The sequence below is a fragment of the Malus domestica genome, chromosome 03 (genome assembly GCF_042453785.1).
Source record: "Malus domestica chromosome 03, GDT2T_hap1".
NCBI classification, from domain to species: Eukaryota; Viridiplantae; Streptophyta; class Magnoliopsida; order Rosales; family Rosaceae; genus Malus; species Malus domestica.
The window spans coordinates 18,700,300-18,844,478 of NC_091663.1; the positions used below are offsets into that span (position 1 = coordinate 18,700,300).

At 38.2% G+C, this 144,179-nt stretch overlaps 5 protein-coding genes and 2 pseudogenes across 7 annotated transcripts; 2 read left to right on the forward strand and 5 right to left on the reverse strand.

Moving 5' to 3' along the window:
• Positions 1-31,600: 31,600 nt before the first annotated feature.
• Positions 31,601-32,338, reverse strand: LOC139194701 (uncharacterized). The gene is made up of 2 exons (XM_070819604.1): positions 31,798-32,338; positions 31,601-31,734 (listed from the first exon to the last, which is right to left on the reverse strand). The coding sequence occupies exons 1-2, from the start codon at positions 32,336-32,338 to the stop codon at positions 31,601-31,603; spliced, it is 675 nt and encodes a 224-aa protein (XP_070675705.1).
• A 60-nt stretch (positions 32,339-32,398) lies between these two features.
• On the reverse strand, positions 32,399-37,169 carry LOC114824187 (uncharacterized). The gene is made up of 6 exons (XM_070819605.1): positions 36,893-37,169; positions 35,513-35,767; positions 35,277-35,365; positions 34,577-34,760; positions 33,348-33,510; positions 32,399-33,026 (listed from the first exon to the last, which is right to left on the reverse strand). Exons 1-6 carry the CDS (start codon positions 37,167-37,169, stop codon positions 32,399-32,401), a joined length of 1,596 nt encoding a protein of 531 aa, XP_070675706.1.
• Positions 37,170-54,294: 17,125 nt separating this feature from the next.
• On the reverse strand, positions 54,295-87,426 carry LOC114819227 (uncharacterized; annotated as a pseudogene).
• Positions 82,352-83,510, reverse strand: LOC103425692 (uncharacterized). Its single transcript, XM_070819109.1, has 4 exons — positions 83,305-83,510; positions 82,903-83,037; positions 82,654-82,813; positions 82,352-82,449 (listed from the first exon to the last, which is right to left on the reverse strand). The coding sequence occupies exons 1-4, from the start codon at positions 83,314-83,316 to the stop codon at positions 82,361-82,363; spliced, it is 396 nt and encodes a 131-aa protein (XP_070675210.1). The 5' UTR covers positions 83,317-83,510; the 3' UTR covers positions 82,352-82,360.
• Positions 87,427-94,089: 6,663 nt separating the features above from the next.
• LOC139194463 (uncharacterized) lies at positions 94,090-103,594 on the reverse strand (annotated as a pseudogene).
• A 10,793-nt stretch (positions 103,595-114,387) lies between these two features.
• Positions 114,388-115,770, forward strand: LOC139194464 (inactive protein RESTRICTED TEV MOVEMENT 2-like). Its single transcript, XM_070819110.1, has 2 exons — positions 114,388-114,715; positions 115,014-115,770. Exons 1-2 carry the CDS (start codon positions 114,604-114,606, stop codon positions 115,673-115,675), a joined length of 774 nt encoding a protein of 257 aa, XP_070675211.1. The 5' UTR covers positions 114,388-114,603; the 3' UTR covers positions 115,676-115,770.
• A 7,141-nt stretch (positions 115,771-122,911) lies between these two features.
• Positions 122,912-126,026, forward strand: LOC103425653 (protein AE7-like). 3 transcript variants are annotated; one of them, XM_029099973.2, is made up of 6 exons: positions 122,912-123,231; positions 123,401-123,532; positions 123,731-123,836; positions 123,932-124,031; positions 125,219-125,264; positions 125,655-126,026. In XM_029099973.2, the coding sequence occupies exons 2-6, from the start codon at positions 123,406-123,408 to the stop codon at positions 125,753-125,755; spliced, it is 480 nt and encodes a 159-aa protein (XP_028955806.1). In that variant the 5' UTR covers positions 122,912-123,231; positions 123,401-123,405; the 3' UTR covers positions 125,756-126,026. The 3 variants fall into 3 exon arrangements, with proteins under 3 accessions (XP_028955806.1, XP_008361966.1, XP_008361971.1); XM_008363744.4 differs by having other exon boundaries at positions 122,913-123,146; XM_008363749.4 differs by having other exon boundaries at positions 122,913-123,146; positions 123,406-123,532.
• The last annotated feature ends 18,153 nt before the right edge of the window (positions 126,027-144,179 follow it).

The window sequence follows — 144,179 nt, forward strand, 5'->3', positions numbered from 1 at the left end:
AAAAGGCTCCAAATTACATCATTTTGCACACTTTGGCCTTAGAATCTGAAAACACACAAAAGTGACTTTAAACACTAAAATAACTAAAGAAACACAACATAAAAGCACGAGAACAAGCCAATTAAGTCGCATAAATATGCTCCTATCATGTACGATATGCCCTCAATGCATCATTCAAACGCAAGCCCAATCCTTTCGAGTTGGTCTAATTGTTTTCTCCAAGATTTGCTTGATTTCTCGGTTAGAAACTTCAGATTGCCCACTTATTTCAAGATGATAAGGTGTTGAAACCTTATGTGTGACATTATACTTCTTGAGCAGCGCCTTTATGGTTCGATTACAAAAATGGGAACCCCGATCACTTATAAGTACTCTTGGCATTCCAAATCTGGCAAATATGTTAGTTTTGACAAAATCTGCAACCACTTTGGAATCATTAGTACGAGTGGCTTTTGCTTCCACCCATTTCGAAACATAATCAACCACTAGTAAAATATAATTGAAACCATGAGATGAAGGAAAATGACCCATGACATCGATGCCCCAAACATAATAAATCTCAACAAAAAAGCTAGGGGTCTGCGACATTTGGTCTTTTGAACCTATATTCCCTGTTCTTTAACAACGATCACAGGTTATGCAAAAGTTTCTAGCATCTTTAAATATAGTAGGCCAATGAAATCCACATTCTAAAACTTTAAGTGTTGTCGTTTAAGTACCAAAATGACCCTCACATGCATAAGTGTGACAGAAAGTTAAAATTGAATTGAATTCAGAATCATGCACACACCTACAAAGAATTTGATCAAGGCAAAATTTCCACAAATAAAGGTCATCCCATACATAAAACCGTGCATCCTTCTTAATTTTGTCATGTTGGTGCTTGTTTAGGGTATTTGGACTTTGTTTAGACACTAAATAATTCACAATATCAGCATACCATGGCTCACTTACCTTGATGACCAGCAGCTGCTCATCTGGGAACGCCTATGGGATAGGTAATGGATCTTCATCATGTATCAAACAATTCAAGTCGTTAGCTACTACATCCTCACTTCCTTTCTTGTCCTAGATTTCCACGTCAAACTCTTGGAGACTAAGCATCCATCGAATAAGCCTTGGCTTGGCTTTTTTCTTTGTGAGTAAGTATTTCAAAGCTACATGATTAGATAGATTATAACTTTATTTCCAAGTAAATAAGAAAAAAACTTATCTAAAGAAAACACAATAGCAAAGAGTTCTTTTTTAGTGGTGGAGTAGTTCAATTGAGCATCATTCAAGGTCCGAGAAGCATAGTAGATGACATGCGACTGCTTGTTCTTCCTTTGTCCCAAAACGGCCCCTAAAGCATAATCTGAAGCATCGCACATAAGCTCAAAAGGAAGGCACCAATCTAGTGGAACAATGATAGGTGCCGAAGTGAGCATCTTCTTGAGGTGATTGAATGCCTTCTCACATTCGTCATCGAACACAATCGACACATCCTTCTGTAAGAGTCGGCACATGGGTGTTGAAATCTTTGAGAAATCTTTGACAAAACATCTATAGGATCCTACATGTGGAAAGAAAGAATGAACCTTTCTCACTGAAGTGGGAGAGGGTAAGTGGCGTACAAGGTCTATTTTTTATTTATCAACTTCAATTCCCTTTTCTGAAACTATATGACCTAAAACTAAGCCTTGTTTTACCATAAAGTGACATTTTTCCCAATTTAAAACAAGGTTAGTTTCAATGCAGCGTTTCAATATCAAAGTGAGATTAGCTAAACAATCATCAAAAGAGTCACCAAAGACACTAAAGTTGTCCATGAAAACTTCAATAATATTCTCAACATAATCGGAAAAGATACTTACCATGCATTTCTGAAAAGTGGCTGGTGCATTACATAAATCAAATGGCATTCGACGATAAGCAAAAGTACCAAATGGACAAGTAAAAGTAGTATTTTCTTGGTCATCTGGAGTTATAATAATCTGATTATATCCTAAATAACCATCAAGAAAGCAATAAAATGAATCACCAGCTAACCTTTCAAGCATTTGATCAATGAATGGCAGAGGAAAGTGATCTTTCCTTATGGTTGCGTTGAGCTTCCTATAATCAATGCAAACTCTCCAACCTGTTTGGATGCGAGTGGGCACAAGTTCGTTCTCTTCATTCTTCACCACAGTGACTCTAGATTTCTTTGGAACGACTTGAACCGGTGAAACCCAACGACTATCCGAAATTGGATAGTTAACTCCACAATCAAGAAGCTTGATAATCTCCTTCCTCACAACTTCCATCATTTGAGGGTTGAGTCGGCGTTGAGCCTTTCGAGTTGGTTTAGCCCCATTCTCTAGAAGTATGCGATGCATGCATGTTGCAGGACTTATCCCCTTAATGTCGGCCAAAGTCCATCCAATGGCTGTTTTGTGCTCTTTCAACACCCGAACCAGTTTCTCCTCCTCTACTGCCGTGAGTGATGAAGAGACTATGATGGGTAATGTCTCTTTATCTCTCAAGAAAACATACTCCAAATTATTCGGCAATGGTTTAAACTCAAGAATGGGTGCCTGGATCACTGAAGGTAACTAGTGTTTTATTAACCAAAGCACCACATGCCGAGGCATCTAGCATTTGTCTCTCAATTGGAAGTAGTCCTTCTAGAAATATTGAATTAAAAACTCTTCCTTCATTTGATGTTGGGGACAAGATGCAACTAAAGTCTTGAAACGATCATAATACGCTTAAAGGGATTCTCCTTGGCCTTGTTGAATTCCACTAATTCTCTTCCTCAAAAGAATGACTCTTGACATTGGGAAGAATTTCTCTAATAATGCTTTCTTCATGCTTTCCCAAGAAGTGACGGTTCCATGTGCTAATTCAAAGAGCCAATCTTTAGCCTTTTCCAAAAGAGAGAATGGAAAGGCTTTCATCTTCAGAATGTTCCCATCTACGTTGATTGGTGTCATACTCGAGCACTGATGCGAAAATTAACTTAACACACAAATTAAACCCTTCTGTTGACAATTGTAGTAAAGATGTAAGTAAGGATCGTCTGGACCGGGGATTAGGAGGGATTGCTAACCTACTCTAAACTGACTTAAAAACACAAAAATAAACTTAAAAACACTTTACTAGACTCTAATGACTCAAAACAGGCTTAAAAGACTCAAAACAGCTTAAAACAACTAAATAGACTCAAACTAGACACCAGGAATGACTTTGGACGAAAATTGATTTTAGCTTGACTCAAAACACTTAAAAACACAAACTAAGACAAATTCTAACTAATTTGACACATTAAAGTAAAGGGGATTGGGTTTTGGACGAATTTTAAGTGAAAACAAGTGAATTAAAGACTTAAACAAAGTTGAACGAATTTGGTGAATTAAATGGATGATGGGCTAGCTAGAGGGTCCTTCTCCACACATGACACACTTGCATACAAATCAATCTCCAGTTGCTTTTTTGATAAACCATGAATGACAATGCCCCAGATTAACCGTGCCATCACTAATTAACCCTCATATTTTCCTTAAGTCATTGAATTGGATGGAATACGCATCATCAACCCAAATTATTCTTCAATAGTCCCCTACATGCACATCATAATAGAGATACAATCAAAGATCATTAAGTTCTATGAAAATCATAAGCATTGACAAAGCATTCGTAACTACGACATCATGATGCTCATGCTAGGAATTTAACTTAACGCAATCGTGACCAGCGACCTTCACTACTTGTGAATATAAGTTTGTAACGATTATGTGAAACTCCCTTATATCCTAGCATCGGATTCAAGCATGCAAACTAAGTAGGCCTCCTTAATCAACATACAAGAATAAGTTTTGAATAAAACAGTTAAGCAAATTGCATTCACACTTTATGAAATCACAACTTGAATTAGTCAATTCATATTGCAAATATAATCATGGTTTCGAAATTCCCCTAGCTATAAGGGGTTTAGCTCCTCATGTTCAAAAAACAAAGATAAACAAACTTAAACATTGAAATCAAAAGATAGAGTACACCTAAGAATGATCTAGCAATCCAAACTGGAATAGCAAGCATTCCAAGGGTCCTTCTTCTTATCTTTGTTGTGGCACAAGGGTGTAGAATGGTGTAGGTTGCGGCTGATATGGTTTCTGAGTTATATGGGGGGTGGTGGATGAATTTGGTTGAAAATACATATATATAGGCACGACACAAACCCTAGGGTAATCAGTTTAGGTTTAGAACTTAGCAGAAATCAAGGATTAGGGCCTAGAGGTGCGGCATAAAGATTTAAATCCACCTGGAAAAAGGTTTGGCCCAATTAATTTCTAAAAAGGATTTGCATAATTGATAGGAGCATATTTATGCGACTTAGTTAGCTTGTTCTTGTGCAACTTTATTGTTATTCCTTAAGTTATTTTAGTGTTTAAAGTCATTTTCATGCAATTTCAGGTTCTAAGGACAAAGTATGCAAAAAGGTGCATTTTGGAGCCTTTTGGAGCGGTCTTGGGCATGAATTGAATAGCTTATGCTTGGAGCAATATAGATGGACGAAATTGAAGACCAAAGCATGCTAGAAATCAGCTAAAGAGAGGAAGAAAAATCAATTCAAGTCAAGGAAGGAAAAGGAATCCAAGAAGAAGAAGGATTGATCAAGTCAAAGTTTCCTAATCCTAATTTACAAAGGTTTCAGCTACAAAGAAGGAGTTCTAAGCACTTTGGGATATCTAATCCCTTGCTCTAGGAGGATGCCGCACCCTTCTCATCAATTACCCTTCCTTGCCGCACAAGTAAACACATTCCCTTTTAATTTAGGACCCAAATTAGCAAGGAAAACTCATTCTTTTCCCTTGTCGCATAGGAAAATCCTTTTCCCTTTATTTTCAGTATTTGCTGCACCCTACATCCCATTTTCCTTAGGATTATGACTTTAATTCCTATTTCCCTTTAAGTTTTGGTTTAATTTTTGTTACCTAAATTATTTCCTAGCCTTAAATACCCTAAAGTCTTTAAATAAACACCCTAGCCGCATTCTCTATCTGTCATTCACCATTCTACACATTCATTCACTCCAATACACAATTCCAGCCATTCTCTTTCCTTTGCCGCAACCCCATTCAACGTTAACACATCTCTGACCCTTTCATTCAACCATAAACATCCATAGTCACTTGTGCTACAGTAAGGTGGGGAAGAAGAAGGGCCTTTGACGTTTCAAGCTTGAAGATTGGAGCGTTTTAGGTGTACTTTGTTCTTGTTTCCAATGTCTACTTTATTATTCTCTGATTTTGCTGTAACTATGAGTGGCTAAACCCCTACTTAGCTAGGGGAAGTTCGAAGTCATGAACATCCTTGAGATATGAATTGATTTCTTCCAATTGTGATTTGATAAGTTGTGAATGCAATTCAATTAACTGTTTTCTTCAAAACTGATTCTTGTATGTTGATTAAGGATGCATACTTAGTTTTCGTGCATGAATTTGATGCTAGAATATAAATGAGTTTCACCTAATCGTTACAAATTTATATTCATGAGTAGTGAAGGTTGCTAGTCACAATCGCGTTAATTGAATTCTTGGTAAACGTATCATGCATTCATAGTTACGAATGTCTTGTCAACACTTATGATTTTCATGGAACGTAATGATCTCTGATTGTATCTCTATTATGCATTCATGTAAGGGACATTTGGAGAATGATTTGAGTTGTCACATGCATTCATCCAATTCAATGAGTAAAGGAAAATCTGAGGGTTAATTAGTGCATCACGGTTAATCTGGGGAGTTAAGCTTCATAATTTATTGAAAAGCAATTGGAAATCAATTCATGTACAAGTGTGTCATGTGTGAAGAATGGACCTTTAGCTAATCCATCAACCATCATATTTTCCCCCAATTTCATGCAAATCTGTCTAGTTCTAGTTTCTGTTTTGTTTTTACTTTATTTTCGTCTAAAACCCAATCCCCCTTTACTTTAGTGTGTCTAATTAGTTAGAATCTATTTTAGTTTGTGTTTTTAAGTGTTTTGAGTCAAGTAAAAGTCAATTTTCGTCCAAAGTCATTCCTAGTGTCTAGTTTGAGCCTATTTGGTTGTTTTAAGCTGTTTTGAGTATTTTAAGTTTGTTTTGAGTCTTGTGAGTCTTGTTAAGTGTTTTTAAGTTTATTTTTATGTTTTTAAGTCAGTTTAGAGTAGATTAGCAATCCTTCATAATCCCTGGTCCAGAACGATCCCTACTTGCATCTTTACTAAAATTTGACAACAAGAGGGTTTAATTTTAGAGTTGGACTATTTCACATCAATGACCCAAATGCATAAGGAATAAGGCTAACAAAATCAGAATCCAAGGGGAATTGGGTGAGGAAAGGCACGGCAAGAATTGGAGGGAAAGGGAAGGAGTGCAAGGCAAGGCAAAAGCCTTCTAGAAGGGAATAGGCGCCACTTTTGTAGGGTTTCTAGAAACAATGTGTTTTGTAGCAGAAATTAAGACTTCTAGAAGGGAATGCTTCTAGAAATAGCTTCTAGAAATAGATATTTAGGTCCCCTTGCAACTAGATTTAAGGTATGATGAGATTAGGATAGGATAAGATAAGATAAGGTTAGTTTAGATAAGACAAGGTTAGATAAGGTTTTGGATAATGTTCTTGCTTTTGAGCTGATTCATTATCTTCTTTGTCTTGAATTTAATTTCTTCATCTCCTTATCAGATTCCTAGCCTTTTGAGCTTCAAAAACATCCATCCAAAGTGCTCCCCACGTATGCTATCCATTTGGTGCCCAAAAGTGCTCTAAAATGCTTCAAAATACACTTTCTTGCCACCTTTGCCAATTAGATCTACAAACACACGAAAATAGCTTAAAACACTAAAATAAGTAAGAACTAACAACATAAATGCAAGAAAACAAGCTAACTAAGTCGCATAAATATGCTCCTATCAAATTCCCCCACACTTAGCTTTTGCTAGTCCTCGAGCAAAATAAAAGAAACAAAACAAACAAAACATAACCTAAACCTTCCAACATTTGCCTCAGGGATTTCCAATGAAACATGACATATTAAAAATTACTACCCACATAGATTTTAGTTATCCTTACTCTCGAGCACACACATAATCATAGTCACCACTCACTAGCTCGCATTAAATCAATTTCAAACATGATTTTGAATGTAGTAACATGCCTTAGAGAATCCCTCAATTCCTCACTGGATAACACTCTATTTTCACACAGATTTTCTGATTACACTCACTATACTAGGTATATGTGGGAAGATTGATGTAAACATGTAGACTAACACTCACATATGTTATAAACAAAGAAAGCACTTTCTGGAATTACTAATGCATGTATATAAATATGATCTCATGAATGGAATGTCACTACTTAGATGCGAGAACCAGGGATTCCATATGCTTATACCAATCCCAAACTCAACATATTGGAACACACAACAACCAAGATAGAAGTCAAAGGGTTGTAATGGGGCTAAGGGTATTGGCTAACAAAGAAGGGTAAGGAAAAACAAACGTTCTTAAAGCAATAGTAAGCAAAGCAATGAAATCAACTTAGAATTCACTCTTGAATGCAACAAATAACTTGAAACACTAAGGGGATTTCGTACATACTTAGGGTCATATTCAAACTTTTTGGACCATTTCTTCAACAACCAATACCTGTGAATTCATTCTCACTTATTTCACAACTTTTTCTTTCTTTTTCACATTTTTTTTCTTTTTTTTTTCTTTCTACTCGTGTACATAACCGTCCCCCACACTTGATTATGTTTGATAAAAAAGAATTCCCTCTAAGTCATGCTCCACTATACTTTAAGAACAAGGGTATGGATAGTCCTATTCTAGGCTAGGTAGGGATAATGTGGCTAACAAAGAAAATAGGCTAAATAAGGCTCAAAGGGGTTAAACCTACAAAACAAATGCATGGGACGAAGGCCTCAAAGGGGTTAAACCTACAAAACAAATGCATGGGATGAAGGATTTTTGGCTCTGATGGTAACTACTAAACAACTTCATCTTGTTATATGCTATGCATTCAATTTTAAGATTTGAATGAAACGGGCAAGAGTTCTAGTATTTGGAACTAAAGTGATAAAACGCATTCCAAGTAGCAACCAAACAAATAATGATGAGATCATGCAATGACTTTACAAAACAAGAAATCACATATTCAGAACTCTCCAAATAAAGTTTAGGCTCAAGTCTCTCAGGGTTGCAGCGTTAGTTTGAGTTCCTTCTTTCAAGCATGTTACAAAAACTGATTTTTTTCCTTTGTGATCACATGTGAATTCGTAAATGACAACTAGAACCAAGCATTAACCAAAGAGCATATCAAACTTCCACCCATGTTTGTAGCGTTCTTTAACAGTCATGCAATTAAAAACAAAATCCTCATCATTGTGTTGGAAGGTACCCTAAGACACAAACACACAAAAACGACTCTAAAACGACTCTTTTTGGGTTTTTCAAAACTTTTTCTAATTTTTTTTTATTTTCTTATTTTCTTTTCAAAACACACTAAAACAGTGCAAAACACACCAAAACTCTTAAAAACAGTGAGAAACAACATTAGAAGTGATAGGTGATAGAATCCTACGAAATTCATGCAAAATTAGCTTTTTACCTTTCCCCACACTTAAATCAAACATTGTCCTCAATGTTTCAAACATAAACTTACCCAAAAGTAAACAAACAAACAACGAACTCAGTATAAAAAAAAAATAAAACAGTAAAGAGAAGGGTTTAGGGATGCAAATCTGGGTTTGGAGTGAAAAGACCATCTTCTCCTTGTTGAATGCATGGGTTGCCTCCCAAGAAGCGCTTGCTTTAACGTCTTGTAGCAGGACGAATACCTCCATTCAAGTTTCATTGGAGCTCACGGCATGGAAGGGAATGTCTTCTACAACCTGCCCCACAACATTCTCGTAATATGGCTTCAAATGATGCCCATTCACTTTGAATTCTACGTCATTTCGTAAGCTTCGAATGTGGACTGTACCATAAGGATAAACATTAGTAACAACTAAAGGGCCAATCCATTTAGAACGTAACTTACCGGGGAACAAATGTAGGTGGGAGTTGAAAAGCAACACTTTCTGCCCTATTAAGAATGTTTTGCCACAAATCATCTTGTCATGAAATGCCTTTGTCTTCTCTTTGTAAATTCAGGCATTCTCATATGCTTCATTCCTAATCTCTTTAAGTTCATTCAATTGGAGCTTTCTATGCATTCCAACCACATCTAGGTCCACATTGAATGTTTTGATAGCCCAATGTGCCTTGTGCTCTAATTCCACAGGGAGATGGCATGGTTTGCCATAAATTAGCCGAAATGGAGACATCCCAAGTGGTGTTTTGTAGGCTGTACGATATGCCCATAGTGCATCATCCAAACACAAACTCTAATCTTTCCTAGTGGCTCTAACAGTCTTCTCTAAAATCTGCTTGATTTCTCTATTTGAAACCTCGGCTTAGCCATTTGTTTGGGGGTGATAAGGTGTCGAAACCCTATGCTTGACATTATACTTCTTGAATAACACCTCAATGGTCTGATTGCAAAAATGAGAGCCTCCATCACTTATGAAAACCCTTGGCATACCAAATCTGGAGAAGATGTTAGTTTTGATAAAATCTGCAACCACTCGAGAATCATTAGTACAGGTGGCTTTTGCTTCCACTGTCACAGCCAATCCTGGAGGTGTACATTATTTTATTCCTGATGATGTGAAAAGACAGAATTACCCTTGAGCGTTGATAGCTTGGTGTGACTAAGTTTTTGGTTTAAGGACCAAATTGATGAATCCCTATTATGATGGACCTAATTGCAAGTGAAGAAAATATTGGTTTGATTGGTGGATATGCAGATAGTACCACACACACATCCATATCACCTTCTCTCTCTCACTCTCGTACTCTCTCTCTCTCATTCGAACCCGTACGGATAATCACCCAAATTCCTTGAAACTTCGCAGATCGTGGTCAAAGTTAGCACCATTGTGTTCATGAAGCTCAGACGAGTCGATTGGTACCCATTTCAGGTAAGGATACCTTCGAAAACCTTAGTTTTTCATAACCCCTGATTTGTGCACAGTCCAAGCACACATAATTATGGATGTTTTTGGAAATTTGAAGCTTGTAGGAAGCTTAGTGAGGTCCCAAGGAAGCTCGGAATGCTTCGTTTGAAGGTTTTGGACGTCGGGATCGTGTGGGCGAAGTTTGGCCGGTTTTTCTTGGAATTCTCCGGTGAGATTCCATGACTTTTAGAACTTTAAATTGGTATGATTGTGTTCTACAAGTTAAGAGCTTTATTTTGGTATAAATCACTTGAAAAATGGTGAAAAAACGAGCGAGAAAGAGGCAGTTGCAGGTCTGCCCAGAATCCGGTGCTGGCGACATTGTTCCGGCGTCTGGAGGTTGAAGGTGATGCGCGTGAGGGCGCGTGAAGCAGTGCCCTCCTCGGCGCGTGAGCCACATGAAATTTTTTCTAAAAATATCATAATGTTCGTGAGGTTGTGTAGGTCACTATGGTATATTCATATACCCATTTCGAGCAATGTATGAGAAATTATTAGCTAGTTTCACCTATGTGCTTTAAAATAACGTTTTTATAGTTAATTCGCACATAGGTGAGGCTTATCCCGAAGACGAGCGTATCCACGGGCGACTCGGGGGCTACGACCCTTCGACATATCAGTGAGTGGGCTTTTGTTTTCTGTATATACTTATATTCCCAGAAATGCATTTTAAGGAAGTATGCTTTGAATTAATATGCCAAATGCTTTTATATTCTGAATATGCATTCCATGGTTGCATATATATATAAATGTGGTGTTGTAGAGGCACAGGTAAGTTCAGGTAAATTGTGTTTGATTATGTGAATCATCGATGATGTGATATGTGATTGAATAATGTTGAGCTCATAAAACTGCACCTAGGGTGATCGTGATTTAGCCAAAGATATGAAGTACATGCTTGTTTATTTACGTCACCTCCCGCACTATATGCTCATATTGAATCCAACTTAAGTGCACAGTCTTGTCGTACGGACCTTATTTATGGTTCCGACTCATAGGTGACTAGCGATTTATCGCCCTGCTATTATGAGAGAGTAAAATTGAGCATAATTATATTACACCCAATCTTGTCGTACAGACCCCTTTTTAGTGGTTTCGACTTATGTGCAATACATTGCTGTATAGGTCATTGTAGTGACTCCTGCTAGATTGACTTTTGAGCTATGAATTCAGCCGTATAGACTACCACAGGGGTTCCGGCTAACATATCATATTTCTATGAATTTATTCTTACCTGAATTGCTTACTATATTATATCTTGGCATAGCATACATTTGAATATAATTATGTGAAGTATGAATTGAATTGATATGATTTCATATATATATATATATATATATATATTATGTATATGCTTATATCTTGATTCTGGGAAAAATTATACATGTTTTACAGCAAGGGGTTAGATATGTTGGTAAAGAAAATGATTTTGTAAAACATTTGTTTTTGCCCACTCACGTTTTCTGTTTTGCTCCCTTCCAGGTTTTAAGTAAGCTTGTTGTTGGTGGCTTGAGGACGTCGACAGTTCTGACTTATCGAAATAATAGTAGGACATTCCTGGTACTGTATAATTAGTACTTGTCTTACTGGACTACACCTAGACTTTTATGCTTTGATTATGAGTGTTTACTGTTGTAACTAACTCCTATCACTTTCTGTTTAGTAGTGCACACTAGTAATTCGGTTTCTAATTATTCATATAATTCTTATCATTATCACTTCCGCACTGTGCACATGGCTACGTCACTCTCACGTGACGGCCAGCATGCCTTTTTGGTCGGGGTGTGTCATCCACCCATTTCGATACATAATCAACCGTAACCAAAATATAAGTGAAACCATAAGAAGAAGGAAAAGGACCCATGAAATCAATGCCCAAAACATAAAAAATTTCAACATTAAATATGGCAGTTTGCAGCATTTGATCCCTTGCACCTATATTCCCTGTTCTTTGGCAACAATCACATGTTATGCAAAAAGTTCTAGCATCTTTAAATAGAGTAGGCCAATAAAATCCACATTCTAAACCCTGAAGTGATGTTCTTTGTGTGCCAAAGCGACCACCACATGCATATGTATGACAAAAGCTTAAAATTGAAGGAAACTCAGATTCATACACATACCTACGTACAATCTGGTCAGGATAAAATTTTAACAAATATGGGTTATCCCAAACATAAAACCGTGCATCATATGTGAGTTTATCACGTTGGTGCTTGGTTAGGTCACTTGGAACTTGTTTAGATACCAAATAATTCACTAAATTGGCATACCATGGCTCACTTACCTCAATGGACAACAGCTGCTCATCTGGGAATGTGTCTTGGATAGGCATGGCATTGGCATCCTCTTCATGCACCATTCGGCTCAAGTGGTCAGCCACCACGTTTTCACTCCCTTTCTTGTCCCTAATTTCAATATCGAACTCTTGGAGAATAAGCATCCATCGAATAAGCTTTAGTTTAGCTTCTTTCTTTGTAAGCAAATACTTCAAAGTTGCATGATCAGTGAAAACAATAACTTTAGTGCCTATTAAATAAGAACGAAACTTATCTAATGCAAACACAACAGCAAGAAGTTATTTTTCCGTGGTGGAATAGTTTAATTGAGTATCATTCAAGGTTCGAGATGCATAATAGATGACATGTGGCTTCTTGTTATTCCTTTGGCCTAAAATAGCTCCAATTGCATAATCTGATGCATCACACATTAGTTCAAAAGGAAGGCTCCAATCTGGTGGAATAATGATGAAGGCCGAAGTAAGCATGTCTTTGAGATGTTTGAAAGCCTTCTCACATTCCTTGTTGAACTCAAAGGCCACTTCTTTTTGGAGGAGACGGCATAGCAGCTGTGCAATTTTTGAGAAATCCTTGATAAATCGCCTATAGAATCCTGCATGACCAAGAAAAGAACGAACCTCTCTCACCGAAGTAGGAGAGGGTAAGTAGCGTACAAGATCTATTTTTAACTTATCAACCTCAATTCCTTTTTTAGAGATTATGTGACCTAAAACTATGCCTTGTTTCACCATAAAATGACATTTCTCCCAATTTAAAACAAGGTTAGTTTCAACACATCGTTTCAAGATCAAGGTCAGATTATCCAAGCAATCATCAAAGGACTGACCAAATATGCTATCCATAAAGACCTCAATGATCCTTTCAACATAATCTGAAAATATACTTATCATGCATCTTTGAAATGTGGCTGGTGCATTGCATAAACCAAATGGCATGCGACGATAAGCAAATGTACCAAATGGGCAAGTGAAAGTGGTATTTTCTTGATCCTCCGGGGCTATTACAATCTGATTATAACCTGAATAACCGTCAAGAAAACAATAAGATGCATAACCAGCTAACCTTTCAAGCATTTGATCAATGACTGGCAAAGGGAAGTGATCCTTCCTTATGGTGGTGTTGAGCTTCCTATAATCAATGCAAACTCTCCAACTGGTTTGAATATGGGTAGGCATAAGCTCATCCTTGTGGTGGCATTGAGCTTCCTATAATCAATGCAAACTCTCCAACCGGTTTGAATATGGGTAGGCACAATCTCATTTTCTTCATTTTTTACCGCGATTACTCCAGATTTCTTTGGAACCACTTGGACCGGCGAAACCCATTTATTATCAAAAATTGGATAGATCACTCCACAATCAAGTAGCTTGATTATCTCCTTTTTCACAACTTCCATCATTGGAGGGTTGAGTCGGCGTTGAGGTTCACGTGATGGTTTAGCTCCTTCCTCCAAGAGTATACGATGCATGAAGGAAAAATTTTGTCCTAGCCAAGAACAAGTAAGAACATTTGAATACACATGCAAACTATTAACACATTAAAGTAGGCATGCATTCAAAACAATTCATAAAACCCATGACTTTCAAAGCCTAGTATATGGTGAACCAAAAGACTCTTTAACAACATTAAAGAGAATTAAGAATTTAGAGATTCTTTACCCTTGAAGCTCATCCTTGTTTACACAAGGGATTCACCCAAGTAGAGGGCCTTCAAGTCACCTCCATGCTCCTTGGATCTTCCTTGTGATTTTCCTCCTTTTAGTGCTCCTTTTCTTCTTTGAGGATTTGAGGATTAGTTCTCCAAAACATCAAAAGCTTGATGTCTCTAAGTCTCCACACCAAGGATGAAGTGTGAAGATGAAAATGGATGACTTAGAGAAGAAAATATTGCTAGCTAAATCCCCTCTAAGTGGCCGGCCTCTTTAGAGAAAATGAGAGAAAGTGTTTCACCTCATTTCACCAAGAAAAAAACCCTAATAAGAAATAAAGCTATAAAGTTGATTTTATACTTCATTTCAAGTGAGTGGCAAACTTGTAATTAATCCAAATTTGCAACCCCTCACCCTATGGCCGGCCTTACCTTGTTATTGGGCTAATTTGCCCATTTTGTTTTAGTTGTCATACAACTTAAACATAATGGGCCTTGTGGACCAAAACGCTTTTGGGCCCCGAAGCCCAAAACAATTAAAAGCCTAATACGAACATTTCGTATAATTAATTAACTAATTAATTAATCTTGACCATTTTTCAATTAAACAATTTAATTGCATATCCATCTTATTTATTTCTTCACTATCATCCTTACTCGGTGTACGATCCATTAGGTTCCATTCAGCGAGGTAGTGGGCGATTGTTACTCTTAACGATCGATTGTGAATTGAAACCACATTTCAATTCTCCTTTAAAATTAGTGTTTGCTAATCATTAGGGCTTCTACAAACCATGAGTGACACCTAGCAGTATGTCATGGTTACCCAAGCTAAGTAGAATTGGTTGGAGAACCTATCCAGTTACAACTACAATGCAATACGGTCATTCTCTAATACAATACTCTTAATCACATTGTTTAAGTGATAGTTTGTTTCATGTCTACTATCCAATGTGATACTTCTCTATATGATTCAATTGAACATGATTTGGAACAAACTTCCTAAGTCATATTCATATGCTTTGGCCAAAGACTCCCGAATCATATCTTAGAGTATTCTCCTTCCACCATGGAAGGTTAGAGATCCCTTGTTGTACATTCATATGCCTACATGACTAGATAGCTTGATCCCAACAATGCCGTGGACACTCCAATGGAATGCCATTTAACATGATCAAAGATCAATGACCTAACCATTAGACATCTATGATGCCTCATGTCAAAGGACTACTTTGCATATTGCAACTATCGAGTTCTTACATGACATGTATGTTTGAACTCTCTTTTGATCGTTGTTCAGTGTACTCGATTACTCTTTCGAGCACCTATGTGTTTGTCTTAGTGTCCAACACTAAATGACTTGAGACTTGTCATACTCGCGCTTGAGTCGACATAACACATACTAACCTTAGCGGATTGTCAATGCCCAATTGGCAATCCTATGGCTAGGAACGTTTTAGGAATGAACATAAGAGAAAGGTCTCGTTAATCTAACTTACTTAAATCACTTATCTCTTAGATCAAATACATTCCTTGGATTCCCTTATTGCTTAAACACAAGATACAATAAATAGTGATTAACAATAAGCTTTGCCCTTCATTAAACATATAAAAGTTTAATACATTAAGTATTCCAAAAGCTTAAACATATAAAAGTTTAATGCATGCAAGTTGTAGGACTTATACCTTTGATGTTGGCCAAGGTCCACCCAATGGCTATTTTGTATTCCTTCAATATCCTCACCAACTTCTCTTCCTCTTGTGTTGTGAGTGTGGAAGACACTATGACGAGTAAACTCTCTTGTTCTCCCAAGAAAACATACTTCAAATGGCTTGGTAATGGTTTAAGTTCAAGAGAAGGTGGCTGCAAAACTGAAGGTAGCATTTTATTAGTAGAAATTGGGGTGGAAGGCTTACCAATTTGTTGTGGCAATGACTCTAAGGCAGCCACCATTTCAATTACTTCTTCATTAGGGTGCACGACATGGATATCTTCATGCTTGTCGTGGGTGAGCATAGGTTCTGCCCTATTGGTTTTGAGGCCCATTCCTTTCGTAATGGTTGTTTCAAGGGCATCCTCATTCAAATCTTCAAAGTATTGCTGCGCCAAAGAATCAATGATATCAATAGAAAAACAAGAATGATCATCACTAGGATACTTTATAATTTTAGAAAGATTGAAATCAATAACTTCCCCATCAAATTCCATGGATAGCACCCATTTGAACACATCTATCTTGGTGCAGGCTGTTTTCATGAATGGCCTTCCAAGTAGAATTGGCAATAAGGAAAAATGGGCTGAATCTTCCATCTCAAGCACATAGAAATCAGCTGGAAAGATAAAGTGATTAACATGCACAAAAACATCCTCCAAAAGCCCTTTTGGATAAGCATTAGATCGATCGGCTAATTGAATAATCACTTTATCATTTTTCAACTCACCTAGGTTTATAGATGCATAAACTGAGTAAGGCATGACATTAATGGATGCACCTAAGTCTAACATGGCATGTTCAAAACGAGTATTGCCTATAATACAAGGGATTGTAAAACTACTCGAATCTTTGCATTTAGGGGGTAGTTTTCATTGCAAGACGGCTGAAACATTCTCACTTACCCTTACCACCTCTTTGTTCGAAATCCTCTTCATGGTGGTGCAAAGTTCTTTCAAGAACTTGGCATACTTAGGGACTTGTTTGATTGCATCCAAGAGTGGGATATTGACTTGAACCTTCCTATATGTCTCAAGAATGTCTTTGTCACTTTCTTCCTTTTTTGTTTGCATGAATCTGCAAGGGAAAGGTACATTAGGTGGAATAGGGTTAGAATTAATAGAATTTGAACCTTTCTTACCTGTGCTGGATGGATTGGATGGATTAGGGAGTGTAGGAGGCTGCGGCAAGGTTGTTTCCTTCCTTGCCGTGGCCTTGTCTTGCTCCTCCTCTTTGAATTGCAACTTCTCGTCCTCTTTCTGTTGGAAATGTGCCCTAAAACCAATCATATGATGATACTTTACGGACATTTCACATGTTAAACTAATCTAGTTTAATATCAAGGGCAAAGATTATTGTTTTAAGCCGTCTCATATAAATGTTATATGCTTAAATGATAAGTCCAATGAATATGTAATTAGGAGAATGTAATTTAAAGAAGTTAGATTCATGAGACCATTCTCTTTCGTATACATATCCTAAACGTTCCTGATCATAGGATTGCCAATTGGGCATTGACAGTCCGTTAAGATCAGTACGTGATGTGTCTTCTCTCAGGGAGAGTGACTGGTCTCGAGTCATTGGTGTGATTGACACCAAGACAAGCATGTAGGTGCTCAATAGAGAATGAGTCAACTGAACACGATCAACGAGAAGTTCTCATACTTATGTCACATGAGAACTCATGGTTGGGATAATGCAAAGTAGTCTTTTGACCAGAGGCATCATAGTTGTCTTGTGGTTAGGTCCTTGATCTTTGACTATGTCAAAGTCACTCTGTCAGAGGGTGTCCACGACATAGTTGGGGTTAAGTCACTTAGCCATGGAGGCAAGTGAATGCGCAACAAGGGATTTCTAACCTTCAAACCGTTTGAGGGATAATACTCTATGATATGATTAAGAATCTCTGGCCAGAGTATGAATGAGATTTAGGAAGTCATTCCAAATCACATTCAAGGTAATCATATAAGTAAATGAATCACATTGGATAGTAGACATGATTAAACTATCAAACCAAACAATGTGGTCAAGAGTATTGTATTAGAGAAAGACCGTATTGCATTGTAATCTTAAACTGAATAGGTTCTCCACCTCTTCTGATTAGCTTGGGTAACCATGACATACTGCTAGGTGTCACTCATGGTTTGTGGAAGCCCTAAACGTGTATAATCACTAAAGGGAGAATTGAAAGCAAGTTTCAATTCACAATCGATTTGAAAGAGTTTTAATCGCCCACTGCCTCGCTAAAAGGAACCTAATGGATCGTACACCGAGTAAGGTAGAGATTGAAGAAACAACGGAGATAAGTATGGCTAATTAAATGGTTTAATTATTTATGGCAAGGATTAATTAATATGTTAATTAATCAAACGAATAAAGTTCGTTAAAGACCAAGGGTTAGTTTTGGGCCTCAAGGCCCAATGGGCTTCGAACGTCAAGCCCATTGACTTAAGTTGTATGACAACTTAATGACTAAATAATCACAAAGGCCCAAATAGCCCAATAACACCCTATGGCCGGCCATATTGATAAAGGAGTGGGTTTTGGACATATTACAAGTTTGCCACTCCAATGAAGGTAGATATAAATATGACTTTATAGCCTTTTCTTCATTAGGGTTTCTTTTAGAGAAAGGATGAGAACACAATGCTCTCCTTTTTCTCTAAGAGGCCGCCCCCCTTGGAGGAGATTAGCTAGCAATCTCTCATCCTCCAAGGTCACTCATCTCTTCTTCAAGTCCCTCCTTGGTGTGGAAAATTAGAGGTTCTCAATTTTGGGAACTTGGAGAATCCTTTCTACCATCCTCCTCCAAGAAATCGATGGAACTAAGAAGCAAGGAATGAAAGCCCTCTCCTTGGGTGATTAGCCTTTGCTTATGCAAAGAGGAATCAACAAAGGTATAAAATATCTCAACTCACTATGTTCTTGAGTTGAGTCTTGGTTCACCTTTCTACTAGGCTTTGAATTTCATGGGTAATGTTTTGTTTTTGAGTGCATACAAGCATGATTCCGCCTTTAATTGTTAATTGCATGCCATAGATGTTGCTTAAATGAACATGTTTTTCACAAAATTTCCTTCAAGTGGTATCAAGATCCTAGATCTAGTAGTTGGTGAATCCTTTTGGGTTTTGTAGTTCATAGTCTTTGATTTGAATGTTGTAATTGTTACAAGCTTTATTCTTGCTTCTTTGAATGTAAATTTTGTTAGAAAATTTGTCATCTCAAATGTTGTAGATGTAGTTCATATGAGCATGAATTTTGGAGCTAAAATTTGGTGCCATGTTTTTGGGCAAATTCGGCCAAATCCAAAGGGTGGTTTTTTGGGTTCTTGTTTGTCTTGTTAAAAGTGTTTTAAGGTGACTTTTGGAACCCCTAAGTACCCTAGGATGTTAACCCCCTTTTGAGTAGTGAAATTTTGAATTTTATTGAGTGAAAACATTCATGGAGCTCTTATGAGTTTTCATGTGTGTTCTTCAATGTTCTTGATGTTCTTACCAAGAACAAAAAGTTTTGGTGTTTTGATTCAATATGTTTGTTGCTTTGAATAAAGTTTTGGTTTATTATTGATTGGTGATGGATGATTTATACGTTTATTGTTTGACAAAACATTTTTCTTACAACCCATCCCAATCAACTTTTCCTCACCTACCTATCCACTTGCACAAAACACTTTCAAATTTTGAATTTTTCACCAAAACCTTTCCCCCCCTCCTTTTTCACTCTCACTAACCGGCCACCCTATTAAAATAGGGTACTTTTGGGGCTTTTATGCAATTACATAAAGTTTTGATACTTTTTTGTATTTGTACTTTGACCCGAAAGTTTAAGTTTTTATGTAAAGGCCCAAAAACACTAAAGGACAAATTGTTTTGCTCCTTTAATGAAGTTTTTGTATTTGATGAAATTTTTGGGTTCTAGTTGTAATTACATGAAGTAGTGGACTTTTGTGTTCTTACAAAATGACCTCAAAAGTTTGTGTTTTGCAACATAGCCCAAAAAGTTGTGGTTATTGGATTTGGGCCAAATTTGTTGAGAACAAAATAGTTTTGTATCTTTAAATGAGAATTGGATTTTTATTTCATTTAGCTCCATTTAAATCAATTCTATGGAAACAAAAACCAAATGAAAATGTTGCATTCAAGTTTAAGTAGTTAAAGCATTAATTAATTAAAGAAAGGGTGATTATGAACCTAAGCCTACGATAATTGAGCTTTGTGAAAGGCCGTCTCAAATTTGTTTGAACCATGGGAATGTGTGGATTAGATTTTGGTTGTAATTTGATATGATCAAATGTTGTAAAAGAGCATAAGCTCTTCTTTACTTTAAAGTAATTTGTTTTGGTCAAATGTTGTAAAAGAGCATAAGCTCTTCTTTACTTTGAAGTACTCATTTCTTGTTTTATTTGATATGCATGAAATTTGAGTAGTTGGATCCAACGCCCAATAAGAAAAACATGCCTTAATATGATTAAACGCGTAGCTAAAATCAATCACCATCCCTAGACCGAGATTCAACACTAGGCTCGTGTTGGATCTAATCAAAGGTTCATAGTCATCCTAAGGCCCTAAGGCAACTATATAGTCCATAAATGAATGCAAACCTTATGTTAGTAGTACCATATACTCTTGCTTTAAAAACCGTTTTACAAGCATGGTGGGAGTATTATATATAACTAAATCAATCACATGGACTAATAGTTGTAATAGGACCAAATTGTATTAATACGATTAAAATGCATGCTTATATGTGATGAGACCTAAAACACTCAACCAAAGCATTATTAAGTTGATAAGCGTGAGAGTGCTTTGAACACTCTTTCGTGGCCTTCCACCGTGGTAGGCTCCGATCGTTTGTGACTTGTACACCGACTTCACCCTATCATGGGGGAGTACAAAGTGCGTGCTTACACTCAAGAGGAGTTATATATGCATACATGATGTTGTGAAGGTAGGCAACGAGAATGACCAACATCATATCATTGTGAGGTTGTTCTTGAACCCCTACTCGAACTTGCATGGTGGGAATGACTTAACTAAGTGCAATGGAGCCAACATCATATCATTATGAGGCTTCATTCTCTAGAGGCCAAATAAGATGGGTACTTGCAAGAGATGCAAATGAGTAAGCGTACTCTCTCATTATTATTGATGCTAGCCAACATCATATCATTGTGAGGTGGGCTTGGTAATGATGAGTCTCCCATACCTTACTAAGAGTTTCCTCCAAAACTCTCGAATTCCGATGAGGGATATGGAATTTACCAAAAATAGTGGGTGGTGCTATTTGATTTAAAGACCCGGATCAAATGGCTTAAAATCAATTTATATTCGTTATGTATTTGTTTACCAATATATTTGCAAACGCTATCCAAAAACTTGACAAAGAAAAGCCGAAAGCTTTAGTTTCCGGACTTGGTACTACAATCCCATAGATTGTCTATAATGGCTTGTATATGTACCTAAGTAATCTCATCCTCACAATCTTCCTATTGATAATGTATCATTGGAAGAACATGTTAGATAAGTCTATCATAAAGAGGACAACACTTTTAATGTCATAAATCTTCAATTACAAATTGATGTATGAATAAATAAGAGTTGCTTTGAACAACCCTTAGCTAACGCAAACATTAGTGCTCGTTTCTTTGTTACATGAACAAAGAACTTAAGAAGTAAGCACAAGGACATGGACACTTTGTGTTCCATGATTCTTCACTTACAAATTGTTGTATGAAGAAATGAGAGTTGCATTGAACAACTCTTGAAAGTTTGTAATTATGTTTAGAACATAATGGTTGGTTGACAAAAATAGTCCATAAACATGGACTTATGATGATTTTGAATCATTGAGTGTTGAAGTGTTAAACCACTTCTAGAGACGGAAACTAGGCAAGGACTTCACCTTTGTGTCCCTATCCAAATGGTTCACTATGTTTATTGTAAACTATATAGTGAACAATAACCACACGCTCTCCAAATCGTTTGATGTGTATAACACAATTGAAATAAGTTTCAAGAGAGATAGTAGGAGTTTAGGGACCATGACTATGGTAGTCAAAGGAGAAGTCAAATGAAGAAGGCGAAATAACTCAAAGGGAACAAACTTTCTTTATGAAAGGATGGACATTGGAAGGGGTATTTGCAAGAAATGTCTTGCAAGTGTCAAGAACACACCTTTCAAAGGTGTTGTAAATTGTCCTTGAATAGTTCAAAACAGTTGGTTCTTCTACTTGAATGCTTGAGTCCGTATTAGTAACTATGTTTTACAATCGTTGTAATGTGTGGCTAATAAGAAGTAGAAGATTAATGAGAGAAGAGAAATTACTTCACATTCGAAACGTGAATCAAATGTAGAGCTCTGCGAAAGCAGGTAGTACTTGCTTCCTCATATGAACTACCAAAGAAAATGAAAAACAAAGATTGTCTTTACATTCCAATTTTAAGGAACTTAATTCCGTCACTATGAGAGATGGATGAATGTTTTGTTTGACAAAACATTGTTCTTTATTAATGAATGATTAGATTATTGTAATCTAATTGATTATCTCTATAGTAGGGATGATATGGTAGTGTTAATTGTTTAGAATATAACGATGCTTAAAACCCAAAAGGTTACAAGGTAGTGACTAATCCCAACTGAGTTGTGATACCTCTAAAACATAAATTACGAGTTGGTCATAGATGGATGCTTTGGATCGTTAGATCCGGATCCAATGCCTTCTTGTTAAAATTGTATAGAGGTAAAATGTTTAAATCTTTATTCTTTTGGAAAGGAAGAAGGAATCACAAAGTTGTTGAGGTAAATTCACTTAGATGTTAGTGGCTCTTGTCCACAACATTATACTACTCATGTTGTATGACATTCACCGAAGATCGCTCTCGGTTGGACTATCATTTATTTTGAATAAACACAAGTCCAAATACTTTGAAAAAGGTTTCAAAGAATTCAAGAAATGTAAGTTGATGAGTAAGATGTCTAAAGTATTTACCTCCTTAGATTTGATCCAAGGAAAGGTAACACTTTAGAACAGTTTCTTTGAAAGATATCAAGGAAAGAAGCATCATAAGATAATGGATTTCTCCATTAAGAGAAGAACGAACTCAAATAAGATTTAGTTTGTTGGATGTTATCAATTACCCATATATAAGATGTACACTTCTAAGACAATATGATTGTCAATTAGAAGATCTTCCAAAATTTTCATGACTCCATGGGATGTAGTTGGAAAGAAAGACAAATCTTAATCATGTTAAGATTTGAGGTTGTGTGCTAATAAGCAATATTTGTTTGAGAATTATCATGTGGATATCCTTAAATTAACCTTTGGGTATCACTTCTATAAACCAACTAATAAATGTTGTTTTGTTGGGTAGTTCATTGTAATCCTACAATATGATTTGCCCAAGCGCAAATGAACGGGAGATAAAACTCAAAGAATGGGTTCTTTGAGAGACAAGATGATAATCAAACAATATAACAACCTAGTTCCTACACCACAAGCTCAAGGTAGTCGAGAAGGATTTATAAACTATCTCAGTTGAATGGTTTGAACTTTATGACTATGTCATAGAGTTACACCTCTTAATTCGAAAGAAACAAGAATGAAAATCCTTATGACTACATTGAGTGTATATACAACATATACTCAAGGAAATGGTAAGATACCATTTGATCCGAAATAATGAAACCTTTATAGCTAATTGTTAGCTTAAGGTGACTACAACCAAAGAGAATGGTTGACTTGGAAGAAACCATCTTTGACGTAGTCTTGGTTTCAATTAATTCGAAGATTGCTAGCTACAACTAAATGGTGATTCAATGTTTGGACATAATATGGGTTTCCAAAACCATTATTAAGATAGTCTTGATAATATATGTCTAAAACTATGAATCACAAGACATGTAAGTTATAGAGATCCATCCATCATGGATCTTGGCAAGCTAGTGGGAGCTATAAGCATCTTATGAGAGAAAGATCAAATCAATTGATTTCTCATAAAGATGTAAATGAATCTTTTGTTTACTAAGTTTACAAAAGATTAGTGGGAGTTAATCATGTTCCTAAAATTTAACACATATATGATATATTAATTTTGGAAATGAAAAGAATACTTCTTCGTTAAAGTTATGACTTTAAACATTCTATAACGATAGAATGTATATGGGAGACATAGTCTATAAACATGGGATGGAAATCTATAATGATAGATTTCAGGATATAATTGGATTATATCAAGCCCTAATGATAGACAAAAGATGCTAGGAAGTTTCTCATATGATGATAAACTTCAATTAGGAGAACAACTCTAGTGAGACTAAGAGGTAGCTCTTCTCAAAGGGAACGTACCCTTTGACTCCCAAAGAAATAATGCATAAATAGAATCCTTTATGTATACGCAAAAGGGTGATTTATGTATTTCATATTGTATGAAAAACGTTGATATGAGTTGTACCAAGATCGGTACAAGACGATATCAATGCAAGCCCAGGATCAGAACCATGGCAACTGTCAAGTGAATCCTTAAGTATTTGAGAAATAATAAAGGATGGATTCCTCAAGAATGAGGAAGAATTAGAGTAACGTAATGGAAGCATAAATGTATTAGATTATGAATCTAATCCATCATTGGATGTTTCTTCATTATGAATGAAGAGATAATTAGATATCTCTTTATTATGACTAAAAAGATATTTGGATGGAAACATTAAAAGTAATGACTTTAGTGTGTTCCATTATGCATGCAAAATATATTGCCATAAAGAAGCTTACAACAATGTTGTTTGGATGAGAGAGTTCATTTATGAACTTTCTATTCGGTTCCAACCAGAAAGTGTCTCTAGTGTACCGACACTACCACACTAATGGGGCGATAACTCAAGCCAGGGAATCAAGGTCTCATCAAGATCCGAACTCAAATGAGAGACTAAACCACATGATTAAGAATCATGTATAATGGTGACGTCGTTATTCTCAAGGTTGCTTCTATGGATAACATATAGATATCCATTGTCTAGGCCTACTACTCAGCCATTTTTGAAATGACTACAGAAGAGGTATCATCATTGATAACCAAGCTGATTGGCTCGAGTGCAAGTGGGAGATTGTTGGAAATGTGCCCTAAAACCAATCATATGATGATACTTTCCGGATATTTCACATGTTAAACTAATCTAGTTTAATATCAAGGGCAAAGATTATTGTTTTAAGCCGTCTTATATAAATGTTATATGCTTAAACGATAAGTCCAAGGAATATGTAATTAGGAGAATGTAATTTAAAGAAGTTAGATTCATGAGACCATTCTCTTTCGTATACATATCCTAAATGTTCTTGATCATAGGATTGCTAATTGGGCATTGACAGTCCGTTAAGATTAGTACGTGCTGTGTCTTCTCTCAGGGAGAGTGACTGGTCTCGAGTCATTGGTGTGATTGACACCAAGACAAGCATGTAGGTGCTCAATAGAGAATGAGTCCACTGAACACGATCAACGAGGAGTTCTCATACTCATGTCACATGAGAACTCATGGTTGGGATAATGCAAAGTAGTCCTTTGACCTGAGGCATCATAGTTGTCTTGTGGTTAGGTCCTTGATATTTGACTATGTCAAAGTCACTCTGTCAGAGGGTGTCCACGGCATAGTTGGGGTTAAGTCACTTAGCCATTGAGGCAAGTGAATGCGCGACAAGGGATCTCTAACCTTCAAATCGTTTGAGGGAGAATACTCTATGATATGATTAAGAATCTCTGGCCAGAGTATGAATGAGATTTAGGAAGTCATTCCAAATCACATTCAAGGTAATCATATAAGTAAATGAATCACATTGGATAGTAGACATGATTAAACTATCAAACCAAACAATGTGGTCAAGAGTATTGTATTAGAGAAAGACCGTATTGCATTGTAATCCTAAACTGAATAGGTTCTCCACCTCTTCTGATTAGCTTGGGTAACCATGAAATACTGCTAGGTGTCACTCATGGTTTGTGGAAGCCCTAAACGTGTATAATCACTAAAGGGAGAATTGAAAGCAAGTTTCAATTCACAATCGATTTGAAAGAGTTCTAATCGCCCACTGCCTCGCTAAAAGGAACCTAATGGATCGTACACCGTATAAGGTAGAGATTGAAGAAACAACGGAGATGAGTAAGGATAATTAAATGGTTTAATTATTTATGGCAAGGATTAATTAATATGTTAATTAATCAAACGAATAAAGTTCGTTAAAGACCTCGGGTTAGTTTTGGGCCTCAAGGCCCAATGGGCTTCGAACGTCAAGCTCATTGACTTAAGTTGTATGACAACTTAATGACTAAATATTCACAAAGGCCCAAACAGCCCAATAACACCCTATGGCCGGCCATATTGATAAAGGAGTGGGTTTTGGACATATTACAAGTTTGCCACTCCAATGAAGGTAGATATAAATATGACTTTATAGCCTTTTCTTCATTAGGGTTTCTTTTAGAGAAAGGATGAGAACACAATGCTCTCATTTTTCTCTAAGAGGCCGGCCCCCTTGGAGGAGATTAGCTAGCAATCTCTCATCCTCCAAGGTCACTCATCTCTTCTTCAAGTCCCTCATTGGTGTGGAAAATTAGAGGTTCTCAATTTTGGGAACTTGGAGAATCCTTTCTACCATCCTCCAAGAAATCGATGGAACTAAGAAGCAAGGAAAGAAGACCCTCTCCTTGGGTGATTTGCCTTTGCTTATGCAAAGAGGAATCAACAAAGGTATAAAATATCTCAACTCACTATGTTCTTGAGTTGAGTCTTAGTTCGCCTTTCTACTAGGCTTTGAATTTCATGGGTAATGTTTTGTTTTTGAGTGCATACAAGCATGATTCCGCCTTTAATTGTTAATTGCATGCCATAGATGTTGCTCAAATGAACATGTTTTTCCCAAAATTTCCTTCACTTTCTGGCTTGAATTGGATGATTGGGGATCAGTTCCTACTTGTTTTCCACTTCTCAATGTGATTGCCTTGGTAGATTCAAAGCCCCTTTTTGGATTGACAATGGTGGAGCTAGGGAGTTTTCCTTATTCTCTAAACTACCCCATGAAATCTGAAATCTGCCCAATTTGCTTCTTGACTTCATTCATCTCCTTAGCTTGATTTCGTTGGCCCTGAGTCAATGAAGTTAGTAATTTAAGGAGTGTATCATTATCCAAAGACGAACCTGAATTGGTTTGGGCAAATTGTGATGAAGGTTGTAGGGGTGCATATGGCCTTGGAAACATCCCAGGGGGTGTTTGTTGAAATCCCCCTTGTTGGGTAGGTTGTTGTGGCTCTTTCCATTTGAAATTTGGATAATCTCTCCACCCCGGATTGTAAATGTTGAATATGAATCGTTTCATGGCTGATTTGGTCCTTGATAACCCACGACATGGGCAGTTTCCCATCGTCCATTTTCAATCAATTAAGGGCATTGGTCAATTGAGATGTCATTGCATCGAACACACTCCACATATGGCTGCATTTTGCATTTTAGATCCATCCACAACCTGTGACATAAGGGTAGTGAGGTTAGCTAATTGAGATTGAATTTCAGAAATTACACTTACCTCATTAACTTGGGGTTGTTGCCGTGAGGGCTCCCTTTGTCCGACGCCTTCATATTGTTGTGCATTCAAGCCACGATTGGCAATTAAGGTCTTGGCAACCATGGGTGTTTTGTCCACCAAAGCACCTCCCGCTGAAGTGTCTAGCATTTGTCTTTCAATGGGAAGAAGTCATTTGTAGAAATATTCAATGAAAAGCTCTTATTTCATTTGGTGTTGGGGACATGATGCAAAAAGAGCCTTGAAACACTTATGATAAGCACACAAATTAAACCCTCTTTTGTCAAATTGTAGTAAAGATGTAAGTAGGGATCGTTCTAAACCGGAGATTAGGAGGGATTGCTAAACTCTTGAAAACTAACTCAATAATGTAAAAACAAAGTTTAAAACACTAAACTAGACTCAAAGAATGTAAAATTACAAGTTAAAACACTTAAACAAACATAAAACTCAAAACAGCAACCTAATGACTCAAAACTGCCTAAAACCACTTTCTGGGCAGTTTTGAGAACCTAACAAGAACTTGGACGAAGTTGGATGAAAACTTGGATCAAAACACTTAGAAACACAAATCAAAACACTTTCTAACTAATCTAATACTTCAAAATAAAGGGGGATTTGTTTTGGACGAAAATTGAAAACAAAACAGAAACTTTAAAACAAAACAGATTGTAAAACGTTTTTGGATGAAAAGGATGGATAAAAGGCTAGTTAGGAGGTTCTTCTCCACACATGTCACACTTGCAAACAAAACGATTTTCAGTTGTTCTTCCAATAAGTTATGAAACTCAACACCCCAAGTTAATTAGATACGCTTAAATTAACCTTCAAGTTCTCCTTAAGTTAATGAATTGGATGGGAAAGCGCATACAACAATTCAAAGCATTCCTCAAAGGTTCCTTACGTGATGAGCACAATAAAGATACAATCAAGAATCATGAAGCACAATGAGAACTATAAGTGTTGACGAGGCATTCGTTACTATGATGAGCATGAAACTAGTGCCAAGAATTCATTCAACGCGATCGTTTTCAAGCGACCTTCACTACTTATGATTATAAGATTGTAACTATTAGGTGAAACTCCCTCATAATCTAGCATCATATTCATGCATGAAAACTAAGCGTGCACTCTCAATCAACATACACAAATAAGTTATCAATCAAGTAGATGAACGAATTGAATCCACAACTTATGAAATAACAACTGAATGTAATCGAATCATATTGCAAGCATGTACATGGTTTCGAATCACCCCCCAACTAAGGGGGTTTAGTTCCTCATACTCACAACACAAAGTTTATTGAATTGAAACATTGAAAACATAAGAAAGATTACACCTAAAAGTTCCAGCAATCTGCAATAGACTAGCAAACACATTCAAGAGCACTCCTTCTTCCTACTTGCTGCGGCACAAGGTATGGAGATGGTTTGGATGGGTTTTGGATGATGGAGAATGGTGGGAAGGTGTCTAGGATGGGTGTATGGCACGGCTAGGAAGGTTTGGGGTCAGAAAATATGGATTTGGGTGAAGGTTGGGCACGGCAAAGGTGAGGGAAAGGTTTCTGGCGTGAATAGAGTTGTATGGATGTGTGTGGAATGTTTTGTGGCTGCAACAAGGAGGTTTATTTAAAGGAAAACAGAAATTAAAACCCTAGACTATTTTGGTAATCAGAAATTAAGTCAAAAGCTTCTAGAAATAGGAAATCAAATCAGAAATTAAAGGAAATTGCAAGGGATATGCGGCAAGGAGATAAAAACACAAAAGGTATGTGTTTTAATACCTAAAATCAGGAAAGAGCCCTCTCCTTTGCACGGCAAGGAAGAGGAAAGGGTAAGGGGGGTGCGGCACTTGTCCAAAAGGTTTCTAGGGCCTTTGTTTTGTGTCCTAGAATGCATATGAAGTCTTCAAAGTGGCTGGAACATAAGGACTTTTAGAATTAGGAAAGGTCAAACCAAAATAGGAAACCTTGGCTTAACATTCCTATTTCAAGTAGGAATCCTTGTTGGAGTAGGAATCCTTGTGTGAGTAGGAATCCTTGTGTGAGTAGGAATCCATCTTCAATTAGGAATCCTTCGTTGATTAGGAATCCTTTGTCAATTAGGAATCCTTGGTTGATTAGGAATCCTAATTTCTTCAAGTCTTCAATTCATCCATTCCTTTTGCTCCAAACATGTGATAATCATTCCAAGCTCTATTTTGCTCCAAAAGGCTTCAAAATGCATACTTTGCCTTTAGAATCTGAAAACACACAAAAGTAACTTTAAACACTAAAATAGATAACAAAACATAACATAAATGCACGAGAACAAGCCACTTAAGTCGCATAAATATGCTCCTATCAAATTCCCCCACACTTAGCTTTTGCTAGTCCTCGAGCAAAACAAAGAAATAAAACGAAACAAAACAAATAAAACACAACCTAAACCTTCCAACATTTGCCTCAGGGATTTCCAATGCACATGACATGTTAAAGATTGTTATCCCCACAGATTTGAGTCATCTTTACACAAGCACATACTTAATTAAAGCCACTACTTACTAGTTCACAAGTAATCAATTAAAACAATGCTTTGAATGTAATAACATGCCTTAGAGAATTCCCTCAATTCCTTACAAGATATACACTCTATTTTCACTCAGATTTTCTAACTACACACCCTACACTAGTCATATGTGAGAAGATTGATGTAGATATGAAAACGAATGCTCACATATATGTATCACAAAGAACGCAATTTCTAGAGTTAAGAAGCATGTTTAGATATGATCTCATGAATGGAATGCTACTACTTAGATGCGAGAACCAGTGACACCATATGCTCATACCAAATTCAAACTCCACAAATTGAAACACATAACACTCAAGATAGAAGTTAAGGGTTGTAATGGGGCTTGGGGTGTTGGTTAACAAGGAAAGGATAGGGAAAACAAACGTTCTTCAAGCAATAGTAAGCAAAGCAATAAAATTGAGATTTAGAATTCACTTAGATTGCAGAAATTAACTTTAAAACACAAGGGGAAGACTTAAACAACTCCTTAGGGCCGAATTCATTGTTTTGGACCCTTACTTCAACAAACAATACTTTGGAACTCTTTTTCTCAACTTTTCAACTCTTTTTTCAAACTTTTCATATTTTTTTCTTCAATTTTTCTTTTTCCACGAAATTTTTTTCTTTTCTTTTCTTTGCCGTGCCTATGGCACACAATTCCTCATGAAAAACACTTCCCCCACACTTATTTTCTGCCAACATAAATCAAAAGGAATTCAATTTGAATCATGCTTTACTATGCTTCAAGAACAAGGGTATGGATAGTCCTAATCTAGGCTAGGTGAGGGTAATGTGGGTTAACAAAGAAAAGGCTAAACAAGGCTCAACGGGGTTAAACTTAAACATATAATGGAGTAGGGCACAAGGCTTTTTGGCTAAGGTGGTGGTCACTACACAACTTCATCTTGAATATGTGTTATGCAATTCAATGACATGCTTTGAATGAAATAGGCATGAGTTCTAGCATTTGGAACTAAATGATGAAACGCCTTCTAAGTAGTAACCAAGCAAGGAATAATGAGATCATGCAACGACTTAGAAAACAATAATGCACATATTTTAACTCTCCAAATAAACGTTTAGGCTCAAGTCTCACAAGGTTGTAGTGTTAGTTTGAGTTCCTTCCTTCAAGCATGTTACAAAAACTGATTTTTTTTTCTTTTATGATTGCATGTGAATTCATAAGTTATAACCACAATCAAGCATAAACAAAGAGTAAATCAAACTTTCATCCATGTTAATCACTCTCTTTAACAGCCATGTAATTACAAACCGAATCCTCATCATTGTGTTGGAAGGTACCCTAAGACACAAACAAACACACAAAAACAACTCTTTTTGGGTTTTTAAAACAAAATTTTCAAATTTTTATGTTATTTTCGGATTTTTGCATCAAAACACACTAAAACACACCAAAACTGCTTAAAAACACTTAAAAACAGCAAGGAACAAGTCTCCAAGTTAAGGGTGATAAAATCCCACGAATTTGCATCTAAAACACTTAGTTACCCCCCCCACACTTAAATCAAACATTGTCCTCAATGTTTCAAGCATAAAACCACACTAAACAAAAAGAAACACACAAACAACAAGTAAATAACAAAACTGGGCAGATTAGAAACAAGCAACAAAGTGAAGGGTTTTAGGAACGCAAATCTGGAATTGGAGTGATTCCTAGGGCTTCCTTTGTTGAATTGCATGGGTTGCCTCCCAAGTAGCGCTTTCTTTAACGTCTTAAAGCCGGACGAAGAACACAATCAGACCCCATTGGAGCCCACGGCATCTAGTGGAATTTCGTCCACAACATGCTCAACAAAGTTCTCGTAGTAGGGCTTCAATCGATGTCCATTCACCTTGAATTCTTGGCCGGTTCTCAAACTTTGTATTTGGACTGCACCATGCACAAAAACATTAGTGATAACAAATGGGCCAACCCACTTAGAACGTAACTTACCGGAAAATAGACGAAGACGGGAGTTAAATAGCAACATTTTCTGCCCTATAGAGAATGTTTTGCCTCTAATCATCTTGTCATGGAACGCCTTGGTCTTCTCCTTGTAAATCCGGGCATTCTCATAAGCATCATGCCTAATCTCCTCAAGCTCATTCAATTGGAGCTTCCTATGATTTCCAGCCATGTCCACATCCATATTGAAGGTTTTGACCGCCCAATGTGCCTTGTGCTCAAGCTCCACGGGGAGATGGCATGGCTTGCCATACACTAGCCGAAATGGGGACATACCTATGGGTGTCTTGTAGGCCGTTCTATACGCCCACAATGCATCCTCCAAACGCAAGCTCCAATCTTTTCTATTTGGCCCAACGGTCTTCTCCAAGATTTGTTTGATTTCTCGATTGGAAACCTCGGCTTGGCCACTCGTTTGGGGGTGATAAGGTGTGGAAACCTTATGCATCACATTATACTTCCTCAACAATGCCTCAATGGTGCGGTTGTAAAAGTGAGATCCACCATCACTTATAAGCACTCTCGGCATCCCAAATCTAGAGAAAATGTTAGATTTAACGAAATCTGCAACAACTCTGGAATCGTTAGTTCAGGTGGCTTTAGCTTCCACCCACTTCGACACATAATCAACAGCAAGTAATATGTAAGTAAAGCCAAAAGATGTAGGAAAAGGACCCATAAAATCAATACCCCACACATCAAAGATTTCAACAACAAGAATGGGGGTTTGCGGCATTTGGTCCCTTTGGCCCAAATTTCCCGTTCTTTGACATCTATCACACGTCAAGCAAAACGTCCTAGCATCTTTAAACAATGTAGGCCAATGAAAACCACATTCAAGAACCTTATGTGCTGTGCGTTGTGTACCAAAGTGTCCACCACATGCATACGAATGGCAAAAACTCAAAATGGAATGAAATTCAGATTCAATCACACAACGACGCACAATCTGATCCGGACAGATTTTCCACAAATATGGGTCATCCCACACATAAAACCGTGCCTCCTTTCTAAGTTTATCACGTTGGGCCTTGCTTAGGGTGTTAGGAACTTGCTTAGACACCAAGAAATTGACCAAATCGGCATACCAAGGGGTACTTACCTTAATGGACATAAGTTGTTCATCCGGAAACGTCTCAGAAATGGGGAGGGACTCTTCTTCATGCACCAATCTGCTCAAGTGGTCAGCCACCACGTTTTCACAACCTTTCTTGTCCCTAATTTCAATATCGAACTCTTGAAGTAGGAGCATCCAACGAATGAGCCTTGGTTTAGCCTCCTTTTTGGTGAAGAGATACTTCAAGGCTGCATGGTCAGTGAAAACAATTACTTTAGTACCAATTAGATATGATCTAAATTTATCTAAAGCAAATACAACCCCAAAAAGTTCTTTTTCGGTTGTAGAATAATTCAATTGAGCATCATTTAGAGTGCGTGAAGCATAATAAATAACATGGGAATGTTTATTTTTTCTTTGACCCAAAACAGCCCCAAGTGCATAATCTGAGGCATCACACATCAATTCAAATGGAATGGACCAATCCGGAGGAGTGATGATGGGTGCCGTGGTAAGTAGCTCCTTGAGATGCTTGAATGCCTTCTCACATGCCTCGTTGAACTCAAAAGACACTTCCTTTTGGAGGAGGCGGCATAGGGGTTGTGCAATCTTGGAAAAGTCTTTGATAAATCTTCTATAGAATCCTGCATGACCAAGAAATGAACGAACCTCTCTAACCGAAGTAGGAGATGGTAAGTAACGTACAAGATCTACTTTAGACTTATCAACTTCAATTCCTTTTTCAGAAATTATATGACCCAAAACAATACCTTGTTTAACCATAAAGTGACACTTTTCCCAATTCAACACAAGGTTTGTTTCAACACAACGTTTCAAGATTAAAGTGAGATTATCCAAGCATTTGTCAAATGAATCACCAAACACACTAAAATCATCCATGAATATCTCAATAATCTTTTCAACATAATCCGAAAATATGCTTACCATACACCTTTGAAACGTGGCAGGAGCATTGTACAAGCCAAATGGCATGCGTCGATATGCAAACGTTCCAAAGGGACAAGTAAAAGTGGTCTTTTCTTAATCATCCGGGGCAATGACAATTTGGTTATAACCTGAATATCCATCAAGAAAACAATAAAAGGAATGACCGGCTAACCTTTCCAACATTTGGTCTAGAAACGGCAAAGGGAAGTGATCCTTCCTTGTGGTGGCGTTTATCTTCCTATAATCAATGCACACACGCCAACCGGTTTGAATCCTCATGGGTACAAGCTCATTCTCGGCATTTTCCACAACTGTCACTCCAGATTTCTTAGGCACACATTGGATAGGTGAAACCCAACGACTATCGGAGATGGGATAAATCACCCCACAATAGAAGTTTAATTATCTCCTTTTTCACAACTTCCATCATTGGAGGGTTAAGACGGCGTTGAGCCTCTCTAGTTGGTTTGGCCGCCTCCTCAAGAAATATGTGATGCATACAAGTCGTAGGGCTTATACCTTTGATATCGGCCAATGTCCAACCTAGGGCAGATTTGAACTCCTTCAAAACTCGAAGCAATTTCTCCTCCTCTTGTGCCGTGAGGGAGGAGGAAATGATGGCAGGTAGTGTTTCATTTTCTCCCAAGAAAATGTACTTCAAATGGCTTGGCAAAGGCTTGAGTTCAAGGATAGGTGCCTGAATGATGGATGGAAGCAATTTGTTAGTCGAAATGGGAATGGACTCACGATTAGTATAATTACCATCAAGCTTAGGTGAAGACTCAAGGGCAGCCACAACTTCAATTAGTTCCTCACTAGGGGGCACGGCAAGAATGTTGTCATTCATGCCGTGGGTTTGCATGAAATCTGCCCCTTTGTTTTTGCCTTCCACGCCTTGTGTAATGACTTTTTCAAGCACATCCTCGTTCAAATCTTCAAGATATCCCTGCGCCAAAGAGTCAACAATATCAATAGAGAAACATGAATGATCTTCACAAGGATATTTAATAGAATCAAAAAGATTGAAGTTAACAACTTCCCCATCAAATTCCATGGACAAAGTTCCATGAAACACATCAATTTTAGTCTGGGCCGTCTTCATGAATGGCCTTCCAAGTAGAATGGGCAGCGAGGGTGCATGATCCGATTCATCCATCTCAAGAACATAGAAATCCGCCGGAAAGATCAAATGGTTAACCTGCACCAAAACGTCTTCCAAAACTCCCTTTGGATAGGCATTAGATCTATCGGCCAATTGTATGATAACACCATCATTTTTCAATACTCCTAGGTTCATAGATGCATAAATGGAATATGGCATAACATTTATAGAAGCACCTAAGTCAAGCATGGCAGATTCAAATCTAGTGTTACCAATGACACAAGGAATGGTAAAACTACCCGGATCTTTGCATTTAGGAGGTAATTTGCGTTGCAAGATAGCGGACACATTCTCACCTACCATTACCACTTCTTTGGTCAAAATCCTCTTCCTAGTGGTGCACAATTCTTTCAAGAACTTAGCATACCTCGGGACTTGCTTGATTGCATCTAACAAAGGTATGTTAACTTGAACTTTCCTAAAAGTTTCAAGGATATCCTTTTATGCCTCTTCTTTCTTCGTTTGCATGAACCTACTAGGAAAAGGCACATTTGAAGGGAAAACATTAGTATGAACTGAATTGGACACATTCTTACCCTTATTTGCCGAATTGGACAGATTGGGGGCCTTAGGGACTTGCGGCAAAGGTGGAACCTCCTTTGCCGTGGGCATGCTTGATTCCTCCTCTTCAATTTGCACATTTACATCACTTTTGGGACCTGTTTGTGATGGTGTAGAACCTGCCCCAATCTCTTTTCCACTTCTCAAAAGTATTGCCTTTGCACTTTCGAAACCTCCCTTTGGATTTGGAATGGTGGAACTAGGGAGTTGTCCGGGATCTCGAAACTTACCTACAAACTCGGCAATCTGCCCAATTTGTTTCTCAAGTTGATCCACCCTTTTGTCTTGGTTTTGCATAGCTTTAGCTTGATCTTCCTGCCCATTAGACAACTTAGTTAGTATCTTAAGAAGTGCATCATTGTCAAGAGACGTACCTGAGGCACTTGGGCCGGATTGGGCTTGATTTTGGGGTGGGCCGTAAGTTTTGGGGAAGAACCCCAGGGGTTGTTGCCTAAAGCCTCCTTGGTTTTGAGGTTGCTGGGGCTCCCTCCACTTGAAATTTGGGTGGTCTCTCCAACCGGGATTATATGTGTTTGAATATGGATCGTTCCTTGATTGGTTTTGACCTTGAAACCCAATTGCATGGGCGCTTTCCTATCCACCATTTTCAATCAACTGTGGACACTTTTCAGAGGCATGTCCTTGGATGGAACATACGCCATATACAATTGGTCCTTGCATCTTCATGCCCTCGGCCATCTGAGACACAATAGAAGTAAGATTAGCCAATTGTGAATGAAGATCGGAAGTTGAACTTACCTCATGTACTTGGTGCCGTGGGGGTCCCCTTTGGCCTACTCCCTCATATTGTTGAGCGTTTAACGCTCAATTAGAGATCAAGATCTTGGCAGCCATGGGTGTTTTGTCCACCAATGCTCCCCCCGCCGAAGCATCAAGCATTTGACGTTCTAGAGGTAGGAGACCCTCGTAGAAGTATTGCAAAAGCAACTCCTCCTTCATCTGATGATGTGGACAAGAAGCAACAAGTGATTTAAATCGTTCATAATATGTAGGAAAAGACTCACCTTCTTCTTGCTGGATTCCGCTTATCTTTTTGCGTAGGAGGATGATGCGAGAAGTTGGAAAGAACTTCTCCAAGAACGCTCTCTTCATACTCTCCCAAGATGTGACAGTGCCAGGAGCTAACTCGTATAACCAATCCTTGGCTTTATCCATCAAAGAGAATGGAAAAGCCTTCATCTTCAAAATACTTCCGTCAACATTGACGGGAGTCATACTAGAGCAAACTACTTCAAATTCTTTCAAATGTTTGTTAGGATCTTCCATGGACAAGCCATGGTATTTAGGAATATGATGAAGCAAACTTGACTTTAATTCAAACTCTTTCGTCTTACCTTGAGCAGCCGTGGGGTATTGGATGCACAAGGGTGCGGCATTATCCAATCCCGAGGCCGAGAGCTCTTTGAGTGTACGGTTGTCCACCGCCATGCCTTGATCCTCTTCAAATATCCCTGCCGTGGCCTCCTCCTCTTCTTGTACGTTTTCTTCAAGGTCAGATTCGGAATTGGGTGGATTGTGTTCTTGCTGGTTTCGAGCTCTTCTCAAATTCCTCTCAAAGTCGTCGTCAAAGTCCAAGATGTTTGTACGAACCGTTTGAGAGCTTCTAGTCATAAACTAGTACCTAAGAAACAAGAAACAAAATTAGGTCAGGAACTTAAATAAAATCTGAAGCAAAGTAAAATAAAAGAAACAAAAATAATCCAAGGGATTAGCAAAATTGCTAATCCCCGGCAACGGCGCCAAAAATTTGATGCGTAAATAGATAAGCACACAAATTAAACCCTCTTTTGTCAAATTGTAGTAAAGATGTAAGTAGGGATCGTTCTAAACCGGGGATTAGGAGGGATTGCTAAACTCTTGAAAACTAACTCAATAATGTAAAAACAAAGTTTAAAACACTAAACTAGACTCAAAGAATGTAAAATTACAAGTTAAAACACTTAAACAAACATAAAACTCAAAACAGCAACCTAATGACTCAAAACTGCCTAAAACCACTTTCTGGGCAGTTTTGAGAACCTAACAAGAACTTGGACGAAGTTGGATGAAAACTTGGATCAAAACACTTAGAAACACAAATCAAAACACTTTCTAACTAATCTAAGACTTCAAAATAAAGGGGGATTTGTTTTGGACGAAAATTGAAAACAAAACAGAAACTTTAAAACAAAACAGATTGTAAAACGTTTTTGGATGAAAAGGATGGATAAAAGGCTAGTTAGGAGGTTCTTCTCCACACATGTCACACTTGCAAACAAAACGATTTTCAGTTGTTCTTCCAATAAGTTATGAAACTCAACACCCCAAGTTAATTAGATACGCTTAAATTAACCTTCAAGTTCTCCTTAAGTTAATGAATTGGATGGGAAAGCGCATACAACAATTCAAAGCATTCCTCAAAGGTTCCTTACGTGATGAGCACAATAAAGATACAATCAAGAATCATGAAGCACAATGAGAACTATAAGTGTTGACGAGGCATTCGTTACTATGATGAGCATGAAACTAGTGCCAAGAATTCATTCAACGCGATCGTTTTCAAGCGACCTTCACTACTTGTGATTATAAGATTGTAACTATTAGGTGAAACTCCCTCATAATCTAGCATCATATTCATGCATGAAAACTAAGCGTGCACTCTCAATCAACATACACAAATAAGTTATCAATCAAGTAGATGAACGAATTGAATCCACAACTTATGAAATAACAACTGAATGTAATCGAATCATATTGCAAGCATGTACATGGTTTCGAATCACCCCCCAACTAAGGGGGTTTAGTTCCTCATACTCACAACACAAAGTTTATTGAATTGAAACATTGAAAATATAAGAAAGATTACACCTAAAAGTTCCAGCAATCTGCAATAGACTAGCAAGCACATTCAAAAGCACTCATTCTTCCTTCTTGCTGCGGCACAAGGTATGGAGATGGTTTGGATGGGTTTTGGATGATGGAGAATGGTGGGAAGGTGTCTAGGATGGGTGTATGGCACGGCTAGGAAGGTTTGGGGTCAGAAAATATGGATTTGGGTGAAGGTTGGGCACGGCAAAGGTGAGGGAAAGGTTTCTGGCATGAATAGAGTTGTATGGATGTGTGTAGAATGTTTTGTGGCTGCAACAAGGAGGTTTATTTAAAGGAAAACAGAAATTAAAACCCTAGACTATTTTGGTAATCAGAAATTAAGTCAAAAGCTTATAGAAATAGGAAATCAAATCAGAAATTAAAGGAAATTGCAAGGGATATGCGGCAAGGAGATAAAAACACAAAAGGTATGTGTTTTAATGCCTAAAATCAGGAAAGAGCCCTCTCCCTTGCACGGCAAGGAAGAGGAAAGGGTAAGGGGGGTGCGGCACTTGTCCAAAAGGTTTCTAGGGCCTTTGTTTTGTGTCCTAGAATGCATATGAAGTCTTCAAAGTGGCTGGAACATAAGGACTTTTAGAATTAGGAAAGGTCAAACCAAAATAGGAAACCTTGGCTTAACATTCCTACTTCAAGTAGGAATCCTTGTTGGAGTAGGAATCCTTGTGTGAGTAGGAATCCATCTTCAATTAGGAATCCTTCGTTGATTAGGAATCCTTCGTCAATTAGGAATCCTTGGTTTATTAGGAATCCTAATTTCTTCAAGTCTTCAATTCATCCATTCCTTTTGCTCCAAACATGTGATAATCATTCCAAGCTCTATTTTGCTCCAAAAGGCTTCAAAATGCATACTTTGCCTTTAGAATCTGAAAACACACAAAAGTAACTTTAAACACTAAAATAGATAACAAAACATAACATAAATGCACGAGAACAAGCCACTTAAGTCGCATAAATATGCTCCTATCAGGCTCCCTTTGTCCGACGCCTTCATATTATTGTGCATTCAAGCCACGATTGGCAATTAAGGTCTTGGCAACCATGGGTGTTTTGTCCACCAAAGCACCTCCTGCTGAAGCATCTAGCATTTGTCTTTCAATGGGAAGAAGTCATTTGTTGAAATATTGAATGAAAAGCTCTTATTTCATTTGGTGTTGGGGACATGATGCAACAAGAGCCTTGAAACACTTATAATAGGCTGGAAATGATTCTCCTTGATTTTGTTGAATGCCACTAATCCGCTTCCTCAAAAGAATGATTCTTGACGTGGGAAAGAACTTCTCTAAAAACGCTCTTTTCATGCTCTCCCAAGATGTGACAGTTCCGGGAGCTAATTTGTACAACCAATCTTTAGCCTTGTCCTTTAGAGAGAATGGAAAAGCTTCATCTTCAATATGCTCCCATCAACATTAACTAGGGTCATGATTGAGCAAACCACTTCAAATTCTTTTAAATGCTTGTTTGGATCCTCCATGGACAGCCCATGGTACTTTGGAATGTGATGCAACAAACTGGACTTCAACTTGAACTCCTCAGTTTTCCTTTGAGTTGCCGTGGGGTATTGGATGCATAGAGGCATGGCATTGTCCAATGTCAAAGCGGAAAGTTCCTTGATTGTTCGGTTGTCCGCTGCCATGACTTGTGATTCCTTTAAATTCTAAGTCGTGGGCTCTTCTTCCTCTTCTACTCCTTCTTCTTCAAGCACGGGGTCAAGGCTAGGCGGATTAAATTCTTGCTGATTCCTCTTCCTTCTCAAAGTCTGCTCAAAATCGTCATCAAAGTCAAAGATATGCTCACGAACCGTTTGAGAACTCTGAGTCATACACTAGTACCTAAAAACAAGAAAACAAAAGAAGGTCAGAAACTAAAATAAAAACACACGAAAAAAATATAAAAAAAACAACAGGGGATTAGCAAAGTTGCTAATCCCCGGCAACGGCGCCAAAATTTGATGCGAAAATTAACACAAATTAAACCCTCTTATTGACAATTGTAGTACAGATGTAAGTAGGGATCATTCTAGACCGGGGATTAGGAGGGATTGCTAACCTACTCTAAACTGACTCAAAAACACAAAAATAAACTAAAAAACGCTTAACTAGACTCTAATGACTCAAAATAGGCTTAAAAGACTCAAAACAGCTTAAAACAACTAAATAGACTCAAACTAGACACTAGGAATGACTTTAGACGAAAATTGATTTTAGCTTGACTCAAAACACTTAAAAACACAAACTAAGACAGATTCTAACTAATTTGACACACTAAAGTAAAAGGGATTGGGTTTTGGACGAATTTTAAGTGAAAACAAGTGAATTAAAGACTTAAACAAAGTTGAACGAATTTGGTGAATTAAATGGATGATGGGCTAGCTAGAGGGTCCTTCTCCACACATGACACACTTGCATACAAATCAATCTCCAGTTGCTTTTTCGATAAACCATGAAAGACAATGCCCCAGATTAACCGTGCCATCACTAATTAACCCTCAGATTTTCCTTAAGGCATTGAATTGGATGAAATACGCATCATCAACCCAAATTATTCTTCAATAGTCCCTTACATACACATCATAATAGAGATACAATCAAAGATCATTAAGTTATATGAAAATCATAAGCATTGACAAAGCATTCGTAACTATGACATCATGATACTCATGCTAGGAATTTAACTTAACGCGATCGTGACCAGCGACCTTCACTACTTGTGAATATAAGTTTGTAACGATTATGTGAAACTCCCTTATATCCTAGCATCAGATTCAAGCATGCAAACTAAGTAGGCCTCCTTAATCAACATACAAGAATAAGTTTTGAATAAAACAGTTAAGCAAATTGCATTCACACTTTATGAAATCACAACTAGACTTCAATTCAAACTCATTGATCTTGCCTTGAGCTGCTATTTAGGGTATTGAATGCAAAGAAGGACGACATTGTCCAATCCCGAGGCTGAAAGTTCCTTAATTGTTCGATTGTCTACAGACATGTCTTGTTCATGTTCCTTTTCCTCTTCTTCAAATTCGGATTCAGAACTAGAACTAGGTGGATTGGGTTCTGGCTGCTTCCTCTTCCTTCTCAAAGTTCATTCAAAATCATCATCAAACTGTAATATATGCCCATGAACTGGTTGAGACCTTCTAGTCATAAAGTAGTACCTAAAACAAAGAAAACAAATCAAAACAAAATAAAAAACATAAGAAAAACAAAAACAGAAACAAAGGGAAGATTAGCAATTTTGCTAATCCCCAACAACGGCGCCAAAATTTGATGTGGTAAAAACTAACACACAAATTAAACCTTATAAATTATGCAATTGTAGTATGGATAAGTAGGGATTGTTCTAGGCCGGGGATTAAAAGGGATGCTAATCAACACAAATTAGACTTAAAAACTAAAAACTAGACAAAACTAACACAAAACACTAAAGGGGATGTTTTTGGACGAAATTTTGACTTAAAACAAGTAAATTGCAGAAACAAAGTAGGTTTGGACGAAAATTGGGTGAAGGGCTAGCTAAAGGATTCTTCTCCACACATGAAACATATGCATACAAATTGATTTCCGGTTATTATTCCTATAAACCATGAATGACAATGCCCCAAATTAACCGTGAACTGCACAAATTAACTCTCAAATTTTCCTAAGTTCATTGAATTGGACTTAGCGACACAACCAAATTATTTTTCTCAAGTTCGCTATGTATGAACAACATGATAGAGATACATATCAAAGATCATTAAGTTCTATAAAAATTATAAGCATTGACAAAGCATTCGCAACTATGAACTGCATGATACTCTTGCCAGGAATTTACTTAACTCAATCATGACTAGTGACTTTTACTACTTGCAAATATAAGTTCATAATTATTATGTGAAATTCCCTTATATTCTAGCATCAAATCCCTGCATGCAAACTAAGTATGCGTCCTTAATCAACATACAAGAATAAGTTCTCTATAAAACAGATAAGTAAATCACATTCATGGTTTACGAAACAATAACTGGATGTAATCAATTTATATAAAACATATGATCATGGCTTCGAATTCACCTCTAGCTAAAAAGAAATTTAGTTACACAAGTTTGTCATAGTTGAAAAGCAATCTAAAATAAACATTGAAACTAAAACTAAGGATAGAAATAACCCAAAACGCTCCAACAATCCAATGGCAAATTGCACAATCCTCGGATGCAGCATGGCTCAAAATTCATTCTCTCCTTCCTTTCTCTCGAGCATGGGACAAGTCTCTAAAATTCTCAGAAACCTATGCATACTGATGTATTTTCTCTCTAAAACTCTCTCTCTGAAAAATCCCCTCCTCAAAGTTACGGCACAATGTGTGTGTATATAGGCAGACCCATGACACCAATCCTTGGAGGACAAGGATAAGGCACGACACAATTCTAGGAGAAAAGGGATTAAATTGTTTGCATGATTTTAGGACTTAAATCAGATATGAATTGTTAAAACATGATAAGGATTCCCTTTTTCAGCTGGAGATAAGGAAAGATAGGATTAAAATAGGATAAGATAAGGTTAGTTTGAATAAGGTTGGATAAGATAAGATTGGATAAGGTCTTCTTGTTTTCAGCTGATTCCTTGTCTTCCAAGCCTTAATTTAATTCTTCCAGATTTGTAGCACATTTTTAGCATCATTTGTCACCAAAAACGTCCATCCATTATGCTCTATATGCATGCTATCCAATCCAAGTCCAAAACTGCTCCAAATTGCTTCATTTTGCCCTTTTTTGTCACCTTTGCCAATTGGACCTACAAACACACGAAAATAGCTTAAATCACTATAATAAATTGAAACTAACTAAGTAAATGCAAAGAACTAAGTTAACAAAGTCACATAAATATGCTCCTATCAGAGAGCAAAAGTATCTCATATCATGTTTTTTTTCCATGTCTTTTCCTTTGCCCTTGCTTTAGCTTGCAAGACAAGGAGAAAGAGGGCAATCAGTCGGAACCTGAAATCAAACTTCTGATCTGGAGTTGATTGCCTAGAACCTTTGTTTGATTTCTTACATTGCAATGCTCTCAAGTATTCATCTTTAACTGTTGTTGGAGCCGGGTTCAAATCACCAACACCTGAGAACGGTTGACACAATGTTGGCTCATACACTGAATCTATCAAATGGATGACTCAGCAAAAAGTGATGCTTTGAAAGACCATTCAAAGGCAAAGGTTGCCCACAACTTCTGTTGTGCAAGAAGCTGAAGCTGAAAGATCAACGATGGATCGATAGAAGTTCAAGGGAGAAAATAAGTGGTTGATTAAAAGGAAGACCAAAGTTCAATGATAGTAATCCTTCTCACAACCCAACAAGCACTACTTGAGTCTATGACGACCAAAGGACAAGAACGACCTTAACTATTATTCTGTCTCATGAGTTTATATCATTCAAATGATGTACAAAAAGGTAATCCAATTTTGAAAATTACTAATTAATTATCAAATGCATTAACAAGTTACAAAGATGCCACATGGATTGAAGTCTCAATAAGACAATCTATGGACTTGACACTACCAAAATTGTTGCATGCCCAAAGCATGACAGTCGTCACATGAATTCAAGTCCTAAAAGGACAATCTATGGACATGGAAATTTTAATACATCCCATGCCTGAAGTCTGATAGATGTATAGGTTTCAATAATTCAACACCTGAGAAGTGGAGATTAAAAATCCAAGCTCTATAATGCTTTATAGAAGGTTGTGATCCAAAATTTTCAAACAATTCATCTAATAAGAGTGATTGTCCTAAAAGAGACAATGTAAAGCCCTTGAAGATGCATTGATATCGAAAGTAATGAAATACTTACAAATAAGCAATGCGCATGCACATGAGAATTATGGGATCACAAATTGATGATTACTAGTGTTAATTTAGGTTTTACATTAGCTACTAGATATATCAATGAGCTGTGTTGATATTCAACCATGTTCTTTTGTTAGTTGACAAAATGAAAAATTATTGGCCAAAATGAAAATAGGCAATTATGCTACAATTTAGTAAGAACGTGAAAAAATGGACCTATATTACAAATCGCCAAATGATGTTGAACCCAGAAGGTTGCATATGGGCATTTATAGTACAATGAAATATACTCACATGATATGACACAAGGTTACTAATTGAAACCTGAAATTATGATATACTCTTGTAAACGAGTTCATATGAATGGAGATAGTTTACGAAGAGTTGTGAGATGCCCACAACATCTCTCCGTAAGTAATTTCATCAAGTATACATGCAAACAAGTTGCTTTGTATCAATTTCAAAGAGTGATGTGTCATGAAGTGTAGAAAATTCCTAAAGAATTCAAATTGCTTGAAGAAAGCCCTGTAAGGATAAAACACAAATTACATCTTGTATACCAGCGGATGGTATAAATTGCCTTAGTAAGTGCTTTCACATGATATTGTTGCAACATCCTAAATCTCTTGAAAGAGTTGATGATATTCAATTGGGACTCCTGAAGAGTCTATAAAGATAAAGTGTTAAAAAGAATATTGTCTCGAGTTGCAGATCGAACAATATGCCAACACGAATTCTTATCCACCGAAAGTTTATGGAATTAAAAACCATGTGAATTGAAGATCATGAGTTGAACACTCAAATAGTTAATTAATTTTTAGGCACTAAGAAAGATCATTCATCCTCGTGAGGGAAATGATGAACTGATATTTGGTCTAGAAGTACCACATCTTAGTAAAGTATATGCCTTGTATTTAGCAAAATACATTAATGAGTTATTACATTTCTTGTGGAGCACATCAACAAATGGGTATTGAAATGAAATAAAGTTTATCTATTGATACTCCAAGATATTATAGACATGTATTTGTTCTATTCCAAAGAACTCACCAAAAGCCAAAGTCTTATTGGGCAAGCAAAATCTGAATTGCTCTCTAGCTTGCATATAGACTGCTCACAAAAAGGGATTTCTATTTACATATGGAAATAGATTGATCATACAACGATCAAGGAAGCAAACATTTGTATTAAAATTTGGAGCACATGTGATCTACCTTCAAAAGCAAACACTCCAACTACCATGCATGACATCAAATTACATCAACTTTCTAATTAGTTAGATTGAGGAATTCGAAATCAGGGGAAGATACTCATTAGGGTGAGCATCCAAAATAGATCAAGGTTTTAATGAGGCAATAAATATTGACATATGACCATCCAAGGGGGAGTTGTAAATATGTATGTTCACTATTTGTTTTGAGTGGATGAATCATGCATGTGCAAGCAATGACATCATGCATGTGCGAGCAATGATGTCATTACCTATTCATTTATCTATATAATAAAGGCTAAAGGCCCTAACAAATAAGAGAAACCTATGGAGGAAAGGTAAAAAAAGAAGAGAAAATACCAATGAGTCAGGCTAGATAAAAGAGAGAAAATAGTGAGAGTTATATTGTACCTATTATTTCAAATAATGAAAGAAAATACTACTGCTGCCACAAGGATGTAAGCATCTTGCCGAACCTCATAAATATTGTGTTTTATTTACTTTATCTCTCAGCATGCATACTTTCAATTTCACAACACACCTCCCAAACATCTATAGTTTTTTAATTAAACTTTTAAATATTTAATTAACTTGCTTTGACTTAACACCTGTAATTACAAGTAAACTATTTCCATGTCATTCTTTTATTTTTCTAACTCAAATGAGTTTCGTGTATGCCCTTTTTACTAGCAGAATATTTATTTAGAGAGTTTTAACTAAACACCCCCGATACTGTTTACTTTTAACGAAATTTTTCATTAAAACTAAATTTTTTTTTTGAACTTTTCGTTAGATTTCCTTATTTATTAAGCATTTTAAGAGTTGTGGACTCACTTATTGATGTGATAATTTTTTTTTTATTTTAATTTTATCCAATTTTTGAATTTGAATCTTTATCCAATTCTTTATTTGTTGATCCTTTCTTTCCTGCTATAAATTGATTGTGAGAATCATTGTGGGTTTCTGAAAATTCGTTGTTGTGCTGGATTGATGACTATAACAGGCTTCATCAATTTCTATCTATTTAGAATTTCATAACGTACGTATTGCAAATAAGAATTACTAATGTACTAGTAGGTTGGTACATACTCAAATTAGGATTACATAATGTATCAATGGTTTGGTAGGTCATAAGTTCTACTTTCTATATTATTAACATTTACAATGTACCAGACATAGTAGTGTGGAACATTATAAACTAAAACTAGATTGGGTACTAAACTCCTGCAAATATAAGATACAATGAAAATTAGCAAATTTTCTTCCATAGTATGCACCACAAAAATAAAAACTTTACCAAATGTCTAGTACGTTCTAAATTAATATTATTTTATAAACGAAACTATCATTATATGTCAACATAACATTTCAATATTATTTTAAGAACGAAACTATCATTATATGACAACATAACATTAATTGACGTACCAAACTCCTGGTACATTCTAAATTAATAGTATTTCAAGAGCGGAACTATCATTATGTGTCAACATAACATAATTGACGTACCAAACTCCGGGTACGATCCAAATGCTTATTACTTGCAAATGCATAGTGTTGGTTATATGCAAAACTCCAGTTGCTAAAGTAATGTTGTGTGAAGTTCTTGAATATCAATAGCGTACCAAATTTAGAAAATGTAACCTGGTATATTAATTCAAGTGAAATCTCTAACAAATATAGAAGGAAAATTAGATTAAATCTTCGCTGGCAGTATGATAAAAATTTCAATGGCGTTACAATTGAAACTTCAAAGATAGTACAATAAAAATTCCAAAATAGTAAGATAGATACTACAATTTGGGGATAGATTATCATGTTTCGGTGGTTTACATTTAAAAAACTTTATTGTGAAGTTAAAACTACAATATATATGTACATGATTTTAGGACTTTTGATATCTCATTTGGATTTTAATTGGTATATTATATTGGCAACTTGGGTAATTTTTCATCATAAAAAAAGGCTACTTTTAATACGTCTAACAACTAAATTGTAGGAAGATGCTTAATAAAAAGAACAATACTTGGCTACTCAAAGATGAGTAGGAATTCCTACTCAAAACTCTTAGCATTTTAAACACAGAGTTTTGTACTTATGATCAGAATCGTTCATACTGTGAATCACACTATAAAGATCATCTCTGCAAAAAATAAATTAAAACTGAGGTCGTTTAGGCAATCTATTGCAGCAAATACATAGACAATTCGTAATGCTTTTACCAATACCGTTCATTTGTTTTTAAACAGTTCGATGACTAAACGACCTTAATTTTAATTGATTTTTTGCAGATGTGATCTTTATAAGGTGATTTATAATATGAACGGTTCTGATCATAAACACGAAGTTCTATAAATTGACAACGAACAATTTTGAGGAATTTTAAATAGGAGTTTCTGCTCATCTTTAAATAGCCAAGTATTGTTCTAATAAAAAATCTAGAAGGCACGAATGTTTAATCTCAAAATTTCAAAATATGGGCATCAATATCAAAATGTTCCTTCTTTATGTATTAAATCTCTAATTAATGATAAAAGACAAAATAGATATAACTCTCGGATCATGTTTGTTCACTACTATAAGCTATGATGTATGTTCACTATACACTTAATTATTTGCTACTGCTACGTGTCCTTTTATTTAACCTTAGTTAATTTTTTTTTTCAAAATTGAAAAAGGAACATTTAATATGAAAGTTAACCAAAGATAAGTGAAATGACACGTGACAAATAAACTGATGTATAGTGAGCATATACCATAGTTATTGAGGTAAGCAAAAATGCTCTCTATGACTCTTAAAGTCTAAAGAATTAATTTAGACTATATCATAGTAGATAGGGTGTTGATTTTTCTATCCATGCGTCCCAAGTTCAAAACTCCTCCTTCTCCTAAATTATTGTAATAGTTTCGAACTCTGCTTCCCCATAATAATAATAACAATCTTTTTTTTTAATTTTTTTTTATAAATATAATTTTAAAAGGCCCCATATATGATATCATTTAATTGAATACATATTATAGGACCATTATTTTCTGGGCCCATGGCACATGATGAGAAGGACCGAAATGCTCAAGGCCCATGGAGCGTAGTCCGGTAAGCTAGACTTAGGCCTATTGAAGGTATTACTCGTCCCTCAAGTAAGAAAACCCTAATTAAGGTCAAATTAGGATATCTTGGGGGATTAGGCAACATAATCATGATTCTTGAAAGATTGGGTATTTTTCCTAGATTTCCTCCTAAATAGTCTCCCAATTTAATGAAGATTACTCTCCTTGCAATGACTCTCAAGATTCCTATAAAAACACTAGTTTGGGTATTTATCAAGGAGGTCTGATATTCGCTACAACACACATATTCTCTTGATGCCTAGCAAAGGCCCTTACGTCATTGTCTGCATGTACATAGAGAACTTATCTCTCAATGCCTTGTAATAAGTTATTAATTAAGAATAATTTACTTTGTTCTTCTTTATAGGCAGTCCTATTCAGATTCAACCACACCCCTTAATCAATTCCTTCTCCCTTCATCTAAGATCATGTGTACGTGAATTTGGTTCCAACACATATCACAATCATTTGTTCTTTTGGCCACCATTTAAAGGTCATTTAATTTTCATTTGATTTGGAAACCATTTAGTTTTCCATAAATTGAAAGAGTTTAGGGCTTAGGTAACTCTATATGGCCTCTAAATTGAACAATTTTTCCTAAACCCTAAAGAGTTTACAGTTCATCACAAACATGTTACCATTATTATAACTAGTGCTTTGTTTGACACATATAGGTGACTCTATATGGTCTCTAAATTGAACAATTTTTCTGAAATGAACTCTAAATGACAATAAAAAGCATGAACGGTTATGATATTTGTACAATGAAATCATATCGCTTAAAGATGAATAAAGAGTGAGGGAAAATGACAGTTTACTTTAGATGACTATAATTTAATGGATGGTGAATTTTAATCAAATGTAAAGAGGCACACACATTATCCCAACCAATAATGTTTTAGTGCTGTCAGACCAATCTCAATGTCTTGTTTCCACACACACATTATAATCCAACCCACTGTAAAAAATTAAAATGCTTTTATTTCACCCGCTATTCTTCCTAAAATCACCTCTAATATATATCTAAACTCCTTTTTAATATTTAATAACAAAAAATATTAGAGTATTGAAAAGTCCAGCCGAGTCTTTACTCACGCTAGGGCCTCCCTTCCAATATTTGTTTTGGTTAGAATTCCAGAATTTGGTCACTTCCCACCAATTGTTACTCTCCTTCCTTCCCTCTCTCATAACCCCCAACGCAACCCCCTTTCCTACCCTCGCGACCAAGCCACATGCAGCATTCCAAAATTTCATCCTCATGCTCCATATCTAAATTCACGACAACTCAATCCCAACTCTCCAAGCCCAATTCCTTCTTCTAGTCTCCCATTTCATGTTTCAAAATTTTAAATAATTATTTTATTAGTAAAATATTTTGAACAACTATTATATATTATTAAATTAGAGGAACATAAAATAAAGAAAATATTTATTTGAAGGAATTGAGATAGTTGCAGAGAGATAGAGATGGTGAATAGAGAAGAGATTTTTTATTTTTTATTTTTTTTTGTTGTTGCTGCTTTGGTCCCTACAAGAGCATATAATTGGCATTAAACTTTCTTTATTAAAAAGCGAGTGGGGTGATAAGATAAGGGAGTGAATTTACCAGCACTCTAAAATATTAGACAGGCCTTGTTTGAAGGGGGCGAGGAAATCTAATTTCTAAATAATATTAGATGATTCAGTGACGCCATCTGAATTTACCAAATGATGTTTCACCTCATCCTTGAGATTTTGAGGTTGTTGAGAGGGAAAAAAAGGTTAATTGTGGGACATGTTGGCCTTAGAAAGTTGGAGAAAGGCAAGGTTAATTGTGGGGCCCGTTGGCCTTAGAAAGTAGAAGGAATAAAATGTTATTGGTGCGATCCTTGACATCAGAAAGATAGAGGAAAGAGAAATGGGTTTAGAAGAGGCAACAAAAATAGTCTTTGTAGTAGTTGCTTGGGGAGAGATTAGGAAGTAGCAATCAATGTATTCTGGTAGTTTCACATATATATATGGGTCTTTCTTCGACATGATGGCACTAAATTTTGAGGGTGCCATCTGCTCGTAAGCTTAGTTTTTCCCTATTTTACTTGTAAACAGGTGAAAAACAAAACAAAAATCATGAGTTTCGCATGAAAGACTCGTTGTCACACTGCATGTAAAGCATGGAGAGAATGTGCAATTAATACGCGTGCACTATTTTGGTTGTCGTTGATAGCGCATTAGACATGAAACGAGGAAAGAGGGATTTGATTCATGAACATAGAGCCCCAAAGTGGAATAGATCGAGATGAGAAACTATCTCCACTTCGGGAAAGTGAATGAGAATCCAGGGAGTGGTACTTGCTCCCCAAGCACCTAAGCTCTATAAAAATTGAGTTTGGACATGAGGCTTGACCATGAGGCTTGACCATTTTGCTTGAACATGAGGCTTGACCATTTAAATTATACAAGTTTGAGCAAGAAATGGTGCATGGTTTACCTGATTTGCAAGAGATTGAAGAAACTTCTGAAAGGTGTGTTACTGCCAAGCATCAACAGAGATGCATTTTCAAGAAACCAAGCATGGAGGGCCTATGCAAATCCCAACCATGCAGAAAATAGATACTTCCCAACATCTATTGATGACTGTACTAGAATGCGTTGGGTCTATCTTCTAAGACTCAAGCCAGTTGTGTTATGTGTTTTGTGTTTTTAAGAAGACAATTGTAAAGTTGTGAAGTGGAAACAAACTCAAGAAGTGGAGGACAAATAGAGGTGGTGAATACACCTCACCGGACTTCAAAACATTTTGTGAAGATGTTGGTCTAAAACAGAAACTGACAATTGCCTATTCACCTCAGCGAAATGGTGTTGTAGAGAATAGGACAACTGTGGAGATGGTGAAGTGTATGCTACATGAGAAGAAATTGAATATGCCTCACAATCTATGGAGAGAAGTAGTTAATACTGCAGTACATTCGCTGAACAAGTGCCTTACTAAGTCACTAGACAAGATCACTCCATTTGAGGCTTAAATTGGAAGAAAGCCATGAATTAAGCACATGACAATCCTTGATTCAGTGTGTTATGCTCTAGGACTTGCTCATCTCAGACACAAGCTTGATGAAACAAGCAACACATGCATATTTATTGGATATGAATTATTATGAAAAGAGATGCAGGCTGTATAACTTGAGAACCAAGAAAGTAATTCTCTCAAGAGATGTAATCTTCAATGAGTACAAACTGGGATTGGGAAGCAAACAAAGAGAAGAATGTGAGTGTCCACTGGACAATAAGAGTAAATTGTACAAATGGTCCCTCAACTTTAATCAAATTGGAGCAATGGTCCCTCAACTAAAAATCCATTACCATTGGTCCCTCAACTTATCAAAATGTGTAGCTATAGTCATTTTCATCAATTTTGTCAAAAATTTGTCAAAATAAGCTATGTTGGAATGACCATTTATATAATTAGGGTTCATTAACTCATCAAAGTGTATAATTATGGTTCTTTTTGTCAACTATGTCAAAAAATTTGTCAAAACGAGTTATATTGGAAGGACCATTGCTACAATTGGGTTAAAGTTAAAGGACCATTTCTCCACTTGAATTAAAGTTCAGGGACCAATGGTAATGGATTTTTAGTTGAGGGACCATAGCTACACGTTTTGATAAGTTGAGGGACCAAAGGTAATGGATTTTTAGTTGAGGGACCATTGCTCCAATTTGATTAAAGTTGAGGGACCATTTGTACAATTTACTCGGACAATAATGCCATTAAAAGGTAGATTTTGATAATTGAAGAATCTGATTCAAAAAATCAAGTAATTCAAAGTGAAGCTTCAAGTTCACAGTCCAATGCCAATGGCAGTTCACCAAGTTCAACTACTGCAAAAATAAAAAGAAAAACATATATCTTCTTCTTCTATTTTATTTTTTATTTCTAAGTTTTATTTATACACAAAATAAAAATTGTTTTTTATTATTTAAATATTTTAATCGACATGACAATATTTAATTACACTCCTGAGACCCAATTAAGTGCCACATCAGCACATAATAAAATTTTTGACAGAATTTTGACGAAGGGACTACATTGATTTGCGATACCCATTTTCAAGGGCCATTTTGATGGGATGAGCTAATTTCAGAGACCATTTATGACAAAAAACGATTTAGAAAATAAAATCTCAAAATCAAAGGTTTGATGCGCAGATCATTGAAGTTTGAATATTAAACTGTAATTCCTCGAGACAAACCAAATATTGAGCCTTATATTCTTGGAAATACCTGGATCTCTAGTTTATGGAGAATTTTATGGTTTGTGATTCCGATTTCTTTAGAAGATGATATTGCTATTTTAGTACAGACATATCAAAATCAAAAATTTGATGCGCAGATCAATGAAGTTCAAATATTAAACTATAATTCCTCGAGACGAACCAAATATTGAACCTTATATGCATCAAAAGATCTGGATGTCTAGTTTATAGAGAATTTTACAGTTTGTAATTCTGTTTTTTCTAGGAGACGTTATTGCTATTTTAGTGCAGACATCCCAAAATCAAAGATTTGTTGTGCATATTAGTGAATTTCGAATATTAAACTGTAATTCTTTGAGATGAACCAAATATTGAGCCTTATATGCTTGGAAAATCTGGATGTCTAGTTTATGGAGAATTGTATGGTTCATGTTTCGATTTTTTTAGTAGACGTTATTGCTATTTTAATATAGACAACGCAGAATGATGATTTTTTTTTTTTTGCAGATTTGCGAATATTGTCAAGATTTTGGAGATTTAGTAGCGTCCAAGGCACAAGTGGGGACACCACCTTAAAAGGAGGAGTATTTAGGTCTTCTGATCTGACCATTGAAGGTGGAAGAGGCACAAGATTAAATCAACGGACATGTTGATTACCTAAGCGGAAAGTAAGTTCTTATGGAAATTATTTCTTCATATTGTTGGCGCTCAAAAGCACCATCCATGGGTCAAATGAGCTTGTATTCTGAGAACTCTTAGAATTTTAACCAGAATTAACGTAGAATAAAGATTATTAATAGTAGGGTTTAATAAGGTTTGATCATTGTGTGTGAATTTATTGATAAATTTTAATTTTATTGTTAATTTTATTTTGTACTTAATAGTAACTATGCAATACGATAAAAAAAGCAATCCGCATTAAAATTTAAGTTGGATGTAGAAAGAGGTTACATAGCTTGTGTCATATCCACAACCACAATGGTGAGTGGGAATTAGGGTAGTGTTGCATATTGTAAGGACTATTTTTATAATATCAATGAACTAGAGATTTCTTCTTAAACCATTTTCCATTTCCACGAAATATAAAAACAAAAAATAATTCAATCATAGCTTCAACATTTACAACAATTTTGAACCAATTCAATCTTCCGTAATATGGCCAAAAACGATACCTTGAACCATTTCTCAATCCACGAGCCACTCCACGTGGGGTGAGGTTGATGGTTTGAGGGGCCTACCCTACCTCTATTGGGTCAAATCCATGCTTTACTGATTAGCTTCATAAGGGCTTAAAGAGGCTGAGTAACTGTGTTAGCAATTCTGTTGCCCTCCTAAAATTGTACCGCATGGCCTAAAAATATATTAGAGAAAGTATGCGGCCTAGTGCCAACCAGTGTCAAGTGTCATATCATAAAGCTGGGTTGCAACTTGCAACTACAGAAATTTATACGGCCTTGCGGAATCTGCTACCTCAAGGCCTCCTCAATTCTACGAATTCTGAAATATTTTACACATCAGTTGGAGATATCATCTACTATGAATCTTTGAGAGCTTACACTCCTCAATCATTGTAATCAATGGGGTTGCTTCACGCATGATCGGAAAGTTCCAAATTCATGTTGCGAAGCTTTAGACTAAGAAGGCCATTTCATTACCGACGTCTGAGTAATATTCATTGTAGTTAAAGGTATTCCAAAAATTGAGAGAGTCCAAACTCCCCATGTTTAGGTGACTTGAGGTAGCAGAGGTGCAGTTCTTTCATATTCTTGTCAAATGTTTGTTTTGTTGCAATCACCTGCAAAACAGATACACATGCATGTTATTGACAGGCTCATCCGTATTTTGAATATGATATTTCGGACCACTAGTTTTCATTTTAATGTTCTACAAAAACTATACTTTAGAATTTAACTGCACAAATCCTCTATAATGTCCTCATTGCAAATTTGCACGACCATCTACTTAAGCACCCGAAGTAACCGAGGGTGCCATGACACATGAATGCATATATAAAAGCAAACCCAATTTCCTTGGATGACTTGGGTGTTCCAGGAAACATAGTATGCATTGCGTTTTAAGCACATCAAGATCCAAAACTTAAGCACAGGTTGAAGTTTACATAGTATCCCAATAACAAACCTAGCAACAGAGAGGAGTATATTTATGTGACATAGTTAGCTTGTTTCCTTCTTGGGAGCAGCCTCTCCATAAATGGGGGTAAGGCTAGCCGACATTCACCTCTCCCAGACCCTGCGTAAAGCGGGAGCCTTGTGCACTGGGTACGACCTTTTTATAGTTAGCTTGTTTCCTTGCATTTACGTAGTTAATTTCTACTTTTTAGAGTGTTTTAAGCCATTTTCGTGTGTTTGTAGGTTCAAATGGCAAAAGTGGCAAGAAAAGGCAATTTGGAGCATTTTAGAGCAGTTTTGGGCTTGGAATGGATAGCATATGAATGGAGCAAGGTGGATGAACATTTTTGAAGATAAAAAAAGGCTAGGAATGTGCTAAAGAGTTGAAGAAATTAACTCAAGACATAGAAGGTACGGAATCAGCTAAAGAGAATGAACATTATTCAAAACCTTATCTTATCCTAACCTTATCCTAATCCTATTCTACCTAAATTCCAGCTGCAAGGGGGAGTTATTTTAGGACATCTAAAAACCTGATTTCTAGAAGGCCTTACCTTATCCTAAAAGGGTGTCGTATACCTTATCCCTTGTCCTTCTAGGAACCTGCCACAACACATTATTTCTAGAAGCCTAGAAATCTGTCGCACCCTAGATCCCTGCCCCTGTTGGTTTGTGCTGTGCAATCCCTTTCCAACACAACCTTTGGAGTGCCAAATCCTTCTTCAAAACTACCTTGTGCCGTGTGCCCTCAGCCTATAAATACACCACAATGTCGCACCCACCAAACATAAGAGCCTAAGATAAAAAAAACACACTTGTGCTGCAGCTTTGCAAGGAAGGAGAAGAAGAAGCTTGGAGTCGTGCCTGCCATTCAAGACCTTTGGGATTGTTGGATTGTTTCTAGGTGTATTCTATCTTTTATTTTCAATGTTTAATTTTAATTGTCTTTGTTTAATTAATTGCAAACATGAGGAACTAACTTCGTTTTAGCTAGAGGTGAATTCAAAGTCATGAACATATATGTGATATGAATTGATTACATCCAATTATTATTTCATAAATCATGAGTGCAATTTACTTAACTGTTTGATTGATAACTTATTCTTGTGTGTTGATTAAGGGGGCCCACTTGGTTTGCATACATGAATTTGATGCTAAAATATAAGGAAATTTCACCTAATAGTTATGAACTTATATTTACAAGTAGTGGAGGTTGCTAGTCACGATCGCGTTAAGTAAATTTCTGGTAGGAGTATCATGCAGTTCATAGTTACGAATGCCATGTCAATACTTATGATTTTCATAGTACTCAATGATCTTTGATAAGTATCTCTATTATGCAGTTCATGTAGGGAACTTGATAAGAACAATTTGGTTACGTCGCTGAGTCCAATTCAATGAATTTAGGAAAATCTGATGGTTAATTTGTGCAATTCACGGTTAACTTGGGGCATTGTCATTCATGGTTTATAGGAAGAATAACTGGAAATCGATTTGTATGCATATGTGTCATGTGTGGAGAATGACACTCTAGCTAGCCTTCCACCCCCTTAATTCACCCAATTTCGTACCCTTTGGTTTGTTTGTTTAAATCTTAAATTCGTCAAAACAACCCCCCATTTAGTATTCTGAGTCTTTTTAATTTAATTTTCGTCCAAACTTCCCTTTAGTTCCTGTTTCAAGTCAATTTAACTTAGTTTGTGTGTTTTGAGTCAGTTTAGCTTATTTTGAATAGTTCAAGTTTAGTTTTTTGTTTTTGAGTCTAGTTTAGTGATTTAGAGTTTAATTTGTGTAGATTAGCAGCCCTCCTAATCCCCGGCCTATAACGATCCCTACTTACACATACTACAGCTATCAAAAAGAGGGTTTAAGTTTGTGTGCTATTTATATCACATCAAATTTTTGGCGCCGTTTCCGGGGATTAACAAAATTGCTAATCTCCTTTTGTTTCTCTTCGTGTCTTTTATTTTGATTTCTGATTTTGTTTTGTTTTGTTTTCTTTTTTTTAGGTACTAGTTTATGACTCGAAGTTCTTAACCTGTTCGTGCACATATCTTGGAGTTTGACGACGGTTTTGAATGAACGTTGAAAAGAAAGAGGAAGCAACCAGAATCTAATCCATCTAGCTTTAGCCTTGAATCCGAATTTGAAGAAGAAGAGGAAGAGGAAGAACAATCCATGGTTGTGGATAATCGAACAATCAAGGAACTTTCAGCCTCGGGATTAGACAATGATGTGCCCTTATGCATTCAATATCCTAGGGCGGCTCAAGGCAAGACCGATGAGTTCAAATTAAAGTCTAGCTTGCTGTATCACATTCCCAAGTACCATGGGCTGTCTATGGAAGATCCAAACAAGCATTTGAAGGAATTCGAATTAGTATGTTTGAGCATGACCCCAATCAACGTGGATGGGAACATTCTGAAGATGAAAGTCTTTCCATTCTCTCTTTTTGAAAAGGCTAAGGATTGGTTATTCGAATTGGTACCTGGAACCGTCACTTCTTGGGAAAGCATTCTTAGAGAAATTCTTCTCAACTTCAAGAGTCATTCTTTTGAGGAAGAGGATTAGTGGAATTCAACAAAGCCAAGGAGAATATTTTCCAGCGTATTATGAGCGTTTCAAGACACTAGTTGCATCGTGCCCTCAACATCAAATGAAGGAAGAACTTTTGATTCAATATTTCTACGAAGGACTTCTTCCAATTGAGAGACAAATGTTAGATGCCTCGGCAGGAGGTGCCTTGGTTGATAAAACACCAGTTGATGCAAAGATATTAATCGTGAATCGAGCCTTGAATGCACAACAATACGAAGGAGTTGGACAGAGAGACCCCCCACGGCAATATCAAGTTAATGAGGTAAGATCCAATGACCGAAATTCAATCTCAATTGGCTAATCTCACTATTCTTGTGTCACAAGTTGTTGAAGTATCCAAAATGCAATGAACAAGTACTTGTGGCGTGTGCTCTATGCAATGACACCCTTCTAATCAATGCTCTCAATTGATAGAGAATGGGGGATAGGAAAGTGTCAATGCCATTGGTTATCAAGGCCAAAATCAGCCAAAATATGATCCATACTCCAACACTTTCAATCCAGGCTGGAGAGATCACCCAAACATGAAGTGGAGGGAGCCACAACAACCTCAACAACAAGGCGGATTTAGACAGCCACCTCCTGGGATATTTCAAAGGCCATTCGCACCAACACAACCCCATCCATAATCTGCCCAACCAAATTCAGGTTCGTCAATGGATAGCGATAAAATTCTTCAAATACTAACTTCATTGACGCAGGGATTACAAAATCAAGCCAAAGAGGTGGGCGAATTGAAGAATCAAATGGGGCAAGTGGCAAAATTCATGGGACAGTTTGGAGAACAAGGCAAATTGCCTAGTTCAACAATTGTTAATCCAAAGGGAGGATTTGAAACCGCCAAGGCTATCACATTGCGAAGTGGCAAGGAGGTTGGAACCGACCCATAAACATCCAAATCCAACCAAAAGAAGGACAAAAAGCTACTGCTTGAGGAGGAAAAAGAAGACAATGCCACGACAAGGGTAGAACAACCTTTGCCGCAGCCTCCTAAAGCCTCTAAACCATCCAACACAGGTAAGTTACATCCAAGTTCAAGTACTTCTAACCTTATTCCACCGATTGTTCCTTTCCCTCGCAGATTTATGCAATCTAAGAAAGAAGAGAATGAAAAAAAAAACATTCTGAAGACGTTTAGGAAGGTGCAAGTCAATATCCCACTCCTTAATGCAATCAAACAAGTTCCAAAATATGCCAAATTTTTTAAAGAACTTTGCACGACAAGGAAGAGGATTTCGAACAAAGAAGTGGTACGGGTAAGTGAGAACGTTTCAGCAGTTTTACAAAGAAAACTGCCCCCTAAATGCAAGGATCCAGGTAGTTTCACAATCCCTTGTGTTATTGGCAATACTAAATTTGAGCAAGCTATGTTAGACTTAGGTGCATCAATTAATGTCATGCCCTACTCTATTTATGCATCTATAAACCTAGGAGAGCTAAAAAATGATGGAGTTATTCAATTAGCCGATCGTTCTAATGCATATTCGAAAGGAGTTTTGAAAGATGTTTTGGTGCAGGTTAATCATTTAATCTTTCTAGCCGATTTCTATGTGCTTAAGATGGAAGATTAGGCTCATTCTACTCCATTGCCGATCCTACTTGGAAGACCCTTCATGAAAACAGTCTGCACCAAGATAGATGTGTTCAAGAGGACGTTGACAATGGAATTTGATGGCGACATTATTGATTTCAATATTTCTGAAGTCATAAGGTATCCTTTTGATGATCATTGTGCATTAGGCAAAGCGGGAGCCTTGTGCACTGGGTACGACCTTTTTTTTTATACTCGATTCATTGGCGCAGGAATACCTTAAAGACCTAAATGGGGATGCCCTTGAAATAACCATTACAAAAGGAATGAGACTCAAAGACCAAGGGGCAAAACTTATGCACAGGAATGAGGATCCCCTTGCCGTGCCCAATTGTGAAGAAGTGGCCGAGATGGTGGCTGCCCTTGAATCGTTGCCACAACATGTTGGTAAGCCTTCAAACCCAAATTTAATTCCCATTTCTACTCATAAGTTGTTACCCTCAGTAATTCAGGCACCCCCTCGAGCTTAAACCATTACCAAATCATTTAAAGTACGTTTTCTTAGGAGACCAAGAGACTTTGCCGGTCATAGTCTCTTCTACACTCACGGCAGGAGAGGAGAAATTGGTTAGGGTATTGAAGGAGTACAAAACGACCATTAGATGGACCTTGGCCGATATCAAGGGAATAAGACCTACAACATGCATGCATGCATAGCATACTTTTAGAAAAGGGGGCTAAACCATCTTGAGAGGCTCGATGCCAACTCAACCCTCAAATGATGAAAGTTGTGAAAAAGAAGATTATCAAGCTTCTTGATTGTGGAGTGATCTACCCAATTTCGGATAGTCGTTGGGTTTCACCGATTCAAGTTATTCCAAAGAAATCGAGAGTCACTGTGGTGAAGAATGCAGAAAACGAACTTGTGCCCACCCGTATCCAAACAGGTTGGAGAGTTTGCATCGATTATACGAAGCTCAACGCCACCACAAGAAAGGATAACTTTCCCCTGCCATTCATTGATCAAATGCTTGAAAGGTTAGCTGGTCATTCGTTTTATTACTTTCTTGATGGTTATTCAAGATATAATTAGATTGTTATAGCTCCGGACGATCAAGAAAATGCCATTTTTACTTGTCCATTTGGTACCTTTGCTTATCGTTGAATGCTATTCGGTTTATGCAATCCACCAGCCACGTTTCAAAGATGCATGGTAAGTATCTTTTTAGATTTTGTTGAGAAGATTATAGAAGTCTTCATGGACGATTTTAGTATTTTTGGTGATTCGTTTGATGATTGTTTAAGCTAATCTCACATTAATCTTGAAACGATGCATCGAAACTAACCTTGTTTTAAATTGGGAAAAATGTCACTTTATGGTAAAACAAGGCATAGTTTTAGGTCACATAGTTTCAGAAAAGGGAATTGAGGTTCATAAATCGAAAATAGATCTTGTACGCTACTTACCCTCTCCCACTTCGATGAGAGAGGTTCGATCTTTTCTTGGACATGCAGGATTCTATAGACGATTCATCAAAGATTTCTCGAAGATCTCCACACCCCTATGTCGACTCCTACAGAAGGATGTGCCATTTAAGTTGGACGATGAATGTGTGAAGGCCTTCAATCACCTCAAAAAGATGCTAACTTCGGCCCCTATCATAGTTCCACCAGATTGGAGTCTTCCTTTTGAGCTTATGTGCGATGCCTCAAATTATGCAATATGGGCTGTTTTGGGACAAATGAAGGACAAGCAACCGCATGTCATCTATTATGCATCTCGGACCTTGAATGACACTCAATTGAACTACTCCACCACTAAAAAAGAACTCTTTACTATTGTGTTTGCTTTAGATAAGTTTCGTTCTTATTTATTTGGAACTGAAGTCATCATCTATTCTGATCATGCAGCTTTGAAATATTTACTCATAAAGAAAGAGGTCAAACCAAGGCTTATTCGTGGGATGCTTCTTCTCCAAGAGTTCGATATCGAAATCCGAGACAAGAAAGGAAGTGAGACCGTGGTGCCTAACCACTTGAGCCGGTTGGTACATGATGAGGAGCCATTACCCATCCCAGAAGCATTCTCAGACGAGGAGTTGTTGTCCATTGAGGTAAGTGAGCCATGGTATGCCGATTTAGTGAATTATTTGGTGTCTAAACAAGTTCCAAGAACCCTAAACAAGCACCAACGTGACAAACTTAAAAAGGATGCATGGTTTTATGTGTGGGATGACACGTACTTGTGGCAATTACTGCCCTAATCAGATTCTTCGTAGGTGTGTGCATGATTCTGAGTTTAATTCAATTTAACTTTCTGTCACACTTATGCATGTGGGGATCATTTTGGCACTCAAAGAACAGCACTTAAAGTTCTAGAATGTGGATTTTGTTGGCCTACTATATTTAAGGATGCTAGAACTTTTAACATAACCTGTGATCGTTGTCAAAGAATAGGGAATATAGGTCCAAGATACCAAATGTCACAAGCCCCAATCTATTATGTCGAAATTTTTTATGTTTGGGGTATCGATTTCATGGGTCCTTTTCCTTCATCTCATGGTTTCAATTATATTTTACTTACGGTTGATTATGTATCAAAATGGGTGGAAGCAAAAGCCACCCGTACTAATGATTCCAAAGTGGTTGCAGATTTTGTTAAAACTAACATATTTGCCAGATTTGGGATGCCAAGAGTACTTATAAGTGATGGGGGTTCCTATTTTTGCAATCGAACCATTGAGGCGCTGCTCAAAAAGTATAATGTCACGCATAAGGTTTCAACACCTTATCATCCTCAAACAAGTGGGCAAGCCGAGGTTTCTAATTGAGAAATCAAGCAGATTTTGGAGAAGACAGTTAGGCCAACTCGAAAAGATTGGAGCTTGCATTTAAATGATGCACTGTGGGCGTATCGTACAGCCTACAAAACACCAATTGGGATGTCTCCATTTCGGCTCATCTATGGGAAATCGTGTCATCTTCTAGTTGAGTTGAAGCACAAAGCGTATTAGGCAGTCAAAACATTCAATATGGACATAGATGCGACCGGCATTCATAAGAAGCTTCAATTGAATGAGCTTGAGGAGATTAGGAACGAGGCTTATGAGAATGCTCATATTTACAAGGAGAAAACGAAGGCATGCCATGACAAGATGATTTGTAGCAAGACGTTCTCAAACGGGCAGAAAGTGTTACTTTTCAACTCTCGCCTTCGATTGTTTCCAAGTAAGTTGCGTTCTAAATGGGTTGGTCCTTTTGTTGTTACTAATGTCTTTCCTTATGGTGCAGTCCAAATTCAAAGTTTAAGGACAGGACATGAATTCAAAGTGAATACACACCGTTTGAAGCCCTACTATGAGAATTTCGAGGGGCATGTCGTGGAGGAAATAACCTTCCATGTTGTGAACCCTAATGGAGCTTAAAATGAGGTATCATCCGGCTGGAAGACGTTAATGCAAACGCTTCTTGGGAGGCAACCCATGCGTTTTATAGGAGCATATTTATGCGACTTAGTTAGCTTGTTTTCTTGCATTTTCATAGTTAGTTTCTATTTATTATAGTGATTTAAGCTATTTTCGTGTGCTTGTAGGTCCAAATAACAAAGTTGGCAAGAAAATGCATTTTGAAGCATTTTAGAGCAGTTTTGGGCTGGAATGGATATCTTACATATGGAGCATAAGGAATGGACGAATTTGAAGTTCAAGAAAGGCTAGGAATGTGCTAAAGAGTTGAAGAAATTAATTCAAGACATTGAAAATAAAGAATCAGCTCAAAAGAATGAGATATTATCCAAACTGCCTTATCTTATCCAAAACTTTATCCAACCTTATCTCATCCAAACTAACCTTATCTTATCTTATCATATCCTAATCATATCCTACCTTAATTCCCGCTACAAAGGGGACTCCTTATCACATTAGAATACCTAATATCTGATTCTAGAAGCCCTGAAACAATTCAAATAACCTGTTCCTTTTCCCCCTAGAAATCTGGCGAATTTAATCCCTTTCTAGAAGCTTTGTGCTGAATTTCCTAGTCCTATTCCTCTAGGATTGTGTAATCCTTCTCCTCCACTACTTTGTGCAAAACCCTAGCTTATAAATACATATTTTCCGCCACAATTCAAACCACCACCCTCTACCATTAGATCACCACAAATTCATCCCATTGTGTTGCAGTTGTGCAAGGAAGGAGAAGAAGGAGCCACCTGAAGCCATGCTTACCATTTAACATTGGATTGTTGGAGCGTTCTTAGGTGTTTTCTATCTTTTATTTTTAATGTCTAATTTAAGTTATCTTTGTTTAATTGCGAACATGAAGAACTAATTTCTTTTTAGTTAGAGGTGAATTCAAAGCCATTATTATATGATTTTCAAAGAACTTAATGACCTTTGATATGTTTTCTATCATGCTTTTCATAGTTAGGGGACTTGAGAAGGATAATTTGGTTATGATGCATATCCCGTCCAATTCAATGAAATAAGGAAAATCTTATGGTTAATTTGTGCTGTCACGGTTAACTTGGGATGTTGTCATTCATGGTTTAAAAGAACAATACTGGAAATTGATTTGTTTGCATATGTCATGTGTGGAGAATGACCTTCTAACTAGCCTTTCACCCTTTTCAATTCACCAAATTCGTTTTATTAAAGTGTTTTATGCAAAGTTTATGTTTTAAGTTTTAAATTCGTCAAAAAACAATCCCCCATTCATTAAGTCTTGTTAGTTGAGTCATAATCTATTTCCTTTTAATCTTTTGTGTCAAGTTAAGTCTTATTTTCGTCAAAATCACTTGTTAGGTCTAGAATTGAGTCTTTTTTATTGTTTGTTGTTGTTTTGAGTGTTTTGAGTCAATTTTGAGTCTATAGAGTCTAATTTAGTGTTTTTAAGTCTTATTTGTGTTGATTAGCATCCTTAGTTAATTCCCAGTCTAGAACGATCCCTACTTACATCTTTACTACAATTGTCAATAATAGGGTATCAAAGAGAAAAAATCATAAAAGAAAAAAAATCAATTTTTGTAACATGAAGGAACTCAAACTAACGCTACAACCCTGAAATACTTGAGCCTATACTTTATTTGGAGAGTTATGAATCTGTGATGTTTTTGTTTTCTAAAGTCGTTGCATGATCTCATTATTTCTTTGTTTGGTTGCTCCTTAGAATATTTTCATTATTATAGATCCAAATACTAAAACTCATACCCGTTTCATTCAAGGCATGAATTGAGTGCATAACATATAACAAGATTAAGTTGTTTAGTTAAACCAGAGCCAAAAAGCCTTACCCTTTGCATATGTATTGTAGGTTTAACCTCGTTGAGCCTTAGCTAGCCTATTTTCTTTGTTAGCCACATTATCCTTACCTAGCCTAGAATAAGACTATCCATACCCTTGTTCTTAAAGAATAGTGAAGCATGACTTAGACGGAATTCCTTTTTATCAACATTATGCAGAAAAACAAGTGTGGGGGAAGATTTTTCGTTGGAAATCTATAAGGTTGTACATTTAGTGTGCCAAAGAAAGAAAAAAAGAAGAAAAAACGTGAAAAAGAGGAGAAAAAAATTGAAAAAGTTGAGAAAAGAAAGGAAAAGAGTTGAGAAATAAGTAAGAATGAACTCACAAGTATTGGTTGTTGAAGAAAGGGTCCAAAAATTTGAATCAAGCCCTAAGTGTTGTAAGAATCTTTCCCTTGTGTTTAAAGTTAGTTGCTGCATTCAAAAATTGAATTCTAAGTGTTAATTTCATTACTTTGCTTACTATCACTTTAAGAACTTTTGTTTATCTTTACCTTTCTTTGTTAGCCAATACCCTAGCCATGTTACAACCCTTCTTCAATCTTGATTGTTATGTGTTCAATAATGTGGAGGTTGAGATTGGTACGAGTGTATGGTATCCTTGGTTCTCACGTTTAAGTAATGGCATTCCGTTCATGAGATCATATATACACGCATTAATAATTCCAAAAAGTGCCTTCTTTAATTATAACATATGTTAGTGCTAGTCTACATGTTTACATCAATCTTCTCACATAAACCTAGTATAAGGAGTAATCAGAAAATCTGTGTGAAAATAGAGAATATATCTGGTGAGGAATTGAGTGAATTCTCTAAGGCATATTACTACATTGAAAACATTGTTTTCATTGATTAAATGCGAGCTAGTGAGTGGTAACTACGATTAAGTATGAGCTTGAGGGTAATGGTAGCTAAAATATGTGGGAGTAATGATTTTTAACATATCATGTTTAATTGGAAATCCCTGAAACAAACGTTGGAAGGTTTAGGTTATGTTTTGTTTGTTTTCTTTTGCTCGAGGACTAGCAAAAGCTAATTGTGGGTGAATTTGATAGGAGCATAATTATACGACTTAGTTAGCTTGTTTCCTTGTATTTACGTAGTTAGTTTCTACTTTTTAGAGTGTTTTAAGCCATTTTCGTGTGTTTGTAGATTCAAATGGCAAAAGTGGCAAGAAAAGGCAATTTAGAGCATTTTAGAGCAGTTTTGGGCTTGGAATGGATAACATATGAATGGAGCAAGGTGAATGGACATTTTTAAAGATAAAAAAAGGCTAGGAATGTGCTAAAGAGTTGAAGAAATTAATTCAAAACATAAAAGATAAGGAATCAGCTAAAAAGACGGAACATTATTTAAAGCCTTATCTTATCAAAACCTTATCTTATCATAACCTTATCCTAATCCTATTCTACCTAAATTCCAGTTGCAAGAGGGAGTTATTTTAAGACATCTAGAAACCTGATTTCTAAAAGGCCTTAGCTTCTCCTAAAAGGGTGCCACATACCTTATCCCTTGTCCTTCTAGGAACCTACCACAACACCTCCTTTCTAGAAGCCTAGAAATCAGCCGCACCCTAGATCCCTGTCCCTCTTGGTTTGTGCTATGCAATCCCTTTCCAACACAACCTTTGGAGTGCCAAATCCTTCTCCAAAACTACCTTGTGTCGTGTGCCCTCAACCTATAAATACACCACAATGCCGCACCATTCAGCACCACCACACATAGGAGCCTAAGATCAAAAAACACACTTGTGTTGTAGCTTTGCAAGGAAGGAGAAGAAGCTTGGAGCCGTGCCTGCCATTCAAGACCTTTGGGATTGTTGGAGCGTTTCTAGGTGTATTCTATTTTTTATTTTCAATGTTTAATTTTAATTGTCTTTGTTTAATTGCAAACATGAGGAACTGACTTTGTTTTAGCTAGAGGTGAATTTAAGGCCATGAACATATATGTGATATGAATTGATTACATCCAGTTATTATTTCATAAATCGTGAGTGCAATTTACTTAACTGTTTGATTGATAATTTATTCTTATGTGTTGATTAAGGGGGCCCACTTAGTTTGCATGCCTGAATTTGATATATAAGGGAGTTTTACTTAATAGTTATGAACTTATATTTACAACTAGTGGAGGTTGCTAGTCACGATCATGTTAAGTAAATTCCTGGTAGGAGTATCATGCAGTTCATAGTTACGAATGTCATGTCAATACTTATAATTTTCACATATCTCAATGATCTTTGATAAGTATCTCTATTATGTAGTTCATGTAGGGAACTTGATAAGAATAATTTGGTTGGATCGCTAAGTCCAATTCAATGAATTTAGGAAAATCTGATGGTTAATTTGTACAGTTCACGGTTAACTTGGGGCATTGTCATTCATGGTTTATATGAAGAATAACTGGAAATCGATTTGTATGCATATATGCTGTGTGGGAAAGGACCCTCTAACTAGCCTTCCACCCCCTTAATTCACCCAATTTCGTACCCTTTAGTTTGTTTCTGCAAGTTTGTTTAAATCTTAAATTCGTCAAAACAACCCCCCATTTAGTATTCTGAGTCTTTTTAATTTAATTTTCGTCCAAACTTCCCTTTAGTTCCTGTTTTGAGTCAATTTTACTTAGTTTGTGTGTTTTGAGTCAGTTTAGCTTATTTTGAATAGTTCTAAGTTTAGTTTTCTGTTTTTGAGTCTAGTTTAGTGATTTAGAGTTTAATTTGTATAGATTAGCAGCCCTGTTAATCCCCAGCCTAGAACGATCCGTACTTACACATACTACAACTATCAAAAAGAGGGTTTAAGTTTGTGTGCTATTTATATCACATCAGCAACACTCCTCTTGTGCTTTCTCTTGATGGTCATAGTTGCTGTTATATTTCTTTAAATGGCGTTGCTAGTTCGACTAAAGTGAAATTGTTTATAATTTTATATCACCTTAAAGTTCATTTCCGCGGTTATCTTCAACTTTAAAGATGTGATCATCACCTGGTATATATTTATTCCAGAAAGCCTTCTCGTTATTTTCCCATCAGCTGTTCCAACATCCCACAATCCCCCAGTCAGACAAGACCTGAAGTCAAGAGCACACTGCAGAATGCTTTCAATGATGCGAGCTATAGGTCGTGTTTCATCAGACAGGAAACATCTGCAAAGGTCAGATTCATGGTTAATTGACAACAACAACAACAACAACAACAAAGCCTTTTCCCACTAAGTGGGGTCGGCTATATGAATCCTAGAACGCCATTGCGCTCGGTTTTGTGTCATGTCCTCCGTTAGATCCAAGTACTCTAAGTCTTTTCTTAGAGTCTCTTCCAAAGTTTTCCTAGGTCTTCCTCTACCCCTTCGGCCCTGAACCTCTGTCCCGTAGTCACATCTTCGAACCGGAGCGTCATTCGGCCTTCTTTGCACATGTCCAAATCACCGGAGCCGATTTTCTCTCATCTTTCCTACAATTTCGGCTACTCCTACTTTACCTCGGATATCCTCATTCCCAATCTTATCCTTTCTCGTGTGCCCACACATCCCACGAAGCATCCTCATCTCCGCTACACCCATTTTGTGTACGTGTTGATGCTTCACCGCCCAACATTCTGTGCCATACAACATCGCTGGCCTTATTGCCGTCCTATAAAATTTTCCCTTGAGCTTCAGTGGCCTACGACGGTCACACAACACGCCGGATGCATTCTAACACTTCATCCATCCAGCTCGTATTCTATGGTTGAGATCTCCATCTAATTCTCCGTTCTCTTGCAAGATAGATCCTAGGTAGCGAAAACGGTCGCTTTTTGTGATCTTCGCTAGATTGCTCCGGTCATTAGTGTGGATAAGTATATAAATGGATAGAGATAGGAAAGCAAACACAAGATGTACGTGGTTCACCCATATTGGCTACGTCCACGGAATAGAAGAGTTCTCATTAATTGTGAAGGGTTTACACAAGTACATAGGTTCAAGCTCTCCTTTAGTGAGTACAAGTGAATGATTTAGTACAAATGACATTAAGAAATATTGTGGGAGAATGATCTCGTAATCACGAAACTTCTAAGTATCGGAGTGTGGAGTCGTCTTGACTTGCCTTATCTGTCTCATAGGTAGATGTGGCATCTTCTCTGGAAGTACTCTTCCTCCATCCAGGGGTGGTATCTTTAACTGGTGGAGATGCACAAGGTAATGTATCAATTTCACTTGAAGCTTACTTGTAGTTTCAGGCTTGGTCAAGCGCGATACAAACCATGTAGTAGGAGTCCCCCAAGTCGCCGAGCTAGGGGGTCTGCTGAAAGAGGTGACAGACAAGGTAAGCAATCAGAGCTCCGACTGATTGTTCACCTTCTCCCCATCTTGCAGCAGCATGAAGGATAAAGAGAAGAAAAATGAGAAGAGATGATATGAGATACTTTTGCTTTTGAAGAAGTAACTTTCCACAGGCTTATTCTTGAACTGAGCTGGAGGGTTTTCTGGTTTCCTCCAGAGTATAAGGCCGACTGAAGAATTTGAGGGTCAAAACAAGTCCATCAAATCTAGAGTACGTTCCACCCTGCTGATATGAGATACTTTTGCTTTTGACAGAGTAATGGATGTATCGGCACGTGTGCTGTTACGCTTGTCTCCACATGCTTCCTTGTATCCTTCGCACTTGCCCTATCTGTTCCTCAAGCAGATGCAAAATCTTCCCTGGAAACATAAGATGTTGAAGATGAGTACTCGAGAGCAATGCCAGGTAAGTAATCAGGTAAGGGGTTCCAGGCAGTCAGTTATTGGCTGGAAGCTTGATTCCAAGTGCTGACTAATTGCTCTCTTTCTCCTTGTCTTGCAGGTAAAAACAAGGCCAAAGGAAAAGACAGGGAAAAAGCATGATATGGGATACTCTTGCTTTTAACCCTGATGATATGAGATATTCTTGCTCTAGTATAGCTTGTTTGCAGAGGTATTATCGGGGGGAAAGAAAGCTGAATATTTCGAAAGGCTTCGTTGGGAGTGCCCTCTCAGATATGATGAAGGGTTGAGCATTTTTGCAGGTCTGCCTGTCCGTTGGGGATGGAGGTTGACATATATAGGAGTCTCCCTAACAAGTAGTAATGCTATTCCTTTACCCTGCTTGGTCATAGCACGGTAGTGGGAGCTGTCAGTTTCACATGTTTTAACTCTGTCAGAGCACTTTGAAAAAGTGGTCTGTGGTATCTGGCTCTCGAGATTCGGAGAACGATGCCTCTTCGATTTTTGAGAAAGCAATCATGCTGGGGGTCTGGCTCTCGAGATTCGGAGAGCAGTGTCTCTTCGATTTTTGAGGAAGTAATCATGTTGGGAGTCTGGCTCTCGAGATTCGGAGAGCGGTGTCTCTTCGATTTTTGAGGAAGTAATCATGTTGGGAGTCTGGCTCTCGAGATTCGGAGGGCGGTGCCTCTTCGATTTTGGAGCAAGCAATCTTGTTGGGAGTGTTGTCTCGAATGTGAGTAAAGGTTGGGCATGTTTGCTAGTCTACCTTGCCACGAAGCACAAAGGTTGATACACAGGGACTTTCCAATTATCCAGCAATGGTACTGTTCCTTTACCCTCTCTTCGATTTTGAGAAAGTAGTCATGTTGGGAGTCTGGCTCTCGAGATTCGGAGGACGGTGCCTCTTCGATTTTGGAGCAAGCAATCTTGTTGGGAGTGTTTTCTCGAATGTGAGTAAAGGTTGGGCATGTTTGCTAGTCTACCTTGCCACGAAGCACAGAGGTTGACACACAGGGAGTTTCCAATTATCCAGCAGTGGTACTGTTCCTTTACCCTTGTGGGTAATAATATGGTAGCTAGACCTTCAAAATTTATGTGTCTAAACTTTGTTAGTGTTGTTTCTTTGCTATTCTTTTACCTTTCTTGGTCAGAGCGATGTAGTGGGAGCTGCAAGCTTCACGTGCTCAACTTTGGCAGAGAACTTTGGCAAAGTTATCTGTGGTACCCATGAGCTATTGTTGCGTGTGGGAAGTGGGTGATTGAACAGTAAGATTCATGTGCTTTCTACTTCACCAGAAGTCTTCGACAGAATGCCCATAATTTCTGCAAAGCTGAGTGTGCGTGTGACAGGTGCTGACAAGGCTAGAAAAGTAGGTGCCTCTTCGATTTCTGAGATCGGCCCTCGTGGTCTCTGAGCAGCCCAGCTTTTGAGAAAGCGAGCGCCTCTTCGATTGATTCGAAGAACGATGCCTCATCGATTTTTGAGAAAGCAGTCACGCTGGGGGTCTGGCTCTCGAAGATTCGGGGAGCAGTGTCTCTTCAATTTTTTAGAAAGTAATCATGTTGGGAGTCTGGCTCTCGAGATTCGGAGGGCGGTGCCTCTTCGATTTTGGAGCAAGCAATCTTGTTGGGAGTGTTTTCTCGAATGTGAGTAAAGGTTGGGCATGTTTGCTAGTCTACCTTGCCACGAAGCACAGAGGTTAACACACAGGGACTTTCCAATTATCCAGCAATGGTACTGTTCCTTTACCCTCTCTTCGATTTTTAAGAAAGTAGTCATGTTAGGATTCTGGCTCTCGAGATTCGGAGGACGGTGCCTCTTCGATTTTGGAGCAAGCAATCTTATTGGGAGTGTTTTCTCGAATGTGAGTAAAGGTTGGGCATGTTTGCTAGTCTACCTTGCCACGAAGCACAGAGGTTGACACACAGGGACTGTCCAATTATCCAGCAGTGGTACTGTTCCTTTACCCTTGTGGGTAATAATATGGTAGCTAGACCTTCAAAATTTATGGGTCTAAACTTTGTTAGTGCTGTTTCTTTGCTATTCTTTTACCCTTCTTGGTCAGAGCGATGTAGTGGGAGCTGCAAGCTTCACGTGCTCAACTTTGGCAGAGAACTTTGGCAAAGTTTTCTGTGGTACCCATGAGCTATTGTTGCGTGTGGGAAGTGGGTGATTGAACAGTAAGATTCATGTGTTTTCTACTTCCCCAGAAGTCTTCGACAGAATGCCCATAATTTCCGCAAAGCTGAGTGTGCGTGTGACAGGTGCTGACAAGGCTGGAAAAGTAGGTGCCTCTTCGATTTCTGAGATCGGCCCTCGTGGTCTCTGGGGAGCCCAGCTTTTGAGAAAGCGAGCGCCTCTTCAATTTCTGAGACCAGCCTTCGTGGTCTTTGAGCAGCCCAACTTTTGAGAAAGCAAACGCCTCTTAGATTTCTGAGATCAACCCTCGTGATCTCTAAGCAGCCCAGCTTTTGAGAAAGCAAACGCCTCTTCGATTTCTGAGCAGGCGCCTCTTCGATTTCTGAAGCTCCGTCGAGTGCAGATTTTTATAAGGGGTGGCATTAAGTTCCAAAGCACACTTGAATCTCCACCAGTAGAAGCTTCATTCTTGCACTTCTAAGATCTTGATTTGTCCGACCTCTTCTCTCTTCAACACCTTTGAAAATGTCTGGCCCCTCCGACCGTCGTTTTGACTTGAACCTTGTTGAAGAGGCAGCCCCGCCTTCTCCAGACAACATATGGCGCCCATCCTTCGTCTCCCCTACTGGTCCTCTTACCGTTGGGGATTCCGTGATGAAGAATGATATGACCGCTGCGGTGGTGGCCAGAAACCTTCTCACTCCCAAAGATAACAGACTACTTTCCAAACGGTCTGATGAGTTAGCTGTTAAGGATTCGCTGGCTCTCAGTGTTCAGTGTGCAGGTTCTGTGTCTAATATGGCCCAACGCCTATTTGCTCGAACCCGCCAAGTTGAATCATTGGCGGCTGAAGTGATGAGTCTCAAACAGGAGATTAGAGGGCTCAAGCATGAGAATAAACAGTTGCACCGGCTCGCACATGACTATGCTACAAACATGAAGAGGAAGCTTGACCAGATGAAGGAAACTGATGGTCAGGTTTTACTTGATCATCAGAGATTTGTAGGTTTGTTCCAAAGGCATTTATTGCCTTCGTCTTCTGGGGCTGTACCGCGTAATGAAGCTCCAAATGATCAACCTCTGATGCCTCCTCCTTCTAGGGTTCTGTCCAGTACTGAGGCTCCAAATGATCCCCCTCCGGTGCCTTCTCTTTCTGGGGCTCTACCGACTGCTGAGACTTCTCCTAAGCAACCTTTGTGAAGGCTCCCTCTTGTGTGTTTATTTTGACTCATGTATATGTACATATTTGTAGCTTATCGGGGATATCAATAAATAAGTTTTCCTTCATTTCAACGTATTGTGTTAAATACACCAAAGCCTTCTTCGCTAAGTTCTTTGAATTCATGGTTAATTGACAATCAAAGAAAACAATATCGAGAAACTTTGAAATGTCAAACGATTCCCCAAGAAGGGCCACATTCCTTTTGTTCAAATTGCTTATCCCTAAAACCCCCCTTTTGTTTGGCAACTAGAAACAGATTTCCACCTCACCAGCTGATCTCTTTTACCATCTCATTAAACTCTTCAAATCTTTTGCACAGCAAAGAACTTTAAAAAGTGATAGGTAGTGTGTTGGAGTACTGCTTGCAACCGACACAATTCAAGTGGGCTACCCTTGATAGAAACAATTTCTTTCCACCCTTCTCTAATCTCCTAACCATTTTCCCACAAATTTCATAGGCTAACTTCCCAGTCGACAACCCAATTTAGTAGCTAAACCCTTCAGTGTAGTTTCTTGTGCATTGCTTCCAGAAATCTTGCAGCCGACAGCAAGTACACACTTGGTGCAAACTTTTTTCTCGGTTGTTTACTACAAGTGAATAAAAATACTTCTATTGATATAATAATTAATTACAAAGCATGGCAATTTAGAAATACAGGGCACATATATAACAATGGTAAGAATATTGTACACATTGACCAATGAACTTACATGTCAAGCGAATCTGTTAAATATTTCATATGTACAGACTGAAGATCCATCGTATCTTTGACCTACAGTAACCAAGTGTCGATTTAAGATCAATGTCATAAAAATTTCTAGAAGAAAAGGCATACCAGAAGCAATTAAATTATATGGCGTAAAGAGACATGACATGCATCATAGATGTCTATATGTGGCATTTCATCTTTCTAGAGATACCACTACAATTATATAACTTCACAATTTACTCAACAGTTATAGTTCAATCTAACATAGAGCAATCTACTAAATCTTATACCAAAATTCAAATTGTGCTTTTTTTTTTCCTTAGTTTGAATCTTTGTTTTATCAGAATATTTTTCCATTACAAAAAGATAACTAAATCATGTTTAAGGATCTCCAGAGTTTCTCATCCACAATTGATCTGTACTAAAAAAATAAAAAGATTTAACGAATTTTCTATCTTCCCTAGAGTTTGACCTAGAAGCAAAAAGAAGGAACATATTCCAAAGGCAATAGAAATGACAAAACAACAACAACAACAACAACAAAGCTTTTTCCCACTAAGTGGGGTCGGCTATATGAATCCTAGAACGCCATTGCGCTCGGTTTTGTGTCATGTCCTCCGTTAGATCTAAGTACTCTAAGTTTTTTCTTAGGGTCTCTTCCAAAGTTTTCCTAGGTCTTCCTCTACCCCTTCGGCCCTGAACCTCTGTCCCGTGGTTACATCTTCGAACCGGAGCGTCAGTAGGCCTTCTTTGCACATGTCCAAACCACCGTAACCGATTTTCTCTCCTCTTTCCTTCAATTTCGGCTACTCCTACTTTACCTCGGATATCCTCATTCCTAATCTTATCCTTTCTCATGTGCCCACACATCCAACGAAGCATCCTCATCTCCACTACACCTACGTGTTAATGCTTCACCGCCCAACATTCTATGCCATACAGCATTGCCGGCCTTATTGCCGTCCTATAAAATTTTCCCTTGAGCTTCAGTGGCCTACGACGGTCACACAACACGCCGGATGCACTCTTCCACTTCATTCATCCAGCTTGTATTCTATGGGTGAGATCTCCATCAAATTCTTCGTTCTTTTGCAAGATAGATCCTAGGTAGCGAAAAAGGTCGCTCTTTGGTATTTCCTGATCTCCGATCCTCACCCCTAACTCATTTTGGCCTCCGTTTGCACTGAACTTGCACTCCATATATTCTGTCTTTGATCGGCTTAGGCGAGGACCTTTATATTCCAACACTTCTCTCCAAAGGTTAAGCTTCGCGTTTACCCCTTCCTGCGTTTCATCTATCAACACTATATCGTTTGCGAAAAGCATACACCAAAGAATATCATCTTAAATATTAAATTTGTGATCTTCACTAGATTGCTCCGGTCATTAGTGTGGATAAGTATGTAAATGGATAGAGACAGGAAGCAAACACAAGATGTACGTGGTTCACCCAGATTGGCTACGTCCACGGAGTAAAGGAGTTCTCATTAAGTGTGAAGGGTTTACACAGTATATAGGTTCAAGCTCTCATTTAGTGAGTACAAGTGAATGATTTAGTACAAATGACATTAGGAAATATTGTGGAAGAATGATCTCGTAATCACGAAACTTTTAAGTACCGAAGTGTGGTATCGTCTTCACTTGCCTTATCTGTCTCATAGGTAAATGTGGCATCTTCTTTGGGAGTACTCTTCCTCCCTCCAGGGGTGGTATCTTTAACTGGTGGAGATGCACAAGGTAATGTATCAATTTCACTTAACGCTTACTTGTAGTTTCAGGCTTGGTCAAGCGCGATACAAACCATGTAGTAGGAGTCCCCCAAGTCGCCGAGCTAGGGGATCTGCTGAAAGAGGTGACAGACAAGGTTAGCAATCAAAGCTCCAAGCAATCAATCCCAGATCAGAAGTTTGATTTCGAGTTCCGGCTGATTGTTATCTTTCTCCTTATCTTGCAGGTAGCATGAAGAATAAAGAGAAGAAAAGGAGAAAATGTGATATGAGATACTTTTACTTTTGAAGAAATAACTTTCCACAGGCTTATTCTTGAACTGGGCTGGAGGGTTTTCTTGTTTCCGCCAGAGTATAAGGCCGATTGAAGAATTTGAGGGTCAAAACAAGTCCATCAAATCTAGAGTACGTTCGACCCTGCTGATTTGGGATACTTTTGCTGTTGACAAAGTAGTGGATGTATCGGCACGTGTTCTGTTGCGCTTGTCTCCACATGCTTCCTTGTATCCTTCTCACTTGCCCTATTTGTTCCTCAGGCAGATGTGGTATCTTCTCGGGAAGCATAAGATGTTGAAAATGAGTACTCGAGAGCAATGGGGTTCCAGGCAGTCAGTTTCGGACTGGAAGCTTGATTCCAAGTGCTGACTGATTGCTCTCTTTCTCCTTGTCTTGCAGGTAAGAATAAGGCCAAAGGAAAAGACAGGGAAAAAGCATGATATGGGATACTCTTGCTTTTAACCCTGATGATATGAGATATTCTTGCTCTAGTGTAGCTTGTTTGCAGAGGTATTCTCGGGGGGAAAGAAAGCTGAGTATTTCGAGAGGCTTCGTTGGGAGTGCCCTCTCAGATATGAGGAAGGGTTGAGCATTTTTGCAGGTGTGCCTGTCCGTTGAGGATGGAGGTCGACATATATAGGAGTCTCCCTAACAAGGAGTAATATTATTCTTTTACCCTGCTTGGTCATAGCACGGTAGTGGGAGCTGCCAGCTTCACGTGTTTTAACTCTGTCAGAGCACTTTGAAAAAGTGGTCTGTGGTATCTGGAAAGCTGATGTTACGTGTGAAGATTACAAACAAGCTTTATCCAAGGAGATCTGGCTCTCGAAGTTGGGAAAACGGTGTGAGGATTACAGACAAGCTTTATCTAAGGGGCTCTCGAAGTTGAGAAAGCGGTGCCTCTCCGGTTTTCGAACAAGCAATCCTGTCGGGGATCTATCTCTCGAGATTCGGAGAATGGTGCCTCTTCGATTTTTGAGAAAGCAATCCTGCTAGGAGTCTGGCTCTCGAGATTCAGATAGCGGTGTCTCGTCGCTTTTTGAGAAAGTAATCATGTTGAGAGTCTGGCTCTCGAGATTCGGAGGACAGTGCCTCTTCGATCTTGAAGCAAGCAATCTTGTTGGGAGTGTTTTCTCGAATGTGAGTAAAGGTTAGGCCTGTTTGCTAGTCTACCTTGCCACGGAGCACAGAGGTTAACCCACAGGGACTTTCCAATTATCCAGCAATGATCCTGTTCCTTTACCCTTGTGGGTAATAATATGGTAGCTAGACCTTCAAAATTTATGTGTTTAAACTTTGTTAGTGCTGTTTCTTTGCTATTCTTTTACCCTTCTTGGTCATAGCGATGTAATGGGAGCTGCAAGCTTCACGTGTCTAAACTTTGTCAGAGATTTTTGGCAAAGTTATATGTGGTACCCGTGAGCTGATGTTGCGTGTGGAAAGTGAATGATTGAACAGTAACATTCACGTGCTTTCTACTTCACTAGAAATCTTCGACAGAATGCCCGTAATTTCAGCAAAGTTGAGTGTGCATGTGACAAGTGCTGACAAGGCTGAAAAAGCAGGTGCCTATTCGATTTCTGAGATCGGCCCTCGTGGTCTCTGAGCAGCCCAGCTTTTGAGAAAGCAAGCGCCTCTTCGATTTCTGCGATCGACCTTCGTGGTCTTTGAGCAGTCCAGCTTTTGAGAAAGCAAACGCCTCTTCGATTCCTGAGATCGGCCCTCGTGGTCTCTGAGCAGCCCAACTTTTGAGAAAGCAAACACCTTTTCGATTTCTGAGCAGGCGCCTCTTCGATTTCTGAAGCTCCATCGAGTGCGGATTTTTATAGAGGCTGGTATTAAGTTCCAAAGCACACTTGAATCTCCACCAGTAGAAGCTCCCTTCTTGCATTTCTAAGATCTTGATTTGTCCGACCTCTTTTCTCTTCAACACCTTTGAAAATGTCTGGCCCCTCCGACCGTCGTTTTGACTTGAACCTTGTTGAAAAGGCAACCACGCCTTCTCCAGACAACATATGGCGCCCATCCTTCTTATCCCCTACTGGTCCTCTTACCGTTGGGGATTCCGTGATGAAGAATGATATGACCGCTGCTGTGGTGGCCAGGAACCTTCTCACTCCCAAAGATAACAGACTACTTTCCAAACGGTCTGATGAGTTGGTTGTTAAGAATTCTCTGGCTCTCAGTGTTCAGTGTGCAGGTTCTGTGTCTAATATGGCCCAACGCCTATTTGCTCGAACCCGCCAAGTTGAATCATTGGCGGCTGAAGTGATGAGTCTCAAACAGGAGATTAGAGGGCTCAAGCATGAGAATAAACAGTTGCACCGGCTCGCTCATGACTATGCTACAAACATGAAGAGGAAGCTTGACCAGATGAAGGAATCTGATGGTCAGATTTTACATGATCATCAGAGGTCTGTGGGTTTGTTCCAAAGGCATTTATTGCCTTCGTCTTCTGGGGCTGTACCGCGTAATGAAGCTCTAAATGATCAACCTCCAATGCCTCCTCCTTCTAGGGTGCTGTCCAGTACTGAGGCTCCGAATGATTCCCCCTCCGGTGCCTTCTCTTTCTGGGGCTCTACCAACTGCTGAGACTTCTCCTAAGCAACCTTTGTGAAGGCTCCCTCTTGTTTGTTTATTTTGACTCGTGTATATGTACATATTTGTAACTTCTTAGAGATATCAATAAATAAGCTTTGTTTCATTTCAACGTATCATACGCTTTGTTTCAATAAATAAGCTACTCGTACTCCTTTCTTCTCTAAAATCCTCCAAAGAATGTCTCTTGGGACCCTATCATACGCTTTTTCCAAATCTATAAAGACCATGTGTAAATCCTTTTTCCCATCTCTATATCTTTCCATCAATCTTCGTAAGAGATAGATTGCCTCCATGGTTGAGCGCCCTGGCATGAACCCGAATTGGTTGTCCGAAACCCGTGTCTCTTGCCTCAATCTATGCTCAATGACTCTCTCCCAGAGCTTCATTATATGACTCATTAGCTTAATACCCCTATAGTTCATGCAATTTTGTACGTCGCCCTTATTCTTGTAAATAGGCACCAAGGTGCTCTTTCGCCACTCGTTTGGCATCTTCTTCGTTTTCAAAATCCTATTGAAAAGGTCAGTGAGCCATGCTATACCTGTCTCTCCCAAGGCTTTCCACACTTCAATCGGTATATCGTCTGGGCCCACTGCTTTTCTAGGCTTCATCTTCTTCAAAGCTACAACCACTTCTTCCTTCCTGATTCGACGATAAAAGGAGTAGTTTCTACACTCTTCTGAGTTACTCAACTCCCCTAAAGGAGTACTCCTTTCATGTCCTTCATTGAAAAGATTATGAAAATAACCTCTCCATCTGTCTTTGACCGCGTTCTCTGTAGCAAGAACCTTTCCATCCTCATCCTTGATGCACCTCACTTGGTTTAGGTCCCTTGTCTTCTTTTCCCTTGCTCTAGCTAGTTTATAGATATCCAACTCTCCTTCTTTGGTATCTAGTCGCTTATACATATCGTCATAAGCCGCTAACTTAGCTTCTCTCACAGCTTTCTTCGCCTCTTGCTTCGCTCTTCTATACCTTTCACCATTTTCATCGGTCCTATCCTTGTATAAGGTTTTACAACATTCCTTCTTAGCCTTCACCTTTTTTTGTACCTCCTCATTCCACCACCAAGATTCCTTTTGGTGTGGAGCAAAGCCCTTGGACTCTCCTAATACCTCTTTTGCTACTTTTCGGATACAGCTAGCCATGGAATCCCACATTTGGCTAGCTTCCCCCTCTCTATCCCACACACACTGGGTGATTACTTGCTCTTTGAAAATGACTTGTTTTTCTCCTTTTAGATTCCACCATCTAGTCTTTGGGCACTTCCAAGTCTTGTTCTTTTTTCTCACTATTTTGATATGTACATCCATCACCAACAAGCAATGTTGATTAGCCAAGCTCTCCCCCAGTATAACTTTGCAATCCTTACAAGTTATACGATCCCCTTTCCTCATTAGAAGAAAATCAATTTGTGTTTTTGACGACCCACTCTTGTAGGTGATCACATGTTCTTCTCTCTTCTTAAAGAAGGTGTTGGCTAAGAAGAGATCATATGTCATTGCAAAATCCAAGATAGCTTCCCCATCCTCATTTCTCTCCCCAAAACCATGGCCACCATGAAAACCTCCATAGTTGCCTGTCTCCCTGCCCACGTGTCCATTTAAATCTCCTCCTATAAATAACTTCTCCGTCTGAGCAATTCCTTGCACCAAGTCTCCAAGGTCTTCCCAAAATTTCTCCTTCGAACTCGTATCCAACCCTACTTGAGGTGCGTACGCACTAATCACATTGATGAGTTCTTGTCCTATTACAATCTTGATTGCCATGATTCTATCTCCTACCCTCTTGACATCTACAACATCTTGTGTCAAGGTCTTGTCCACAATTATGCCAACACCGTTTCTCGTTCTATTTGTGCCCGAATACCAAAGCTTAAACAAACGTAGGAAACATTGTTACTTGTCACATAGGGCAGGCTTTAGATGATTTTCACCAAACTACTTACAAAACAGGAATCAAGAATTTGACTTTAATTCAAAAGTAGCTTTTGCAAAATTTAATGTTCCTTTCATGTGTCATGAATTCAAATCAATTGTGGGTGTAGCGGAGATGAGATGCTTCGCTAGATGTGTGGGCACACGAGAAAGGATAAGATTAGAAATGAGGATATCCGAGGTAAAGTAGGAGTTAAAGGAAAGATGAGAGAAAATCGGTTACGGTGGTTTGGACATGTAAAATAAAGGCCTGCTGACACTTCGGTTAGAAGATGCGATTACGGGACAGAGATTCAGGGTCGAAAGGGTAGAGGAAGACCTAGGAAGACTTTGCAAGAGACTCTAAAAAAAGACTTAGAGTACTTGGATCTAATGGAAGATGTGACACAGAACCGAGTGCAATGGTGTTCTAGGATTCATATAGCTGACCCCACTTAGTGGGAAAAGGCTTTGTTGTTGTTGTTGTTTTATCTCTCATTGCCATCAAATGTAAGGTCCTTCAGCCATTACATGGACACTTTATCGAACATAAACAAGAGAATAACATAAAATTTCAACCGCAAGGTTGATGTACAAAGATTTATGTCCTAATATTAACCTTCCTCAATTATCATTTGAACTCAACTTTCAGGGTAAAATTGCATGAAGACTTTTTGGAATAAAATAGCAAGCTTCAAACCTGATGTTTAAGTGAGTACAGAAACCTGCACCATAAAACATGTGATAACTGTGATTCCACATATTGCTGTAATGTAGATACAAAATGATTGACCTGGTGCCTGGGCATAGTTCAGAGAGAAAATTAGTAAACATAATTTTCAATTAGAAATCTTATAGCTAGTATTTGATAAACTAAAACTCCTGTGAGGAAGTTAAATTGTTTGAGAAGATGGTCACAATTTCTCTTAGTTTTTATCTAGGTTAAAGCTGAACCTGGTAGAAGTAACTACCTAATGTATAGACAGAAGGAATATTCTTCAAAAGTTTACAGTCGTTATTATTACTAGAGCCCTACAAACATATCACAGAAAGAAAATCCTTCAATCTTGCCAGAGGCAGAAATCGTTGAAACATATCCCGAGACAATTGTGGAATAGGGCAGTTCAAATGGATTGTTGTTCTAATTTTTCATAATAAATAGAAGAATCGTTCCCTGCACATCTTACAAAACTTATCTATCAATTAGGCAGAAGGCCCTATCCTCACGTTATTTCCCCTCGTTTTGCTCCATTGGAGGCCAGTGGTCCTATGAATACAGAGTGAGAGTTAAACCTTTCCTACCTGTATGGCCCCCAAGCTTGGTGAACACGGGATTCAACGCAGGCCTCTCCTACGAAGCAAAAGACCATACTAACTAAACCAGTGCTCAAGGATGAAAATGCCGACCAACAGCTCGACATTTCAGCCAAAGCGTCCTCTTTTTGAAGAGTCTGCATCAATACTGAGGGGCATAGCCATTTCTTCCTCGATGTTGCCAACATTTCATGACAATCACAACATTTCACAACATCCCCAATAAACCCAGAAAACAAACTTTTTTTCCTTATGAAGATATTCCTCCCAAATAGAAGGAAGAAGATGAAATAAACTCTAATAATGGTCTACACTCTCTATGTAAGTCAATTAGAAACCAACGTAAGCCTTAATTGAGTAACCATTTCTAACCCAGCCAATTAATCTAAATCAATTCCTTCTCTGAGATGAATTACGCATTTGAACAGAAAAGAAAACCCAAAATACAAAATCACAACTGCTCCATGTACCTCATCTTCACTAATGCATTAAAATGGCTTGCTCCCATATCATATTGTTCAGAGTCAATATCCTGACTAATTGAGCATACCAAATCCTGCAGATAAAAATAAATTTTAGTATCCTTTGTGTGACAGCAAAAAAAGTATCACTTGAATTACCATGCACTTCCATGATCTAAAAGACTAAATCCAAGTAACTTTATGCACTAAAATCCTTGTTCTCCCTGTTTTTCAGATTCAAAGTTAAATGAAAATAAAAATAAAATCTGGAACAGTATGCTAATAGTTTAACGAATGTTCTAGTTGACCTTTCAAAGTCAGCAGGAATTTCAAGAAGAAGAAAAAACAGAAAATTAATTACTTTAAGAACATCAAAATAAGCATTATGCAGTCAGAAACTGAAAATTTAAAAAAAAAAAAAGGTGTAGTTAAAACAAAACTCATGTATCAAAGCTTACTTATATACAACTACGTTAGAGAACCCATCTCAGAAATTAATAGTTCCAAAATGAGAAGTTAAATAAGCTCCAAAAAATGCCACTATTACAAAACAAACAGTGTTTAGTTCGGTTTCCAGTTATTTATGTTTTACTTTTCAATGCTTAAACTCAGAAGAGTGATCAGCTGATAAAAGTACATCGAATCTCAATAGGAGGCTTCAAATCACACAACAAAAGAAGTGGGGAAAAATGCTATATTACCCAATTTCTATCGACAAATGTTATCCCACCCCCTTCTGAGAGTTGGAGCTTCATAGCTCTGGCTAAGAAAGGAGGTTTTACGGTGAGGGAAAGATAAAAGCCTACCACAAGCTTTTCATCAGCCAAAGAATCCCTACCTTTAATGGGCGCCATACATTAATCAATGAGAATATAGCAAGCTTCACTTGCATCAGAAAACTGAATATCTCAGCTTATATTTTCAATGCACCAGGACTCAAAACAATACTTATGGGCCAGTCCACTCGGTAACCCAAACCAAGAAAGTTGAAGGAATGGACATCTGCATCATTGACATGATCAAATATTAGAGGGTTATGGGAGAAATAGAGACAGAAAACAAGAGAAATGACGAGGAAAAGTGAAATATATTGTTTCAAGTTCCAAACGTAATCTAATTTGAAAGCAGCAAAAAGTGGGAGGCACTATATGTTGGGGGACACTACATTTATTTGAACAATAATCAAGTAATGTGTGAATATTGTACCAATAACAGATGCAGAAAGAGTCATTGCATCATGTCCTTTCATGTATACAAATAACCTGTCCTTATGAGGGTCGCGTTCACATGATGACCTCTGAACTGATGACTCAAGGAAACCTTGAATTTCTGAAAGTCTATGATCTGCCTCTGTAACGCACCATTTCTGTAGTTTTCAGGTAAAGAAAAGATACAAAAAAAATAAGTCAGATGGTATTATGATGACTCAGATACTAGTATGGTGTAATGACATACATGCTGCCAAAGAGACATAATAAACAAATCTGCCCAGTCCGCTAGTTCCATAAAGTGGTATCGCCGTAGAGCCAGTAAATGTTCTTGCAATTCAAATCCTTCTTCAAGCAACTTAATAGTTAGCTTGCTGACATACTTATATCTAGCATGTTTAAGGTTACCATCTCTCTTTCAACAGAAGCACTTTGAGCAGGACATAAAAACAATGGGATAAATAAGACTCACAAGTCACAACCACAGAATAGCTAAACAGCAATAAAGCAGACAAACTTATGGTTGTAAAACTTTCTATGCAGTTCAGAATGTGCATAACCAAAGCATTTATGCGAAAGAAGAAATTAAGAGCAATACTCAGGACCAGATAAACTTTCCTTTTATGTAATGCACAGAAGAAAAGGATACTGCAGAAGGCATTTGTCAATAATAAAATCAAGTGGTATCTCAAAACTGTCTCCCGTGCCTTGTCTGTGATCTTCAACTCTACTAACGACAGTGTCACTAAATCTACCAAGCAAACTCTCCCAACAACTACCACCAGTAACATTTGTTAAATTTGCATCTGCCTGGTTGTGGTCCTTTGAGTCTGAATATGGAAGAACATCAGATACATTGGTCTTATCAATCAAGACATTATCTCCACCAGAACATTGTTTTCCAAGGTGATCCCTCCAGACACTGGAAGCTGAGGCACTGGAGTCCAAAAGCCCTGCAGGTGGCTTTTGGAGACACACCTTAAAAGGGTCTTTTATGAAAGAAAAGTCAAAGTAAGGTAAAGCACCCCCAAAGTCTGTTCTGTCTCTCTCTCCTGGCTTGGTTATCATGTGAATTATGTTAGTTTTTGTCAGAATTGGGATCATGCTCAGAAAATTGTTATGGGAGTTAACCTTCAAATGTTGTAATGTCAATAAATCTGAAGAAGTATATGTTGCATTTAGAGGTTGGTTCTTTGCAGAGGCTTCTTCAATTAAAGAATTATTAGTCTCAATTCTTTTTCTAAATGTAGCTTCCTTTAAGGCCCCTATGATTCTCTCATTCACCTTTGAGGCAGAATCCATTGTATGTGACCTTTGACCATCTCTGTCCTCTTTATCAACGACAGAATAACTCTCAAATGGATTACTTTTGGGCCAATCCTTAGTAGATACACAATTCACAAACTGAGCACCAGAAATACATGACCAGTTTGACTCCTTTGGTTTGACGGGCACAGATATCTGGCTTGTAAACTTTCCTTCATGATGAGAATGTACAGGGGAATCTCTTTCTTCACCAAATTTATTCGGGTCACTTACAAATCTTCACATACATGAGGATTTTGCAAATTTTCAACTGGACTACTCATTGAAAAGCTTAAAGTAGATAAATATTTTTGCTCCAACTCAATGATATGATTAGGAAGCCCAATCATTTGCTCTGGCACATTTTGCTCTTCAGAATAACAGGAGGTTGAACATTCAGATGAATCGTATGTATCCACCAGGTCAGATAGACCATCCCTTTCACTTAATTCATCAGAATCCAAATCATGAACTGCCCTGAGAATTAGAGAAATCCAACCATTTATGAAGCTACAATAACATTTGGAAGGAAAGTGGCAAAAAAAAAAAAAAAAAAAAGAATTATTACGAAAAAGGGAGCATATGTATTCACCAGCCTCTCCCAATCCTAACATGGTAAGAAAACCATATATGCAGAAGCGTAACAGTCATCCCGAAAGAATAGACATGCATGCATTCCCATGCACACAAAACAATTACATAGACATTTCACAAAAAGAAAAGTAGGAGGGAGAGAGAGATTACACATGTGACTCCCTTTCATCATCTGTTGGAGAAGCAATAAAACTATCAACATTGTCATCCAATGTGAATAGAAATGGGATGGTGGAACTCCTTCCATTATTATCCAAGCGAACGGGCAGTCTGCCTTGCGGAACTACCTGTGTAAATAAAATGAATCAAGTTATAAGAAAACCAGATAATAACACTGCAGAGAAATTGTATGAAAGCAGGTAGACATGAGACCCATGTTCCTATCATTCACAACCCTTACTCCTTCTAGAGAGTAGAGAAGAAGATAAATAAGAGAGAGGCACCTATAAGCCAGGACATAATATACTTTCCAAAGGTAATCATGGCACGTCAAAAGACCTATCGATATAAGAACAGTTCTATGGCAAAGGACCCAGCGATATCAACTTAAATTTGCATGATTTGCATAAAACCCAATTTGCTCATCATAAGCAGAGTTCCAATGTCACACCATCAGAGATTGCTTCCAACCAGCAATATAACATTTTGGAGCATATCAGAGCAACAAAGTCTTGTAATTATATCTGGAAAGTGTTAACACAACCTAGAACTATAAGCAAATGTGACATGACCTATTTTAGTGAAAAAAAAAAAAGGTTTAAGAAACCATCAAGGGTACTCACAAGTCATAGAGGCAATATATAATTTTATATAAGCCTAGGAACACAAACACATCCTAATAAACAAACATTGACCAGAAACTGAATAAATTGCTAATGCATTGCATGCTGCAAACTAAACACAGAAAACTAATTAGAGTTATAAACTAATTAGAGTTATAATGCTATTCAATTTTTAAAATCATAGGAGAAACATGGTTCTAGAGAAACTAAATGATCACAGCCCATGACCTGTTGATATCTGAATTCTAATTTCGCCGAAAGATTCTCAAGTTTTTCCTGCATCTTTTTGTAATAACTGTCCCTCGAAAGTATCCTGGCCTCTATACTTCCTTTGCTGAATGTCAACAGAGATGCATACCATGGACAATTGCCTGAAAACCCACTCCAGCAGGGAAGAAACCCCTCATAAGTATGGTCTTTGGTGGCAACAAAAGTACACAATTCAAGCAATTTCACCAGAACTTGCAGTTGCTGACCAGCTCGGACAAGTGGAATCAAGAAGTCCTTCAAAAAACAAGGAACAGCAACTCCATCTCGTTCCTGAGGTAGAAACACCAACCATGAGAACTCATTCGAAGAAGAGAATGATGCATTCATGGAAAACAGTATCCAACTCCAGCTTTTGAACATTAAAAGTAATAGCATTACCTTAATAGTTGCCAATGGGAAGTCAATAGGGTTTCCGGCTTTACCACATTGATTTTGAGACATACTGTCAACATATTCTACCACAAACTCCATGTAAGGATCACTAATCTCAGCTTTGAATACCCATGATCTAATAAACCCACAATATGGCTCAAATGTACGGAGAAAAATGAATTTGAGTAGAGGACGGTGAGCAGGATCAGAAACCTAAAACAAAGAAGATAAAATAGATACATATGTCAATGAGGTGTCCAGTAGCAAAACCAGAGGTTAAACTTCTAAAATGAATAAATATGTCAATGAAGAGCATAGCATACTACACAAGGTTGTGCGTCGGGAAAAGAAATGTAAGCTAACCTGTAATTGAGTATACAGATATGTGAGCAAATCCCCTCCTCTATAGAACTTAGAAAATTCAAAATTTGCATTTGAAACCAATTCTTCCAAAGAAGATACTGATAAGCAACTAGAGAACTGACATAAGTTGCATAAGTTCGTAAGGGCCTCAATCTGAGTCCTTAATTCTTTCGTATGCAAATACAACTCCAACAAAGTAAGTTCAGAATACACTACACTGTTCATACATCCCACCGCAGAAGAAGAACGTGAAGAGCGCCTCAAACCCACTGATGCATACAATGTATCCAGTGCACACATGTACCCTTCCACAACCTTTTCCACGGAAACGGCGAAAGCATGGTTAACAAGACTATAGGGAGGGCACTGCTCCACTTGAGCTTCACCAGCAAGATGACCTTGACTTTCCGCATTCAAATTCGTAAAGAAATCCACAAATTTTCGGAGGAGAAAGACTCGCAAACCTGAGCTGCCAATGGGTTGGAGAATGCTTCCCAGAGCATGGGTGCTAGAGGACCTATTCCACAGACGTGGAATCTGATGGAAGGTCCGATCCGCCGGGTCGGAGAAAAATGCAGCAGAAAGCTTCCGGATACTAACAAGGGCCGATTCGACTCCTTGCAGTGCATTCATAGCCAACCGCACCAAACTTGCCTCCTGCACCCAAAACGGTTCAAATTCTTAAACTTCTTACTTTTAAACGATTCGACTCCTTGCAGTGCATTCATAGAAGGCAGAAATGCATGTCAAGCCGCAAGAGAATCAATCGAGTTCGAAGAAACCCTAAGGGAGAGAAGGTGGGCCTTACGGAGACGACGGAGGCATTGTAGAGAGACTGAGAGGAAGAGGAGTTGGGGTTTAGAAGGTGGGAATTTCCGGTTTCGGATGGGATCGATTCCCAATTAGTTGGAGGAAGCCATGGATCGTCCAGCTTTAGGTTATCGAACAATGAGGATGCGAAATTGGTGTCCACTGCCATACCCTGGACTCGCCTTCTTCCTGAATTGATGAGCGTGAGCGACTCGGTGAATATATAAGAAATATCCCACAGGCTGTGGCACCCCCCGCCTAAAGCTTTCATAGGCAGCACCAGAGTTTTAAATTTAAATTTCTTTTTTACACTGTTTGGACTATTGGTGGGCACGGGCTGGGCCGGGCCTATATTTGAGGGTGCGTTTGGTACGCAGACGGAACGGAACGGAACGGGACGGGACGGGACGGGACGGAATGGGACGGGACGGGACGGGATGGGACGGAACGAAGGTGTAATTTTTGAAAAAGACATGGGGTATATTTGTCTTAAAATGGTAAAACAGTGTGTTCCACAGACGTGGAACAAACCCGTTCCAGGGGGGAGGTGGGACGCAAAAACACCCAAAATCTGTCCCGTGGAACAACCCGTTCCACCCATTTTTGGCGCACCAAACGCGGGACGGAACGCCTCGTCCCGTTCCGTCCCGTCCCGTCCCACGTACCAAACGCACCCTGAAAGAATCGAATTGAATCGGTTTAAAAATGCAACGGGACAGGCTGAGTCGAGTAATGCCATTTTATTTTGTTAGCGCATCATTCATCTTCTCCTGTCGACAACCAAGACAGCTCAAATCAAAAGCAGTAGCATTAGGATAATCTGCAACAAGAATTGAACGACTCATGGTTCTCGAAGCAGTAGCATTATGATTGTTTTGCTATGAAAAATGTTTTGGGATTTCCAGTATATCCTACTGAACCCACTTGCCTAAAAAAGGTTGACATGCATACAAATTAATCGAATCATATAAATTGTTTTCAAATCTCAAAACCTAAAGTATCTCCTACTAAATCCCAAAACCTTTTTCAAAAAAAAACAATCATATAAATCGTTGAACCCCCCCCCCCCCCGTCTTCTCCGGTCTGGAGCCTTGTGCCCACCATCTTCTATGATTTGCAACAAGGCATCTTCATCTTCTATGATCAACAACAAGGCACCTCCATCTTCTTCGATCTGCAACAAGGCATCTTCGTCTTCACCGATCTCAAACAAGAGATCTTCATATGAGAGTCAAGAGGCGATGGTGAGGGTGATGGCATATGGTCATTGGCTACTATGTGATGTCAAATTCGAGTCGACTCCATTAGTCTCATAAAGGTTCCAGTTCTAAAAATGATGGTGAGGTGATGTCGTGACTCGTGTGGTGGCTGTTGTGATGTCGACGTGGTCAAATCAAGGGGTGGGAGGGAGAAGAGTATCAGAAAGTTGAGAAACGAAGAAAGAAAGTGGGGCAGTCTGGGAGTGAGGGGATAAGGCTAAACAAGAAATTACCGTGTCCATTAATTGTATGGTAGAAACATGTCGGTCAGGGGCCCCATGATTCTAAGATTATGGAATCGCCCCGCCCTATAAATACCCTATCCCCGCCTAGCCCCGTTTTAGTCTTTACCAAATTAGGCCCCGCCCCGAACCTGGCCCAAATCAATAATACATGCCCCCGTCTTGTGGGTCTTGCACTTGTTTGCCCACCCCTAGTTTGGACTATGGAATTTAAGATTTTCAAGAAATTTCAAAAAGATAAAAAAAAAAAAATTAACGAAATTATTTACACTAAAGGGGAGGGGATGGGCTTAGCCTCACAATATCTAGCAATAATGTGATACAAATTCGCTTTTAGAAAATTGTGATGGTGGTGGTGGTGATGGTTGTGATGGTGGTGATGGTTGTGATGGTGATGATGGTAGGTGGTGACTATGGTGGCAACAGTGGTGATGATGGTGGGTGGTGGTGGTGGTGGTGGTGGTGGCAATGGTAATGGTAAGTGGCGGTGATGGTGATGATAGTGGGTGGTGACAGCAATGATGGTAAGTGGTGGTGGCAGCGGTGATGGTGGATGGTGCGTTGTGGTGGTGGCAATGGTGATGATGTTAAGTGGAGGTGGCGGCATCGATGGTGATGGTGGATGGTGGATGGTGGATGGAGGTGGCGGTGGAAGTCGTGGTGGTGGCAGTGGTGGTGGTGAAGGTAGATGATGGTGGTGGTGATGGTGATGATGGTAGGCAGTAATTGTGGTGGCAGCGATGGTGATGATAGCGGGTGATGGCGACAGCGGTAATGGTGATGGTAGGTGGCGGTGACGGGGATGATAATGGTAAGTGGTGGTGGCGACGATTGTGATGATGGTGGGTGGCGGTGACAATGGTAGGTGGTGGTACCGGCGGCTGTGATGATGGTGGGTGGTGATAACGGCGGTTATGGGGGGGTGGTGGCGGGAGTGACAATAATAGCCACTCACGGTTGAGTTTTTTTTTTTTTTTTTTAACTCTCACTCATAGAAATTTAGAAATAATAACTATTTCAATATTTACTACCCTTCCTTATTTTTCCTCTCCTTTAATTAGCCCGTTTAACTTATCTAAACAACTCATCTTTCTCGTCCTTTGGCATCTCTCCCTCCCAAATTAATAATTTTATGTTTACGGAGCTATACACAAAAACAAAATAGAGTAAGATAAATAGATTGTACTCAAATTTTCACTCCAGAGAATAATGCAATCATGTAAGGGTGTGTTTGTTACACCGGACTGTCTCGGACTGGACTAGCTGCAGGGACTAAGCTAGACTAACTTAGACTAGACTAAGCTATACTAGCTTAGTGAAGCGTTTGGTGCAATGTCGGACTAAGAAGAAGATAACTAAAAGATTCAAATATTATATTTTTTAATCTATATTTATTAATAATTATTATTAATTTATCATTTTTTTTTGTTTCCAGAATCATCTCTCTGTCTGCCAATATTTTTTAATGTTTTTTCATCTTAACCCATTCCTCCTCTTTTCCTCCGCCAGTCTCTCCCTCTCCTCTCTGTGTCCTGTTTCACCATTTTTTTAGAATTCTCTTCCTCTCCATATACCTCTTTCTATTTTCCTCTACCCACTCTCTCCCTCCCCTCTCCCACTTTTCCTCATCCACTCTCCCCCTCTTTTCCTTATGCAGAGATTCGCGCAGATGATTTATCGGAGCTCTCCACCCAATGCCTTCATTGACTTTCTAGGAAAATCTCAAATTTTTCTAGTGATTTTGCCTTTTTATTTTGAATTTGTGTGGGGGATTTGTCTGCAGGTGCTTACATTTGGGGGTTTTGCATTTTTTTGTTTTGAATTTTAGGTATTGATTTTGAGATTTAGGCAGTGGGTTTGAGATCTGGGCATGGGTAAGGGAGTCGGAGTTGCAGACGACTAAGGCGTGCAAACGATGTTGGAGACGGGATTAGGAATCCCATGCTTTTTGGGGGGTCTCACTAGGACGACCTAGCGAAGCACTTAGTCAGAACGAGTCTGACTTAGTCTCATTTAAGTTTAGTCCAACTCGCATCAAACACGGGATTACTAGTCTTAGCAAAGTAATCCAGTCCAGTGAACTCTAACGAGGGCAAACAAACACGCCCTAAATGCATAAGCAATGTAAACACCAACAGATTGGTGTAGCCGACAGATTGGTGTTTTTATTTTTTTAAATACGTGTCTCGCTTGGTAAAAGTCTGCTATACAACTCACAGTCGCATCACTGGGTGTGTTGCTCTTTGGCTCAAGTTCCTTCTTCTTCTTCATTGTACATTCCCCTTATTTACCATTTCTACAATTAGGGCTGCTAATTGGTTTTAAGTTAGGGCTTTCAGATTCTTCCTAAATTTTGTTATTGAATTGGCACAAATGTAATTTTCTTTTTCAAGATTAGTGGCCTCCTTGCTGTTGTCTCGGTCGATTTGAGTTTTGGGAATTTTTTTTTTCAAGTTTAGTGTACTCTTGTGTTCTAGGATTTATTCCCATAACCTGTTTTCTAATGAAAATTATATATTGTAATTCCATATTGTAATTTATTTTCCCTTGTGAAACTGTTGCAGAAATTCAGGAAAGAGGAGATCAGAGGCATTTACGCGGCCAAGTGTTGTGAAAAAATCTGCATCGTATACGTGTTTTTGGATTTCCCATAAACTGAGACAGACTGTTAGATTTTTTTTATTAATGGTTTGTGGTGTCGGTTATGGGCGACATGAGGTTGCTTATTTTATTTCTGGAATAGTTATGCAATGTCGGTTAGGACCACCATCTTATCAGTAATTAATGTTGTCTGTATCCGACGTGATATTCGATGTTGCTTTTAACCGACGTTACTATCATTTTTTATTTTATATTGCTTTCCTTCTTGGTGGCTGATTAAGGGGACTAACTGACATCAAAAGCTTTTTCGTGACGCTAGCAATGGTGTCGGTTCTCCTATCCAACATTGCATGATTTGATATCGGATTTTTGGCAAAAATCCGATAAAAATTATGTTTTCTTGTCGGTTTTTGGACCGCCAGTTATAGCCACTTTTATAGTAGTGTGTCAGCTTTGATGATTATATAACTTGACCTTTTTTTTTTTTGTAATTTAAGCATTAAACCTTAACTATGTTGTAACGTCATAAAACATGAAGGTAAAGAGTCATAGGTTCGATTCTTGACGCTAGTGAATCACACAATTATGATAAAGGGACCCTACAAAATGTGTATTCCCTGATCCAAACCCAATATATATATATAGTCTCCTTCTGTTGAAGGATCCCTCAAACATTTTTAATTAAGGGACACTTTGTAGTACTCATTCATAAGCATCAATGTTGGGTGAGCAGAAGGCATGAGTAAGAAGGAATGATGATTATATATAGGTTATTAAAACCTACAAAGACAAATAAAAATATTGATGGTTGTAAATTAAAATTTTAGCTACGTTCATTCATCAAGGGAAATTGTTAGAGTACTTTGATTCAAGTCCAAAAATTTGAGCTGTTATTGGATTTAGTCTAGTTTTCTAATTTTTACAATTTTATTTAAATTTCTTTATTTATACATCTTTACTTAGATTTTTACTTTGAATATTTAAATATAAAAATCTAGGGCAAAAGATTGTTTACTACCCTTATGTTTCGTGGTTTTCAATATTTAGTACATCAATTTTTTTTCGTCCCAGAGTCATACCTAAAGTGTAAATTTTGGGACAGTCTCATACATTCGTTAGTCAAACTGTTAAGTCTCCCGTTAACTGTGACGTGGCGCTCATGTGAACAATGACTCGGCGCCAAGTGGGTCGCCACGTGGGTCCACGTGGATTTTGTTTTTTTTTTAGATAAGGGATTTTGGTAGTATTAAATTTTTTTTTTCCCGCCAAAAACTTTTGAAAAAAAATCTTTTTTTTTTCTTTTCCTTCTTCTTCCTCGGGGGGCTGAACTGGTTCCTCATTTTTTTTTTCTTCTTCTTCCTCCTCCTCCTCCTTCTTCTTCTTCTGGGTTTTGGGGATTGGGTTTTACTTCTTCTTCTTCCTCCAATCTGGGTTGCAGATTCGGTTTTTTTTTTTTTTCCTCGGGGGAACGAACTGGGTTCCTCATTTTTTTTTTCTTCTTCTTCCTCCTCCTCCTCCTCCTCCTTCTTCTTCTTCTTCTGGGTTGCAAATTCAGTTTTTTTTTTTTTTTTCTTCTTCTTCCTCCTCCTTTTTCTTCTTCTTCTTCTGGGTTTTTGTTTTTTGTTCTTCTTCTGGGTTGCGCTGGGAGGTCGAGGGAGCGGACAACGGGGGAAGAGGAGGGAGGGAGAGGTTGGTGCCGTCGGACTCAAACACCGGAGGGTTCAGGTGCGCGTGGTGAGATTGGTGTCGGAAATGGCGGAGCTTGATAAAATTGGGTGGTGGGTGTCTTGATAAAATTGGGGGATGAAATGGGTTCTGCTGTGTGGGTATCAGGGAAAGGAAGGGTGTCGGTGGGTAGGGGGTAGAGGGTGGGGAAGACGAAGGGGTGGATGAAGGGAGGGTGGGCACGGGTGGGATTTGGGGAAGAAGGGGTTTTTTATTATTATTATTTTTTTAATTTATAAATTATTTAAATTAATTAAATTTATTTTATAAATAATTTATTTTTAATTTCCATGTGGATGACATGTGGCGCCCAGTCATTATCCACATGGGCGCCACGTCATCATGTAACTGGAAACTTAACAGTTTGACTAACGGATGTATGAGACTGTCTCAAAATTTACACTTTAGGTATGACTTTGGGATGAAAAAAAATTGATGTACTAAATGTTGAAAACCACGAAACATGAGGGTAGTAAACAGTCTTTTTCCCAAAAATCTAATCACTTTCAATGAAAAATAGATTGATACATATATTTTTCACTTTCAATGAAAAAGGAAATTAACATGTCACCATATATGATACATATATTATATATTGATAAAATACACACCCACACTCTCCCTTTTCTTTCTCCTTCTCGAGACTTCGGGTTGGTTTGGTATTGCTGTGCTTTGAAAAAAAACTGATTTTGCTGTACTGTGAGAATAAACGGCTGTGAAATAAAGCAACAGAGTGTTTGGTAAACTTTTTTGTAAAAGTGCTTTTGGAAAAAAAAAACAGTATGATAGTGTTTGGTAAACTTTTATGTAAAACATTTGTGACATTGTAAAATGACCAAAAATGGTATAATACTATATGTGCTATTAATTTAATTTTCTTAACAAATAAAGGTGAATTACTAAATATACTTTATTTTTAAAATAAAAATATTTATAAACTTTATCTTAAATATTAATTAGTATGACAAACTACTTCAATTGAAATACCTTTGTATTTCTCACAACTCAGAGTGCAAGTGAACGGAATTTGTAGTGTATTCTGGTTAAAAAAATTTTAAACCATAACATACAAAACAACTCTAGATATTGGTTTTGCTTGGTGGGTGACCAATTGAACAAACTTTCATGCCTTTAATCTAATAAAAACTTTGAACAAAATCCATCACCAACATACAATCTAAAGAATGACATTATTCAATACTTCTTCCTAATCTCTCTCTCTATCCACCTCTTTCATTGTTTGTACAAGCTGGAGTGGAAATTAAGCAGAGATATGTTATTTACAGTAGTAGACCTGAAATCCAAAGAATCATTCCACTGCCTTAACGGATCATCGGACCATCTCATATTAACATTGTCAATCACCAAGCCATTGATGTGTTCCATGATGATCCCGGCCGTGCTGTGTTTAACAAGTCCCTGGCATCCCGGTCTGTAGTCTACCAACCCACCATCATTGTTGGTCCATCTTCTGTAAGTCAGATCCAAGTTAATGAATCGTAAATCATTAAGAAGCCCGCCTTTAGAACCTGATAAGAATACTCCATTCTCGGAAGTTGAGGTGATATTAACGAAGAGTAGGTTAGAGATTGAACCCTCATTTGACTTTGAGTGTCGAGGACATGTGGTCACGTAGATTGGCTCGGCTCTTCCCCACCAGGATTGATCATAGCATCTTGTGCTCATATGTATGTTTGAAAAGGTAAAGTCACTCACATTTCCTGCACAGGTGAATAATTAGTAATCTTGTTGTCATACTGAGAGAGCTATGACATCAAGCCCTGATCAGCCTTTATTTCATCAAAACATATGCATGTAAAGGCAGAATAACAATACAACAACAACAACAACAACAACAACAAAGCCTTTTCCCACTAAGTGGGGTCGGCTATATGAATCCTAGAACGCCATTGCGCTCGGTTTTGTGTCATGTCCTCCGTTAGATCCAAGTACTCTAAGTCTTTTCTTAGGGTCTCTTCCAAAGTTTTCCTAGGTCTTCCTCTACCCCTTCGGCCCTGAACCTCTGTCCCGTAGTCACATTTTCGAACTGGAGCGTCAGTAGGCCTTCTTTGCACATGTCCAAACCACCGGAACCGATTTTCTCTCATATTTCCTTCAATTTTGGCTACTCCTACTTTACCTCGGATATCCTCTTATCCTTTCTCGTGTGCCCATACATCCCACGAAGCATCCGCATCTCCGCTACACCCATTTTGTGTACGTGTTGATGCTTCACCGCCCAACATTCTGTGCCATACAACATCGCTGGCCTTATTGCCGTCCTATAAAATTTTCCCTTGAGCTTCAGTGGCCTACGACGGTCACACAACACGCCGGATGCACTCTTACACTTCATCCATCCAGCTTGTATTATATGGTTGAGATCTCCATCTAATTCTCCGTTCTCTTGCAAGATAGATCCTAGGTAGCGAAAACGGTCACTTTTTGTGATCTTCGCTAGATTGCTCCGGTCATTAGTGTGGATAAGTATATAGCTGGATAGAGATAGGAAAGCAAACACAAGATGTACGTGGTTCACCCAGATTGGTTACGTCCACGGAATAGAGGAGTTCTCATTAATTGTGAAGGGTTTACACAAGTACATAGGTTCAAGCTCTCCTTTAGTGAGTACAAGTGAATAATTTAGTACAAATGACATTAGGAAATATTGTGGGAGAATGATCTCGTAACCACGAAACTTCTAAGTACCGGAGTGTGGTGTCGTCTTGACTTGCCTTATCTGTCTCATAGGTAGATGTGACATCTTCTCTGGAAGTACTCTTCCTCCATCCAGGGGTGGTATCTGTAACTGGTGGAGATGCACAAGGTAATGTATCAATTTCACTTGAAGCTTACTTGTACTTTCAGGCTTGGTCAAGCGCGATACAAACCATGTAGTAGGAGTCCCCCAAGTCGCCGAGCTAGGGGATCTGCTGAAAGAGGTGACAGACAAGGTAAGCAATCAGAGCTCCGGCTGATTGTTCACATTCTCCCTATCTTGCAGGCAGCATGAAGGATAAAGAGAAAAAAAATGAGAAGATATGATATGGGATACTTTTGCTTTTGAAGAAGTAACTTTCCACAGGCTTATTCTTGAACTAGGCTGGAGGGTTTTCTAGTTTCCTCCAGAGTATAAGGCCGACTGAAGAATTTGAGGGTCAAAACAAGTCCATCAAATCTAGAGTACGTTCGACCCTGCTGATATGGGATACGTTTGCTTTTGACAGAGTAGTGGATGTATCGGCACGTGTGCTGTTACGCTTGTCTCCACATGCTTCCTTGTATCCTTCTCACTTGCCCTATCTGTTCCTCAGGCAGATGCGGTATCTTCCCTGGAAGCATAAGATGTTGAAGATGAGTACTCGAGAGCAATGCCAGGTAAGTAATCAGGTAAGGGGTTCCAGGCAGTCAGTTCCTGGCTGGAAGCTTGATTCCAAGTGCTGACTGATTGCTCTCTTTCTCCTTGTCTTGCAGGTAAGAACAAGGTCAAAGGAAAAGACAGGGAAAAAGCATGATATGGGATACTCTTGCTTTTAACCCTGATGATATGAGATATTCTTGCTCTAGTATAGCTTGTTTACAGAGGTATTATCGGGGGGAAAGAAAACTGAATATTTCGAAAGGCTTCGTTGGGAGTGCCCTCTCAGATAAGAGGAAGGGTTGATCATTTTTGCAGGTCTGCCTGTTCGTTGGGGATAGAGGTCGACATATATAGGAGTCTCCCTAACATCAAGTAATAATGCTATTCCTTTACCCTGCTTGGTCATAGCACGGTAGTGGGAGCTGCCAACTTCACATGTTTTTACTCTGTCAGAGCACTTTGAAAAAGTGGTCTATGGTATCTGGAAAGCTGATGTTGCGTGTGAAGATTACAGACAAGCTTTATCCAAGGAAATCCAGCTCTTGAAGTTGGGAAAGTGGTGCCTCTTCGGTTTTCGAACAAGCAATCCTGTCGGGGATCTGGCTCTCGAGATTCAGAGAACGATGCCTCTTCGATTTTTGAGAAAGCAATCCTGTTGGGGGTCTGGCTCTCGAGATTCGGGGAGCGGTGTCTCTTCGATTTTTGAGAAAGTAATCATGTTGGGAGTCTGGCTCTCGAGATTCGAAGGGCGGTGCCTCTTCGATTTTGGAGCAAGCAATCTTGTTGGGAGTGTTTTCTCGAATGTGAGTAAAGGTTGGGCATGTTTACTAGTCTACCTTGCCACGAAGCACAGAGGTTGACACAAAGGGACTTTCCAATTATCCAGCAGTGGTACTGTTCCTTTACCCTCTCTTCAATTTTTGAGAAAGTAATCATGTTGGGAGTCTGGCTCTCGAGATTTGGAGGGCGGTGCCTCTTCGATTTTGGAGCAAGCAACCTTGTTGGGAGTGTTTTCTCGAATGTGAGTAAAGGTTGGGCATGTTTGCTAGTCTACCTTGCCACGAAGCACAGAGGTTGACACACAGGGACTTTCCAATTATCCAGCAGTGGTACTGTTCCTTTACCCTCTCTTTGATTTTTGAGAAAGTAATCATGTTGGGAGTCTGGCTCTCGAGATTCAGAGGGCGGTGCCTCTTCGATTTTGGAGCAAGCAATCTTGTTGGGAGTGTTTTCTCGAATGTGAGTAAAGGTTGGGCATGTTTGCTAGTCTACCTTGCCACGAAGCACAGAGGTTGACACACCGGAACTTTCCAATTATCCAGCAGTGGTACTGTTCCTTTACCCTTGTGGGTAATAATATGGTAGCTAGACCTTCAAAATTTATGTGTCTAAACTTTGTTAGTGTTGTTTCTTTACTATTCTTTTACCCTTCTTGGTCAGAGCGATGTAGTGGGAGCTGCAAGCTTCACGTGTCTCAACTTTGTCAGAGAACTTTGGCAAAGTTATCTGTGGTACCCATGAGCTACTGTTGCGTGTGGGAAGTGGGTGATTGAACAGTACGATTCATGTGCTTTCTACTTCGCCAGAAATCTTCGATAGAATGCCCATAATTTCCGCAAAGCTGAGTGTGCGTGTGACAGGTACTGACAAGGCTGGAAAAGTAGATGCCTCTTCGATTTCTAAGATCGGCCCTCGTGGTCTCTGAGCAGCCCAGCTTTTGAGAAAGCAAGCCTCTTCGATTTCTGAGATCGGCCTTCATGGTCTTTGAGCAGCCCAGCTTTTGAGAAAGCAAACGCCTCTTCGATTTCTGAGATCGACCCTCGTGGTCTCTGAGCAGCCCAGCTTTTGAGAAAGCAAACGCCTCTTCGATTTCTGAGCAGGCGCATCTTCAATTTCTGAAGCTTCGTCGAGTGCAGATTTTTATAGGGGCTGACATTAAGTTCCAAAGCACACTTGAATATCCACCAGTAGAAGCTCCATTCTTGCACTTCTAAGATCTTGATTTGTCCGACCTCTTCTCTCTTCAACACCTTTGAAAATGTCTGGCCCCTCCGACCGTCGTTTTGACTTGAACCTTGTTGAAGAGGCAGCCCCGCCTTCTCCTGACAACATATGGCGCCCATCCTTTGTCTCCCCTACTGGTCCTCTTACCGTTGGGGATTCCGTGATGAAGAATGATATGACCGCTGCGGTAGTGGCCAGGAACCTTCTCACTCCCAAAGATAACAGACTACTTTCCAAACGGTCTGATGAGTTGGCTGTTAAGGATTCTCTGGCTCTCAGTGTTCAGTGTGCAGGTTCTGTGTCTAATATGGCCCAACGCCTATTTGCTCGAACCCGCCAAGTTGAATTATTGGCGGCTGAAGTGATGAGTCTCAAACAGGAGATTAGAGGGCTCAAGCATGAGAATAAACAGTTGCACCGGCTCGCACATGACTATGCTACAAACATGAAGAGGAAGCTTGACCAGATGAAGGAATCTGATGGTCAGGTTTTACTTGATCATCAGAGATTTGTGGGTTTGTTCCAAAGGCATTTATTGCCTTCGTCTTCTGGGGCTGTACCGTGTAATGAAGCTCCAAATGATCAACCTCTGATGCCTCCTCCTTCTAGGGTTCTGTCCAGTACTGAGGCTCCGAATGATCCCCCTCCGGTGCCTTCTCTTTCTGGGGCTCTACCGACTGCTGAAACTTCTCCTAAGCAACCTTTGTGAAGGCTCCCTCTTGTTTGTTTATTTTGACTCAAGTATATGTACATATTTGTAACTATTCGGGGATATCAATAAATAAGCTTTCCTTCATTTCAATGTATTGTGTTAAATACACCAAAGCCTTCTTCGCTAAGTTCTTCGAATTTTCTTTTGTTGAAGCTTGTATGTTGAAGCTTTGTGAGTGGAGCATGTAGGTTGAGGTAGTGTTCCCTTAATTTCCCGAGTGAGGAAAACTTCTCGGTTGGAGACTTGGAAAATCCAAGTCACTGAGTGGGACGGCTATATGAATCTTAGAACGCCATTGTGTTCTGTCCTGTGTCATGTCCTCCGTTAGATCCAAGTACTCTAAGTCTTTTCTTAGGGTCTCTTCCAAAGTTTTCCTAAGTCTTCCTCTACCCCTTCGACCCTGAACCTCTGTCCCATAGTCGCATCTTCTAATCGGAGCGTCAGTAGGCCTTCTTTGCACATGTCCAAACCACCGTAACCGATTTTCTCTCATCTTTCCTTCAATTTCAGCTACTCCTACTTTACCCCGGATATCCTCATTCCTAATCTTATCCTTTCTCGTGTGCCCACACATCCAACGAAGCATCCTCATCTCTGCTACACCCATTTTGTGTACGTGTTGATGCTTCACCTCCCAACATTCTGTGCCATATAGCATCGCCGGCCTTATTGCCGTCCTATAAAATTTTCCTTTGAGCTTCAGTGGCATACGGCGGTCACACAACACGCCAGATGCACTCTTCCACTTCATCCATCCAGCTTGTATCCTATGGTTGAGATCTCCATCTAATTCTCCGTTCTTTTGCAAGATAGATCCTAGGTAACGAAAACGGTCGCTCTTTGGTATTTCTTGATCTCCGATCCTCACCCCTAACTCGTTTCGGCCTCCATTTGCACTGAACTTGCACTCCATATATTCTGTCTTTGATCGGCTTAGGCGAAGACCTTTAGATTCCAACACTTCTCTCCAAAGGTTAAGCTTTGCATTTACCCCTTCCTGAGTTTCATCTATCAACACTATATCGTCTGCGAAAAGCATACACCAAGGAATATCATCTTGAATATGTCCTGTTAACTCATCCATTACCAATGCAAAAAGGTAAGGACTTAAGGATGAGCCTTGATGTAATCCTACAGTTATGGGAAAGCTTTCGGTTTGTCCTTCATGAATTCTTACGGCAGTCTTTGCTCCTTCATACATATCCTGTATAGCTTGGATATATGCTACTCGTACTCCTTTCTTCTCTAAAATCCTCCAAAGAATGTCTCTTGGGACCCTATCATACGCTTTTTCCAAATCTATAAAGACCATGTGTAAATCCTTTTTCCCATCTCTATATTTTTCCATCAATCTTCGTAAGAGATAGATTGCCTCCATGGTTGAGCGCCCTGGCATGAACCCGAATTGGTTGTCCGAAACCCGTGTCTCTTGCCTCAATCTATGCTCAATGACTCTCTCCCAGAGCTTCATTGTATGACTCATTAGCTTAATACCCCTATAGTTCATGCAATTTTGTACATCGCCCTTATTCTTGTAGATAGGCACCAAAGTGCTCGTTCGCCACTCATTTGGCATCTTCTTCGTTTTCAAAATCCTATTGAAAAAGTCAGTGAGCCATGTTATACCTGTCTCTCCCAAAACTTTCCACACTTCGATTGGTATATCGTCTGGGCCTACTGCTTTTCTATGCTTCATCTTCTTCAAAGCTACAACCACTTCTTCCTTCCGGATTCTACGATAAAAAGAGTAGTTTCTACACTTTTCTGAGTTACTCAACTCCCCTAAAGAAGCACTCCTTTCATGTCCTTCATTGAAAAGATTATGAAAATAACCTTTCCATCTGTCTTTAACCGCGTTCTCTGTAGCAAGAACCTTTCCATCCTCATCCTTGATGCACCTCACTTGGTTTAGGTCCCTTGTCTTCTTTTCCCTTGCTCTAGCTAGTTTATAGATATCCAACTCTCCTTCTTTGGTATCTAGTCGCTTATACATATCGTCATAAGCCGCTAACTTAGCTTCTCTCACAGCTTTCTTCGCCTCTTGCTTCGCTTTTCTATACCTTTCACCATTTTCATCGGTCCTATCCTTGTATAAGGCTTTACAACATTCCTTCTTAGCCTTCACCTTTGTTTGTACCTCCTCATTCCACCACCAAGATTCCTTTTGGTGTGGGGCAAAGCCCTTGGACTCTCCTAATACCTCTTTTGCTACTTTTCGGATACAACTAGCCATGGAATCCCACATTTGGTTAGCTTCCCCCTCTCTATCCCACACACACTGGGTGATTACTTTCTCTTTGAAAATGGCTTGTTTTTCTTCTTTTAGATTCCACCATCTAGTCCTTGGGCACTTCCAAGTCTTGTTCTTTTTTCTCACTCTTTTGATATGTACATCCATCACCAACAAGCGATGTTGATTAGCCACGCTCTCTCCTGGTATAACTTTGCAATCCTTACAAGTTATACGATCCCCTTTCCTCATTAGAAGAAAATCTATTTGTGTTTTTGACGACCCACTCTTGTAGGTGATCACATGTTCTTCTCTCTTCTTAAAGAAGGTGTTGGCTAAGAAGAGATCATATGCCATTGCAAAATCCAAGATAGCTTCCCCATCCTCGTTTCTCTCCCCAAAACCATGGCCACCATGAAAACCTCCATAGTTGCCTGTCTCCCTGCCCACGTGTCCATTTAAATCTCCTCCTATAAATAACTTCTCCGTCTGAGCAATTCCTTGCACCAAGTCTCCAAGGTCTTCCCAAAATTTCTCCTTCGAACTCGTATCCAACCCTACTTGAGGTGCGTACGCACTAATCACATTGATAAGTTCTTGTCCTATTACAATCTTGATTGCCATGATTCTATCTCCTACCCTCTTGACATCTACAACATCTTGTGTCAAGGTCTTGTCCACGATGATGCCAACACCGTTTCTCGTTCTATTTGTGCCCGAATACCATAGTTTAAACCTTGAGTTTTCTAGATCCTTTGCCTTACGACCAACCCACTTAGTTTCTTGTAGGTACATAATATTTATCCTTCTCCTCACCATAACTTCTACTACTTCCATAGATTTTCCCGTCAAGGTTCCTATATTCCACGTTCCTAAACGCATTTTACTCTCTTGAACTCTACCCTTCTGTCCTAGCTTCTTCACCCTTCCCCATCTAATAGGATCAAAGTACTTCTTTTGTGTGTCCCGTGTAAAGTTGATAGGAGCATATGCTCCCAAACAACTTTGAGTGGAGTCGTTCGAAAAGAAGTTTCTATAGCCCCCTTGCTCATTTAACACTGCATCCGGGTGCCGATGGAGATACAGCGACCCTTGCTCACTTATCACTGTGCTCGGGCCACACAGCGCGCCACTTACGGGTGACGCCCTAGCTTTAGCGCGATTTCGTTATGAATTCATTTTCATAAGGATTCGACGTAATCATGGAGTGCCGGCTGTCGACTACCTGATGCCCTCCCCCTCCTCCTTTATCCGGGCTTGGGACCGGCAATGTAAGATAAACTTACACGGCGGAGTTAAAGGCAGAATAACAATAATGAAGAATAAAAACCCTCCCATTAAACCAGAATTATTCCGCAATGACAAGGTGGCTACTACAAAATGCCATGGCTGATGGTAATAGAAAACCATTCATACGATGATAAGGTGATTCCAATGCTAAACAAATGCACCGTGCTCCCAGCCATCCACATCATGAAACCCATCATCATCAAATTCTTGAATGTGGCCTGTGCAACTTCCCATACTTTCTGCTCAAACACAAAGACACCATGAAATCCATAAAAGCCCAAATATTTGAATATCACCACATTCTCATCAGTATTAACAGGGCTAAAAAAATTTAGCAGAAAAAAAAATCTAAAATTGTAATCCATCAGCAATTTAAATCATGCCCAATTTGCGATCAAGTGATTGTTATCGAGTTAAGAGGCAAACGTACAATCTTTCACCAATTAAAATGTCTGAAATCCTAAGGCTGAAAAACTCTAAATCCAATTACTTAAATAAATTCAAATTTAGGGAGAGGGGAATCAGTACCTGAGCTTTCCAAGTAAATTCAGCAACCTTCTTCGGCGACTCACAGTCGAATCATCCTATAGAAAAACAAAAACCCCAAGTTCAATTAATTGGGAACAAACCCAACCCCAAATTCCCAATCCAAATCGAACGAAGAAGCAAGAGAGAGAAGGGGGTAAAAAAACCTGTTCGAAAGAGGCGCGAGAGATGCCAAGAGGGTTGGGGAAGTCGCGGGAATAAGGGGAAGTTGAGATGTCAGTCAAGTCAACGGCCCATCTCCGACCTTCTCCCATCACTCCATTTCCCTTCTTCATCGTCGTCGTCGTCGTCGTCTTCTCGGACGCAGTTGCAGCAGTAGAGTCAGAGCGCCACTCTTCGATTTGATCCGACTAAATTAATTACAGCAAATATATTCAAGCAAATCGAGTACCTGGTACTTGGAAGGCAACAACAGTGTGGTGCTGAGACCGACAGAGAGAGACGAAAAGGAGGAGGAGGAAGAGGTGCAGTGGTAGGAGGGAAGAGGGGCATGCATAATGTTTTACGAGAGAGAAAGAGAAAGTGCAGAGTGTAGGAGAAAAGAGAAAGGAGAAAGGAGGAAGCAGTATTGGCAAATCGAAAAAATTCATTAACTTGGCACTGTAGCTCTGTGTTTTGGATAATAAGCGGCTTCTTGAAGCTGCAAAATACAGCTTCCACTTTTTGGCTTTTTTTCATGTGAAACTTTGAAATAAAGCTGTTTTGAGATGTTTACCAAACACCAAAACCCCTACCAACTTTTTTTCATCCCAGCTTTTTTTTAATCACCTTAATCCCCTTCCTCTTTCTTCTTCTTCTTGCACCCAAGACACCCCCAGTTCACTTACACCTCGAAGCAACACGGATAGAACTGAAAATCACCACCATCACTATCCTTTCGACTTCACGAACCTAGTGGTACCCTTAGTTTCTGAGTTGGTGAGTTGTAACCCGTTAACTCGTGAGATCTGACGAGGAGCAAAGTTTCTCCGACGTGATCCTAGTAAGATTAAGAGGTTTTAGGACTTGGAAAGGTTCCCAAGCAACTTCCCTAGCACTCTAGAATAGGTTTGAGGTTGCATTGACATTAGATCACACGGTTTCGAGGAACTTTAGTTTTGGCCGGAGCTGTCGAGGGATTTTCTGTTGGATTTTGGACTTCTAATAGGTATGAACGTGTTCTACTCTTTAAGACCTTCACATCCATATAAATTTCATGGATTTTGGTTAAGAAATGAAGTAGATATAAGCATTTGAAAATTTTCCAGAAACCGACGAGTGCAGACGACGGCGGATGGTAAAGACCAGCGAGTGACCGGAGAAGAAGAAGGTATATTCCGTTAACTTTAATGGAATATTTTAACTGCGTTAGGTAACACTGTTACCATTTAACGAAATATTCCTCCTATTTTGACGGAATATTCCTAACGCCGTTAAGGTTTCCATCCCATGTGCCAGGCACGTGCCTGTGCATGTAGCCGTGCCTTGGCCGGCGCGTGAGGGTGCGTCCGACATCCAAAATTTTTTCTAAAAATGTGTGTGTGTTCATGCTGTCGAGTAGATCACGTTGGTATATTCAAACACCCCATTAAGCAACATATAAGGAATTAATCCTGGGTTTTGTTTATGTACTATTAAATTAACATTAAAATAGTTGTACATGTTGGAAATGTGCCCTAAAACCAATCATATGATGATACTTTACGGACATTTCACATGTTAAACTAATCTAGTTTAATATCAAGGGCAAAGATTATTGTTTTAAGCCGTCTCATATAAATGTTATATGCTTAAACGATAAGTCCAAGGAATATGTAATTAGAAGAATGTAATTTAAACAAGTTAAATTAATGAGACTATTCTCTTTCGTATACATATCCTAAACGTTCCTGATCATAGGATTGCCAATTGGGCATTGACAGTCTGTTAAGATCAGTACGTGCTGTGTTTTCTCTCAGGGAGAGTGACTAGTCTCGAGTCATTGGTGTGTGTGACATCAAGACAAGTACGTAGGTGCTCAATAGAGAATGAGTTCACTGAACACGATCAACGAAGAGTTCTCATACTCATGTCACATGAGAACTCATGGTTGGGATAATGCAAAGTAGTCCTTTGACCTGAGGCATCATAGTTGTCTTGTGGTTAGGTCTTTGATCTTTGATTATGTCAAAGTCACCCCATCCGCGGGTGTCCACGGCATCGTCAGGGTTAAGCCACTTAGCCATGGAGGCAAGTGAATGTGCAACAAGGGATATCTAACCTTCAAACCGTTTGGGGGAGAAAACTCTATGATATGATTAAGAATCTCTGGCCAGAGTATGAATGAGATTTAGGAAGTCGTTCCAAATCACATTCAAGGTAATCATATAAGCACACGAGCACATTGGATAGTAGACATGAATAAACTATCAAACCAAACAATGTGGTCAAGAGTATTGTATTAGAGAAAGACCGTAGTGCATTTGTAATCCTAAACTGAATAGGTTCTCTACCTCTTCTGATTAGCTTGGGTAACCATGATATGCTGCTAGGTGTCACTCATGGTTTGTGGAAGCCCTAAAAGTGTATAATCACTAAAGGGAGAATTGAAAGTAAGTTTCAATTCACAATTGATTTGAAATGATTTTAATCGCCCACTGCCTCGCTAAAAGGAACGTAATGGATCGTACACCGTGTAAGGTGGAGATTGAAGAAACAATGGAGATGAGTAAGAATAATTAAATGGTTTAATTATTTATGGCAAGGATTAATTAATATGTTAATTAATCAAACGAATAAGTTCGTTAAAGACCTCGGGATAGTTTTGGACCTTAAGGCCCAATGGGCTTCGAACGTCAAGCCCATTGACTTAAGTTGTATTACAACTTAATGAATAATGATTCACAAAGGCCCAATTAGCCCAATAATACCCTAAGGCCGGCCATTTAGAGATGGAGTGAGTTTTTGGACTTATTTACAAGTTTGCCACTCCAATGAATTAAGGATATGACTTTATAGCCAAAATTCATTTAGGGTTTTCTTTTGGGGAAAGGATGAGAACATAAGCTCTCCTTTCTCTCTAAAGTGGGCGGCCTCCTTGGAGGGTTTAGCTAGCAATCCTACTACTCCAAGGTCACTCATTTCTTCTCCAATCTAACCTTGGTGAAGAGACTTAGAGGTTCTCAATTTTGGGAACTTGGAGAACCATTTCATCCATCCAAATCCATAGATCTAAGATGCAAGGAATGAAGGCCCTCTCTTTGGGTGATTAGCCTTTGCTTATGCAAAGAGGAATCTACAAATGTATAATTTCTCAACTAACAAATGTTGTTTTAAGTTGAGTCAAGGTTCACCAATCTACTAGGCTTTGAATTTCATGGTTAATGTTTTGTTTTTGAGTGCATGCAAGCATGATTCCGCCTTTTAATTGTTAATTGCATGCTATAGATGTTGCTCAAATGAACATGTTTTTCACAATATTTCCTTCAGTACCACATATAGGTGAGATGTACCCTGAGGACGAGCGTGGACAAGTGAGGCTAGGAGGCTACGATCCTGCTACTTATTAGTGAATGGTCATTTGTTATATATATATATATATATATATATATATGCTTTATGATTTCCAAAAACATTTTTAAATGAATTTATGCCTTGTATGCCATATGGTAAGCTCCAGGCGAGTTAGCATGTGATTGGTCTTGTTGCATTGCATATTGCTATGCATTTATGCATTTAGAGCTTATTATGCTGCACCCCGGTGGTAGTGCTCCCGCCCAAGGCCAGGGCATAGCTTTCACATGATTGTTCACCTCCCGCACTACACGCTCACCTTGGATCCAAGTTTTGGTGCTAGCCTATCGTACATACCACAATAGGTGGTTTTGACTCGTAGGTGACCCACAATTTATCGCACAGCTTTCACGTGATCATAGCACTTAAGCATACTTATTTACACCCAGCCTATCATACAGGTCACATTAGGTGACTCTGACTCGTGTGCAGACATATGTTGATGAGCTATGGGTCCAGTCAGACAGGTCATGTTAGGTGACTCCGGTGGCATGCTAATTTATATCGATGTTTCACTTGGCTTACATATTTTAGTGCTAAACGTTATGACATGGCATAACTTTGTTTTCACTGCTCTTGAACATTGTTTTTTATATACATGCATATTACTATTTCTTGGAAATTATACGAGTTTTACAGAGAGGGTTATTATGTTCATAAAGATAAATGTGTTTTCCTAAAGCTTTGTTTTTGCCCACTCACCCTTTTGTTTTGCGCCCTTCCAGGTTCTAGGTAGTTGCTCATCTTTGGTGGCTCACGAGGACTACATGGCGGTTCTGACGTTTCCATAAATAAAAGTAGGGATCTTCTCCCTATTTGTATAATAAGTACCTAGTTAGTTCGACTGCACTTTCGTTTTACCTATGTTCTAATATGCGTGTATCTTATATTTGATCACTTTCACACACTTACATAGTATCTCTAGTTAAATAAGTTTAGTTTTGGTTTTTAATTATTCACATCTCTTTTATTAATATCACTTCTGTTGCGCACTTGGCTACGTCACATTCATGTGATGGCCAGCACATCTCAACTCCGGTCGGGGTGTGTCATAAAATACATTTAACCTGTGATAGAGGTATATACAAAAATAAATAAAACTTAATCAACCTATTATCAATGAAAACAGTCCAAAAAATTTTCATCTTCCATACCATTTATAAATCCATATATGTGTTGATATATATAATACCTACAACATAGATTAGTTAACATAATTAACGTTGAATGAGTAATGAGTTATAAGAAAGAATTGAGATACAGATTAGGAGCAGGAATAAGGAGAAACACTATTTAGTTCTTACTCTTAATTTTAAAATTACGTAAAAGATAGTCCTATAATTAAAAAGATATTTATACCAATTTAGTAAAATAAGCTGATGTGGATAATCGGTGACTAATTCTTATCCAACAAAGTGGACTAAACACAATAGCAACTCACAAAATTGGCCTTTTATCAAATTTACTCTTGTTAAATTTGCAGGACAAATTTGACTTTCTTGGGATGAAAAAAAAAATAGAATCGTTTTCAGGCTGTCTCTTTACAGCTTGATAGATTAAGGGAGCAAGAAGAAAGTTATTAACAGTAGCAGTCAAGAATCAAATGGTTGCAATGCAGCGATGCTACCACTTTTTTCTTTCACCATTCCACTGTGCAGAGAAGAAGACAAAATAAGATTATGAAGGTTAAGGATGCTAATGGGCAATGGGTCGAGAATGCAAATGAAATAAGGAAAACATTTGAGGAGCACTATAAGTCTTTGTTTGCCTTGGATGGGTTGAGAGATTGGGGTTCACTTCTTGATTATGTGGATCAGAAGGTGACAACAAAGATGAATCTCATTCTCACTTGTCTGATTACTGACAGTGAGATTGAGGATGCAGTAATTCAAATAGGGGTATGAAAGCACCTGGCCTAATGATGCGAAAATTATCTTAACACACAAATTAAACCCTTTTGTTGTCAATTGTAGTAAAGAATGTAAGTAGGGATCGTTCTAGGCTGGGGATTAGGAGGGATTGCTAAAACACTTGAAACTGACTTAAATATGTGAAAACAAACTTAAAAGTATGAAATTAAACTTACAAGACTCAAAACAGATTATAGAGACTCAAAACTGCCTAAAAACAACTCTAAGGCAGTTTCTGCCACTAACACAAAGTTTGGACGAAAATTGATTTTATCTTAACTCAAAACACTTAAAAACACAACTAGGACATATTCTAACTAATTAGACACTCTAAAGTAAAGGGGGATTTGGTTTTGGATGAATTTAAGTAAAAACAAGTAACTAAAGACTTAAAACAAATTTTGGACGAATTTGGTGATTTGAATGGATGATGGGCAAGCTAGAAGGTCTTTCTCCACACATGACACACTTGCATATAAAACGATTTCCAGTTGCTTTTCAATAAACCGTGAACCTCAACACCCCATATTAATTAGGTATGCTTAAATTAATCCTCAGATTTTCCTACTTTCATTGAATTGGATGATTGCATATAACAACCCGAAGCATTCCCCACAAGTTCCCTACATGAATTGCATAATAGAGATACAAGCAAGAATCATTAAGTTCTATGAAAATCATAAGCATTGACGAAACACTTTTAACTATGAATTGCATGAAACTTATGCCAAGAATTTACTTAACATGGTTGTGACGAACAACCTTTACTACTTGTGAATATAAGTTCATAACGATTAGGTGAAACTCCCTTATATTCTAGCATCATATTTATGCATGGAAATTAAGCGTGCACTCTCAACCAACATACACAAATCAGTTTTAATTCAAATGGATAAGTAAATTGAATTCACAACTTATGAATCACAACTGAAAGTAATCAAATCATATTGCAAGCATGAACATAGTTTCGAATTCTCCCCCTAGCTAATGGGGGTTTAGTTTCTCATACTTACAAAGCAAAGATAAACAAATTTAGACATTGAAAACAAAAGAAAGAAAACACCTAAATGCTCCAACGATCCAAGTTGGACAGCAAGCACATCCAATCACTTTCCTTTCCTTCCTTTGCTATGGCACAAGGTGTTGGTGAGTATTTGAAGGTTTGTTTGTATGGAGGAATGGATGTGAGGATGAATGGAAGTGTTTGGATGAAGGTTGTATCGAAATGGGGATGAATTCTCTAGCAAAAACTGAATGTAATGGCTGCCACACACACTTCCTTTTATAGAGGAAGTGCATGGCATGGAGGGATGGATGGTGGTGTTAGCAATGATTCAAAGGTGAAAGTGAAGTAATGATGCAAAGCATGGGGGGTGAAATGGAGTGGTGTTGCAGCTATGAATGCAAGTGGGGAACATGAATGATTGTGCACATGGTAGATAAAGGAAAGGGAGGTGGAATGGTGCAGAAATGAGTCATAGGTGTAAGTGGATTCATGATGCACGGCATGGGTAAGGAAAGTGGAGGAGTGGTGCATCAATAGTGGAGGTGAAAGTGAATGAAATCTGATGGGTGAAGGGGACAAGGGATGTGCAACACTTGAGTGCAATGATTAAATGTAATGGTGCATGAAAACAGAAATAATGAAGGGGACAAGGGTGAGTGTTGTGGTAATGAGTGAATGTAGTGGTGTATTTTCTGCCCATGCCATGCCTTTCCTTTGCCCATGTGTGTGTGTTTCCTTTGCCCATTTGCACACACATGTTCCTCATCATTTCAACCACAAAACAAACACATTTTCTGCCCTCCAACCTGTCCATGTGTGCTTTTCTCTTTGCCCATGTGTGTGTGTTTCCTTTGCCCATTTGCACACACATATGCTGAATTCTAATCTTCCCAAAACGTCCATCCTCATGTCTCTAAGTGCATGTAATCCATTTCAGCCTAAAATTGCTCCAAAATGCACCAAAATGCACTTTTCTTGCCAACCTTGTTATTAGGACCTACAAACATACGAAAATGATCTAAAACACTCTTATAAGCAATAACTAACTAAGTAAGTGCAAGAAAACATGTTAACTAAGTTGCATAAATATGCTCTTATCACCTAATGGATTTCAAGGCATATTCTACCATTGCTACTGGGATGCTATTTCGCATGAGATTAAAGGAATAGTCAACGATTTTATGAATGGGGAGGTTAGCCCTAAAAAATTAAACTTTACACAACTTGTCTTGATCCCAAAGGTTCCAAATTCGAAGTTCGTTGCTCAATTCAGACCCATTAGCCTGTGCAATTTTTCTTATAAGGTACTCTCTAAAATTCTTGCCAATCGACTTAAACCACTCTTACCGACATTAATTTCTCCAATGCAAAATGCTTTTGTTGCTGACCGGCAGATTCATGATAATATTTTGATTTCCCATGAGATTATCCATTTCATGAAACTACGAAGAACTAAAAGAAAGTTTGAATTGGGTATAAAGTTGGATATGAATAAAGCTTATGATCGTGTGGAGTGGGATTTCTTGGAGGAGGTTATGGTCAAGATGGGGTTCAATCGAAGATGGATTGATTTAATTATGAAGTGTGTGGTCGTTATTGACTTTTTTATTGTAATCAATGGTAGACCTGGCAGGAAATTTCTTCCTTCACGTAGGCTTCGGTAAAGGGATCCTTTTTCACCCTACCTTTTCTTGTTTGTAAGCGATGTTCTCTCTTTGCTCATTCAAAAAGTTGTGGATTTGAATTATATTGAAGGAATTAAAATTAGCTCAAATAGTCCAAGTATATCGCATATGTTCTTTGCGGATGATACCTTGATTTTTCTCAAGGCCAATCAACAAAATTGTATGAACATTGTTCATATTTAAAATGCTTACTGTGCTACTTCGGGCTAGCAAGTTAGTCTCAATAAATCAAGTGTGTACTTCAGTGCTAGTACCCCCAAGAAATGTAAGGGAAGAGTTGGGTGCTATTTTGGGGATGCCAATTGTTTATAACCCTAGTACTTATGTTTGTTTGCCAACAATTTGGTGTAGGTCTAAAAGCCAAGCTTTGGGGTATATCAATGATCGTTTATTAAGGAAAATCCAGGGTTGGAAACAGAAGTTGCTATCACATGCGGAAAATAAGGTACTTATTAAAGTAGTTGCCCAAGCTGTACCAATTTACCCAATGAATATTTTTAAATTTCATGCAAGTATTTGCAAGGAATTTGACTCTCTTGTGGCTGGGTTTTGGTGGGGACAAAATGTTGATGATAAAAAGATCCATTGGGTGAGTTGGGATGTCTTAGGCTTGCCAAAACAAGAGGAAGGTTTGGGTTTCAAGAATTTACAGGAGTTTAATATGGCTTTGTTGGCTAGACAATGTTGGAGAATGGTGATGAAACCGGAATTCTCATGTGTTAGAGTTATGAAGGCAAGATACTTTCCAAATTCATCTTTTCTGGAAGCTAAAAAAGGAAGCAGGGCTTCGTGGGCTTGGGCAAGCTTATTGGAAGGGAGAGAGATTTTATTGGGTGGTGCTCAATGGCAGGTGATGAATGGTGAAACTATAAGGTTATGGGTGGATCGGTGGATTCCTTCATTACCAAATGGGCATCCCAACCCTTATGTGGATTCTAATAAAACTTGAACCAAAATGTTGCCTTTATAATCCAGACTTCCTCTCAAGAATGAGATCTTCAACCCATTAGTTCTTGCATCTCTCAGTGTAATGATAGATTTATTTGGCCTTTGGAGAAATGAGGTGCTTATAAGGTGAAATCGGGTTATCATTGGTAACATGGTAAGGAGTCTTCTAATCAAAACTGGAATTCCTCCTCAATGGCATCAATCAATAGCCAAGTCTGGAAAAATATTTGGAAGTTGGAAACCCCTCCTAAAATTCGAACTTTTATGTGGAGAGTCCTTCATAAAGCTCTTGCCACAAGGTTGGATCTCTTTAAAAGACATGTTGCTGCCTCACCAATATGCCCCATTTGTAATGAGCAAGATGAGTCTGTGGAGCATATGTTTTTTCTATGCCAAGGGTTGAACCTGTCTAGTTCGGAGGCCAACTTAACTACAAGGTGAATAAAAATGAAATTGACACTTTTAGTAATTGGTTACATTCTCTAATTGTGAATAATATAGGTAGTAGATAAGATAAAACTTGGCTTTTGTCACAAGTGGCGTTCACTTGTTGGAATATTTGGAAAGAGATATGCAATGCTATTTTCAATCAAAAGAGTGTGTCTCATTTGCAGGTTATTCACAAGACTAGATCTGCCTATGCTGCTTTTATGGAGGCTACTAGGAGAACTCAAAGGGCTATAAGTGGGAGGCGGACAAGCTTAGATAACCATGGAAATCTACATGGTAATTCTCAACCCATCTCTGCTTGGTCTCTACCTAATCGGTCATTGTTTAAAGTTAATGTGGATGCTAGCTGGAATGCTACAACGAAGAAAGGAAATATTGCAATGGTAATTAGAGATTCAAATGGTAAGTTTGTTGCTGTAAGGAAATCATGTATCTTAGCATCAAGCGTTCAAGTGGCAGAGGCAAAGGCGATCTTGGAGGGGTGTATGCTAGCCAAGAACTTGGACTTAGATAAAATCATTATGGAATCAGATTCAAAGGAATAATTTTAAGCTTAAGTAATTCCATAGTCAATGGTAGATGGGACACGGTTCTAGTCTTAAAGAAAATTTTGTGTGTGAAGGACTTTTTCCAGATGTGTCGTTAGTCCTGGGTGCCTAGATCGGCCAACATGGTTGCTGATCGATTAGTTTCTTCCAAGAATTCAGAGATGAGCAATTATACTTGAGTCGAGAGACCTCCATCTTCGATAGTTCATATCTTGAACAATGATGGTTTACCGTGTCCACCTTAAGTCTTGATTTGGTTCGAATGATTTAGGGTGACACAATGTTGTGGTTTGTGTTGGGTTTTTGCTCCCTCTATCACTATGAAGTAGTTTCTTTGTGTTATGTTTGTTGGTTGATCCTTGATGTGGACTTCCTTGTACCTTTTTTGGCTTTGCCCTGGTTATAAATCCAATTTACCAAAAAAAAAAATTAAATAAATAAACAACTCTAAAGGAATTCTTTAGATTCAAGGCAAGAAAAGTTTTCGTCTGTATGGCATAGAAGTTGCAAACTTCGTCGACAAAAAAAGGATTATCAAAACTTACCAATACGACTAAACTAAGTTGAAAGAAAATATTAACCAACCGTAACAAGTTGGAAAAAAGAAAGAAAGAGAAGACCTGTGTATTATATATTTGAAAAACTTACCCACTAAATATAGTTGAATTCTGAAATTGAGGAAAAGATCTATAAATATAGCAATAAATTAATTAAAAATTTTGAGAGAATTTTTGACATAAAAATGAATTAAATATGAGTTTGAAAAACACTAGAATCAGAATATAGGTGGAATATAGGGTTTAATCTAAAGTGTAAGCACTTTAATCTAAAGTTGGAAACTAAACAAATGTTTAATATATAAAAGTTTAAGATGAGGAAATCTGCCACTTAGTACTACAGTCTAGTGATATTTCTCTTCATTTGTAAGTGAGAGGTCTTGGTTTGATTCTCGTCAAAGACGAATTTGAAACATATTATTGCTAGTTAATTGTGAGACTTGGCCTACTCACCTGCTCTCTTAGTGTAGATAATATCGTTTGTTAAAAAAAAACAGATGAGCAAATCTAATTAAATGAAAGATCGAAGAAAGGAATCCTCACTTTGGCCATGCATCAAGTTAGTCACAAATATAATGTTGTGCAACCAATTAAAGCATACTTGAACTTGTTAAACAAAGAAAGCTAAGGTAGCCAAAAGAAAAAAGGAATAACTTAAACCAAAAGAAAGAAATTTCTCAGTTTCCAACCTCTTGATTCATATATGCCAATACCACCATGTGTATAATCCAACCAACCATTGGTTGCATTTTGCACATCACAAGATTCATATACAAATCTATCTGCTAGCTGATACAAATTATTAATTAACAAGAGAGACTAGTACTAGTTTGATTTAGATCGATCAATGGAGGGAAAGCCAAATTCTGCAACTATTAATCGTGTTTACGAAGACATTAAACCATCAGAAGAATGGGCAAGGGAGGAAGCTTGTGACACTCTCCTCGTCTATCTGCAAGGTTTGTTCCTTACTAATCCCCCCTTTCACCATATTAATGTGGCTATACGTTAACTTTGGAGGTGATCAAGGACATTGGATATTTAATGTTGCATTATAATCTCTATGTGTTTATTCAATCAATTCGTTTTTCTTCAAAGACTTATGTGCTTGCTGTAGTCAGTCAGTCAGTCTTGATGTGGGAACTAGGACGACATGTTATGGACCAAGTTGGAAATGTTTACAACATTCGAGATTAACCTATGTGATGTATGGAAAAGTGTTGTTTTTGAGGTTGCTTTGATTGATTTATTGTGCAGGATTTAGAAAGGAGAATCTGAGGATTCAAGTGATGTTAGCTGATCAAAACTTAAGGGTGCTTGGTGAACGGCCACTTGGTCATGACAACAAATGGCAGCGTTTCCGCATAGAATTCCCAATTCCCTCCAACTGCAACACCAATACAATCTCTGCCAAATTTGAGAACGACATTCTCTATGTCAAGCTTCCAAAGCTGATTGATCTCGCAGCAGTTGAATCGAATGACAAACCACAAAAGCCACCCCCCACCACCACAGAATCACCTAAGCCTCAAAAGCCTGCACCCACCACAGAAGCACCTAAGCCTCAAAAGCCCATAAGCACTGGTGATCTACCACATCCTCAAAAGAGGACTCATGCTAATCAAGAACAGAACAAGAAACGCAATGGTGGATCACACGCGAACAAAAGTATTGAAAAACTTGAGGAGATTCATGCGAAAAAGGCTGAGGAGGATTCAACAAAGGAGGTATACAAAAGAGCAATATTCGGGGATGAGAGCAATGCTAGCGGTGTTGATAGGTGTTATAGAGCACAAGGTTATAACTATAAGCAGGTGATTCAAGGCTTGGTCATGGCATTTGTATTTATTCTAGTACTTGGGTTATATGTCAAACATGCAATCACTTCCGTTAAAGAATTCAAACGCGAAGAACTATAAACCTGTAATCGCGTCTTATGTCTAGAATCCAACCTAACATACAATCGAATAACCTAAATTGCATGAAATGAATAAAATGGCAATTTGTTTACTTACATTTCATTGTAATTTAAATTTGGGCAAATTACAAAAGACTATCTCAATTATGGGTCGAACCACACTATCATACCTCCACTTTTAAAAATGACAATGTCATACCTCATCTTTAGAATTTGTTGTAATGTTATACCTTCGTTAGTTTGCCCGTGAATTTCTCATTTAAATGCCTATGTGGCTTGATGCAAGGCTCAGTTCCTCGCCCAAATGGATTCCACATGGCACCACACCTAATGTTTTCCCGCCAAATGGCATCCACGTCAAAAAATATATTGGTGTTTTTTGTTTTTTGGGAATTTGAAATTTGAAATTCAATTATCCCACCAAAAAGTGAGAAAAAGGTGATCTACACCAAAAAATAATGATATAACCACAACAAAACTGGTGTATTCAAACACAAATTACTCATCATTTCTGAAGAAAAATATGAAATGGGCCAAATTATGCATAAAACTTGCTTAATTACCCAGAAATTCATAAACTTGTTAAAAAAAACTAACTGAATTCATCTAGCATCTCCAACCAACATTACAAAACCTACTAAATTCATAAAAACCTGCTACATCATCAATTTAATTCACAAAAGACCTACTAGATGCTTAAAACCTGTTCTAACATTACAGTTCCTTTACAAAAAACAACCAACTGTGCAAAAAACTGGTGGCTGAATTGCTTGGTATTTCTGTGCTTGGTGACTTTGGATGATTCAGTTATTGGTTTGCTTAGTCTTTCTCTGCTTGATGCCTCTAGATGATTCAGCTACTGGTTGTGATACCTAAATCCAAAGTTCATTAAAACTATAAGAGAAAAAGCAATGTTTTTAACTAAATCCAAATGTTTTACAACTAAGGAAATGGTTAGGTTTTTACCTTTGTTTTCCTTGTCCTCTTTCTAGATGCAACTTCGACTAGATTTGTTGATGGTGATTGTCCTTAAGCAGATGTGAATGCCTACAAAGCAATTTAAATGATTAAGAGTATGATATGATATTAAATGATTTAAAAAACCACATAAAGTAGAAAATGTTACCTTTTTGTCTTTTAGAGGAAGATGTTTATGATGGGTTCTTGCATTATGACCTTCCTTTTTGCATATGGTACATTTCAAACTGCCTTGCCCTTTCATTCTTAGCTTAGGTGGCTAAGGAGGACCTTAAGGATTACTGGTTGGGTTTGTGGGAGGTTGTTCACCCTCATTGTCCTTCTCAGCAACTTCCTTGTTTCTCCTCTTCCTCGGCCTTCCAGGGTGCCTTGTATATGTTGGAGGCAATATTAGTGGGTTTTCAGTTTCTTCCAATAAAAACATCTCATTCATCGACATTACTAAATGAGAATACACCTCCAAATATCGTGCCCTCGAATAATAAGCATCGACATAGTCCTCCGGTTTTTCTCTCTTAAAATTTATGGTAGTTATTGCATGGTTGCATGGGATTCCTGTCAAGCCAAACTTTCTGCAAGTACATGCCTTCTTAACCAAATCAACTACATATTACTCCCCCTTCCAGCATCAACTTGAAATTTAGTGCCCCTAACCACTGTGCAATGCACTTGCCACTTTGAAGTTTGGCTTCCTTCAACTTCTTCTGAATTTTAGGATAGAGATCTCCAAATTTGGTCACCATTATATCCCTTCTCATCTAAATTATTTTCATCAACAGTGTGTGAATAAGGAATAGCATAATGACAATAGGTGTTTGTCTTGGCACAAGTATGATTAAATTGAAACATTCACAAAGATTGTTCAGCAACATGTCACACTTGTGATAGGTTTAAAAATGAGACTTTCTCCATTGATATGCATGCTTCTTCATCAACCAATTGTAGGCCATTTCATCCAGTTGCTTCATATCCTCCATTACTTTTTTGAAGTGGGGAACTATTGTTGTTCTGGCTATTGACCATAGAACATCCTTCAAAGTTTTTCCCTTGAACAGATTTCTAAAGTTGGTATACAAATGTCTCACACAAAATCTGTGGTGGGAATTAGGGAAGACTTTTTGAAAGGTTGGGATTAACCTTTGCTTATCAGTGATAAATGTCTAACCTTGTTGATTGACAATCCCAACATCAACAGCCAGTAACTTTAAGAACCAAATCCAACTGGACTTATTTTCCATTTCTACCATTGCATATGCTATAACTCATGTTTCATCATTTGGGTCAATGCCAACAACACAAAGTAGCTAACCTCCATGTACACCCTTGAAATGGAACCCATCTAATCTTATCATTTGTTTGCACCTTGACTTAAACCCCTATTTGCATGCTTCCAAGCACACATATATCCTTTGGAACCTCTGCCTATCCAACTTTACCTTTACTGTGCTTCTACGGTTAGTCTTCCTCACTTCCTCAGCAAAATCCCACAACTTTGTGTGTTGCTTTGCATGTTTTCCCTCAATGATCTTCAAAGCTTTATCGAACGCCCTATAAGATTTCATTATTGTTCAACTGTGATTCCACTCTGATTCCATAGTTGCTAAAAAGGAATCCACATGCCATGTGGGATTAAGTTTTATCCTGTCCATGTACAAATTTGTCAACAAAGAGGACTTCAAGTTCTTGTTTTCCTAAGTTCTCCCACAAGTGTGGTGATTAAGTATGGTCTTGATCTGTATGTTGTTTAAACCATGCATTTTTCCAGCACAACACATCCAAGGGCAGCATTTTGCACATTTTGCTATGACTTTCAACTTCTTATTCCTAGGAAAATGGATTTCCCCATATCCATTCATTAGGGAGTACATGATGACAGTTCGCTTGAATTGCATATGATCCCTGAAAACAAGCCCTAATGTAAAAGTGAGATTCTTCATATCTGTTTTCTCATTGAACTCTAGAAAGTGCTCATGTTTTTTGCCTCTTTCATCATATTTAAAGTGTACACTCTCCAGGGCATTAGAGTTATAGTTTGGATCATCAACCACATTTTGTTCCACGATTGCAGTATCAGCTTCTTCTTCCTTATGCTCTTCTTCTCTTTCCCAACTTTGCTCAGATCACCTTGCACTTTTTTGCTCATAATCCCTTTCATCTATTTGCTCATAGTTCCTTTTTTCCTGTGTTGAGATTCCTTTTCATTTTCTTCCACAATACCATCAAACTTAGAAAACACTGGGTTATCAGCATCATTCTCATATTCACTATCTTCAAACTCACTATCATCTTCTTTAACAACTTATTCATTATCTTTTTCAACATTCCCCTTAAAACTAATTGGTATATAAAAAAAGACTTCAGGATCCCCCTCTTCTACATCCCCCTTTCCTACCTTAGTATCCCTTTCTTCTCCTACCTAAGCCACATATTTCCCCTTGTTCTCCTCTGGCCCTTCACCATTTTTTCTCTCCTACCTCAATCACACATGTTTGCACTAGTTAAGATATGCAAAAATCATCCACTTATGGCCCTTCAATAGCTAGCAAGCCCCTATATCTTCTTGGTTTAAGTGGTGTTGGCCCAACATCCTCCTCCGAACTACTTACCTCCTTAATTACCAATTTACTTGGACCATTGCCTTCCATGGACTTCAGAAATTGTTGCTCTTGGGTTATGGTTTCTTCTGTTGTCAATTCTTCAATGTAAATCTCAATCACTCTATCTTTTGGAACAAAATTGCACATCGTTTGAACATCGGAATCACTTTGAATCGACTTCAAACCATTACAAAGGTCCATGTTAGGAATCTGGTAATAGTAGTTCATGAACCGCTCACTATATCCAACTACCTTCATCATATCATTTATCATCGACAGTGACATGAGGTTTTTATCATAGTTATCTATATATGTCACTTTTCCCCCAGCATAGAGGTCATAACTTATCTCTCCACCATGATGCAATTCAATAGAGAATAGTTCTGGATATACATAAATTCACAAAAATAAACCCTAATTAAAAGCCAACAACAAACAAAAGCAATTGCATTTTAACCTAATTAGAAGCTAATAAAAACCATAGCATAAGATTCTTCACAAAACAAAGCACATAACTAAGAAAAGCCAAAGCCGACACATTGTATGCAAACAGCCAAAACACAATAACCATTTATTGACAAGAATAAACAAAGTAATAAAGCAACAAACCACCTTATCTTGACAAGAATAAAAAAAGCAACAAACCACCTTATATCGACAACAATAAACAAAGCAACAAACCCATAATCCAACAACTCAGTAACCATTTTGAATTAATAAAAACACATTTTCAAACAAGAATAAACAAATCTACAAACCCATTATCCAACACCTCAGGAACCATTTCGAATGAACAAAGCATAAATCCTCCCTTTCGAACAAGAATAAACAAAGCTACAAACCCTTTATCCAACACCTCAGGAACCGTTTTGACTTCACAAAACATAAATCCACATTTTCAAACAAGAATAAAAAAACCCACATTCAACCCATTCCAATAAATAAGTTAAGTATGCATTTGGAATCATTAAAAGCACAAAAAAAAACTTACAATAGGTAGGCGTCGTTTCGTCGAGATCCTCGCGCACGTACCATCCCATGTCAAATCCTTCGATTTTTCTTCGAAGCCAATGGAACCCAAATGAAACCCCCTTGCAACACCAACGAAGTGAGGGAAGCAAATTGACAAGATGATTTGGGGTTTTCATTGAATTTCTAATTTGATTGTTCGAGATTTGGAGCCGCTGGTATGAGAACTAGGGTTAGGGTTCTTGTTTTTCTGGATTTGGGAATCGATTTTGGTCGATAGGGTTTGGGTGCACCGGAGGGAAAAATTAATTCGAATGGCACACTTTACAATGTACTTTTACTTTTTTAAAATTTAAAATTTTAATTTAATTATTATTTTAATTTTAATGGAATATCCACATGTCATCTGATAAGAAAGCCACGTGTATTGGAAATTTCAGCTAGATGCCATTTGGGGGGAAAACATTGGGTGTGGTGCCACGTGGAATCCATTTGGGCGAGGAACTGGGCCTCACATTAAGCCACATAGGCATTTAACTGAGAAATTCATGGACAAACTAATGGAGGTTTAACATTGCAACAAATTCTAAAGATGAGGTATGACATTGTCATTTTTAAAAGATGAGGTATGATAGTGTGGTTCAACCTATAGTTGAGGTAGTTTTTTGTAACTTGCCGTTTAAATTTAAATTAAGAGTTAACATATGTTATATTCTCTATTGCATTGCATGATTGAACAAATATGATTCATGAATTATTTGCTCCTATCAGTGGCAAAGCTACATAGTGAGGTCACCGAGTTGGATGAAGTATTGGTTAATCTTTTTTAACGTTACACTCTTTTAAGTTCACCCCTCTCCTGCCACTTCGTACTACGGTTTAGTGGTATTCTTCTGCACTAGTAAGTGAGAGGACTTAAGTTCGATTCTCACCAAAGGCAAATTTGAACTACATTAAGTGTAAATAATATTGTTTGTTCAAAAAAAAAAAGTTCGCCTCTCCCCCTACAATTCCTAGCTTTGCCACTGACTCCTATCACAAAAGCATTCATTCCTTGCAGAAATTAATACTAACATTCTATTAAATCAAACAAACGAGTAGCAGAAATTAACAGGAATAAATATGAACTGAAGTCCAAAATTAATTATGTGGAACTGAATTGTCTTAATCATTGCTCCAAAAATCTCCGTCTAGCGTCGCCTAGGCCCCGCATAGGTGCTAGACTGTTGGCCACTGCCCTGACTAGTGCCTAGGCATTTGAAAATTATGAAAAGGCGCCTAGACCTGCTGAGACGCCTGTTTAGGCCACCCAGGCACTCGCCTAGCCCGCCTAGACTCGCCTAGGCACCTATCTAGATTGCGACTCACTTACACAGAAAATAGATAACTTCCATTTTGCATATTATTTTGTTCAATAAATTGTAAGAGACTTGTTGAATACTTAAATGAACACACATTATATGCTTGTTCCTAATGTTTTCATTATGTTTCAGTACTTCATGATATATATATATATATATATATATATATATATATATGTCATTCTATTTTGTAGTTTATGATGAAATTATATCTATTTTAAGTATAAACATACACTTATTTACATGAAATATAATAGATTTACTTAAATCCGTCTAATCCGTCTAGGCGCCCGCCTAGGTCCCACCTGGCCGCTTAGACGCTAGGCTCCAACCTGCCGCCTGATTAACACCTAATGTCTTTTAGAACCTTGGTCTTAATTATAACTCATAACTTTATCAGACAAGTGCAAAGGGGGATCAGTATGAGAAGCGGTAGCTTGCCGTAAGTTTTAAAATTTAAACATGAAATTTATTCTGGCATCGATGTAGAAATTAAAACTAACTCATCAGCTTATGCTTTCTTCATTTGGGAACTCCAAGATGAAATGCGTCCACTCCGATATATGGATGTGAATTATATTCCGAAAATTTTGAGATTATTCTGAATTCAAAAATTTGAAATTTGAAATTTGACTTCAGCCACATCTTAACCCATGGTTGAAGAATCAGGCGATCAAGAAAGTCTGCCCTTGAACTTGATAAAATGTCTGATCCGATCCATAAAAAAATCACTCATAATTCCTTTTAGTGTAAATAATATTGTTTAAAAAAATAATAAATAAGTAGTCTTGCCAAACGTAAATTTTTGGTTTGGAACAAAAAAATTGTTTTTGAAGTTAAAACAATAGATCCAAGTTGAATACCAAACAAGAAATTAGGCTTTCAAAGCCATAGAAAAAGAAGCAAGTGACTTGTAGTTTAGTTGGTTAAGAGTATTCACCTTTGCATCCGAGTCCTGTGTTTTATTCCCCACATCGTAGTTTGGATGAATTTAGGTCTTCCATAGCGGTTTAAGTGAGTGTGATACATATATAAAGAAATCAAGCATCATGAGTTTGACTTTTATAATGCTGTTGCTATACTAGTGTGAGTTCAATATATTTGTACAACAATTATGAGTTTGATATATCGAGCTCATGAGTCTAATATATTAAACTCACAAGTTCAATAAATTGGTATCACGTTCAAATTTTCTAACTCACTGTTTTAATATATATTATACTTTTGTTTGGAAAAAAAAAAGCCATTAAAAAAAATGTTCTTTCTTGTAGGTTTTGTACAGGTGGCGCGGTTTCAGTGGTTGCTAGGAAGGGAATACAATTCACCTTCCAACACCTGAGCCGTCAATCAGGTTTTATGTAGCCTCTCCTCTCCTTCTCCCACCCTCCCTCCATCCCTGGAGTCCCTCCCTCCTCCGACACCACCGCCAGGCCAACATAGAGGTCAGGACCTCCACTCTCAGCCCACAGCCACCCACGCCCTCTCCTTCTGTCCTTCTGTCTCTCTCCTCTGCAAACCATCAAATTCCTCAATTTGACCGCCTGAAGAAAGCGCCTTAAAGAGAGAGGTTTTCCTTCGCACATTAATTTCTAATTTTCCTCTTATTAATTTTCTAATTGAATTCTCGGCAACCTAAATCTCTGCTATACCTCGTATGAATTCTCAAACACCGATTTATGTAGTTAATTTTTTATTATTTAACGTTTCAACTGTCTCTGTAACCGAAAACATATCCAAATTTTACCTGTTTCATATCCATGTTTTTCACATGTTGGTGTGTTTTTTGTTTATAATTTTGTTTACTGTTATGTTTTGTTTAAGGAAAGATGGTGTCCGAGTTAATAAATGCGAATCCGGTCATCTACGAAAAGAAAGAGAGACGGGTTCGTAGTGTTCCAAGTGCTGCTGCAGATGAATATGCTGTTGAACCCATTGACCAACAAGAGATTTTCGATATCCTTTCAGTATATTCTTGTGTTTATGTATTTAACTGTATGAGCACATAAAGTATCTATGTGTATTTTGATACGTTTTACAAGTGAATATCAATCCATTGATTAACTTAATTGCTGTACCTTAATCTGAACCAGAGTAGTTTTATGTTTTTCCTTATATGCTGGGAAGAATTTAGTATTCCTTAACAATTCTTAAACCATATTAGAGATATAAAGGACCCGGAACACCCTTATTCGTTGGAGGAGCTCAAAGTCATAACAGAAGATGCAATTGAAGTTGATGATGGTCGTGGCTACGTCAGGTAGACAAACCTTTTTATGCTCATTTTAAAAAGATTTATCCTAATTTTGCCTTTGTTTTCAACCCTGTTGATGAAATGATGATTGTTTTCTTCAGGGTCACATTTACGCCTACGGTGGAACATTGTAGTATGGCAACGGTTATTGGTCTTTGCTTACGTGTTAAACTCTTAAGGAGCCTACCTTCTCGTTACAAGGTATGACCTTTATCTCTTGTGATTGACTTTGATTCACAATATTCTCTGTTACCATCTTATAAAGGTGAAATTGGGAGTGAATATTGGTACTCCATCAAATATTTTCATTTGTATTTCTGACTGTACTGTAGTTTTCTATAAGCTGTTGAGATGAAAGTAAAATGTAGTCATCGGTTCAATTTATGAGATTTGGGGGGTTGTGGAGAGGTTTTGTTTGGAGAGCTATGTGAATAGTATGGACGGAATAAATTTCCAGATCATTTTAGGGCATTTAGTGCTTAAGAGATCTTTGCTTGATATGATTCTTTTTAATCTCTTGTGGATCTCCAAGTTTCAGCTCAAACATATGTTTCCCTTTATACTTATTCTGAACTACAGCTGTTCTTTCGACTGAATTGACCAACCTATCACAGGGAAGCACTAAAACGCAATGTTGGAAAGAATTGTTGCATGAATTTGTATGACTTGATATGAAATTAACCGTTTGAATATAAGTACAAAAGAGTCATGCACCATTTTTTAAGTTGTGTGAATAGGCTCTCAAATTTTGTTGAAAATCAATAACAATTAGAGTCTACCTTTTGGCGGTGTTTTTGTGTGTATCCATTTACTGTTCTGATAGGATGATGAAATGCATCATTTTGTATGGGCTTTTGTTAAAGAGAATTAGTCCTTGAGGGCATCTTCTGATATGCCCACTCTCCACATACAAGTTGGTATGGTTTTTGTGATGAATGTACCATTAGCTTGCTCTGGTGTATGTGCTCGTCCAAGAATAAAACATGCAGGCACACGAACGTGTACTCAAGGAATATTTTACAATAACCACTTGATATGAGGGTATACAATGAATTTATGATCAAATTATGATAAAAAAACAAGTAGTTAACTATGACTCCAACTTTCGTGTATTGCGAACTATTCTACCATTTTAACACTCTTGCGATGCCATTTAGAGATAATTCTTGACGCCCCATTTTACTCCGAATGTGAATAGCTCAGAACTTTCTGTCTATGATTCATGACCGTTTATTGATGTTTTTTATTTCTTCCCTATTGTGCATCTAATAGATTGTTGAATTCTTTATTTATTTGGTGGCGTTTTCTGCTGTACTGGTTAAAGTCTCAGCCATTGTAAGATGGAAAGTCTACCTGCTAATTTTTTTTTTTAATCTTTTCATGTTTAGGTGGATATTAGGGTGGCACCCGGATCTCATGCAACCGAAGCTGCAGGTATTATCTCTCTCTTTCTCTCTCTCTCTCTGTCCCTCTCTCCCTCCCTCTTTTCTGACACATGATAGGGCTTTGGAAGTTCCCATGATGCCAATTCACAATTTAGCGTAGAGCGACTCGTTCCGTCAAGCTTGCATTGCAAAGATTACTGACATCTTGTTACTAGAAAAGAAACAAAAAGTTACCGACATGTGTTTAGAAAAGCATTGGTCATTTCTCCAACCTCTATTAACTTCTCAATTATTGCTAATAAAGAGAGACGAAGTCAGTCTTACCTTTCAACTTGGTGATGGAATGATATGTTAAGGGACTATGGGACCTCAACATCCTAATAAATGTTTTAATAATTCTTGTCTAACATTCACGATTTTATTTTTCTTACGTATGCAGTTAATAAGCAACTGAATGATAAGGAACGGGTGGCTGCGGCGTTGGAGAACCCAGGCCTCGTTGATATGGTTGATGAATGCCTTTCTCCTTCGTATGAGTGAATGAATCGCTGATCAAATCGACTGGTCCAGTCATCGGTATGGTGCTTTTCTACCAGATCTTCATACATCTTGTGGCCACTCATGTTGATATAATTTGAATGGTCAGTTAAGATGGGGAATATTGGATTAAAAGAAATAGTTTCCCTTGTTTTAATGTTATGATCATTGTTTTTCCTGTAGAGATTAGTTTTGTAATAAGGTACCACAGAATAGCATTAGTTTATGTTTGGGAAATTTTATTTGAACCCATGTAATCTCTTTCTACATCCAACTTAGGGCTGGTTTGGTATTGCTGTGCTTTGAAAAAAAGCTGCTGTGAGAATAAGCGGCTGTGCTGTGAGAATAAGCGGCTGTGAAATAAAACCAGTAGAGTGTTTGGTAAACTTTTTTGTGAAAGTGCTTTTGGAAAAAAAATCAGGATGATACTGTGTCTTTTCATTAAAGGAGCACTGTAGCTCCGTGTGCTTTGAAAAAACTGGTTTTTTTTCAAAGCAGCAAATAGCAGCTTCAGCTTTTCCTTTGATTTTCAGCTTATTCTCACAGCAGCTTCCAAAATAAGCCCTTTTTTTTTAGTTTACCAAACACAAAAATGACCCTCAGCTTTTTTTCACAGTGTCTTTTTTTAAAATCACCTCAATCCCAAACGGGGCCTTACTCTCTTCATCCATATTTTTATTAAATAATTAATCTCGCTTTAAACCAAAATTTATTACCTAAACTACCATTTCAAATCCAATTCAACATGTTATCTTTACCCCCATTCTCTTTATAAAATAACATGTAATTGATTTTTTTTTTTTTTTTTTTAAAGAGGTGATTTGCCCACCCCCTCCCCTCTTCCCACTAGTATTTCCATGGTTACTATTTTTTTTTTCTTTCTGCTACCAAATCCAGACATTTGCCTTTTTTCTTTCTACTGATTTGCATAAGCAACAAATCAAATAATTCATCCTCTTATATTTATGAACAAGCAAAGAAGTTTATAATCTAAGAACATTGGTAAGAAGTTTTTCCTTAGAATTTTCTAATTACAGAAAGTTTAACATATCATTCGGGATTGATGAAAAAATTTGAAACCCAAATACTCATTTACTAAACTTAAAAAAAAATTGAAATTAAACGAACAAAATATTCATAAATTGAGTCACATTTTATTTGGAAGATTCAAAACTTCAAAATCACCATCCATCAATAAAAAAACTTGTTTCTCTATAAGACATATTAGGGTTTTAGCCAGAATGAATGTAGGATAAACAAGGAGTGATAGTACAGTTTAATGGGTTTATTAATAAATTTGAGTTTTATTATTAATTTCATTTTTTACTTAATAGTAATTATGAAATAGGGTAAAGTAGATGATTAACAATTTAAATTTAAGTTGGGTATAAAAAGATGTTACATAGGTTCAAATAAAATTTCCCCTTATGTTATGTGATTTAGTTTAAGATTGTTGCAGTCATATTTAGAATAGGAATGTGATTGTGTAAATCCTAGGGAATATGAGAAAGTATCTTATATTCTTATTAGGATTAGATTACCTATTAAATATTGTAATTTTTACCCTTCCTACTACTATAAATAAAGGCACAATGGGATGAATCAAACATACCTCATAATTAAATCAAGGGTAAAAGACTGTTTACTACCCTCATGTTTCGTGGTTTTCAACATTTAGTACATCAAGTTTTTTTCGTCTCAGATTCATACCTAAAGTGTAAATTTTGGGACAGTCTCATACATCCGTTAGTCAAACTGTTAAGTTTTTCGTTAACTGTGACGTGGTGCACTGACTGGGCGTCACGTGTCATCCACGTTTTTTTTTCTTTTTTTTTCTTCTTCCTTCTTCTTCTTCTTCTTCCTCGGATTGCAACTTTTTTTTTTTTTCCTTCCTCCTCATTCTTCCTTCCTTCCTCCTTCCTTCCTTTCTTCCTTTTTCTTCCTTCTCATTCTCCTTATTCTTCCTCCGAATCTGGGGAAGCTTTTTTTTTTTTTTTTTTTCTTCTTCTTCTTCTTCCTTCTCTTTCCTTCTTCTTCTTCTTCCTTCTCTTTCCTTCTTCTTCTTCTTCTTCCTCCGAATCTACCCAGAGTTTTTTCTTTCTTCTTCTTCCTTCTTCTTCTTCTTCTTCCTTCGAATCTGCCCAGATTCAGTTTTTTTTTTTCTTCCTCCTTCTCCTTCTTCCTTCCCCTTCTTCGTTCTTCTTCTTCCTCCGAATCAGGGGGAAGATGAAAGTTTTTTTTTTTTTTTTTTTTTTTTTTGAGGAAGAAGAAGAAGAAGAAGAAGAAGAAGAAGGAAGGAAGGAGGAGGAAGAAGGGCAAGGAAAGGAGGAGGAAGAAGGGCAAGGAAGGAGGAGGAAGAAGGAGGAAGAAAAAAAAAAAGTTGCAGTCGGAGGAAGAAGAAGAAGAAGAAGAAGAAGGAAGAAGGAGGAAGAAGAAGAAGAAGGAAAAAAAAAAAAACAAACTTCCCCAGATTTCGGAGGAAGAAGAAGGAAGAAGGGGAAGGAAGAAGGAGGAAGAAGGAGGAGGAAGAAGAAGAAAGAAACAAAAAAAAAAAAAAAAAAAACTTCCCCAGATTTCGGAGGAAGAAGAAGAAGAAGGAGAAGGAAGAAGAAGGAAGGAGGAAGGAAGAAGGAGAAGGAGGAAGAAAAAAAAAATTGCGATCTGAGGAAGAAGAAAAAGAAGAAGGAAGAAGAAAAGAAAAGAAAGAAAGAAAGGAAAAAAAAAAATGGATGACACGTGGCGCCCAGTCAGTGCGCCACGTCACAGTTAACGGGAGACTTAACAGTTTGACTAACGGATGTATGAGACTGAATCAAAATTTACACTTTAGGTATGAATCTCAGACGAAAAAAACTTGATGTACTAAATGTTGAAAACAACAAAACATGAGGATAGTAAACAGTCTTTTACCCTTAAATCAATCTCTCCTCTCTCAATATTGCCGAACCCCTCTCTCTCTCTAAACCCTAGATCGTTCAATCAAATAGGCCTACAACAAATATCAGTTTGTTGAATAATTATTGTTTGTTTGATAACTTTATTGTTTGTTTTAAAGAGAAATTAAACACAGGAGATTGGGGAGATAGATAAATTACAAGTTCTTCTACAAATTGCTTTAGCGTTTTTACAGTGTTTTTTCGATCCAAACGGTTAATTTTTAGGCCATTTTTCAAATACCTATCTCTACGAAAATCATTTAAATTTAGAACCATATTAGTATAGTTTGATGGCTATTTTAACAATATGAATGATGAACAAATTTTGGGTCATAGACTCATGGTTGTGATGATAAAATTGGTAGCATTTGCTATAAGAGAAAAATTAGATTCTACCATTTATTTTTCACATTTTTTAAACTAAACATTTGTAGGTTTTTAAGTTTTAATTAAACTTTTAAAAATTTAATTAGGGTGCTTTAATTTATGTCCACATCAGCATGTTCTAATTTAATTCATTTATCTGTTATTAATGTATTTTTCTCAAAGTAAAAGGACATATAGACTCCTCATTTCCAGTTTATCCATTAATATCACTTATTAATTCTAAATTATCTCCCTAAAAATCAGAGACCATGTTTTCTGCTTTTTCGTTTCTCTCACCCAGTTCATCAAAAGAGAGATACAGGCGTGAAGACTTTTGCAGGGAAGAGAGAAAGAGATAGACATAGAATAACTACTAAAAAATAAGCTGCAATTTGTTAGGGGATATAGAGAGAATAGGCGTTCATAAACAACGATCTATTTTATTGGCTTATGAATGTTCCGCTATCCTTATATCCACCACTATTGAATATGCACACAAATTGCATCTTGTATCTCTTGACATGGATCACCACAATTTATTTTTCAAATAGAAACATACCAATGTCAAATTAAAACGTACCAATATCAAATTAAAACGTACCATGCAATTTGAAACGTACTCGTTGTGGAACAAAAAATAATCACAAGGCGACATGTGGATTTTTTGGTAAAAGAGGACAAAAATACCCTTGAGGCATAACGAGATTCCTACGCGCGAGCGGTGGACAATCATCCTCAACCAAGTAAAAAATGCTCCAAAAAAGGTAACCAATTCCAATTTATCTCATCCATCCTCATTATAGGTAATTACTTCATAACCTATAAATTATCCCATAAAAATAGAGATTAATTGACTAATTAATGAATTAATTCCTAATTAATTCATTAATCACCAAATTAATCACCCATTATACCCCAAAAATCACACCAAGGGCCGGCCATTCCCATCCAAAAAGAGCCTATCATATTCTCTACCTTTTCCACCATTTTCCCTTTTTAATTATTTGGTAACTCCTAATTAAACCTAAATTAAACCCAAAAAACCCTAGCCACCTCCTATCCCTACAAATATACTCTCATTGTCACCAAAAAGCCAATTCCAACACTTTGGCAAAAATCCAAAATACTCTAAACACTATTTCTCTCTAAAATTCTAACTTTGGCATCGGAGGTTCTTCGGCCAAAGCCCCCCATTCATCGTGGGCGCGTGAGGTTTTTGGCCTTAACCTAAGGTGCTAGTTGTTTTGTAGGTGCAAAATCGTCCAAGATCGAGGAGGAGAAAATTTGCATCCACACTCATGTTCAAGTGAAACGTACCCACTATAATATCTAAAAGGAAATTGAGTCAATCGAAGCGAACTTTCCAAATGTACCATGGTAGGTCAAAAATTATGAAAATATTGATACAAAGTGTGGTAAAACAAAAGGCTTACGTTTTAGTGTCAATATTTAGATTTGAAGGTGTACAATATGTCGTACCCCACCGTCTTCGATGGCAATTTCACATTGGCGTGTGCTATCAATTAATACGGTGTGGAGTTGGAAGAAAAAGGTATGCAAGAAGCAGAAGCAAATATCAAGTCGTTTTTTTAAATTGTAAGAGAATTTTTGTTGAAATTGAATACTGAATCATAACCACTTAGAGATTTTATAGCTAATTGGTTGATGCGAGAATTACTTGACACACAAATTAAACCCTCTTTTTGACAATTGTAGCAAAGTATGTAAGTAGGGATCGTTCTAAACCGGGAATTAGGAGGGCTTGCTAAAACCTCTAAACTGACTCAAAAACAAAAAGAAACAAAGTTAAAAATGTAAACAAAAGATTTTAAAACAAGAAAGTAAAAGGGGGATTTGAGTTTGGTGAAGTTGAAAGTAAAAACGAATAAACTAAAAACTTAAATAGATTTTAAACAAATTTGGGTTGAATGGATAATGGAAGGCTAGCTAAGGGGTTCTTCTCCACACATGTCTTGCTTGCATACAAAATGATTTCCAATTGCTCTTCGATAAGTTATGAATACTCAACGCCCCAAATTAACCGTGAATTGCACTAATTAACTCTCAGTTTTTTCAACAAGTTATTAGATTGGATGATTGCATACGACAACCCAAAACACTCCCTACAAGTTCCCTACATGAATTGCATAATAGAGATACAAGCAAGAATCATTAAGTTCTATGAAAAACATAAGCATTGACGAGGCACTCGTTACTATGATTTGCATGAAACTTATGCCAAGAATTTACTTAACGTGATTGTGAGTAGCAACCTTCACTACTGATAGGAGCATATTTATGCGCCTTAGTTAGCTAGTTCTTATGCATCTTTGTTATGTTTTCTTCGTTAAAGTAGTCTTTTAAGCTACTTTCTTGTGTTTTCAGGTTTAGCGGACGTATTACATGAAATGATGCAATTTAGAGCTTTTGGAGCAAAAAGTGAGCTTGAATTGAAAAGGACATGCTTGGAACGCAAGGTTGGGATGGAATTGAAGAGTTGAAGATTTGAGGTTTCCTACTTGAAGTAGGAAAGCTATGCCTAAAAGTTTCCATTTTGGGTCGATCTTTCCTAAATCGGAATTGGCAACCAAAGTTTCTAAAAGTTGGAAGTTTCTATTTTTGGAGGTTTTCATTTTCGAGAGTTTCTATTCTTGGCGTTGGGCTTTTAGATGACCTAAACCCAAATTTCCTTGTGGACCTTCAACCCATGCCGAACCCTAGGGCCTAATCATCTAAAATCTGCCATGTTAACCCTAGTCCATTCCTCCTAAACCCAAGCCGCACCTTTCCATCCTAGAAGCCTATTTTACAAACCCTAGCCCATGTTCACTTAAGTGCCGCACCTAACCCTAGCCCATTGTTGTCTAATTTGATTTATTTAGGGTTTTAGGTGTCTATATATATGTATTTTACACCTAGCCGCACATCTTCTTCCCTCTCCATAAAAATCAGAAAACCATATCCCTTTCCCCACCTTGCCGCAGCCACCATCACCAAAACCATCTCTTGCCGCAGCCTTTGATCCATTCCAGCCACCATCCTCCACCTTTAGACACCATTCCACACCTCCATAACTCTTTCCCACACCTTGCCGCACCACCCTACCATCCTAATTCCCTTCTAAAAACCAAAAACACATCCAGCAAACTCCATTCACGCCAGAACCTGTCCCTCACCTTTGCCGAGCCCAACCTACACCCAAATCCATATTCTCTGACCCCAAACCTTCCTAGCCGTGCCCTACACCTATCCTAGATAGTTTTCCACCATTCTCCCTCATCCAAAGTCATCCAAAACCATCCAAAAACCCCCTAAACCAACTCTGCCGCAACAAGGAGAAGAAGAAAGAGGAGCTTTCTGTGCAGAATTCAAAGTGGACTTCTTTGGCATTTTAGGTGTAATCTTTCTTATGTCTTCGATGTTTCAATTCAATAAACTTTGTGTTGTGAGTATGAGGAACTAAACCCCCTTAGTTGGGGGGTGATTCGAAACCATGTACATGCTTGCAATTTGATTCGATTACATTCAGTTGTTATTTCATGAGTTATGAATTCAATTCGTTCATCTATTTGATTGATAACTTATTTGTGTATGTTGATTGAGAGTGCACGCTTAATTTTCATGCATGAATATGATGCTAGATTATGAGGGAGTTTCACCTAATAGTTACAATCTTATAATCACAAGTAGTGAAGATCGCTTGAAACGATCGCGTTGAATGAATTCTTAGCATAAGTTTCATGCAATTCATAGTAACAAATGCTTCGTCAATGCTTATGTTTTTCATAGAACGTAATGATTCTTGCTTGTATCTCTATTATGCAATTCATGTAGGGAACTTGTAGGGAATGTTTTGAGTTGTCGTATGCAATCATCCAACTTGATAAATTCTAGAAAAACTGAGGGTTAATTAGTGCAATTCACGGTTAACTTGGGGCGTTGAGTATTCATAATTTATTGGAAGAACAACTGAAAATCGTTTTGTTTGCAAGTGTGACATGTGTGGAGAAGAACCTCCTAACTAGCCTTTTAACCATCTATTTCACCAAAATCGTTTTTACAATCTGTGTTAATTAAAGTTTCTGTTTTGTGTTAAATTTTCGTCCAAAACAAACCCCCCTTTAATTTGAAGTCTTAGATTAGTTAGAAAGTGTTTTGATTTGTGTTTCTAAGTATTTTGATTCAAGTTTTCATCAAATTTCGTCCAAATTAGTGTAGGTGCTCAAAACTGCCCAGAAAGTGGTTTTTAGGCAGTTTTGAGCCTTCTAGTTGCTGTTTTGAGTTTTAGGTTTGTTTAAGTGTTTTAACCTTTACTTTTGCATTCTTTGAGTCTAAGTTAGTGTTTTTAAACTTTGTTTTTGAGTTTTAAGTCAGTTTCCAAGTGTTTAGCAATCCCTCCTAATCCCCGGTTTAGAACGATCCCTACTTACATCTTTGCTACAATTTGACAAAAAGAGGGTTTAATTTGTGTGCTTATCTATTTCGCATCAAATTTTTGGCGCCGTTGCCGGGGATTAGCAATTTTGCTAATCCCTTGGATTGTTTTTGTTCCTTTTATTTCACTTTGTTTCTGACTTTGTGTAAGTTTCTGACCTAATTTTGTTTCTTGTTTCTTAGGTACTAATGTATGACTAGAAGCTCTCAACCGATTCGTACAAACATCTTGGATTTTGACGACGATTTTGAGAGGAAGTTAAGAAGAGCTAGAAACCAGCAAGAACACCATCCACCCAATTCCGAATCTGACCTTGAAGAAAACGTACAAGAAGAGGAGGAGGAAGCCACGGCAGGGATATTTGAAGAAGTCCAAGGCATGGCCATGGACAATCGTACACTCAAGGAGCTTTCCGCCTCGGGTTTGGATAATGCCGCACCCTTGTGCATTCAATACCCCATGGCTGCCCAAGGTAAGACAGATGAGTTTGAATTAAAGTCAAGTTTGCTTCATCATATTCCTAAATACCATGGCTTGTCCATGGAAGATCCTAACAAACATTTGAAAGAATTTGAAGTAGTTTGCTCTAGTATGACTCCCGTCAATGTTGACGGAAATATCTTGAAGATGAAGGCTTTTCCATTCTCTTTGATGGATAAAGCCAAGGATTGGTTATACGAGTTAGCTCCCGGCACTGTCACTTCTTGGGAGAGTATGAAGAGAGCGTTCTTGGAGAAGTTCTTTCCAACTTCTCGCATCATCCTCCTACGCAAAAAGATAAGCGGAATTCAGCAAGAAGAAGGTGAGTCTTTTCCTACATATTATGAACGATTTAAATCACTTGTTGCTTCTTGTCCACAGCATCAGATGAAGGAGGAGTTGCTTTTGCAATATTTCTACGAGGGCCTCCTACCTTTAGAACGTCAAATGCTTGATGCTTCGGCGGGGGGAGCATTGGTGGACAAGACACCCATGGCTGCCAAGGTCTTGATTGCTAATAGAGCGTTGAACGCTCAACAGTACGAAGGTGTAGGCCAAAGAGGACCCCCACGGCACCAAGTACATGAGGTAAGTTCGACTTCCGATCTTCATTCACAATTGGCTAATCTTACTTCTCTTGTGTCTCAGATGGCCGAGGGCATGAAGATGCAAGGAACAACTGTATGTGGCGTAAGTTCCATCCAAGGACATGTCTCTGAAAAATGTCCACAGTTGATTGAAAATGGTGGATGGGAAAGCGCCCATGCAATTGGGTTTCAAGGTCAAAACCAACCAAGAAACGATCCATATTCAAACACATATAATCCCGGTTGGAGAGACCACCCAAATTTCAAGTGGAGGGATCCCCAGCAACCTCAGAACCAAGGAGGCTTTAGGCAACAACCCCCGGGATTCTTTCCCAAAACCTACGGCCCACCCCAAATTCAAGCCCAATCCGGCCCAAGTGCCTCAGGTACGTCTCTTGACAATGATGCACTTCTTAAGATACTAACTAAGTTGTCTAATGGGCAGGAAGATCAAGCTAAGGCTATGCAAAACCAAGATAAAAGGGTGGATCAACTTGAGAAACAAATTGGGCAGATTGCCGAGTTTGTAGGTAAGTTTCGAGATCCCGGACAACTCCTTAGTTCCACCATTCCAAATCCGAAGGGAGGTTTCGAAAGTGCCAAAGCAATCACCCTAAGAAGTGGTAAGGAAGTTGGGACAGGTTCTACACCAAAAACAGGTCATAATGAGGATGAACTTTTGGAAATGGAAGAGGAGGCATCAAAGCAGCCCACGGCAAAGGTGGAACCACCTTTGCCGCAAGTCCCTAATGTCCCAAATCTGCCCAATTCGTCCCACAAAGGTAAGAATGTGTCCAATTCAGTTCATACTAATGTTTTCCCTTCAAATGTGCCTTTTCCTAGTAGGTTCATGCAAACGAAGAAAGAAGAGGCCGAAAAGGATATCCTTGAAACCTTTAGGAAAGTTCAAGTTAACATACCTTTGTTAGATGCAATCAAGCAAGTTCCGAGGTATGCTAAGTTCTTGAAGGAGTTGTGTACCACGAGGAAGAGGATGGCGACCAAGGAAGTGGTCAAGGTAGGTGAGAATGTGTCCGCCATCTTGCAACGCAAATTACCTCCCAAATGTAAAGATCCAGGTAGCTTTACCATTCCTTGTGTTATTGGGAATACTAGATTTGAGTCTGCCATGCTTGACTTAGGTGCTTCTATAAATGTTATGCCATATTCCATTTATGCATCTATGAACTTAGGAGCATTGAAAAATGATGGGGTAATAATACAATTGGCCGATAGATCTAACGCCTATCCAAAGGGAGTTTTGGAAGATGTGCTTGTGCAGGTTAATCATTTAGTTTTCCCAGCGGATTTCTATGTCCTCGAAATGGATGAATCGGACCATGCTCCTTCACTGCCCATTCTACTTGGAAGACCATTCATGAAGACGGCCCGGACGAAGATTGACATGTATAGTGGAACTTTGTCTATGGAATTCGATGGGGAAGTTGTTAATTTTAATCTTTCTGATTCCATTAAATACCTTAGTGAGGACCATTCATGTTTTTCTATTGATATAATTGACTCTTTGGCGCAGGGATATCTCAACGATTTGAAGGACGATGCGCTTGAGAAAGTCATTACACGAGGCATGAAACTCAAAACAAAGGGGGCAGATTGCATGCATGGCCACGGCATACATGAAACATCCTATGCCGTGCCCCCTAGTGAGGATCTAATTGAAGTTGTGGCTGCCCTTGAGTCCTTACCTAAGCTTGATGGTAAGTATACTAACCGTGAGTCCATTCCCATTTCGACTAACAAATTGCTTCCATCTATAATTCAGGCACCTATCCTTGAACTCAAGCCTTTGCCAAGCCATCTGAAGTACATTTTCTTGGGAGAAAAGGAAACACTACCTGCCATCATTTCCTCTTCCCTCACGGCACAAGAGGAGGAGAAGTTGCGTCGCGTTTTGAAGGAGTTCAAATCTGCTATAGGTTGGACATTGGCCGACATCAAAGGTATAAGCCCTACGACTTGTATGCATCACATATTTCTTGAGGAGGGGGCCAAACCAACTAGAGAGGCTCAACGCCGTCTCAACCCTCCGATGATGGAAGTAGTGAAAAAGGAGATCATAAAGCTTCTAGATTGTGGGGTTATCTATCCAATCTCGGATAGTATGTGGGTTTCGCCGGTTCAATGCGTACCAAAGAAATCAGGAGTGACGGTGGTAGCTAATGCTGAGAATGAGCTTGTCCCTCAACGGATTCAAACCGGTTGGAGGGTGTGCATTGACTATAGGAAGCTAAACACCACAACGAGGAATGACCACTTCCCATTGCCGTTCATTGACCAAATGCTCGAGAGGTTAGCGGGTTATGCTTTTTATTGTTTTCTTGATGGTTATTCTGGTTATAATCAAATTGTCATTTCACCCGAGGACCAAGAAAAAACCACTTTTACATGCCCGTTTGGTACGTTTGCATATCGTCGCATGCCTTTTGGTTTATGTAATGCACCTGCTACATTTCAAAGATGTATGATGAGCATATTTTCTGATCATGTAGAAAAGATAATTGAAGTGTTTATGGATGATTTTAGCGTATTTGGTGATTCGTTTGATAGTTGTTTGCATAATCTAAGTGTGATCCTAAAACGTTGTGTGGAAACTAACCTTGTACTTAATTGGGAAAAGTGTCATTTTATGGTTAAACAAGGTATCGTTTTAGGTCATATAATCTCTGAAAAGGGTATTGAGGTTGATAAGGCGAAAATAGATCTTGTACGTCACTTACCCTCTCCGACTTCGGTTAGAGAGGTTCGTTCATTTCTTGGCCATGCAGGATTTTATCGTAGGTTTATTAAAGATTTCTCGAAGATAGCACAACCTCTTTGCCGACTCCTACAAAAAGAAGTGGCGTTTGAATTCACCAAGGAGTGCACGGCATCATTCAACCAACTCAAGGAGTTGTTAACCACGACACCCATCATTGTTCCACCGGATTGGAGTCTACCTTTCGAGCTCATGTGTGATGCGTCCGACTATGCTTTAGGAGCTGTTTTAGGACAAAGAAAGGACAAGAGGCCGCATGTCATTTACTACGCCTCCCGGACGTTGAACGACGCACAATTGAACTACTCCACTACGGAAAAAGAACTCCTTGCCGTTGTCTTTGCTTTAGATAAATTTCGATCATATTTAATTGGAACTAAAGTAATTGTTTTCACTGATCATGCAGCTCTGAAGTACTTGCTCACCAAAAAGGAGGCCAAGCCACGGCTAATTCGATGGATATTATTACTTCAAGAGTTCGACATAGAGATTCGGGACAAGAAGGGAAGTGAGAACGTGGTGGCTGACCACCTAAGCCGAATGGTGCATAATGAGGAGTTGGTGCCGATTTTGGAGACATTCCCCGATGAACAATTGCTGTCCATTAAGGTTAGTGCACCTTGGTATGCCGATATTGTTAATTTTTTGGTGTCAAAACGTATTCCAAGTGAGTTCACTAGGCACCAACGTGATAAACTTAGGCATGATGCACGGTTTTATGTGTGGGATGATCCGTACTTATGGAAATTTTGCCCCGATCAGATTATACGTCGTTGTGTGCACGATTCTGAATGTCATTCAATTTTGAGTTTTTGTCACACATATGCATGTGGAGGGCACTTTGGTACACAACGCACAGCCCTTAAGGTGTTACAATGTGGATTTTATTGGCCGAGTATTTTTAAAGATGCTAAAACTTTTTGCTTAACATGTGATAAATGCCAACGAATGGGTGGTATTAGTGCAAAGGACCAAATGCCGCAGGTTTCTATCCTAAATGTTGAAATTTTTGATGTTTGGGGTATTGATTTTATGGGTCCTTTTCCTTCTTCGTATGGCTTTACATATATTTTGCTTGCGGTTGATTATGTGTCGAAGTGGGTGGAAGCAAAGGCCACCCGAACTAATGATTCTAAAGTGGTTGCAGATTTTATTAGAACTAACATTTTTGCAAGGTTCGGAATGCCACGAGTGATCATTAGTGACGGAGGGTCACACTTTTGCAATCGGACCATTGAAGCGTTATTGAGGAAATACAGTGTCACCCATAAGGTTTCTACACCTTACCATCCTCAAACTAATGGGCAAGCCGAGGTTTCCAACCGTGAGATCAAGCAAATCCTAGAGAAGACCGTTGGGCCAACGAGGAAGGATTGGAGTCTACGACTTGATGACGCACTTTGGGCGTATCGTACGGCATACAAAACACCCATTGGGATGTCCCCCTTCCGACTTGTCTATGGCAAGGCGTGCCATCTTCCTGTTGAATTGGAGCACAAAGCATTTTGGGCCATTAAGAAGTTTAACATGAACCTTGAGGAAGCAGGAAGTCAAAGGAGATTGCAATTGAATGAGCTTGATGAGATACGGCTTGAGGTGTACGATAATGCAAGCATTTACAAGCAAAAGACCAAAGCTTTCCATGACAACATGATCCGTGGGAAATCATTCTCAATTGGGCAGAAAGTGCTATTGTTCAATTCCCGTTTACGTTTGTTTCCCGGTAAGTTACGTTCTAAGTGGATTGGACCGTTTGTTATTACTAACATATCTTCTTATGGTGCCATCCAGATTCAAAGTCTCAAAACAGGTCATGAATTCCAAGTGAACGGACACCGTTTGAAGCCATATTATGAGAACTTTGTTGAACAAACAGTGGATGATATTTCTTTGGGTGCCGTGGGCACAAATGGAGAATGAATGGGCTTTTCGTCCGGCTGTACGACGTAAAAGAAAGCGCTACTTGGGAGGCAACCCATGCAATTCAACAAAGGAAGCCCATGGAATCACTCCAATTCCAGATTTGCGTTCCTAAACTCTTCCCTTTGTTATTTAGTTTGAATCTGCCTATTTAGTTGTTTTAGTTGCTGTTTGTGTGTTTCTTTTTGTTTAGTGTGATTTCATGCTTGAAACATTGAGGACAATGTTTGATTTAAGTGTGGGGGGGTAACTAAGTGTTTTAGATGCAAATTCGTGGGATTTTATCACCCTAAACTTGAAGACTTGTTCCTTGCTGTTTTTAAGTGTTTTTGAGCAATTTTGATGTGTTTTAGTGTGTTTTGAAGTAAAAATCCGAAAATTACATAAAAATTTGAAAAATTTGTTTTAAAAACCCAAAAAGAGTTGTTTTTGTGTGTTTGTTTGTGTTTTAGGGTACCTTCCAACACAATGATGAGGATTCGGTTTGTAATTACATGGCTGTTAAAGAAAGTGACTAACATGGATGAAAGTTTGATTTACTCTTTGTTTATGCTTAGTTGTGGTTATAACTTATGAATTCACATGCAATCATAAAAGAAAAAAAATCAGTTTTTGTAACATGTTTGAAGGAAGGAACTTAAACTAACGCTACAACCTTGTGAGACTTGAGCCTAACGTTTATTTGGAGAGTTAAAATCTGTGCATTCTTTGTTTTCTAAGTCGTTGCATGATCTCATTATTCTTTGCTTGGTTGCTACTTAGAAGGCGTTTCATCATTTAGTTCCAAATGCTAGAACTCATGCCCATTTCATTCAAAGCATGTTATTGATTTGCATAACACATATTCAAGATGAAGTTGTGTAGTTACCACCACCCTAGCCAAAAAGCCATGAATCCCCTATGTCATTATGTTTTGTAGGTTTTTAACCCCATTGAGCCTTGTTAGCCTTCGTTAATTGTTAACCCATGTTCTCCTCACCTAGCCTAGATTAGGACCATCCATACCTTGTTCTTAAAGCATAGTAAAGCATGATTCAAATTGAATTCCCTTTTGATTTATGTTGGCAGAAAATAAGTGTGGGGGAAGTGTTTTTCATGAGGAAGTGTGTGCCATAGGCACGGCAAAGAAAAGAAAAAAAAATGAAGAAAAAGTGTGAAAAAGAGTTGAAAAGTTGAGAAAAAGAGTTCCAAAGTATTGTTTGTTGAAGTAAGGGTCCAAAACAATGAATTCGGCCCTAAGGAGTTGTTTAAATCTTTCCCTTGTGTTTTAAAGTTAATTTCTGCACTCTAAGTGAATTCTAAGTCTCAATTTCATTGCTTTGCTTACTATTGCTTGAAGAACGTTTGTTTTCCTTATCCTTTCCTTGTTAACCAACACCCCAAGCCCCATTACAACCCTTAACTTCTATCTTGAATGTTATGTGTTTCAATTTGTGGAGTTTGAATTTGGTATGAGCATATGGTGTCACTGGTTCTCGCATCTAAGTAGTAGCATTCCATTCATGAGATCATATCTAAACATGCTTCTTAACTCTAGAAATTGCGTTCTTTGTGATACATATATGTGAGCATTCGTTTTCATTTCTACATCAATCTTCTCACATATGACTAGTGTAGGGTGTGGAGTTAGAAAATCTGAGTGAAAATAGAGTGTATATCTTGTAAGGAATTGAGGGAATTCTCTAAGGCATGTTACTACATTCAAAGCATTGTTTTGATTGATTACTTGTGAATTAGTAAGTGGTGGCTTTAATTAAGTATGTGCTTGTGTAAAGATGACTCAAATTTGTGGGGATAACAATCTTTAACATGTCGTGTGCATTGGAAATCCCTGAGGCAAACGTTGGAAGGTTTAGGTTTTGTTTTGGTTAGTTGGTTTCGTTCTGTTTCCTTTCTTTTGTTTGTTTTGCTCGAGGACTAGCAAAAGCTAAGTGTGGGGGAATTTGATAGGAGCATATTTATGCGCCTTAGTTAGCTAGTTCTTATGCATCTTTGTTATGTTTTCTTCGTTAAAGTAGTCTTTTAAGCTACTTTCTTGTGTTTTCAGGTTTAGCGGACGTATTACATGAAATGATGCAATTTGGAGCTTTTGGAGCAAAAAGTGAGCTTGAATTGAAAAGGACATGCTTGGAATGCAAGGTTGGGATGGAATTGAAGAGTTGAAGATTTGAGGTTTCCTACTTGAAGTAGGAAAGCTATGCCTAAAAGTTTCCATTTTGGGTCGATCTTTCCTAAATCGGAATTGGCAACCAAAGTTTCTAAAAGTTGGAAGTTTCTATTTTTGGAGGTTTCCATTTTCGAGAGTTTCTATTCTTGGCGTTGGGCTTTTAGATGACCTAAACCCAAATTTCCTTGTGGACCTTCAACCCATGCCGAACCCTAGGGCCTAATCATCTAAAATCTGCCATGTTAACCCTAGTCCATTCCTCCTAAACCCAAGCCGCACCTTTCCATCCTAGAAGCCTATTTTACAAACCCTAGCCCATGTTCACTTAAGTGCCGCACCTAACCCTAGCCCATTGTTGTCTAATCTGATTTATTTAGGGTTTTAGGTGTCTATATATATGTATTTTACACCTAGCCGCACATCTTCTTCCCTCTCCATAAAAATCAGAAAACCATATCCCTTTCCCCACCTTGCCGCAGCCACCATCACCAAAACCATCTCTTGCCGCAGCCTTTGATCCATTCCAGCCACCATCCTCCACCTTTAGACACCATTCCACACCTCCATAACTCTTTCCCACACCTTGCCGCACCACCCTACCATCCTAATTCCCTTCTAAAAACCAAAAACACATCCAGCAAACTCCATTCACGCCAGAACCTGTCCCTCACCTTTGCCGAGCCCAACCTACACCCAAATCCATATTCTCTGACCCCAAACCTTCCTAGCCGTGCCCTACACCTATCCTAGATAGTTTTCCACCATTCTCCCTCATCCAAAGTCATCCAAAACCATCCAAAAACCCCCTAAACCAACTCTGCCGCAACAAGGAGAAGAAGAAAGAGGAGCTTTCTGTGCAGAATTCAAAGTGGACTTCTTTGGCATTTTAGGTGTAATCTTTCTTATGTCTTCGATGTTTCAATTCAATAAACTTTGTGTTGTGAGTATGAGGAACTAAACCCCCTTAGTTGGGGGGTGATTCGAAACCATGTACATGCTTGCAATTTGATTCGATTACATTCAGTTGTTATTTCATGAGTTATGAATTCAATTCGTTCATCTATTTGATTGATAACTTATTTGTGTATGTTGATTGAGAGTGCACGCTTAATTTTCATGCATGAATATGATGCTAGATTATGAGGGAGTTTCACCTAATAGTTACAATCTTATAATCACAAGTAGTGAAGATCGCTTGAAACGATCGCGTTGAATGAATTCTTAGCATAAGTTTCATGCAATTCATAGTAACAAATGCTTCGTCAATGCTTATGTTTTTCATAGAACGTAATGATTCTTGCTTGTATCTCTATTATGCAATTCATGTAGGGAACTTGTAGGGAATGTTTTGAGTTGTCGTATGCAATCATCCAACTTGATAAATTCTGGAAAAACTGAGGGTTAATTAGTGCAATTCACGGTTAACTTGGGGCGTTGAGTATTCATAATTTATTGGAAGAACAACTGAAAATCGTTTTGTTTGCAAGTGTGACATGTGTGGAGAAGAACCTCCTAACTAGCCTTTTAACCATCTATTTCACCAAAATCGTTTTTACAATCTGTGTTAATTAAAGTTTCTGTTTTGTGTTAAATTTTCGTCCAAAACAAACCCCCCTTTAATTTGAAGTCTTAGATTAGTTAGAAAGTGTTTTGATTTGTGTTTCTAAGTATTTTGATTCAAGTTTTCATCAAATTTCGTCCAAATTAGTGTAGGTGCTCAAAACTGCCCAGAAAATGGTTTTTAGGCAGTTTTGAGCCTTCTAGTTGCTGTTTTGAGTTTTAGGTTTGTTTAAGTGTTTTAACCTTTACTTTTGCATTCTTTGAGTCTAAGTTAGTGTTTTTAAACTTTGTTTTTGAGTTTTAAGTCAGTTTCCAAGTGTTTAGCAATCCCTCCTAATCCCCGGTTTAGAACGATCCCTACTTACATCTTTGCTACAATTTGACAAAAAGAGGGTTTAATTTGTGTGCTTATCTATTTCGCATCAACTACTTGTGAATATAAGTTCATAACGATTAGGTGAAACTCCCTTATATTCTAGCGTCAAATTCATGCATGAAAATTAAGCGTGCACTCTCAACCAACATACACAAATTAGTTTTTATACGAACGGATAAGTAAATTGAATTCACAATTCAAGAAACGCAATTGGAAGTAATCAAATCATATAGCAAGCATAAACATGGTTTTGAATCCCCCCCTAGCCAAGGGGGGTTTAGTTCCTCATTATTACAAAACAAAGATAAACAAATTTAACCATTGAAAAACAAAGGGAAGAAAGCACCTAAACGTTCCAACGATCCATGTTGGATAGCAAGCGCGTCCAAGGACTTTTCTCCTTCTCCTTGCCACCACAACAAGGTTGGAATGATGTTGAAGGGTTGGTTATTTGGAGGAATGGATGGGAAGGGGTTTAGATATGTAGGAGAGGCAAGGAAAGGCTTGGAGAATGGTTAATTTCTGGATGATTTGAATGAGGTTGCTGCCATGGTATTTATAGGAAGAGGATGGACATGTTTAATGCAAAAATCTGGTGGAATGAAGTAGGTAAGGCATGGCAAGGTGGAGAATTGTTGGTGAGGGTAGGTTTTGAGTCATCCACTCACATGTCATGGTGAGTTAAGCATTGCATCATCCACTCAAATGTCATGGTGAGTTAAGCATTACATCATCCACTCAAATGTCATAGTGAGATAGGCATTGCATCATCACTAAAAAATCTGGTGGAAGTAAAACAAAGGGAAGGCCACGGCATTGATGAA

What these genes read in the sequence shown, in the direction of transcription:
- LOC139194464 (XM_070819110.1), top strand. Translation starts at nt 114,604, where the DNA reads ATGGAGGGAAAGCCAAATTCTGCAACTATTAATCGTGTTTACGAAGAC. An exon ending in TCTCCTCGTCTATCTGCAAG is followed by an intron (nt 114,716 to 115,013) that starts GTTTGTTCCTTA and finishes TTTATTGTGCAG; the next exon opens with GATTTAGAAAGGAGAATCTG.
- LOC114824187 (XM_070819605.1), bottom strand. Translation starts at nt 37,169, where the DNA reads ATGACTAGAAGCTCTCAAACGGTTCGTACAAACATCTTGGACTTTGAC. An exon ending in ATACCCCACGGCTGCTCAAG is followed by an intron (nt 35,768 to 36,892) that starts GTAAGACGAAAG and finishes CCGAGTTTGTAG; the next exon opens with GTAAGTTTCGAGATCCCGGA. An exon ending in GTCTTCACCTAAGCTTGATG is followed by an intron (nt 33,511 to 34,576) that starts GTAATTATACTA and finishes TTGGTCATGCAG; the next exon opens with GATTCTATAGAAGATTTATC.
- LOC103425692 (XM_070819109.1), bottom strand. An exon ending in TTATGTCTCTTTGGCAGCAT is followed by an intron (nt 82,814 to 82,902) that starts GTATGTCATTAC and finishes TGAAAACTACAG; the next exon opens with AAATGGTGCGTTACAGAGGC. An exon ending in TCTTTCTGCATCTGTTATTG is followed by an intron (nt 82,450 to 82,653) that starts GTACAATATTCA and finishes TCAATGATGCAG; the next exon opens with ATGTCCATTCCTTCAACTTT.
- LOC139194701 (XM_070819604.1), bottom strand. Translation starts at nt 32,338, where the DNA reads ATGCCGAGAGTGCTTATAAGTGATGGTGGATCTCACTTTTACAACCGC. An exon ending in CCGTCTTCGTCTATTTTCCG is followed by an intron (nt 31,735 to 31,797) that starts GTAAGTTACGTT and finishes TGCATGGTGCAG; the next exon opens with TCCAAATACAAAGTTTGAGA.
- LOC103425653 (XM_029099973.2), top strand. Translation starts at nt 123,406, where the DNA reads ATGGTGTCCGAGTTAATAAATGCGAATCCGGTCATCTACGAAAAGAAA. An exon ending in TGACCAACAAGAGATTTTCG is followed by an intron (nt 123,533 to 123,730) that starts ATATCCTTTCAG and finishes AACAATTCTTAA; the next exon opens with ACCATATTAGAGATATAAAG. An exon ending in GCCTACCTTCTCGTTACAAG is followed by an intron (nt 124,032 to 125,218) that starts GTATGACCTTTA and finishes TTTCATGTTTAG; the next exon opens with GTGGATATTAGGGTGGCACC.